The sequence below is a fragment of the Gavia stellata genome, chromosome 16 (assembly GCF_030936135.1).
Source record: "Gavia stellata isolate bGavSte3 chromosome 16, bGavSte3.hap2, whole genome shotgun sequence".
Classification (NCBI taxonomy): Eukaryota; Metazoa; Chordata; class Aves; order Gaviiformes; family Gaviidae; genus Gavia; species Gavia stellata.
Window position 1 is genome coordinate 6,474,646 of NC_082609.1, and position 117,178 is coordinate 6,591,823.

At 45.8% G+C, this 117,178-nt stretch overlaps 4 protein-coding genes across 7 annotated transcripts; 3 read left to right on the top strand and 1 right to left on the bottom strand.

Annotated features, from left to right (window-relative positions):
- The first annotated feature begins 1,546 nt into the window (after positions 1-1,546).
- Positions 1,547-20,480, top strand: CANX (calnexin). Of its 4 annotated transcripts, none has more exons than XM_059825167.1 (15): positions 1,547-1,570; positions 9,737-9,925; positions 10,390-10,463; positions 10,993-11,051; positions 11,399-11,540; positions 12,834-12,915; positions 14,367-14,559; positions 15,471-15,660; positions 16,412-16,525; positions 17,001-17,157; positions 17,483-17,698; positions 18,104-18,223; positions 18,329-18,464; positions 18,609-18,703; positions 19,316-20,480. In XM_059825167.1, exons 2-15 carry the CDS (start codon positions 9,740-9,742, stop codon positions 19,367-19,369), a joined length of 1,818 nt encoding a protein of 605 aa, XP_059681150.1. In that variant the 5' UTR covers positions 1,547-1,570; positions 9,737-9,739; the 3' UTR covers positions 19,370-20,480. The 4 variants fall into 4 exon arrangements, with proteins under 4 accessions (XP_059681150.1, XP_059681153.1, XP_059681151.1 ...); XM_059825170.1 differs by having other exon boundaries at positions 18,612-18,703; XM_059825168.1 differs by lacking the exon at positions 1,547-1,570 and adding an exon at positions 1,613-1,637.
- A 3,187-nt stretch (positions 20,481-23,667) lies between these two features.
- On the top strand, positions 23,668-44,781 carry MAML1 (mastermind like transcriptional coactivator 1). The gene is made up of 5 exons (XM_059825360.1): positions 23,668-24,036; positions 33,834-35,246; positions 37,599-37,868; positions 41,480-41,594; positions 43,790-44,781. The coding sequence occupies exons 1-5, from the start codon at positions 23,668-23,670 to the stop codon at positions 44,779-44,781; spliced, it is 3,159 nt and encodes a 1,052-aa protein (XP_059681343.1).
- Positions 44,782-51,324: 6,543 nt separating this feature from the next.
- Positions 51,325-59,328, top strand: LTC4S (leukotriene C4 synthase). The gene is made up of 5 exons (XM_059825162.1): positions 51,325-51,382; positions 55,873-55,972; positions 57,852-57,922; positions 58,820-58,901; positions 59,175-59,328. Exons 1-5 carry the CDS (start codon positions 51,325-51,327, stop codon positions 59,326-59,328), a joined length of 465 nt encoding a protein of 154 aa, XP_059681145.1.
- Positions 59,329-61,368: 2,040 nt separating this feature from the next.
- Positions 61,369-114,264, bottom strand: MGAT4B (alpha-1,3-mannosyl-glycoprotein 4-beta-N-acetylglucosaminyltransferase B). The gene is made up of 15 exons (XM_059825161.1): positions 114,168-114,264; positions 77,417-77,596; positions 76,588-76,728; positions 75,622-75,755; positions 72,973-73,019; positions 70,751-70,864; positions 70,433-70,508; positions 69,941-70,055; positions 69,059-69,189; positions 64,767-64,874; positions 63,620-63,813; positions 63,155-63,233; positions 62,604-62,691; positions 61,524-61,636; positions 61,369-61,427 (listed from the first exon to the last, which is right to left on the bottom strand). Exons 1-15 carry the CDS (start codon positions 114,262-114,264, stop codon positions 61,404-61,406), a joined length of 1,641 nt encoding a protein of 546 aa, XP_059681144.1. The 3' UTR covers positions 61,369-61,403.
- Positions 114,265-117,178: the final 2,914 nt, after the last annotated feature.

A 117,178-nucleotide genomic window follows, 5' to 3' on the forward strand; every position in this document is an offset into this window, starting at 1 on the left:
TGATTCCAAACTTCAGTGTAAACAGGGATTTGCTGACTTCATTTATGCTGAGCCTTATTTCTGAGCGCTGGGGCCCTGCTTGCATTGTCCTAACGCGGTGGAATTTTCTCTGTGGGGAGATTTATGTTGCTGACTCATTGCATCAACTCAAAACAGATTTATGTTCACACCCCCCCCCCCCTCCCTTCTTCCCACCCCTCCTAGCAATATTGAATTTGGTATTCCTACAGAATACCTCCTATCTGCTGGAACAGGCTGCAGCCCACAGACCACACAGGAGCTTGTTTTAAACTGGATAGTTCAGATGCAGCTTTCCCTTTAACTGTTCCCAGCTGGAGCAGCTCAGACACACATCTTAAGTGCTATTACTGATAGGGTAACAGGAGTCTGCTTTCCTCATCGAGGTGCCTTGTTCATTGCCATCCCACGCTGCTGTACGTACGCAGCAGGAGATGGGGGCTCCTGAAGTTGAATCTTGTTCTGACAGTTACTCGCGGGGTGCTACACGCACCAGTTACCCCCTTTGGCCTCTCCTTCCCAGTCAGTACAGCAGGGACAGTTATTTCTGTATTTCCCTGTGCTTCTGTACCTGTTTGAATGTGTAAATGTTGAGCATTTACACAGTAATTCATCTCTACAGAAATACATGATGTTAATTTTGGAAATACAGTGCGGCTTAAAGCTTCCAATATTAAACAAGGCCTTTTAACAAGAGGCTGCCTGAGCAGCGCTGCCACATTCTAAACACATGGGAGCATGCGTGTCACTTTTTACGGTTTTCTTAAACTCTCAGCTTGTAGTCGAGCAAAAAATACTAGTCCTACTGAATTTTCTGAATAGGCAGGAAAACTTAAAAGCCCTTTCCAAGGAGCTAAGGAATGAGAAGACAGACATAAAGGTGACCTTGCTGTTTAATATCGTGGTGCTCAGACACTGGGACAGGCAGTTGCCTCGCCGGAGACAAGGCCCGGGTAACCCCCCCACCTCCGGCTGCACCGGCAGACCCAGGGCTCCTCCGCTGCGCGGGGTGAAGCAGGCGGCCGCTGGGGTCTCGCTTCAGGGCCTGAGGCAGCAGCGGAGCGAGGGCCTCCCTCAGCCCTCCCCCGCGACCGGGCCGCTTGGGGCGCCACCGTCCCCGCGGCGGGAAGGCCGTGAGGCAGCAGGCGGCGACCGGGCGCGAGCGCTGCCTCAGCCCCCTCCCGCCGGGCGGCCCGGCGCCTCCATCGTCCTGTCAGCCACCGCAGCGCCCCTGCACGGGGATCCGTTGGGTCCCACCTTTCAACGGCCTCCTCTCAACCAGCCAATCACCCAACACTTCCTGTAAGTCCACCAACCAATAACAGCACTCCACGAAGGGCAGCGCCGTTGGGGCGTGTTCTGAGGCGGGCGGGCCGTTGAACGGCGGCGGGGTCAGCCAATCAAGATACTAGACTGGCGGCGGGGCGGGCGGGCGGGCGCTCTCTCCGCCAATGGGAGAGGCGGAGCGAGGTGGGCCGGGGGCGGGGCTGGCGCGCGGTAGATAGGCGGGCGGCGGCGGCGGCGGCGCTGGGCGCGCGGACACGTGACGGAGGTGAGGGCCGCGGAGGGGAGGGGAGGCCGGGGGCGGCGGCGGACGGGGGCGCGCGGGGCTGCGGCGGGTGAGTGCGCCCCTCCCTCCCCCCCAACCGCTACAGCCGGGGCAGCTCGGCGACCACTGGGGTGGGGGAGCGAGAAGGAGGCCCGCCCGCGGGGCATGCCGGGGGGTTGGCGGGGTGAGGCGGCAGGGCAGCCCGGTGAGCCCGGGGGAGCCGGGCCTGCCAGGGGGCGTGCGGCGGGCAGGGCCCGGCGGGGCGGCGGGATGCTGCTGGGCCTTGGGTGTGGTGGGCGGCGGGGAGCCGTGCGCGCGCCCTGGGGCGGGGAGGGCGGTGGATCCCCCGGGAGCCGGGGCGAGAGGGGTTGGCCGTGCCTGGGGAGGCCCTGCGGCTGGGGGCGGGCACGGGCTGCTGCAGCCGGCGCCCGCTCGGCCCCCCGTAGGCCTCTGAGAGGCCTGGCGGGGAGCGGCGGGTCTTCTGGTAAGTTCTGGGACCTCTGGGCTGGGGAGCGGCTTGTGGCAGGGCCGCGGCTGGAGCGGGGCCGATGGGGCGCTTGGTTGCCCCCCTCCCCTGCGACGGGGTGGGACGGGGAGCGGCTGCTGAGGGGGAGGGAGGCGGGGGTCGGAGGTGCATGTGGGTTGCCCGGGTTGGCGTGTGGTTTGGGTTTTATCTGGCTTCTTGTTCTAACGTCGGCCGCTAACGTGTGGAAGTAGTCTTGAGCTACCTAAAAACGCTCACCGCGAGTAGGAAGCCCCGCAGAGCTTGAAGGGGAGGTGGGTGCGGAGCGCAGCGTGTGTGGCCTGGTTCGGGCTGGGTGAGGGGAAGTAGAAGTCTCTGGAAGGGGGAGTTCAAGGCGCAGAACTGGAGGCCCAACAGGTGGGGAAGATGTGGTAATCGAACAGCGAGGGAGGCCAAAGGTGAAGTACAGAGGAGGACACTCTACAGCAGCAAGGTCTGAGAATTTTGGGGACTTGCAATGCAGGCTTTGATTTTTACTGTCCAAATATCATTTATGTTGGGTGTCTTTGAAACAATATATAAATGACATCTCAGGTCTTATTTTTGCCTGAGAATTTTATTGTGTGCTTTTAAAACAAAAAAGCCCCACACCTTTGAATTAAAGCATGCATAGCCTACTGCTTCCTTGTCCGTACTGATTCTAAAGAGTGAACTTTCACATGCAGTTTTGTGGTTAAGAACTTTCTAGGCCATAGAAAGAGAAATGCTGCAGGTGATTTGGTTGTGAAGGGAAGCAGACCTGTATTAGTAGTAGTAGTAATGGTAAAGATCCAGACTTTATTAGTGTTAATGTAATTAATGCTGCAGCATTTGTGCAGAGCATCATGGAAAACTCTTTCTGGAACTTATTTAGAGTATGTTAGATGTCTGAAAACTAGTTTCTAAGACCATAATGTATTTCTAAATGCAGTAAGTTTACTTAAGGTTGTCAAATAAGTATAGCTATCACACAGGTTTTACGGGACATTTTATCCACTGTGGTTTGGGTTGTTGCTAAAATACTGCTATAATAATGTATGAGATAATACAGATAAAGTACTGGTTAAATACATGTTGAAATAAGTTGCTGTAGGTTCACTCTGATGCACTTGAAATGACTTCAAAAACCTCCTTACTGTTGATTTGGTCATGTTATATGGGCTTATCCAAAACACTTAACAAAACTGGGAAAAGCTTTGAGTTCAACTTTGTTTTTATATTAAGTCTCAGTGTTTCTAGTTTAAAAAAAGTATTATGAAGGGAATACTTGTACAATTCACAGACAACATCACAAGCTGTGTATAAGATGTAAACTGCTTCCTGGTGTCAACTGCCCAGCTAGGAAGGGAAGCCTAATGCAAAACAGTAAGAAAGCTTGCAGCTTCCATTAGATTACCCTCTCATTTGATGTGCTGCAGCACTTCCCCCTAAGTAAATGAATAAATCCTTTACAGAGAAAACACTGTGACTTGTACTTAGCCCTGCCTTTTACTTCCTTTTCTGGCCTTTCATTTTTCTGCCTCTAGTAGTGATCGTGATGGCAGCCTGTTTTTGCTGGAATCAATTCTGTAGCAGGGCAAACGAATTGATTTCTAGGCATGATGGTCTGAAAGATCTTGGGGCACCTCCAGATCTCCCCCCACCTAATGTAATTTCCCTAGCAGCCCATCTGTTGTATGGTCAAAAAGCCTTACAGTTCTGTCTTTGCCCTCCAAGGACTTCCAGTTCTGTGGGAACGATCTCTTTGCTGACAAATGGTACATAGTGTTTTCTCCCTTACTGTATCTGCTGTGTTGTACATTATTTTTAGGAACTGGCGTATTTGAAATGCTTATTAAAACCAAGCTTTGTTGCTGTCACCTTTCACACCTCATCCCTTGCCTGGTTTGTGCTCCTTACAACCCAAACAGAAGGCAGCTTTTTCTGTGGGGCTGTCAAGCTCTCTGGGAGAGGTTTGGCTAATTCTTTCCAGGAGGCTTTTTCCTCAAACCTTATGTAGCAGTGTATCCTAGCCACCCCCTCCTTCCCTCGTTTTAAAAAAAGGGACACACACACACACACACACACACACACCACCCCCACAGAGCTCCTGCCTCTGGCCTGTTGTGACTAAGGCAGTTTTAGTTTAGCCTTGTCTGCTGCTCATTGAGTTATGATGTTAAAGGCAAAATCTTCACAGCATTGGAAGTTGCCTAGCTGCAAAACTAAGCATTTAAGGGGGAAAAATAGTGTTGGCTGCATCACACAAATTGCTGCATATATGAATATAATTTTATTATATCCCTCTCAAAGGGGTGGTCAGGTAATGTACTGGTTGCTGAAATGATAGTGTTTGGCCACACAGTTAGTTGTTCAGGTTTGCCATAGAGTGTAGATCTCCTGAATCTGCCTGAAGACAGGTCTGTCTTAGACAAGTGCGGATGACAGAACTGCACATGAAATTATGGCATTAAGCTGACTCTGCTGCCAACAGCTTAATTTCCTTTATCCTTGGCTGCTTACTTTATCTCGCAGTACTTTCACTTCTCCTGCTACAACTCTTTTTGCTTTTGCGTGCTGTATTGGACTGGGGTATTGATTCAGGGTTAGAATAACATGGCAGAAGGACTTAGAGCCATCTTAAAAACAGCTGCTAGTTCATCATGAGGCTGTGTAAACAGTTACCCTGGCACCACAGAGGAGCCAGGATGTGGAAGGTGGAGGGATTGTGAGATGTAGAAAAGGTTTCCTCTGCTATTCAGTAGTCCTGACTTTAAGAAACCAGTGGACTATGAAGTAGGATAGCCAAGCCTTTGCTCAGAAACCATAAAAATCTCATTTGAGAGAGAAAAATGGGTATCTGTATCTCAGTCTTTCTGTTCTTGTCTCCTTGCATTTTTTTTGTTGTGATGAATTTCTTTTCTTTTTTGCCATTAAATTTTTCTTCCATAATTCTTGCCTTGCATGAGGGTGTGTTGTGCTTGTTTTCACTGGTGTGCTTCCACTGTAAATACCATTCTGAAATCCAGTATTTGGAACACAGGACTTTGCTAGCAAATTTTGCTCTTCCTATATTTAAGTCATTCAGCTGTTGCTTCAGATGCTGCTGAAATAGAAACCACTGATGCTCTTCCAGTTAAATTGCTGAGGTGTAGTTCAGAGTAAGTGGCTAATTTTTAATAAGACCCATTTCATCTGACTGTTAATTCTTCTAAAAAAGTAAGTAGTAAACTAGATAGCCAGTGGCAATTCAAATGTACTTATAGATTCTGAAATATGCAGTGTTAAAAACTGGCTTGATGAACCACTCAAATAGATTAGTAACCAAGGAGATGATTAAACTGGTTTTGCAGGCTCTGTTTGACCTGACAGGGAAGTTACTTTCTAAATAGTATGTTCTGGAAGTATGATAGCAAAGGACTTAACCTTTGTGTGGGCCCTTTCACTGTCCATCCTTCCCCAGGACGTGGATGTTAGAATGATGACAACTGTCTGCTGCATGGGTCAAGTGTTTCCAGTATCATGCCAATATTTAAGAACTTTCCCCTTTATGCCCAGTGAAAGGGAAATTCTAAATAAAAATAAATCTCTGAAGCTGCATGACTTCTTGAAAGCCTTGAAATCCAGAGGTAGCAATCCCTTAGCCCTACATTTTAAAAGTGCCACTCTATGGCAAGAAGCTGATGCTGTCTCTGAATCTCACTCCAATTTGGTTTAGTTATTACTTTGTAAAACATAAAAGTCTTTGTAGTGTGACTGTTCCAGGTGTCTGTTTTCAGTGCTCTGCTATAGCTTCCATAAATTCCAGGGGAAAATGCTTTGGCCTTTTGACAGTCGGGAGTTGGTGAACAGTGCTTAAATGTCAGCTATATATTTTCTAGTGTAGAAGCTGGCTGTGGATGGACACACAGACAGAACAAGTGGTTTGTTAGCCCTGGCAGTCTCGATCTATCTTCCTAGTTAGTATTTTGGTATTATATTGCAGTAGCTTTCCCTCTGATCCAAGTGGTGTGCCAGTGTCTGTAAGTGTCTGAAGACCTTATTAAAAAAAGAAGTGGATGAAGTTTAAGTCATCTCTGACTTGCAGTAGTGTTATGGTGAAAATGAGGTGCACTGAAGTAGAATGGAGACGTCAGAAGCTGTCGCCTATTATGAAAGGGTTCCTTTGTTAAAGGCTTTCAGCAGTTGCATGATCAGAAATACACTAACCTTCAGAAATATTACACAGTTAAACCTAAAGACGGGAAGTGCAGGCAGTGTCAAAAATGTCTAATGATGATAATTGCTTGGAAATTGGATACTACTTCAAGGGAGAAATCTGATCATGATAGAGGAGGTGGCTGTGCATCTGAAGGTTAGACTACATTTTAGGTGACTGATTGAACACCTGTAGCTGTAGCAACTTAAAGCTCCACTGAAAATTAGTTTATGCCTGTTTGGTATAAAACCGGAGTTTCTTCTCTCTCCCCCTCCCCTCCTGTTCTATCTTCTCTTTAGGAATAACCTAATTTACTAGGGCATAATCATGTTTATGTTGTGTCCCTAAGGATTGTGTGAAGCGAAGCTGAAATTTTCTCCTGTAGCAGTAGATCCATTGTGGACAGAAGTAGCTCTTTAAATATCGAAAATGTGTGCTTAACTTAAATTGATCTTCTGAGACCATACTGTCTTTTATTTCTTCTAATTCAGTTAGTTTGTATATTGTTACAGATTAACAGAATAAGGAGCTTGGCATGACAACTGGCAGTTGCAGGAGATACTACCAGTCTGTACTCAAGGTATATGAATGGTAGCTTATGTTGAATTTGGGAATGATTGAATACATAGGAGGTGTCCTAAACAGCTTTCTATAGGGATAAAAACTTGTGAATACTGCTTGCCAGTGATTATAAAGAGGCAAGGACATGAAACTGGATTATCTTCTCTTCATACTTTTAGCATTCTTTTTTGGGGGAGAAAAGAAAAGCTGGCTTGGCAACTTGAACAGATAGTACTTCTAGGTTGAAATGAGGTTCCCCAGGCCTCAAATTCAGACAGAGTGTTAACTGATAAATGTAGACCTACAGGGTAGACACCTATGGCTGTATCAGGAGCACATATGTGCAGAGTGGCATAGCTTCTGCCCCTGCTGTATGGGTCACTGATAGAATTGTCTTATTTCACTAGGATGCTTTGACAGAAGAATTTCTGGAGCAACCTTGACTGCAACATGAGGCTATGTGGCCTTGCCACTTACATGCTAGCGTTTTCCGAAGTCCATTTGCTTCTGACAAATATTTCCAAAGGGTTGTAGCTGGGGTGTGATTGTGAAGTAGGTAATTATTATGTATGGAGTCGGTACTGGCACGAAAGTTGGGGGGATGATTACATTCTTTCATGAAAACTTTATTGCTGGTTGGCTAGTGGTGAGATTACTCAAGGGATTACTTGCATGCTAAATCATCAATGTCCTTTGCACAGGCTTGGGAGGAGGTATGCAGAAACTGCTTTCTCTTAGGAGAGGAGAGAATTGGCTTATCTTTAACCTTGTTATATTTTTAAGATTAATTTCTTCATATCACTTTCCAAATCATGAAGTGGTCGTTCTGTCTGCATAATAGAATTTGAAAGCAGTTATAAAACTTGGGGTAAAATCTCACTTAAATTTAGCGCTCTCAAGCATATTTGGTGAGGCCCTGTTGATAAGGTAAGACAAAATGCAACCCTCCCCTTGGAAAGATGAGATGCCATCTCATCTGTAGTTGCTTTGGTCACACAGGACACATCCAGAGCTCTAAACATCACTTTTTCAAATGAAGTTTCAGGCTCTTGTTTTCTGTACTGTTTTTATGCTGGTAGATGTGAGTTTATTCAGAGAACATGCTCTCAGTGCAAGAGGAGCTGGAACTTCCAAGGGTACCGATGTTTGCTTGACAGTTTACATTCCTTGGCTTTACTAATGTGGGAACCACAATACAATAAGAGCTATGATCTGCTATAAGGTCTAACTGTTTTCAATTTTGGCTGTACACTGTGTATTCAGCAAACAAGCTTTGCTCGCATGTAACAACAATTGAAAGTTTTTTGTCAGTTCATGCTGTGAATGGTGTCCTTTTGGCTCAGAGGTGTTTCAGTGCAGTTGCCTGAACTATGAGGGGGAGGGTTGTGAGCATGCATTTAGACCATAATCCTCAAGGCCATCGCTATTGTTAGAAAACTGGCTGCAATTGCATGTTGCTGTAGTGATAAACTGGACGTGACCTCAGCACAAGTCTTTAAAATACAATTTTGTTGTAGTTATAAAATGTCTCCTCTGCTGTTAGAAGTAAGTTAAAGAATAATCTAAGAGCAGTAGATCTGGTATGCAATATAGTTTTGGAGTATTGGATAGTGCTGAGAAGCCTTTAAGACTGTAGATTCTTTTAGTTGCCTAAACTTGCTTTGGAAAGTTGAAAGTTTGTTTTCTAGGTGATCATATGCCCCTACAGGCACTATTAACTCTGCTTGAGTTATGTTTGTAAGTCTACAGGGCTACATCCTGAGGCAGGAGTGTAAGGAAGGAGGGGATGTTTGATTTTAATACTTTTCTGAAAGCAAGTATAGTCTCAGTTACAACTCTGATTTTGGAAGAAAAATTCAACTCTGTTGAATGTGATTCAACAGAGAAAAGGCGAGCAAGGCACAGGTGGTTTTTGTGTGGGTTTTTTTGGAGATAAAACTACGAGCAGCATGCTAGGAGTGTTGCCTTCTGTATCAACCTAAAGGTGCAGTGATCTTGTAGTTCTTCTAGCAAGAAAGTGAAACTGAAACCCATTTTACTTATAAGCTCTTTTGAGCTGCAGCTTGCTAAGGTCTACCATATTTTAGGTGTGATGATGTGCTGGGCACCTTATAAATTAGTTGAAGTGCAATATTTTAATTCTGTAAAGCCTCTATTAACAGATATTCTTCTTCTTTGGTCATCCTGTTAAATTAGAGATCGAAAGAGAGGAATCAAATGAACTGTCTGTTAAATAGTAAGAAATTTTCTCCTGGGTCTGCCTCAGTAGCCTCAACTGCTTGTAGACATCTGCCAGTAGTATCAATGACTGTTGGCAGTAATTCTAGAATCAAACCTGGAGAAGGGGACTGATGAATGAAAATGCCAGTGTCCCACAGTTGAAAGGACAAAAAAAATATTGACCAGGAGATAGAGGATTGATTCCTCCATAGATTACTCTCTGCTTGAAAGACCTAGCTAATTGTATTTCAATTCCTGAACTGAATGGAAATTTCAGTTTCCGCATGATGCATTTAAAGTCCTTCATAAGCAAGAAATAGGTTTTCTGTTTAGATTTTTGCAGTTACATAGGTTGTGGTGTTGTGTACACGTGTCTGCTGTTCTGCTCATGAACTGTGGCAGTGTAAGAGCAAAATTATGACACTTCTGCGGCATAATCTGCAGGACTTGCACACATGGTCCTCCACTCAGTTAATGTCTGTTTCATATTAAATACTTCAGCTTTACGTTGTATTCCTCTACAGCTTTTAGAGCTGTCTCAGCCAGCCAAATGCAGTAAATAAGAGCTGAAAAGATAAGTTTGCACTTTTCTTTCAGTGGTATGACTAGGCACTTTACCTTTTGTCTTGGATGCTTGGTTTTGTACTGAGAAGCAATGCTTCACTCCACGTGCAGTGTTGGCTTGACCTCTTTGCCTTATCTTATTCAGATCATGGAGCTGAAATGGCTACTGTATGTGACCCTGCTAGCTCTTGGGACTCTTGCTGTCCAGGCACATGATATGGATGATGACAATGATGGTGATGATGTAGTTGATATCGAGGATGACTTGGACGATGGCATTGAGGAGGCAGAAGAGTCAAAGCCCGAAACGAGCACTCCTCCTCCAACTCCAAAGGTTTGGCATGGAACTTCTTTTAAAAATTGAATTACTGCTTGTGTTGTGGTTAATGTAAGTCTGATCAGAGTTGTCTTTACTTTGCTAACATTTAATATGTTGTGGTGTTATTAAAGATGTTATCTGGAAGTAGGGCTTGGATTTAAGCCTAGCTGCTTCATTCTTATTCTCATGTCCCCCACGTTCTTCCTGAAAACTTAAATCCACTCTTGAAATCTGTGATGTGATTATCAGGAGTTAACGCTAATGTTTCCAGCTAGAGATACACTTTAGTTTTAGTTGCAGACAAGCACAATGGCTTGGCACAAGTAGCAATATTTACGTAACTTCTGTATTGATGTTGCAAGGCTGTTCCAGGTAAGCTGTGCTTGAGTGTAGAGTGGAAATGTGAGCTGTGTATGTCTCTAATTCTTTAGTAGAGAATGTGCCTTGAAAGGTGCATAAACGCTTCTCTTCTCCAATAGGTTACGTACAGGCCCCCAGTCCCAACTGGCGAGGTGTATTTTGCGGAGTCCTTTGATAAAGGAACTCTGGATGGGTGAGTATGATCTGACAGATGATTCAGTATAGCAAATAATTAAAAAAAAAAAAAAAATTGGTGAAAGGCAATTAAACACTCTCTAGAGCCTGTGTTATTCAAAATTGAATCAAAAGGTTGGCAAGGATTACACCAGTGACTATATGAGGCTGGCTGTTAAAAGTGCTGAGATAAACTAGTATTTCCTTAAGTTCTAGTAACAAGGGGGAGGTGAGCCGTACATGTGTAGTGTTTTAATCCTCATCTGACTTTTTACTTCAAGTAATGTGACGATGGTGAGGTGGTACTATTTTTTTTTTTTTTTTTTTACAAGAACAAGGCACCGAGGCCGTGATCCTACTTTGCGGGTGGGGTGGGAAGTGGCAACTGCAGAAAACTTGGCAGGCTTGGGGGATAGAACTTCTCAGGGGATCAAGACACTGGGGTGTAGTCATAAGACAGCAAGGGCTGTCTTATCTTAAGGGCAGGATTTTGGGGGGGAGTAGGGGGAGGAGTATGGTTTTCTGACCATTGCATGTCTGTCTTCTAGATGGATCCTTTCCAGAGCCAAAAAAGATGATACGGATGATGAGATTGCCAAATATGATGGTGAGTCCAACCTGGGTTTTGGATGATAGATATTTCTGATGTCTTTTGTCATATCTGAAGAAGAGGTGCAAGCCTTCATTTTCTGTTTCCCAGTTAAAATTATATTCACTGGAGCAAGTGGAAGGAGCGTTTATATACCTGGCTAAGAATATAGAGTGCAGTTCTGATTTAGACAAAATATCCCCTTGGAGATTATTTTAAAATAATTTTTAGTAAAGATGTTACACTAATAACTTGATAAGGTACCCTATAGGGTGTTATTGCAGAATGCTGACTATCTTCAAAATCCAGCTAAACAAAGACTGTCTTGAACAAGTTTTGATAATGTTTGGTTAATTTCTTTCCAGGTAAATGGGAAGTCCAAGACATGAAGGACACTAAGCTTCCAGGAGACAAAGGGCTTGTATTGGTAACCCGAGCCAAGCATCATGCAATTTCATCCAAACTTTCAAAGCCTTTTGTATTTGATACCAAACCCCTTATTATACAGTAAGTAAAGGATAACTCAGTGTTCTGTTATTTCAAGGGTGACATGATAGCAGGCTGAGGTTAATTCCATAACTGAGCTTTTGTTGACTGGGGGTCTAGATGACACAAGGTCCTCTAACCTATTATTATGTTTAAGTAAGAGTAAAATAACAACACAGATTCCTAAAGTGGGAAGTTAGGAACAGCATAGGTCCCTCTGAAGCCTGAAGAGGAAAGAAGTCTGTGAAAACTAGACTTGGTAACCTGTCTTGGGACTTGAATTCACTTGATTTAATTGTAGTAACAAGGTCAGGCAACCAACTTTTGTACTGCTAATTGTGAAAGTACTTGTCCTTTTGGACAAAAGCTGGTCTGTATGTACGTCAGTGCACTTCCTTATGCAGTAAGCTGCCCCGTTTCTAAGGTGGAGTGGACAGAGTGGTAAAGATGCACTCGTTTCCTCCTTGCTTTGTCTTAGTTCATCTGTCATGGAAGATGAACAGCTTGCCTAGCTCTGTCCATGACCGATGTAGAAGAATCTACTTGCATGTATGTTAGACTAGCAAGAAGGGGGGGGTGGGGGGGGGATCATTCAGTGAGAACAGTTGAATTGTGGATTATTACCTACTTAATCAGTGTTAAACAAAGAGTAAGCTAGTTCATATTTGCACAAGATAATGAATTGGTCATTTTGCTTTGCATGACTGTTTAGTTTTGGCTCAAAATACAAGGCTAAAAATAAATCCCAGTGGTCATCCACTCCAGCTGCTGGCATTGAGAAAGGATCAAGCATACTTAGCCTATTCCTGACAGAGATGTTTTGCCTTTTTCAGACTCCTTGGCATCCCTAAATATACTGTTGTATGCTTATAACCCTAAAGGGGCATCTTCCAGGATCCAATTGTTGTTGCTTTGGTAGTCCTGTAAATTGAGTTGTCTGACTGCCATAGTAGTTGTGGGGAAAACAATTGGCTTGCCTTCATCTCTGTTGCAGTGTCTTACATATTGGAAAGCTTTTTCTTCCTTCTCTCTACTTCTAGTTCATAATCTTCTAGACCAGCACTCAATTCCTTTAATCTTTTCTGTCAGGTTAAGTCTTCTAAATCCTCAATTTTTCTTGTTTTTCAGGCCCTTATGGATATTTACTTAGTCCTTAGAGTGCAGCGTATATTTTTAATATTCACTGGGCATATGATTTAAAGCAAATGAGAACAAAACAGTCTTTTAATTTGTACTTGAAAATTGTAATTGTGTATTACAGAAGTATTTTTCCTCATGTATAACATGTTCTCCTCTGTTCAAAACTAAAATTAGATATGAAGTTAACTTCCAGAATGGAATAGAGTGTGGCGGGGCCTATGTGAAATTGCTTTCAAAAACCCCTGAATTGAACCTGGTGAGTAATGTTGCTACTATGAGTATTAGACATGAAAGAAATATTTTTCATTTTGTTTCTTCCTGACGAAACCTCTTCAGTAAAGGCGTATTTAGGGCCTGATCTCCAAAGTACTTTGCACTTGGCAGTTTCCCACTGTTTTCGGTTGGAAAGGATAAATACTGAAATCTTCTGGCCTCTTGAGTGAAAACTCTGGAGTTTCCTAGTAGCTGAGCAGTTCCAGACCTTTGCTGAAGTCTGCCGTACTTCAGATTTCCCTAGGTTCTGGGACGAAAGAGGAGGTATCTTACGAGAGTAGACAGTGTATGAACCTTCTCAGGAAGCTGTTGCCTAGAAGGAAGATTTTGTTTCATCTTCTAAAACAGACTAATGCAAATAACTAAAAATATACTTTGCATTTATTGCTTTGCCGTTGACATGTGAGCCCACTTGTGAGTAACTGGGTATATTTTAAAAAAAGTCTTGAGAGGTTGGACTGCATACAACCTTTATATGTTCAGCTGCACACGCTAGCTATATAGAACCATTTGCTTCATAAATGACCCTTGAATGCATTGCCTTAAAAGTGTGGTCAATGGAGAGACCATGCTACAACTCCAAAGGATTAAGAATCATTTTCTCTCCTTTCAATCATGTACTGACCTAAAGTGGTTTAGCCTTTTCAGACAAAGCTTAACTGCTGGGTCATCTTGCATAGGCTTATGTAGCCAATGGGTTTTCTTTAAGCCATCTTTCTAGGCTTCACAGGAAGTATCTTTTATGGCTTGTTACCCATCCTTCTCCTTTCCTTCTGCAGTCTCATTGCAGTTGTATTATTAATAGATATTCCAAATCATTAAAAAAAAGACACCCAAAAAAAACCTACTTGGCTGTCTAACCAGTTTCATGTATGCATTGAATTTTAAGATAACGTGAGCAAGAACAAATAGACTTGCTTGCAGTGTTCAAAGGTTGAGATTATTATATCCAGTTAGCTCTCAGATTGAGACAGTACACCACTTTATAAGTGTGTAAACTAAATACAACTTGGCCTCGCTTCTAATGCTGCTTATCACTTTGTGTGAAAGAAACTCACTGGACCAGCTAGTCATTCGTTATTACCAGTAACTGATACTTCTATATTGATAGCTTTCAAAATCCTTTATTATGATATAGAGATATACTTAAACATTTTGTGGTTGTCACTTGCACTTATTTTTTTGATAACATGCGACCAGCTGTTGTTTTCCATCTGGAAAGTAGACACCAAAGGTGTAAAATCAAGTAGCTGGGATAATTCTGCTGTTTTCTCTAGAGGCTTGTAGTCATGATGCAAGCTTTCGTGTGGGTACTTCGCTGGCTTGATATCCAAGTTGCAGAATAATTTCTAATGAATTGGGGGTTCTTACACCAGGCAGTGACTTAAGTTGTATTTCAAAATAATGGAATGAACTCTTGCACTGTATTTAAAGGATCAGTTCCATGACAAAACTCCATATACAATCATGTTTGGCCCTGACAAATGTGGAGAGGACTATAAACTGCACTTCATCTTCCGGCATAAAAACCCAAAGACTGGCAAATATGAGGAGAAGCATGCAAAGCGTCCAGATGCAGACCTGAAGACTTACTTTACTGATAAGAAGACCCATCTTTATACTCTGGGTACGGTGACTTGTTAACTATGCATGTTAATAACTACTACTATGTTTCCTGAATCAAAAACTCATAAAATGAGCCAGATGAACAACTGAATATTTGTGTCAACACACCATACAACTAAAAACCACTTGAAAGCTCTGAATGCAAAAACTGATCTTATTATACAAAGGCTTATTTTTCCTCGTAAGAAGTCTTGATTCATGTAAGAAAGATCATGAGACCTTGAACTTAATAGTTAAAGGAGAACTGAATTTCAGAGCAGTCGTGAGTCACTTGATATGCTAAGTATATCCAAAATAATTATCAACATGTATAAACTGCATGAATGCTGCCCCCTAGTAATTTGGGGTATACTAGGCTTTAGATTTAGAGGGATAATATTCTTTCTTGATGCTTTCATAGTACCAGACAAACTCAGTGGTTCTTGGAAGTACAGTGTCTGGTCTGGTGTATTAGCTGTGACCAAAATCTTTCAGGGAGTGCTCAGGAGGATCTCTCTAGTTTTTCCTACTACTGAGGCAGCAATGGATAAAGGAGTGAGATTGAACTCCTGTGAGCCAGTAGTAGGGAGTCTTATTCTTCAGTAGAATGTGAATATGTTCATTCTTACTACTAAAGCAGTACTTACTGTGCCAAAGTCAACTTGCTGTGGTCACTGGTAAATAAAGCTTTTAGCATATTAAAGTAGGACCCCTGCAATGAGTCTTCTTTCTCACAAGGTGAGATTTGGTACATTGTCACTAGTTATACTTTGGCATAAGGAGAAAGGTTCTTAACAATTCTTTAAAACAGATGCTTGATAGGTGGTAGCTTGGATTGCTGAAGTTTTAATTGTACAGTAGGGATGAGTGATGCTTTATGATGCATGCTTTGTATCATATATGTAATGGCTACATGAACTTTTTTCCTTACAGTCTTGAATCCTGATAATAGTTTTGAAATACTGGTTGATCAAACAGTTGTCAATAGTGGGAATTTGCTAAATGATATGTCTCCTCCTGTGAATCCACCCCGAGAGATTGAGGACCCGAATGACCAGAAGCCTGAGGACTGGGATGAAAGACCAAAAATCCCAGACCCAGATGCTGTTAAACCAGATGACTGGTAAGCTATTGGAGGGGTGGAATTGAGGGAGGCCTTAGCCTGCTAATTTGGTCCTGATCAAAAAGTCTTTCTTAGATGACTTATAGAAGGTTTTGAGTCTCACCCTTATAAGCAAAACACAGTCAGTTTACGCATCTGAGCAGCAGTTTGGTAGCAAAGGCAGACAGGATCCATGTCCTCTGGGAATTAACTGTTTGGTGCTCATGTTACTATGCTGGCCACAGATGAAGGTTTTACTGAAACAGCTATGCTAGCTGATGCTTTCATCCTTGATGGGATCAAAAGATGAGCTGCAGAACATATAACTGTAAGATGTTTGTAGCTGTTTGTGTAATGCATAGTTACAAGTGACTGTAACTTGTAAGTGAAATATCTGACATCCTAAATCAGAAACTGATACTGGGTTTCTGTCTCTGAACCTATGCTTTGTGAACCATAAACTCAATTTAAAGCTCAAATGTGTGTTTGCAGCGACCAGTAAGGTATGGGATTTGTTGTAGTATGCCCTTTCTAGGTTGGTTTTGAAAAATAAGTAGTATTACCTTACAGTTGGTGCCATGACTGTGCCATGAGGCATGTGTATAGGTAGCAGATTACAAGGCAATTCTGTTCTGAAATCACACTTACCCTATCAGAAGTGAAGCTGGCTGGTTGTCTGTATTAGTGGGCTTGTTCAAAGTCTATAGAATCATGCCTTGGGTTTAAGAACTTTTATGTGTTGTGTGTTAATACATAATATTCTGTTCTCAAGGGATGAGGATGCTCCTGCAAAGATCGCAGATGAAAATGCAGTGAAACCGGAGGGCTGGCTGGATGATGAGCCAGAATACGTCGCGGATCCTGACGCTGAGAAGCCTGAAGATTGGTATGTTTACTGCCTGTTGCAAAAGACAGTAAATACTTCATAGCTTTGGTACTGGCTTTTACAAGTGTTGCTTGCTAACTAAGTCTTCAATTCAGGCTGTCCTTCTTCAAAAGTAGAAGGTAGAGTTAGTCTGAGGAGTCTTGTGTTCCTGCGTTCACCTGCACACTTTTCAACTTCTCTGTAAGAGTAAGCTGAACAGGGCAGGGATGGTCATTTTGCAGTTGTACCATACTTGGAAGGTGTGGTGGGGCGCTGTGCTCAGGGACTGGGTTTTGTTGAGCTTCTGTGCTTCCAAGCTACTTCTTGAAATCCTCATTCCTCTGCAGTGTCTTTATCTGCACACCTATGCTATACAAAGTTTCAGTATCTCCATTTTATGGTAGGAATTTTAACTTTCCCAGAAATCAAACATTGGCTAAGTCTTATTCTGTATAAAGACAAGGGATGAACTTCAAAACTGAATTTCCCTTTTCAGGGATGAGGATATGGATGGTGAATGGGAGGCACCTCAGATTGCAAATCCTAAATGTGAGACAGCCCCTGGCTGTGGTACCTGGCAGCGACCAATGATCGACAATCCAAACTACAAGGGCAAATGGAAGCCTCCTATGATTGATAACGTGAACTATCAGGTTGGTGTTTTCATTGCTTAAACTGCTGGCCAATGCAGCATTTCTCTTACAAAAAGCAGAATGATTTAGATCCATCAGGTGTAATTAAGAATACAAATACTGTCATGGTTGTGCTGTGTTTCAAGTGGACAGATTCAAAGTGGTTTCTTACTTGGCTTCACTTCTTTGTAGCACAGATGAAAACTGATTCCCAAAACCTGATGAGCTGCACCCATAGATACTGTAATTAAGTGCAATGGATTGGTCTTTCTCTTCATTCAAAATGGGCTGAAAACTAAAAATTGTATTATAACAGGTGAGGCTGAATGTCTTTTGTCTTTCCTAGGGTATATGGAAACCCAGGAAGATCCCAAACCCAGATTTCTTTGAAGACTTGGAACCTTTCAAGATGACTCCCTTCAGTGCTGTGGGACTTGAGCTATGGTCAATGACTTCTGACATCTTTTTTGACAACTTTATCATCTGTACTGAAAGAGCAGTGGCTGATGATTGGGCCAGTGATGGATGGGGACTGAAAAAGGCAGCCGATGGTGCTGCAGAGGTGAGAAAGAAAGGTTTGTGTGCTTCTGATTACAACAGTAGGAGCATTGCTGCTGTTCTCTCCCACCGTCTTTATCAATATATGTACCAAGGCTAGGGGTTATGGTAAACCAGATTGGAACCTCAGTTACCAATTATAATATGGTAGTGGTTGCTCTAAGTAGCAATGAGTCCTCACTGTTCTTTTGTGACGTTTTTGCTCTGACAATTGGACTGTTAACTTCAGCCTAATTCTTAATTTGTAAACTATGGAAAAAGTACTTGTGCAGGTTAGCTTTAATTTTTTTGAGGTATGAAATACAATGTTCAAAGTTGCAAAAAGCCTATTTGAAAATTCTGTAGCTTAAACTTCACTGCTACAACTTGCTGTATGGGATGAAATTTGACAGTTCTTTTTATGTTATAGCCTGGTGTTGTGGGCCAGATGATGGCAGCTGCTGAAGAGCGTCCCTGGCTTTGGGTAGTCTACATCCTTACTGTGGCTTTGCCAGTGTTTCTTGTTGTCCTTTTCTGCTGTTCTGGGAAGGTATGCATTTTGTCCAATAGTAAGTAATATAATCTTTAAAAAGAGATTCCGCAAAATGTGCCTTAACGTCACAAATAATTGCCTGGTTTTGACAATTTTTTTTAGAAACAGCCAAGTGCTGCAGAATACAAAAAGACTGATGCTCCTCAGCCTGATGTGATGGATGAGGAGAAAGAGGAAGAAAAAGACAAAGGCGACAAGGAGGAGGAGGAAGAGGAGGAAGCAAATGAGGAAAAGCTAGGTTGGTAAACTAGATAATCTTGAAACAGTTTGAGTTTTCTCTCTGACAGAATAAAACAGCAGGATTGGCAGACATGGAGTAAAGCCAGTGATGAAGGTAAGTCAGAAATGAGAATGAGATTTTTTTTTTTTTAATTTCCCTTAGAAGAGAAGCAGAAAAGCGATGCTGATATAGGAAGTGCTAGTCAAGAGGAGGAGGAGGAAGAGGAGGAGGATGAGGACAGGAAACCTGCATCAGAGGTAAGAGTGCTTAATCTTTGAGGGAATTCTTGTGCATTTTTTTCCTTAAGTCATGCAGCACAAGCCTTAAAGTGTTAAAATGTAACCTGGCTCACCTGATACTCCCTTCCACTGTCAGAATTTCAGAAAACTTTTATCACCCTGCGGAATAGGAATTGCTGTGGCCAACTTCAGCAGAGCTGGGCACCTTGCTAAAGGCACTGCGGTAGACCCTGCATTGTGAGAGGAGTGGGATTGTGTGGAATGCATCTTCTTGAAGCAAAAGGCTTATTCAGTGTTGTATGCAGTCAGGATATGACCACTTGAAGTGCTCCACACGGACATAATGGCTGACTTTAAAATGGGTGGAGTCTTGCTTGAAGTTAAAGGGATTCTCACAGCAGCAGCTGTTGAGTACTCTCAGCAAATAGTGTACATCCACTGTGAAAACAAGAGGATTTCTGTTTGCTATGTGTCGAAAGGAAGGGTAGTAACAGCAGTAGGTCCTTTCAAAAATTAAATCCTAACATAGAACTGAAAGTAGATTATTCTTTGTAGGTTTGCTCAAAATGGTTTTTAAGGGTGTTCTTAGATTTTATTTCCTTGATGTTTACACAAATTACTTTCTTGCAGGAGGAGGAAACTGTGAATAGATCACCCAGAAACAGAAAGCCAAGGAAAGATTGAAAAAAAGTCATAAGAACTTGATCTGTGATTTTTTTTTTTTTTCAAATGTGGTTCTGGGAGAGGACCTTGGACACCTTACATTGAAACTTGGACAAACCTCAAGATTTCACTATCCACAGGTTCCAGTCACACTATCCAATGTAATGGAGTGTCTAGCAGTAAAATATTTGCAATCATCTGTTTTAAAGAACATCATTCCTGTAGAAAGAATGCATTTAATGTAATGGGCTGTGGATTTTGGAATGTAACATAACTAACCTTTTCACTTTCAGTTTTAAATATTCTTTTCTGTTTTTAAGTAGATTGGTAGAACTTTTCCGATCTCAAACCTTGGCTTAATTTAATATATTAATTAGTGAAAAATAACAATGAATCTTGAAAGTGCTAGGTGATAAAAAATGCAGTTTTATAACTAGTTTTTTTACAAATATGTAAATTCCTAAATGCATCAATGTCTTTATATCCCTTAAAATTTGATAATTGTTTAAAGTTGTCAATGTATTTGACAGCCCTTCTGCCATCAAAAGAAAAGAGAACTGGGGGGAGATGTATAGGGAAACTAATAGTGAAATTCTCTTAATCAATCAACTTCATTCTTTTGGGGGGACGGGAAAGAGGAAGAAGGGGTGGGGTGGAAGGAAGGGGTTAGTCTATAGAATATGCATACTGTGCATGGCTAAAGCCCTGTTAAGTGTTGACGAATAATCTAGGATTTGGAGTGGGTCTTCTTAATGTGGCATTTAATCCTGCGGACCTTGCAGATAAGGGATCTTCTTAGTTCTTGAACTCTTTGTAAAGCTAATGGGTGGGGGGCTGTTAGACTACTTCCCCCTTTCCCCTCTGTTCAGCCACTGATGCTTTCCTTTCTCTGTGACTATACAGCTTTTTCTGAGTGCAGCTTTGCCTCAGTTGCTGAAGTGCTTCATGTTCAGCTCATCATCAAACTCTATTTTTATAGCTAGGCCTACTCCTTTCCAGGGTCCAAACACTGGATAGGACAGTGTCCCATATCCTCTCACTGTTGTCACTGTATGTCTACTCCTGTAGAAATGGGGGAGGTAGTCAGGTAGACAAGTTGAACTGAGTATTTGTTAAGGAAAAAAAAAAACAACCAAGATGTCAGTATTGTAGGTGGGGAAGGAGCATGTGGAATATCTTAACTGGTATGTGAAACTGTTTAAGTCTTTTATCTGCTCTTCATGTAACAAATGCATCCTAAATTATATTGTGAATGTTAGGAGTTCCAATTCCAGCTGAATAAATTTTTTTTAAAGCGTTGAGTCTACCATATTATACTGTTTCAAACACTTTTTTTTGTGGAATGCAGGTGATCACTACAAGAGCATACCTCTGAGGGTGAAATCTATGTAACTTCATTACACTGTACCAAATATGTTGGCGTTTGGATGTCTATATAGATAAACTTTTGCCTTTGTTTAGAGTGAAATTAAATGTCCTGAAATTATTCTTCTTGCACTGAATTTAAACACTCCAGTGTTGTTTGATCATAGCATAGGTATAGTGTGGGGAATAACTCCCAGGGGTTGGGGAGGGAAGAGTGTTCCAATTACCTTGCAAACAATCTAACTAATTACCAAAAGACTCTTGTTTTTTGGGGTTTTTGTAAAACATCTTTTGCTGCCTGTCCTTATGTTGTATCCCTTGGTTGTTGTGTTTGAAATATTATTAGTGATCACAAATGCATAGCAGGATTTCTTGATCTTTCTGCAGTGTGCAAATAAACTATTGTGAGCAAGATACTGGAAGTAATTTCAGACTTCTGTTGGGAGCTATTGCATGTTTAGAATGCCTTTGCCTGTTGAACACCTGGTAAATACTGCTCCTTACTGCAAAAATAGCTTATACTCTGACATGGAAGATGTCATAGCTTAAGTATTGCTACTAGCTTGTTCTCAGGACTGTATTTTTATCAAGGAGCAGCTGCTATTTATGACTCTCAGTCCTTTGAGATGAAGTGTATGTAAATGGTTTCAATTCAGCTAACATTTTGAGCACAACATAATCAAATGTTTTTTATCTTAATATGCAAATTGCCTTAAATTCCCAAACAATTCATGTGCATACATGTTCTTTCAAAGCATCAAAAGTGAACTTAAGATCTGCTATCAGCTTTTAAATAGTACTATATTAAAGCTAATTGTAAATCTACATTTGCTTCTGCTAAATCTCCTGAAAAGGTCTCCTGTCTGCATGTTATGGCTTTTTTGATACCATAGTGTATGCTTCTTAAATAATCACTACAATAAATGAAGACTTTCCAAAATGGATAGACAACTCCAAAGTTACTTTTTATCCTGCTTTCTGACTTGGGTGGCTCAGTTTAACTTCAGAATCACTCTTAAAGCCTTGGAGGAAAAAATGAACTATCTGCTTATCCTGAGTAGCTGTGTTTTTGAAGTACTGAAGCTTTACCTGGTTGTAACCTGTGAACTAGGTTTGGAACTTCTGCCAATACGTGAAGGTGTATTTGGGCCTTTTGTGTCTGTGCACCCGAGAGTGGCAGCTTCTGGAAAGGGTGCTCTACTCAGCTGAACATGCTGTGTCTGAGGATGGGGAGGGGTGTTAGACTGAGATGGTAAATCAAAAAACCCTGGGGGAGTAGGTGCAGACAGGGTCTGAAACACAAGGCAGTAGAAATGCTGAAAATGGTTTTGGGTGTTTGGTTGCGTGTGTGTGTGGGTTTGGGGTGTTGGTGGTTTTTTTTTCTCCCCCCCTGGTGCTCAGTAAAGGGAGTTGGTAAGATGCAGCTAACCAACTAACCTGTGTGATCGGATGTGATCTAGCTTTGCTGGCTCTGGCTAATAGTGAATTATTGCAGCTTGAGGCTGTGACCTATGAAATGTGTTGCCAATGTCTGTTTTAAGATTGACTCCAGGGCCTGAGGATTGCTAATTGCTAGTAGACATACATCTCTGCGGTTGTCTCTTGCTGTCTGTACTTCTTCCTCAAAAGCAGCGCTCCACTTTGGCTGTGGTTGGGGGGGGGCTTGGGACCACTCTGCATCCCTGTGTGTTTCCCCCCTTAATACCACCATTGCCTCATGGTCTCAGAAGGGGTTTGGGGTTGTTTTTAGGTGGGTGTGTTTTTTTTAGTGTTGCTGAGCAAGGACTGTGCTTCCATTTCATAAAGGTACCTGTAGATTCAACTGGAAAAAATATGTAAAAACTGATCAATAAAGAAACTTAAATCTGTTTGGCTTTCTTTGTCTAATTAGCAAAACTGCCTCAGTCTTCATCACTTGTGCTTGACTCAAAAGTGGAAGGAGCAGGTCTGGACTAGGAGCCAGCTTCAGCAAGCGCTGAAGAAGAGGTGACGGTATCCTGTCCCGGTGAGGCGACCAGTACTTCTCTCTGCGGCGGGACTGCTTTTTCCCCCGGCTCCACAGCCAGCTGCTCGGTAAGCTCCCGCAGAAGGGGTTCCGTAGTGCAGAGCCCTGTTTGCTCTCGGCTGAGGGCCGAACCCACCCCGGGCGCTGGCGGGCCGGTCCCGCCGCCCCTTGCTGCCGGCCGGTGGGGCGGGCCGGGGCGGGCTCCGCTCCAGGGCCCTGGCTCCTGCGGGCGGGGCCGGGGGGCTCCCGCTGCCGCCGCTGCCCACCCCTCCCTGTCAATCACCTCTGGCTCCGCCTCCCGGCGCGCATGAATGGCTGCACCGCCCCCGCCCGGCCCCCTCTCCGCCCGTGCCTTTTAAATGCGCCGAAGGCCGCCTCCAGATAGCCGCCCTGCCCGCCCACGCCTCTGCTGCTTAATTCGCGCTTCCGCGCCTTCCTATTGGCTCGGAGGGATGTCCCTCAGGGCTCGTGACACGCTACGTGATGTGACGTAGCCCACCACCCAGGAAGCTCCGCCTATTTATTCTCAACTCGGCTCTTGAGGGGAAAAACAATTTCAAGATGGCGGCGGCGCGGATAACAATGGGGAGTCGAGGGTTCGGGCCGGCCCGTGCCTGAGAGCGCCGGCCGCTGGGCCGCGCCGCGCCGGGGGGGGAGCGGAGCGGGCTCCGGCTGGGTCCCGGGAGGGGTGGGCAGCGGCCGCCGGGCAGCGCTGAGAGAAAGGGGGGGAGCGAAGCGGCACCGGCCTTGGCGGAGAAGGAGGAAGTGGGGCGGGGGGAGCGGTAGCGGGCACCGGGCCGGGGCGGGAGCGAGCCCGGCGGGGAGCCCAGGTAAGGCCCGCGGGAGGGGGAGGAGCGGGGAAGGCCCGACGGGGGGAGCCCCCGCCATGGCGGGGGCCGGTGCGAGGAGCCGGTGAACGGCGGCGGCCGCCCCCCTCGCTCTCCGGTCCATGGTGCTGCCCCCCTGCCCCATGGCGGAGTTCGTGGTGCCGCGGCACAGCGCGGTGATGGAGCGGCTCCGCCGGCGCATCGAGCTCTGCCGGCGGCACCACAGCGCCTGCGAGTCCCGCTACCAGGCCGTGTCCCCGGAGCGCCTGGAGCTGGAGCGCCAGCAAACCTTCGCCCTGCACCAGCGCTGCCTGCAGGCCAAGGCCAAGCGGGCCGGCAAGCACCGGCAGCCGCCCCCGGCGCCGCCGCCGCCCGCGCCCCCTCCGCCGGCCGCCGCCGTCGCGGGAAGCGCCGACAGGACCGGAGCCAACGGCCTGGACGCCGAGGCGGCGAGCGGCGAGCAGCACGGCCGCAGCAGCACGTTGATCGCGGTAAGGGGCCGGTCGGGGCCCGGGGTGGTTGGGGCCGTGGAGGGAGCCGGAGGTCGGCGTGGCTGTGCCCGGCTGGCACCGTGACCTCTCTGGAGCTGGCACCGGACGGAGGAAGGAAAACCAGCTCTCAGGGTTGGTGTGATGGCTTGTGGTGGGAGGGCTGAGGTTGGTGTTGCTTTGTGGAGTACTCGCGTTTGTTGTGTTACAACTTTGCAGCTGATAAGGGCTGGTTTATTTTCTCTATTGTCACCTTTGCGTGCTGTAAGAGTACATAAAAACTGCTCCCTATTGAGGTGGGAATAGGGGGTGGCCTTCTGTGATGGGTTACAGTCACTCAGAGTAGTGTTCTGTGAATTATGTTTCTGCTTAATTCATCTAAAATGTCTCTGCAGAAACTGTCAGAGGAGAATTAATACTGCGGTGGCTTTGGATTTTTTGTTTGCTTCCTTATGTCTTTAATTAGGCTGTCAGGGTTTAGCGGAGTCGCTTGATAAGGATATGCTTATTACTGAGGGGGAATTTTTAAGACAAATAATATGTCTGTTAATTCTGGTATATATTGGAAAGAATTTCAGTGGAAAGGCAGCTGCTTATTTGTCACTCACTCTAGTGGGTGTGAACACTACGGGAATCCCACTCCACCCATTAAAAACTGGCTTAGCTCAAAATCTTAATGTTTCTCTGGCTTCTCTAGCATTTCTGGTTGTCAGGATATATTCATGCAGCCCTGTTTGTATATCAAGATAGCTATTGCTTAACTTATTCTGAGCCCTTTAAATATACTGCTGCATACTAACGTGTCAGTAATGTAGGTTAGTAGGATAACCTCTTAAAGGCTGCCTGTCTTAATACCTGTCTTTCTGAAAACCAGGTATTTCTAAATGGTGGCCTGCAGGAAAATGATAGAGTACTGTTCTGAGTGTTTTTAAAAGGGGATACTGGATTAACCTGAGACATTTCCAGGTTAACGTATTTTCAGCAGAAATCCAAAACATAGCCCCATACAAGCTACTGTGAAGAAAATTAACTCTATCCCAGCCAAAGCCAGCACATGTATGGATTAATCAGATTTTTAAGATGGTATGTGTGTTTGATCAGGTTAGAAGCGAAGGAGGATGTGATCCTCTGCTGTCTTGGACTTCATTTAGTTAATGTTTTTTAAAATGGAATCACTATAGAGCTTACTGTATACTTGGGTATGACTAGACATGATGTGAAATAGTGAAACACAGGGTACAGCTATGTTGTCTTTAATTTAACTAGTACTAGGCAGCATGTGTGCAGTTTGTAGTATTTACAGGATGAACTGAAAATGTTGTTCAGCTGAATCGTTTCTATTTTTGCTAATACACATATGAGAATCTAGGACATACTGACTTTTCTGAAGACTAAGATACTTGTGACACAGTTAGAGCACTTCAGATGGTTGTTAAAGAAGATTCTTTGAGGAAGAGAGGAAACCTTGTGCATTCCTAACAATGATTCTGTAAAACTTTCCGTGTAGCTGCTGTTTAGTGGAATGATCTTGAATGTAAACTTGTATCAGAACAAAAATTACTCTAACTCATATTTTGTTCTCTAAAGATTTGGTGGGATTTCTATTTATTTCCTGTCTGGGCTCTAAGGCTTTTTGACTATGGGGCTCTATCCATTAATAATGCGTATTTTTGTTACACACAGAGCTCTTTAGCATGTCAAATCCTGTTGCTTAAACTGCCACAACACGTCTTCATATTGATCTTCTAAAAGAAAGAGGTCTTTAATTCATTGGTGTTGTTTCTTTTAAATTGCTTTGGATGTGGATTTGATCTAATTAGCATCCATTATAATGAGGACTCTCAACAGCAGTGAGGTTCTGAAATGCACTGCACATCTGGGGAAGCCCTTCTTGTGCAGGAAGCTGCTGCCAGTGGCCAATTTACACAACAGAAGAGGGTTTTAGTGTATGAATGACTCTTCCTCGTGCTGGCCTGCTGTTTCCTTCCCAGGATACATGACTGTAAGCTTAATTGCAGCTGCTGATTCATCACCTCGTTACTAGGGTATAAAGTTGGTTTGCTTAGTAATTCAAGTTTTGAAAAAAAACAACAACAACAAAACTCTGCTGCTAATTTCATTCCTTTGGTGTAAAAGGTACCTCTCTAGGTTGGTATTTTACCTCTAGCCATTATGTAGCTGTTACCAAGACCAAGCATGTGCTCTGTATGGGAAGGACATGGGTTTGGTTTACAGTATTTCAATAAAGTTTGGATGAACACCAAAGTTATCTTGTTTTAAAATATCCTGGACACATTCCTTTCAAAAGAATGCTGCTAGATCAGCGAAACATGCATTATATCAGCTATCACTGCTGTTATGATCCAGAGTTCTCCATGAAGCTGCATATGAATCTTCCCTTAGAAACTGGTACTTAGTGTTGAAAGTTAATGAAGCATTTATTTTGATCCTTGAAAGAGAAAGCAACTCCTGTAAATGTAAAGGGTTTGTGATCCAGCATCGGAGGGCTTGTAGTAGAAGGATGTGAAGCTGCACTGCCACAAGTGTGGATAGTGTGTGCACTCCCAGATGCTGTACTTCAGAGCATCTTTTGCAAATTAAGAATAGTCATGGGGAACAGGATAACACCGCCACTTCCTTCTTCACGTCTTGTTTGATTTTTCATGTGGCCAAAATAAGATACTTTCTCTTCCATTAGTCTTTTTTCTGTTTTAGATCCTGAAGCTGCATGGATCTTGCTTAAAAGCAGAAGTAAGGGGCACATTCATCCTTTGTTTTCTTACTAAGCAGTTCTAGAATTTGAACTGCATAAACCAAGAGAATACAGTATTGATGCAGAAATACCTTGGATGATTTGTGCACCATGTAGGCCTCACCATTTGAGGAAAAAGATTAAAAACATACTAGCTCCCTATTCTTTTTAAATTTAGAAGCCATTATTTAATGGGAAATTCAAATATTGAAACTTACTTTATGTATCTGTTGTTTAAGATGACATTATTAAGACTATGTTCAAAGCAGAAGATGCTTAGTGTTTGGATAATGTCTTGTCCCTTGTGTTAATCTTACCTTTTTGAGAAACAGGGAAGTTGCGAAGAGAAAGGGCTTGTCCCCTCGCACAATTTTTCCTCTTTGCCAGGTTCTGATTTGAGTAAGCTGATTCTACTATGTTGTTTACATTCTCTGCAGTAGAAAGGTTGGCTTCCTTGTATTTCTCTGATAGACTATAACTTAATGTATTGCTGAGCTGAACAGAAAGTGTTTCCTTGACATGCGAATGAGGAGAGCTCTGGATTTTCATCTCCACTCCTTCTTTTATGATGTGGTCTCTTGGAAGGAGACCTGCTCCCTGTTTCTTACTGTGTTTTCCCACCTAAGAGCAGTTGTTGTGTAGATGGTTTGCTTTGTCTAGGACTGCTGCGAAACCACAAACAGTATTTCTGGAATGGGCAGAGAAGGTCTAGTCGGTGGCCTGTCTTGGGAATGCTTTGTGTTAAAGCTGAAGAGCAGATCAGCATTTATTTGGGAGTGATAGAAGTTTTTACATTAATAATAGGCAAGTGGTAATTTAAGCAAAGGCACCAAGTAAAAAATTTAAAAAGAAACTTAAGTATAAGGAGAGCAATGCAATGTTTCTTGGCTGAAAAGACCTAAAGTAATAAATTAAAGGGAATAGATTGCCTGGATTGTACTGACAAGCATTAACAGCATTCCACTAACGAAGTTCAGGCTGGTCCGCTAACAATTCAGAAGACCTTATTTTTGTGTAAGCTGTGGTGTAGGGGTGTGAAATTATGTTTTACCACAAAAATAGCAAATTATTTCCACATTATTTATACATAACTATAGTGCAGTGTAGTCTTGCCACCATTGTTTGTTTTTGCTGACAAGTCTGACAGTTTGTTGCCCAACAACTCAGACAGGTTTTTCTTTGTCTCCTTTTAATTCTGTGTGAGGTATTGTTGTATGTTTGAAACATTTCCCTTACTAGATTAGTTAGATATGCAGTGATGCTTCCTAAATTGTAAGGGTCTGGGAGTGACTGATCTGCTGCTGCTGTTTAAGTTCAAGTAAGGTGGAGGATCCGGCATTGCAGCTGAAGGCACAGCAGTTTTTTTGATTCAGCAGAACAATTCCTGTAGCAGAAGCTGCCCCTTGTGACTAATGCAGGCTTGGGATATTTATAGACGTGCATATCCACAGCCCTTCTTCACTCCAGCAGGCAGTCACCCAAATACAAAAGTCTTCTGGAATTAAAGTAAAAGTCAAAATCAAACTTAGTCCAGCAGTTTGGTTCTGACAACACAGTGGAATGCAGGAACACATTGGGTAATAAAATGCTTTCCTTGCCGGGGGGGTGCAACTTTGGAAGCTGTGGGTAGATGCACAGTAAATGGGGAGTTCTTATTATGTTGTGTAGTCAAAATGTTGTTTTTCTATCCAAAATTCATACACTACAATTTCTGATACTTGCATTGTTGTTCCAGCTTAAGAGGTGGTCATCTTTGTTGCTCTTGTCCTTGGCCAGGCAGGAGAGGAGAATCTGTGTCTATAGAGGACCTACTGTAAGCTCTGGTTCATGGGAGCTTATCTGTGCTGCAGTACTACCACTTCCATGGCAGAAAAACAGATATATTCTGTTTTGGTTTCCCCTTCTAGGTGAGAATGCTGGTATCTAGCTAGGAGGCATATTGGAACTAGATTTTTATTATGTTTCTAGAGTAATATAGTATTTCTTCTTTGAAAATGACCAGCATTATATTTCTCTTGCTGGTATTTCATGACAAATGCTTGTAGACATAATTTAATTCTGAGACTGAAATGGTAAACTTATTCCAAATAAAATACAAAAAATTAAAGCTCTGTTGAATTCTCTATGAATATTTTAATCTTTGTAACAGATGCTTTAAAAAAACTAAACAAGAACATTCTATGGAGCCTAAAAGGTGCAGTATAAGAACCAGATTTTTTTTAAAGTTTTGTTTCTGCCATGTTCACTAGGTATTTCTTCAGAAAAAATGAAACTTGCATTCAGTTTCTATTTTTTAAATATATATATATTTACTGTATTCTACTTTGAGTTACAGGACTCGAAGTATAACCAAATACTGGATTTTTATAAAAGTAGTTTAGCTGACTGTCCTTAGTTTAAAAATTCTGCATTATGAAAGATTTCTTGCTTTCAGGTGAACAATGTGAACTAAACTTTCATGCTTGTTAAGTTCTAATGCATTGAAATGTCATTGCTTTCAAACTATTATCTAAAACTAGGTTCAGGTATTGAGTGTTTCACACTGATGTTTTGATTCCTGGAATAATCTTTTGCTCTTTAAAAAAACAAACCAAACAACAAAAACAAAAAACCACTAACAAAACAGAACAACTTTGTGCTACTAAATCAGTGATTCATGCCCCTTTCCCACCAAGGCAGCGAGAGAGCGCTGCACTGGACTCTGAAGTTTTGAACCCTGCTAGTGCTAACAGAAAAGCTGGAGATTAAGTTTTAAAGCTTTTCCAGTTTCTTGTTGGACTTCTGTGGTAGTTTGTGGATAGCTTTTATGAAGCCTGCCAACTTGCCCTTGCAGTAAGACTGCGATATGGCTGAGCATCATTGTGGTAAAACTGGTGGGTTTAAGACAGAGATTGGATAGAACTTATCAAAATAATTTGTGTGCTGTCTGTTTTCTGATGGAAGCCTTGTCATTTGGCTGGGCATGCATCCATCTCTGGCATTGTGGTCCTGTGTCCCTAGTCAAGTATAGGGTGTATGGACTGTGAATTGTATGGTCAGAGGCTGCTTATGTTGGACACCCCTTTTGTTGTGATGTATGACACCTGGTTTTTATCAGATTGTGTTCCTCATGTGAGGAATCCACAGTTATGGCCTGACCTGCATGTGTGCTTCTGCCAAGTAAGTGTATTTATTACCATGTTGAGGACTGTCTATTTTGCTCATGTGAATAAAATGCAGCTCTGATGATGTGATGTGGAGGAGGTGCAGCCTACAGCCCTTCAGTGGCTCTTTGAGAAACTGCATGTCCTGTCTGGGGCCAAAGGACTGAGGCCTGCTACATCCCTTTCTTTGCACTGTTCCTATATTGGTTTAAATACTTTGGATAAACGCTTTTGGGGTAATGATTTTAGGCAAAGCTAAATAGCAGAGATCTTGGAGGTTCATCTTTTGTTGGGCAGTTGAGTAGACTGAGAAAATGGGAATACATTTCTGTATCCGATCTTGTGACGATGGAAAGGATTGGTTCATGTGTTATAAATAAAATTGATTGATTCTAAGGAAACCATGGACAGCATACCAGAGGGCCACTGAGCCTTACAGAATGGTAGTGGACAATAAAATTAAAGCTAAAGGAATTTTCTTAGTGAGTAGCAAGTATTTCTTTGGTTTTTTTTTTTTTTGAGTTTTGGCAGAAGAGAACAGGTTTTTCTTGCCTTGAGAACTCTGTTGGAGCAGCTTGATATGTAGATAGCTTGCAGTCTGACTTGTATCTCACATGCTCTTTGTTATTTTTTCCCCCAAAACCAGATTATTTGGATAGACATAGACAAATTGTGGGAGAACTGAATTTAATATTTCTTTTTCTGTTAGGAAATCAAGAGCTGAGAATAGTATGTAAGAAATGCATATAAGAAAGGAATTTCACAAGAGAAAGTTGCATTATTTGCAAAGTAGTTATATGAATGTATTTGGTGTGAGAATTTCAGTTTCTGTTACTCAAAATTAAACATGAGTAAGTAGAGGGTATCAGGATATATTTCTAGTGGCAGAGGAGAAGGAACCTGTAAATTTTGCCTCCCACAAATTTTTATAGTACTGTCTTTTCATGAGAGAGGACACGAGGTAGAAAATGGAGCACTGTTACTAGATTAGTTTTAAGCTGGTTAGCTGGCTGTATTGTAGATAGCTAACTACAATAGCATATATCTCAGTGTAGACTTACTGCCACAGTATCCAAGTACTCTTTTGACTCTCTTAAATGTGAAAAGTGAACTAGGATGCAAGTGCAGTTGGTGAATGGCTTCTAAAACTCAGAAGTTAAGTGTCCTGGTTACGAACTGGACTCAATCTTTTCTGATACGGATAGAAGATAAGCAGATTTTCTTCTTTCCTATGTGTCTATTGGCTGTTGTGTACAGGTAGGATATCTTTCAAATAATCTTAGATTTAGCTGAGGTGAAGCAAGGCTGGAAGCAGTCACCCCCAAATTTTACTTCATTAGTGAATTTATTAAAGTTATTTTTTCTTTAATCTCCTTTTTTGACCAAGGGATATAGTTTTAGGTGAAAGCATGACTTTGTTTAGAGCAACTGAAGTCAAGATGTCACCAAGAATCAGATATCTGAGCATTATAACTATTAAAACCCATTCAGATAGGAAAGCTCCTATGTGTTTTTATTGACGGAAAGAGCCTGTGATGGATATTAGGGTTCTGTATCTTTTTCTAGACTACAGTAAGTGTAGCTTATAAGCATGGATGATTTAATCTTAGACTAGTTAGTTGCATATATTGCAAATGGTGTAGTACAGTAGCAAAGACCTTAGGACAGATTAACTTCTGGAATATTTGTCCAGCAACCCAGGTGGGCTTTGCAGCCTTTGAAGAACTGTGTGCAATTATAGCTATAATGCTACTAAGATCCTAATTGCCTCGAGTTGTCTGTATGAATTATATTTACAGCAGTGACCCCAATGGGCATATATTCTGTTTTAATACAGAAACTTGCTTCAACTATGAGAAGAATATGTTCAGTGTACAAAACTAGCTTATTACTTGTATGTCAGTTTTCAGGGAGTGTGTTTTTCCCTAATGGTTTAGAATTAAGGAGGATCCATTCCCAAACTCTGAGCGATTGACTCATCATATGACCTTGGGCAAGTTACTCATCCACCTTGAGCTTCGGTTTTCCCAGTTGGAGTATTAAGTAAACAACGGGAAGCTTGCTGAAAGCCAAATGTTGCGACTGAGTTGAGGCTTCCTTGCTTTCTGTTGTTTTGCCTTTTTACAAAAAAGTAAATTTCCATTATTCTTTCAAGTTGGTATTTGCAAAATTCACTCTAGATCTGCTACTCCAAGCTGTAGACCTAGTGTTCAAATTACAAGAATTCATGTTCCAGCTTCCTCTTCAAACATACACCTCACCATCCTACTAGGTCTTCTGCTGATCCCACTACTCTGCTGCTATTTTCATGAACCATCTAGAAGACCGTAGTCTATCCCTCAGTTAAAAATAAGATTTTGCTGCTACCTATGCAAGCATTAAACAAATAGTGTTTTTTTCCAAAGATCAGCTTACTGTAGACTGTTCAAAAAAAATTACAACAGTTAACTGCGAACCAGTCCTTCCATCCTTAAATCAAAGAATGCTGTTGCCCAGGCAAGTGCTGTAAAATTCTTCTGATAATTTATGCTGGCTGTACATACAACCTCTTGCTTGAGTGCTGAGATCTTGAGGTTTTCCCTGTTTGTTCTTGGATGAGACACGTTTCCCCAAGGGTTACTGGACTGCATTGTGGAGACTGCAAGTAATACTAAAATAAGCATACTTGTCTTGAGGTTTGTTTAATGAGCTGCTTTTCTGCCATCTGAGAGAACTGTTGTTCAGTGAACCACGCTTCAGACGGGTGGTTTTTTGTGGGGATTCTCCTAGAGTGTCCTGCTGAGATGTACAAAGGCATCTTGTACAGGTTAGGGGAGCTGATGGGAGCTTTCCCTCTTAAGCACACTGGTCTGTTCGAGCAGTGTCTCTGCCCTACAGGTTTGTCTGTGTTGGTGTAGCGTTCCAGCACAAGCAAAGCACAACTGTTTTTACAGAATGCACCTGAGGGAAGGAAAAGTTTATAGTCATCTTTGATGTGTGCATGAGTTCTTTTTTCAGATGTTTTTGAGGTCACTGGTAAGAAGTTTGTATTTGAAAGAACGCTGCCAGGAAAGAGAAGTTGAACAAAGGCTCTCAAACTGCTTGTAAAACTGTTGCTGTACCCTCTAGTTGCTTCTAGGTGGCACTACAAGAAAAAGAATACATGCATTCACTAGCTATGAGAAGCCAACTGCTGAGTTGGTTGAGGCTCTAGTGGTCATAGTGCAGAGCGGAGCAGCTGGCAAATACTTCAGGAGAAAGGAGGAGAGAAATAACTCTGCTGTGATAGAACTGACTAAACGCTGAATTCCTTTTTACATAAGTGTGATACAGTGGTCGCTTAGTGACAAACTGGTTTTGCTGTAGTGCCAAAAATGTGGTTGTGTTCAAAATTTATACACATAGCTCTTCTCCAGAAATCATAATCACAAGATAAATGGTTTTCTTTTTCTCTAAATATTTAAATGTGAGACTGCTTTATAAAGCAGTCTTACAGAACAATTATACCACGTGTGCATAGCCCAAATAAGATACAGGCTTTTTTTTTCTCATCTAAACTGTAAATCTTAGTATTCTTCAATATTTTTTCATTTTGAATAGGAAAAATCGTAATATATTTGAGTTCACAGCCATTTCTCAACTTTTTGTTGTTGTCGAAGTATATGGCAGCTTTTGGTTTTGTTTGAAGGAGGGGGCGCTGTTTGATATAGTGCGTATTTTTGAAAGTTTACCCTAAGAGATTATAGTAAGGATGTCATCCCATGTGATGCCTTGTAAAACAAATGTTATCAAAGCAAAGAACTAACCTTTTTTAACCTCTTTTTCCTAAAATGTTTTATTCAGAGCTAGACGATGTTCTGTTAAGAAACAAAAATCCTAATCTATGAAACATAAAACTAAGTAACTAAAACCTTCCTTTTTTTCAGCAGCTTCATGAGACTGTGAAAAGAAAGCTCGATAGTGCTGCTTCCCCTCAGAATGGAGACCAGCAGAATGGCTATGGTGATGTATTTTCTGTGTCCAAGAAACTGCGTCGCGATGATGGTCTTGGTGGAGTGAGTGGATCTTCCAATGGAATGCCCCCTGTGTCTCCACTCCATCATCTTGACAAGAAATCTGGCAGTGGAGATACCTTACAGCTTAATGGAAAACATCCAATGGGGCTAGATGGCATCACCAAGAAGTGTCTTCCAGATTCCAGCCTGCAAATGAATGGAGGTCGTGATGCTGATGACTCATTTCCTCTGAGTTTGAACAAAGAGCTGAAGCAGGAGCCTGTAGATGATCTTCCGTGTATGATTGCTGGAGCAGGGGGTTCTATATCTCAGAATAACTTGATGCCTGATCTTAATCTTAATGAGCAGGAATGGAAGGAACTTATTGAGGAGCTTAATAGATCAGTGCCTGATGAAGACATGAAGGATCTCTTTAATGAAGACTTTGAAGAGAAAAAAGATGCAGATTCTTCAAATTCAGCTGCACAGACTCCATTGCCACAAGATATTAACATAAAGACTGAGTTTTCCCCAGCACCCTTTGAACAGGAACAGATGGGATCTCCTCAGGTTAGATCCACTTCATCAGGTCCAGCATTTATTGGTGCTGCTTCTGTACCTGTAAGTGCCGCTTCTCCAGCGGTTGGTAGTTCTCAGGCTATGTTTCAGCCTTCCAGTCAGTCAATGACTGAAAATCCTAATCAGCCCATGATGCAGGCATCAAACCACTCTCAGAACGTCCAGAGGCCTCTCCCTAATGTGTTGTTACCTGGGAAGGGCACAGGAAGTGCCAAAGAAATGTCTTCTGCTCATCAACTTCAGCAGATTGCTGCCAAGCAGAAGAGAGACCAGATGTTGCAGAACCAGCAACAAGCTTCACAAGTCCACCAAACGAATCAGATGTCTACATGGCAACAGTCTGGGCCTTCTCATAGTCCACTGGCTGTCCCATATACCATGGAAAATCCCACCAGCCCATCAGTTTATCAGCCAGACTTCAACAATCAGAAACTTATGATGCCTAATATGGGAAATAAAAGCTCACCGAGAGCTGGAGGCAATTACCATGTGAACATTTTGGGTCATCAGCAAAACAGCTTGAACCAGAACCCTGTGAATAGTCAAGGCTCTATGCTAGACTATGGGAACACCAAACCTCTTTCACATTACAAAGCAGAATGTGAACAGGGGGTTACGGTACCTGGGCAGAACAAGACTCCCATGTTGGCATACATACAGCAGCGCCAGCAGCCACCACTGTCTCATGTAAGCGATGACCAAAATGGGATGATCCTGTTGAAACCCAAGTCTGGAAACATTGCCTACCGACTACCGCACAGTCAGGTGAATGTTCTGGGTTTTGTTACCTTTGTTTAGTAGCATATTTAAGGTTTTGCAAGAGGGTGTTGCATAGGTAAGGCTACAGTACAAATTACTTGGTATTGTTTCAAAATAGTTGCCCCATGATTTTAAAGAAGAAAATGATAATGTGCAATAAGCTGAGACAAGAATCAAGAACTCTGTTTTCCACTGGGGACAGTTTTTAATACTTGGTTCTAGGTCATGTGGTAATGTGTGATTTCCAGCTTAATATACTTTGTGGGCAACAAATTATGTCACGCTTCATAGAGGCTTCTACTTACAAAGATAAATAGATGCTTTGTAAACTTTTGCCTAAAATAACTCACGTAAAACTGTAGGGTTAAACAGTGTTCTCAAAGAAGCTTTGATTTCTTTACCTTCTTTTTAGTCCCTACTTGGGTCAGAGTTGGCTTACTATAAAAAGACATGCCTTCAGTTGCTTCTTTTTTGAAGAGAGATGGAAGTGGGGGCTGCATTCCTGATTTCTTGGGTGTTCCTTGAGGCTTTTCAAATCTAAGAATTTTTTATTGGTTAAGTCTCTGGGGATTGGGGAAGCATGGGATAGGAGAGAGATACATCTTTGAGAATGAGTAATAGTAATATTTGTCTGCTTGAAGCAATATGCTTCAGGTTTTCCTGTAAAGGAAAATTCCAGATGGTGCTTCTTTGCCTTAGATATAACTGATACTACAGGTATGCTGCAGGTTAAAATTTATGTAGTGGATGGGAGGTATAGACGCGTTGATTCTGTAATGTGCGCCTGCAATGCACATACTAGAGGGCTTGTTGAGAAAAAAGGTCTTTGTTATAAGGATTACAGCTCCTCTAGCAAAAGCCGTTGGAGATCCAACTCTAGTAATATGTTCCCTCAAGAAAACTAAAAAACAGTGAAAAAGATCTGATTAGTCTGTGATAAAGACCACACTGATATACAAATAAAAATCTGAGATCAATGTGTGCTTCATAAGGCACAAAAAAAAAAATCTCTTTAAAAGCTATCAGAAGTAACAATCTTAACAATATTTTGATGGAAGAAGAAGGGTAGAGATGATTGTGTATGTCGCATCTCTCCCACACTGGAAAACATGAGGGTGACCTTGCATCTACACTGTCACGCTTGCACTGAATTAACAGAAATATTGATGAATGCTTCTGGAGAATTTCTCAAAAGCTTGCACATAGAACAACTTAGCACAGCATTATCTGTATTTGGCTCGTGATTTCTTATGAATCTGCAGAGAGTGAGAACCAACAGCCGAACCCATTAGCTGAATTCTAACCTTGAAAGTAGTATTTGTTTGCGTAATTAGAGATGAGGCTGAACTGTGCTTAAGAATGGTAAAAATTGTCCAATTTCAAATGGATTTGCCGCTACGAAGAGGACAGTATCAGATCTTGAAAGATAACCGTTCCATGTTATTTTTGCTTATCCCAAGTTCCAATCTCCAAAAAAAGCAGACTTAAGAAAAATTTGTAATAACAGGCTTATCTGTAGTAGTCTGTTTCTTTGTGGAATATGGTGATGGTTGGATTGCTGGGAAAATACATTAAGACTCATTTTGATCAGTGATAACCTTCCTCCCCTTCACCTGCAAATAGTAAATACTCTGATACTAAAAAAAGCAACTTCAGAAGGGGAGGCATAAACCCTTCCTGAATTAAATGTTGGCAGAAGAGGCAGGATTTAAATAAATGTTTTGTAAAATGAAAATTTAAAACATAGTGGCTGAAAAGCTGCTACCAAAGTTAACTGAAGCTGGTGTGTTTGAATTGCTGTTTGTAATTGGTAGCTGTTCCTCTGGCTGAGCAGAAGCACACAGGGCTGTAGTCACCTGTTTGAGCTGGGCTTTGGAAGTACTTTGAGACTGAAGCTAAAGCCTCTATTCCTGAATCTTGTGAAGCTTCTGACCTTACCTCCGAACTGTCACTTCTGTGTCTGGCACTTTACAAATGGGGTTTTGTCTGTCTTTAGTTAGCTGAACTGGAAACAGTATCACACTTCGCCTTTTCTGTTAGAAGGTTCACAAGTGAAGAAGCTCGTGCATAAAGATGGCAAAATACAAAGAACTGATCTAATTTTTATTAAATAGTGTAAATGTACAAATAAGCAATAATAGTCAGTTTCTGTTTTTCTGAGATGTGTTATGATTCCCCTCCCTGTGTAGACTTTGTTTATAAAATGTCCCTTCTTTATCCTGTAAAATGGTAAAAATAGTACAAATCACGGTCATCACCATGAAAGTGCCTTTCCTTATCTGTGTAACTACATACAGTTTGTAAATTCTGGAGGGCTAACCTCTTTCTGTAACTCATGCCACTTTCTGTGTTCTGCAGGATCAAAATCCTTCTCCTAATGTTACTCGCGTTCCCGTTTCTGTCCCGGGCCCTGGTGTGGGTGCCCAGGCTCCCAATGTCTCCATGGCAAGTAACCACAGCAACCCACCTTATCTCAGCAATCAGCAGCAAGCAGCAGTGATGAAGCAACACCAAATGCTGATGGACCAGCAGAAGCAGAGAGAGCAGCAACAAAAGCACTTGCTTATGGAGCAACAGAAGCAGCAATTCCTAATGGAGCAGAGACAGCAACATCTTCTGGCTGAGCAGGTGAGAGGGGCCAGCAGTCTTTTTTTCTTTGCGCTGATTTGCTTTGGTGGATGAAACAGCATTTGAGATTCTGTCAAACAGTTATCACATTACAAAATAGGGCATGTAGACTACAAGGCGCTTTGGTATCATAAGTCTAATTGCGGTTTTATAGTAACCCAAACACATAGCACTTGATTGCTGAGACTTACTTTTTTCTGTTGTTATAAGGCACTGTGGTGAATGAGAAGAATAAAATAGGTAGAATTGAGTAGTGTGAAAATGCAAGAGAATACCTACGTGGAGACCATGTATCATACCAGCGATGCTGTAATTCTTTGTGAAAGAAGAAAGGCAAATGGAATCAGAGCAAAAATGAAAGATAAGGTTGGGATACTGTTGATGTGTTCTGTAGAGCTTTAAAAATGGAAGCAATGGGCAAGGGACTCTGTAATCTCATTGTGCCTTCTGCCTTTCTTCCTTGTGAGATCCACAGCAGTTATGTCTCAATTTTTAAAACATTTTTCACTTGTTTATTTGGGGAAAATAGACATCTGCATCCAACTTGCATCTTACACTGCCAAAAGAATTTAACTCTGCTGTCCATCAGACTGCAGAAAGCTGCTTTAGCCTCTCTCAGGGAAATGTGCTCCTCCTGTGAACCTTTCTAAGCTTTAAACCTTTTGCAAGTCTTCCAGCCGGGAATCAGCCCAAAGGACCTTTTTCCTGTCGTCAGTGCTTTTCTGCATTTTTAGAAGTCTATGCAGGCATGTTCCAGGCACTGGTACTGTACATACAGAGATATTACCAATATCTGGTGTGGAGGAAGGGGAAGATGAATTTTCAAAGAAGGTTTGAGACCCAGGGAGAACCTGGTATTCAGAACTTCTGTAAAAAGTGTAATCTGTACTGCTGAAAAGTTCTGTCTTTGAAGATAACAGGGGGAGGGAAGAGCCATGGAAACTGTTGTCTTTTGGGATAATGGGGAAAAAAAAAAAAGAGCCAGTGGTTTAATGGAAAAAATGTGAACTGCATCTATCCCTGAGAATTAAAAAAATTAAAAAACTTCTATTGCAGCAACTGTCCATCAGAAGCTTTTTTTAAGAAAGAAGGAAATGATACAGTCTCCTCCGAACTGAAAATATGTGAAAGCCTATTCTAAGGGGAAGGGTGTAGTAGAATCTGCAGTACTGTGGAGCTGTGGCTGTGCCAAGTCCTAGCTAGCGGCTTTTTTGATCACCTGGAAACTTCCCTTAAAATTGAGGACTAGATTGAGGTGACGGAAAAGCCCCTTCAGTTCTTGACCCAGTGTAGATAAAACATAAGAATGTGGTTGGCAGTGTTTTAAAGAAAATTTTATGCATGTTCGTAAAGATACATTTTTGATATTTGGGTAAAAATACAATTTGGGCTAAGGGAATATCATGGTGGAAATACACTATCAAAAAATGAAGGACAAAGAATGCCCAAATCATCGATAAAATGATATTTTCTGTATGAGTTCTGTGATCTATAAACTTACATAAATAAATATAATACTTTCTAGTAAATAATTGTTTTTGATGACTTGTATGTTAATATCAAATGTCAAAAATTACTAATTATTAATCTCCCAAAATATTAGCAAACAGGTACTCTTTGAAAGGTGGGGAGAAAGGAAATATGGGGTGTTGGCATCCTGCTTGTACTTTTGCACCACTGTCTCCTTAGCGAAGTACTGGACCTCTCTGAGGTGTCAGACCTCACTGAACAGTGGGGTGGTATATTAACACAGTGATAAGTAGCATATCTCAAGCACAGTGTTGAAATACTGGGGTTTTTCCCTACCTATTTGCTTCTGCTTAGCCAGCACATGTTGCTGTAGTGAATGTCAGTGTTACGAAAGTATTTTATTCCTGTCCTAGTTATGGTAGCTACGACTAACTTCTACAGCTTGCATGTTTGTGTAGTGATACTGGGACTCTGATCCCAAATAAAGAGCAGCTTTGCTTTGGAGCTGAACAGACTTAGATACTGCATTTGCCACATTTCTTGGCCTTGTGCTGCCCAGTCAAGCTAGATCTTGTTGGCGTTCTAATTTGTTTTTTATTTCTTTGGATACACGTCATACTGGATGTAGTATTACAAAAATATTTCTGAATCATTTGATCTCTATTTTGCAGGAGAATTACAGTTTCAGGTAGCTTCAGTGCCATCCTGTGCCACTCTAAAGCTGTCTTTGCATTTGGTATTCTGCATCTTTTTTTTTTTTTTTTCCCTTGGATTTTTTTTTTTTTTCCTGAGTCAGGCTCTGCAGCTCTTGGTTTCTGTCAGAACTATGGCATCTCTTCTTGGCTTCTGTGGTCAGCCTCTTTCAGGTTTAACTGGTCCTGCAAGCAGCAGGTCCTTTCTGTCAAGCAGCCTGCCCTCTTCATTCCTCTGCATGTCTTAACAGCTTCTTATTGTAGACATTTTAAAAGGATGTTAGTAATGGGTATCTGCCTATTTGCTACATTGCACTAGTCTCTTCTTTAAAGGCTTATTGCTTGTGTCTTTACCCCAGTACTCTTGGAAGGGAATTTCTGCCCCCTTCTGTGCCCTGTGCAACTTCAGATAAGTAGGTAGTTGTGCATTGTGTCACTACTGAGTTATCTCAGAATTTCAGTCTGGTTGAAGATACCTGTGGAAGAAGAGCCAGAAATGCTATCCTGATATGTTTCATATTGTAAAAGCAGCCTGTTGGCTGTTTATATTGTCAGGATCTCTGTGTGTACTGTTACTGCATGTACATAAGCTCTCAACATTCCCCTCAGGGCTTTAAATTTCATTTTCCCCAAAAGTTTCCTAATAAAAAATTTGCTTGTTTTATTTTTCAGATGGTTTTATCTTAAAGTAGATATGGGTTTAATGTGCTTTTAAAGAGGCAAGGTTATTTTGAATCATTGGTAGGGTTTGTTTCAGTTGATTGGTGCATTGTTAAGAAAATGGTTTCGAACAATGAATACAAAACTTACAAAGCTTCTGTTATAAACTTAGTTCTGTAGTTTTCCATAATCTTCTAGGAAAACCTGTGGTATGTAAAAATTTGGGTTTGTGTCTATTTTTTTCATTTTTGAAAACAAGGGCTAGAAAATATTTACATGTTCAGTTTTTACTTTTCTGTGTAACATTGTTGATATTTATGACTTGTACTTTTATTTAATTTTTAAACAGAGGTCTAAAATAAATTGATCTGGGGATAAAGAGCAAAAAATATGTGTGAATTTTTTTAATACACACTCACTTTTGCTTTTTTGTACCTGTTAGTGTCTTTACAGTATTGCTAAAAATGCCTGTTGATTATGTTACTGATTAAAAGACTAACATCTCAGATTTTCAATGTTTTAAAGGCTTCAGGCATGCATTGCAGTAACTCCTGTAATGCATGCTGTTGTCCTGTTGTCTCCAAGTTTCTAGTCTTGTCATTCAACGGATTAATTTGACTGTGTTTGAACCTTGAGAACAAAGGTCTGAAGTGACCTTAAGGCTGCAGAAGCCCCTTTAATTACCAGCTCTGCATAAAAGTATGCAGATAGCTTGTTTTTATCCAAGATAGACACCTCTGGAAAAAGCTTGGCTTGTTTTCTAATTGTCTTGCATTGGACCTTTCCTAGGAGAAACAGCGGCAGCAGCAAGAGCAACAGCTGCAGCGGCATCTGACTCGACCACCTCCCCAATATCAGGATCAACCACAGAATCCATACCAGCAACAGGTTGGACAGTTCACAGGTAAGTAAACATGGCAATTGAAATAATGGCAGAAAAAAATACCAGGAGTAAAAAACAAGGTGTCTTCAAATTTCCTGGATTGGATAGCTTTTAATTAATTTATTACAACATCTTCCCACGTCACTGTGCCTTAAAACTTTTAGACCTATACTCTGATTCAGTTGCAAATTAACAGCTTCCCCTGTCCCAGATATCTGGGACAACTTAAGCTTCTGATTCGTAATATTGCTTTGGAAATGGGTAAAATTCTTAAGTATCTTCATTGTTCTAAAGGCCTTTTTATACTGCCATTTCCCTTTACAGGTTGTAAATTCTCCTTAACTTTCATATATTTGTGTGATATTAGCATTCAGGTTCTTTTCTGAAGCCTAACATCACTACTGCTTGTATCTATCACAGGCCCTCATTAAAGAAAAATAAGTGATGTATTATTTCTCTCATCTTCGAGGATGAGTTTAAAATTCTCTAATATTCTTATCCCTCTACCTTTAGAAGGGAATCCAATTTTAATTCTCTTCATTACATGTTAGTGTCCTACATGTTGTTTTTTGTAGGAGAAGCAGCTTGGTATGTCTTCAGTGTATTAATGCTGATAAATAAAAGATGTTGTTACCGTTAAGCTGGAATAGCTTAATGAATGTGGAAGAACTAGAGAACAGTAAAAACTCATCTCCTTACCTGAAAAATCCTTACTTAACAGGACATCAAGAATCCACTTGTCTTTTTTCATGAACCTAGAGTAAAAAAAAGTGCTTATTCCCTTCATTTTGTTTCCTTACTCTCTATGTTCCCACGGGAGTAAATACTGAAGGGAAAAGATGCAAATAGAAATGTGATACCCTCATTCTGACAGTGTTTGTGACTATGCGGTGTCTAGTAGAGCTGTGACTGGGTTTTGTTACTTAACTGGAAAAACTTGATACCAATACAAAAGGATTGTGTGTTAACACAGTGATCAGTAGCATCCTTCAAATATTGCACTGAAACATATTTTTTTCTTCTGCCACTTTTCTACAGAAATACTGTAGTACACCTGTTAGAAATAGAGTCTGTTTTGCTATAATGAGCAACAGTATTATTAAAACAATTTTTTCCTTGATATGATGATTGTAACTATTTTTTGCATCTTAATCCTGGTATGTGTACTACCTCTTCACTGTAGTGTTCCAGGAAGACTCTTCCCCCATGCATCCGTGCCCTCGTAACATTGGTGGTTTTATGGTGTGCTTTGTTGATAATTAATTCAGTATAATTTGAATTATATTTGAATGTATTTGCATATTAGAGTAAAAATTGAATTATTAATAATGGAGAGCCAATATTCCTCAGCTATCTTAAAATATGAAAAAGATCTGCAGCTTTCTTCTTGGTTTGGAAATAGAGAAAGTGGTAGTGTAGGTAGGTTTCCCTTGGCCAACCGTAAGAAGTCGGGGGGGATTATATGCATTACACTTCACAATGCTTTTCTTTTTTGTTGTTTTTTTCCTCAAAGTAGGGGGCTGTTTCTTCTACAGGAAGAAACTTTTTTTACTCAGAATTTACAAGAACCAAAGGACTTTTTTTAGTTTGCTGAGAAGACTTGTTTTTGCAAATCATCTTGCTTGGTTATCATTGCTTGTTAACATCGCTTGCCTGTTAACATAGCGAATATTTCATTGCGGAAATCCAAAAGATACTTGACCAAAAATGTCTGAAAGTTATATAAAATAGAAGAAATTTCTGAAATTGGGAAAATGCAGGACTGGAAGCCCTCCGGTTGTACAATAAGAGATACACAGTGTATGCACAGAATAACTGACAATGTTTGTGTGCAGGAAGTGGTATTTGTTAACAGCCTAGCAAATTGTGCATGCACTTCAAAGTATGTGTGTATACCTTTGTTCACAAAGAAGTATCGGACTCTTGCTTTTAAAGTCTAATTTTTTAAAAATTGATGATGCTGAACTCTTAGAAGTGGTATTCAGATTTCTTAGGACATTGGCATATCTGTGTTCGAGATCAAGGTGGAGGTGCTAACTGGAGCAACAATTGACACCCTTTAATTAAAGTACTGCTGTCTGCGTGTTGGTTGCATAGGTTGGTTTATACAAATGCAGCTGCACCTCTGCTCTGGATTATAGCGTCTACAAACCTAGCTTGGCTCTGGTTGAACCGAGGTAGGTATTTAATGCACAAAATATTTCTTTGTATTTCAGGGTCATCTTCAGCCATGCCTGGGGTCAGTAATTTAGGACAGTCCAGCTCCAGTAGTCCACGGATGTTTCCTCAGACCCAGAACATGATTCCGATGGGACCTGGACACAGTTCTGTTCCTCCACTCCAGTCGGGCTCCAGTCAGCAGGATCGGGGGGTGACTCAGTATACCAATATGCAAAACATTCAGCGAGGGGGATTATACAACTTGGCGTCTGGTATGACACAGATGGTTCCCCAGCACGCAACGCAAAGTGCCAATGGACAGCCACCGATGCAGAGACAAGGCAGCTTGGGCCAGGGTGCTGCTGTTCCTGCTGGGTATGGGCAGAATACCTTAGCAAACTCAAGTATTTCTCAGCAGCACAATAAAGGTGCACTGAATCCAACCTTATCTAAGCCACAGATGGCAAGAGTACCAGCTGCTATGGGGGCTCAAAATCCATCTTGGCAACACCAAGGTATCCCTAATATTAACAACCAGACACAAGCAAACAGTGGCTTAGGACCATTTACTGCCAGCTCCTCTTTCCACATGCAGCAAACTCATCTAAAGATGGCCAACCAACAGTTTGCCCAAGGAATGCCTCAGGTAAGCCTAAGCACCAGCAGACCGATGACCTCTATGAATGCTGCCGTCTCTGGGCAGATGTTGTCGTCATCTTTAGGTGCGCAGCAGCGGACAAACCCACCTACGCAACAGCAGGTACCCTCACAGCAAGTCTTGCCTGGCATGAACCAGACTGTTCCAGATCTGAATGCTTTCAACCAGAATCCAAATCAGCAAATGCCCAACAGAGGTAATCTGCACTGTAGTCAAGGGTACTCTGTGAGGACAACCAGTCAAGAGCTGCCTTTTGCCTACAGCGGCCAGTCGGGCAATAATGGACTTCAGAACTTAACTGGTGACACAGATCTGATAGACTCTTTGCTGAAAAACAGGACTTCAGAGGAGTGGATGAATGATTTGGATGAGTTGTTAGGAACTCATTAAAATGGGGCTGGGGGTGGGGGTTCTACTTTTTTAATTATTTCATGAAATACAAACAACACTTGGACCAAAAAACCTGTGGCATTGAGGAGACTTGCAGGCATTAGAGGTAAACGGTTGGGAAAGGGACTGGAGCTGCTTCTCAATGAGTGTTGATAGATGGTAATGGCGCACCAAGCAGGGCTGCAGGAACAGTGCGCTTTATCTTGGTGTCTCTAAGGAGTCACACACTTGAACAGGTCAAAAAAATTGTGCGCGTCCTAGCCAGCCTTTTGGAAATCTCACTTGCAGTGTTCTAAAATTAATTTTTTTAATTATTTAAAAATAAAACAAAATTCCACAGAAATAGTGCAGAAAGAAAGCAAATAGTTGCACAAATTGTGTTTAGGGCTTAGTCTCCTGCAGCTATTACTTGCAATCATTATTTGTTCATAGCTTGACACGCTATTATAGTACTGTCCATCAAACTTCTGACTTTTTATTTGAGAAGAGGCTGTATGCACCTGAGTATGCTTGCAAAATGTTTTGAATTGTTTCTTTTCCCCATTGCTGCAGCATGTGCCTGTACTCTCAATAAGCAAGTGATATTTCACAGTAAATATTTCTAGATGCTGGTGATAGATGAAAGAAAGTATTAAAACCTGGCCAGTTAGTCTAGGTAGTTGTCTTAATAGATTGTAGTCTTTTAAGCTGCAGTTTGCACTCTGTTGTAGAGAGGCACAGTTCTTGGCTTATACCTTGCTGTGTTTAAAGGGGGAATTTCTTACGGGAGAACTTTTAAACTATAGTAGGTTTAACGTGAATTGTAAAGCCATTTACTTTGCACCTGTTTCTTCATAACTTATTTCCAAAGGTAGTTGTATTTAAATGAAGGCTTTGCTTCATGACAGCTCATCTAGTTTTCTTTGTTGTAAAAAGTAAAACTAACTTTTGAGATCAGTTCATTCCCCAAAGTTAGCAATGACGCCATGAGCACAAGACTTTGTCACTTCAAGGTGAAGATGAGGAAAAAAGAATTTGGCTGAGAGGTGGAAAGTCCTTATCAGCAATAATAGCACAGGCAGCCTGGGAGAATACTTGTATCAGGGTTGCTCCAATATGGAAGTCTCCCCCTTTAAATACTTTTTTTTTTTAGTACTGGGTTATGAGTTTGATAATCTTTCTATAGACTGGTGGATTTACTTCTTTAATATACCTTGAAGCAGATGCTGGTTCTTCAGCTCAGCCCAAGGAGACCTCTTCTCCATATATTGGGGTCAGTCCCAGAAAGGACAAAAACCACAATGGGAACAGTCAGTGTTCCAAAGTCTTTCTACCAAAAAAATTCCCTATCCACCAACAAACCACCTTGCCTTAACCTTTATTTTAAAATGAAAATAAAGTTGAAAGCTTTTGTTTTAAATGCACAAATACCTCCTCCCTTTTAAATCCACTTTTTTGGAAAACTCCTTTAAACTTTCTAATCAAACCCAGCATTGTGATTTAAAAGCAATGTCCTTCAACACAGACTGGCTTCTTCAGGAGTTTTCTGCACCGCAGAGATGTGTGAGAGAGGGTTTTTTCCAGAGTGGGTGAAGGGAAGTGAAGGATAACATTGATTTCAAAGAAGGAAAGTATTTTACTGTATCTGCAGCTCCTTTATGAGACAATTTGCACTTTTAAAAACTGCTTTTTAACACTAATACTTTAACCCTTTCCAAATATGCATGGAACATGGTTTGTCCAGCACACTTACCTAGTGTGGATGAATTACGCTCTGTTGAACAGATTTGATAATGTATCATGTTGAACTGTTGGTGAAGGATGTGCATTGATCAGTGGATCCCACCGTTGAATAGTGGATAAAACTTCACTGAAGCAGACTTAATCCCTCGTAGAGCTTGTGAAAAGGTAACATAAAGATTGTCTTTGGATGGGAAGACGAAGGTGTTAGTGACTTTGGTTGTTGACACTTGTGTTATTTTCTAGAATAAGTAGTTGAGATGCAAATAACTGATGCTAACTTTTCTTACACTGGCAATCTAAGAAAAGAGCTGGTGAGTTTGGTTTACTATTAAGTTAAACCAAAACCTGGTCCAAGGTAAGTGTCATTAGAAGAGTATAGATATAAACTAGCAATGGCAGGGGAAGGAGTGTTTGCTGTATTTTTATTTTTAAGGGTTAACTTTGCACCAGTGTGCCTTCCCTTCCTGTTGGGGGTGCTTGGGACCTCATAATTTCAAGTGACATCCTTCAGTGTCACTAGTTTTTTCTCCCCCTTACAAACGCTTCAGAGAAATAACAGGGTAGTAGGATTTAGCTTTTCTTTCTTCCCTGTTTAAGTTGTGGTGAAATCTGCTATGTTTTCCAGTAGATTTTGCACACAGGCTTTGTTCTGAATAAGTCAAAATACAATCCATCCAGTTGTGATTTCTTAATTGGAGGAAAAGAACATCTGCTGTTTGCATTATTACTACCAAAAAGGCAATCCAGCTAAACATCCAGGAAAATGCAGATGTACTCTTTCCTCCACTGTTTCTGGAAGCTAAGGTGGATATTGCCCTGCTTGACCAGAGGGTTTGTTCAGGAAGGTATCTACATTTGATGACAGGGCCTTCTCTTGGTACTGTTGAAGCAAAATTAAGTGTGATTCTAGGCAGACTGGCTTATAATGCCCATTGGTTTTCATGTGTGAACAGGATCCAAACAGCGTTTAACCTGGTGGAAAAAAACAGCCCTTGCTTCTGGTTTTGGTCCCTGTCCACATAATGTGATCAGACTGTTGGAAATAAGGTGTCACTGTAACAAAGTTGAAACAGTTCAATGGAAATGAAAATATGGTTTAGATGTACATAGGTGCATGGGTAGGGCTGGGCTTTGCCTTGATGCCCTTTAACATGTAGCTGTCTATATATGCACTTGGGCTTTCCATTTGCTGCAGCTTCAGAGCAATAAAATGTATCTCCCCTGAACTGTACCTAGCCAGCCGCCCATGGCTTTATTTATAAACTGCGGTTTTGGTTAGGTAGGAAAGGTGAGAGTGTCACTGTGCAACATCCACTGCCTTCCAAAAACCACAATTCAATTGAAAAGGGTGCTCAAAATTTTGTTATACACATTTCCTTTGTGTAAATAAATGTTTACAATTTTATATTAAAGATTTGAATAAGAGTTAGATCTTCTGACTGTATATTTTTTACTTTTTATAGATTTTAAAACTATAATTCTTTATATATGTGTTTGGGGGGTATTATGGTAAGTTTTATGCTTGTAAATGGAGAACAGTTGAATTTGATGCTAACCTTTATGAATTTTTGTCATTGAAATGTATAAAGAGTCCATTAATCCCCTTATTCTTTTACTACAATTACTGGTGCACACCAAAAAGAAATCCTTCACTTCTGTTTTATCATTACAAAATAAATATTTTGCTAGTGTATTAAACATACATGGTGTGACTTTATACATTTGTGTGAGCTGAGCGGAGTTCAGCGTTGTTCCTAGTGAGATGGTTCCCTTCATCCCAACACACAGCTTTGGTCAGCCTGTTACTAAGGCTCAAATTCTTCTGCTGTGTCTTACCAATTCTTACGGTTTCAGAAAGTCCATTTAAACAGGCCAGAACTGCATAAAGAGACTTAGAAAACTTTACTTAGAAAACAAGGCTTTATGCTACATCCACTGCTTCTGGACTTTTTTTTAATGCAGTTTTAGGCCTTAAGCTGGGAAACATGACTGCAGAGGTTGTTGTTTCTAGTGAAAAAGATGTTAATAACTACTCACATGTGCAAAATTGTCGAGTTCCAAAAATATGCTCAGATTCCCTCAAAATAACAGGCCTTACAGAGGTTCAAACTGGTTTCCTTGAGACTTGTAAAAAGACAAAGATTATGTAGGCAGATGGCACACACAAAAAACCCAAACCCAAACTGAGAAATGAGGAATCCGTACTGCAGCATGAGTTAATGTTTCTGAACAAGAAACAAAGTGCTGGCAGCAAGGTGCGTGAAGATTTTAGCTTAAAGCTGGTACGGTCCCTAAGCCACTGGCAGGTTGAATGGGCTGTGGAAAATAATGGCAAAATAGGTCTTTCGGACCCTGCTTGATTGTTGAGCCTCTTGAGATGGACGCTTACATGTGCGTTGGTTAGAAGAGAAGTAAAGCAAGCGCCTGTGGCTCCGTCAGTGCTGAAAGGAGCCTAGCTTTAGTGGTGTGTGTTTGGATGTTAATATGTTCTTGTTAACAAGTTATTACTTGATGAATTACACTGAATTGAACATTTCAAAGCAGTTCTCTTGGTGAATCATACCACTTGTGGCAGATCCAATAATGCAGTTATTTATGTAGTATTTCCTGTTTGTCAAGTGCGCCTTTTAGCTGATGGTATCTAGTCTTAAGTTCTAAACTAACATCTCGAATCTCTCCAACCACAGATTTAGCAGTAGTGATAAAGAAGAATTTGCAAAGTGTGACACATGCGTTTCTTGCTAAGGCTGTATTCATTTTACATGTTACTGTAATTTCAAGCATCCCCCCATGTAATAAGAATTTTAGTCAGCTTGAAGCACTGAAGGATCATTCTCCAAGCATTGAAGTTGGTATCTTATTATATAGGTATTGCGTTTAAGGCCCCAGCTCACAGCCTTCAGATTTCCTCACAAAGTGCATCCTGACTTAATCTGAGTATATTTCGAGTATATTCCTACTCCACAAGTTTTGAGTTGTGTTTGGGGGGAGGAGGGGACCTGTAACTTTAGAAGCTTATAAAGAACCAAATGAAATAATAAGTAAGAGTATCAGGATGAGCTGCTTCTAGCCTGTGGGGAACTATGAAGTTACTACTTTATTAACTTTTGCTTTATTGTCCCTTTAAAAGTGCTGCATTGTGTTTAATGTTGATTAAAACAGAAGTTTCCCAAAGTGTCCCCCGTTGAAGTGATGTGCACATGCATGTTTTCTCAAAGATTTTAAGGAGTCAGTGGCAGCCAGTGACCAACCTCTGCTCAGAAACTGATTTTTTTTTTTCCACTTCATGTTCGTGTTTTTCCTGAGGCTAATGTAACTCTGAAATGGAAGTGTTTTCTAAAGCCTGAATTGTTTGTTGGAATGGTGTAAGCAGAAGGAGACTCCTGGTGACATTTCCCCTCTGACTTTTACATTAGACACCCCAGATGAAATCTTGGGTCACCAAGAGATTCTGTTAAGGTTAATTGTTTTATTTCTATTTGTCTGGGTCTGCTGGCAGCTTGGAGGGTCTAAAGTCACATCGTATGAGTGTTTTGCACAGAAAGGGAGCGGTTTTACTCTTTTACATGCATGTTTTTTAAAAGCAAGTGTACAATCATGTATTTGAATTAATTAAGTTTTCAACTTGGTAAGCTGTCAAATCGGGTTTTGAGGTGATGAAGATCCAAACCAGAAGAACGAACTTGCTGCGTCCCACTCAGGAGAAACTGTAGGTCTGGTCGTTTCTTGTTGGTATTGTGCACAAATTCTGTACTGAGGTTTTGTGTGTGACTGTACAGAGAGAAATGCAATAGCTCAACCATATCTTGTCCCCTCTTTTCATGAAAAGTAAGGGAAAACTTTAGTTGATAATGAATGATACCTCTTTTTTTTTCTCCTTTTTGGTTTTAAAATCCTTAAAGTCAGCGTAGTCTTTTATCCCTATAAAGTTGCTTCAAAATGCAGGATAACTTTTTTAACTGAGGCATATTTTGCTTTTGTGGAGTGGGGAGAAAAGTTATTTAGGGCTAAATACTGCTGGTTTTCAACCTTTACATTTCACAGATACAATTCTGATGTCAGTGTAACATTTCTGAGGGTCTGTGTGCTTCTACATCCTATGCTGCCATCCGTTCTGAACTGAGAACTTGGGGTTTGTATATTAGCCAGGAAAAGGTTTGTACTGCAGAATTTTAAAAACATCAGAAAACTACAAAAAGTGACCGAGCACTAGAAAAGAACCGTGGTCTTATTTGGTAAACTTACAGTATTAACTAATAGGACAACATATTTGAATGCTCTTTTAAAAATTCAGAATCCAGTAACAGAATTAAATTATTCCAGCTGAAGTCTAGAAAAATCTTTCACGTGGTCAACTCCACTACTTGGAATAAGAGCAGAAGGTCAAGGCATTAATTTGTAAATGCTTGTTAATAATATTTTACAACCTCACACATAATTTAGATGCTTTACTGCTAGTTTTAGTCAGCTCTAAAAGGGCTGGAAAAATTACCATCATCTTTCAGTTGCCGGCAATATATAATTCAATCACGGTACAAAAATCTGTAAATGTAATTGCAAGAGTTTCACAGTTTGCACATGCAAAACTTCTGCTGTTATATAGTTCAGCAAAAGGCACTTGTCTGGAATAGACATTTTCTGATGGCTGGCTGCTTTGCAAAATTGTGTGGCATGGGCAGAGTTAACGTGTGGTGGAGGAAATGTATGTTGCTGCAGAGCAGTAGGAAGGCTCTGCTGTAGAGCATGCAGTAGTGGGAGAGAGGGTTGGGGAGCAGCTGTACTCGCTGCCCCTGGCTAGGGTTTTGGTCCACAGTCAGCACCATGAGAAATCAGACAGACCTGCTGGCCACTGTCACAGTTTTGGGAGTCCTGGAGCAAGGTAAATGTCCTTTATATAATGCTAGGTAGTATTAAGCTAATTATATTAAACTTTGTGGAACTTGGTTCCTGTATTTTGCTTGGAGTCTCCATGGAATTGAAAGTTGCTGCTTTCCAACATGGTAAAATGATGTTTGGCTGTTCACAGTGGAAGTGTCATGCCTGAGGATGTCGATTATTTAATAGGGACTTAAAATGATTCGCAAACCTCAAAGCCAGCATCCTAGAAGGAAATGAAATTTAAGTTTTACTTTTAAACTTAAAACAATAGAACATTTTTAAAAATATTTTTCTGTGATTGAATTTTAGCAGGCAATTTGTAACTTAGAGTGGCTGGAGGTAGCCAAAATAAAGGCAGGTTAATAAATATGCTGATGAAGAGGTCAGTGTAGAAACATATATCATCTGTATATCGAAAAGAGCATGGTGAACACATGTATTTCTCCTGTGACAGGTATCTTTATATGTTCATATAGCCTGGCTGCACGGAGCAGATGACAAAATGAGTTGACAGCACACAGTGATTTGGAAACTAATGCAAGCCCTTCTGGTCAGAAATAGATGCAGACATCTTCCAAGAAACTCAGCAACTTCTCGTAATTTAAATAGATGCGTTTGGTTTAGACCATTTGGAAAGAAGCAGTAGTGTTGCCAAGCTCTGTCTACCTCTTGTGTTCAATTGTGGGTCCTTTGGGCAAAGGCCTCTCCCCTTTGGGCTTCGGGAGGGTCACAGAAGGGGACGCTGCCCCTGCCTGGGGTGGGGACAGAACCCCTGTTTTGTTAAAATCTTCACATTTCTATGAGAGAGGGTGGGGTTTTTTATGACTGAATTAATTCACCGTACAGCTCTCACACCTCTTGGTTTACAAACGGATGTGAATCTCTGAGCAGCCCTGATGTATTTTTAGCCATCAGATGATAAATCTCTTAATATACGCATTATTTAAAACACAAATATGCTACTTGAAGAATAAAGTTCAAGATTTCTGAATTATCAGCAATTTCCTCTCAAACAATTTACAGAGAAATATCAGCAACTACAAATGGAAGATACTTTTGTCTCAGGAATTTTTTTGTTATTAAACTAAGTGGGGATGGAGGGAGTGGTTAGTGCGCAAAGAGAAGACATGAAGAAAACTTGACATAGAGTTTCAGAACCATTGCTAAGCCCTTTCCACTTGGAAACCCTCAGTAGCAAATCCTTAGATAGCAGTTTTGTCTCGAATAGATTTGTTTTATGAGAACTTCAAGTATTTTTTTAAAGGTTGCAGCCTTAGGCATTTACTTTCATGCTGTGCAAACCCTCCATAGGTGTGAAGCCAGCAGATAAATAGCAAGCATTGGCACCCTCCTACCTATGTTAGATCGGACAAAGTAGCCTCGGTTTATGGTCTCTGTGTGGAAAGCCAAGGAGCAATTACAAAATACTACATGGTTTCCTTTTTTTCTACTAGTAAGAAATGTGTGCTAATGTCACCTTGATTCAGAGCTGTGCAGTAGCTTTTCTTGCTTATTTTGAAAGGACATTCTGTATGTGAGTTACAGATCTGAGATTCATTCCAAGAAGACACAGCACTGGAACACTGAGGTGCACTATACGTACAAATACTCTTCCGTCGCATCCTGATGTAGGAGATATAATTTAATGGCTGAGCTTAGTACAGGGTTGGTTGATTTTTATTTTTTCTCCTTAATTTTCTGGGAGCCCACAGTTTCCACATTCTTTCCAGTAACTTTCCCCTTTTTAATTTAGTTATGCTCAGTTTAGCAAAGCTCTGAGTTTAGTGCTCTGTAGATACGTGTCCCTGCCCTGTGTTGAATGCTGTACCAGAGAGCGGAACAATGCTACCACAGTTCCCCCCCCCCCCTTTTTTTTTTATGGCTTCAAAGGAAATAAAGCTTATGCAATGTCACTGTCTGTCAGTCCCCACAGAGCTTGTTCGCCAGGTTCACTCCAATGTGGCAGATATCAGCTATAATGTGGTTTGACAAGTTTGTGGACATAATCAAATAGAGAATGAAGGTCTGGCTGATGCTTCACTGAGGAGCAAAGTGCAGGGAGAGCTCAGCCCCTATGAGCCATGTGGGAATCCACACAGGAGTTTAATCTCGAGACCTGAATCACAAACAACTAGTTTGAAAGGTTCTGCAGAGCAGCTAGAACTCTTTTCCCTAAAAGTCCATGCTGAGGCGGCTTGTGCAGTGTGGTTTTTTTTCAACACTTCAGTCTGAGAAGTGCTTTTGGCGGGTGATTCTTCATCCTTAATGCTTTACCCATACACCACATAGCCCTCCTCCAAAAGGCTCTTGCTCATCTTAGGTGGTTGTTTTATGTGTTATCCATCCCTAAGCGTAAGGAGGCTGTTGCAAGACTTGTCCGAGTATTTGCCCCTCTATACAAGCAAGATGTTAAGCATAGAGTTGATGGAGAGGTTGGGTTTGAAATTACTCTTACCATGCTCATCAGTCACCAGAAAGCTGTGTCAGGAAGGGTGCAGATGGCACGAAGCAGGATGAAGGCCGTTGCCCAGCACAGTCAGGCTTATGCCACGAGTCAGAGCTGTGCACAATGCAGTAACTTTAGCTCCCTCCGTTTCCTGAGCGGTGGCTGGGGTGAGACCTCGAGAGCATTAAATAGTTGCGTAGGAAAGATGTGCTTCTCTGATGTGAAGAGGAGGTAACGGGATGGGTCACACTTTCATCAGCTTTCTCCCACAGCTCTGCCAGCTGCCGCTGAATTGCCAGTTGTGCGTTACTGCAGACGTAGCTGCCTGGTTTCACAGAGGGGATGCTGGGTTGCAAACTGCCGCGTCTCAGAGCCAGGACGATATCCTTGCCCTCGACCATAGTCAGCATGCTACACACAAATCGGGAGGGGGAAAGCAAACTTGTTCCTCACTGCCTTTCTTTCTCAGCACCTCTTGTTTAGAGCTGGGTCACTGCACGCAGTGTGGAAGACGCTAGAACATGCAGATGTTTTCTTAAAATGAATGTCTGTGTATTTAAATGGATAATACGTTGTGTAATAGACAGGTCACAGAGCATCAGATTATTTACATTTCTAATTCCCTTTTCTTCTAGATATGTTCTAATGCTTTTCTGCCAGCATGCATGGATCTGTCTTGTCTTTAATCTTGCAACATCTGTCCCTACTTTCCTTCTCTCTCCTGCTGTTCTGCTTTTGTCATCTTTGTTAGAATTGGGCAGTCCACAGGGCAGTCCTTGCAGCCTGACTCCTTGTCTCTCTGTTCGATGCTCTGGAAATGTTGCTATGTTAGGACCTTGCTAATCCAAGTGACTTGCTTAACAGCACGCTGCTGCAGCTACCAAAGTAATTGTTTTTATAATGTAGTTTTCTCTTATATGAAAATCCTCTTTTTCCATAAAGGCAACAATGTAGTAGTGCACTGAAAAGATAAATACTTGAAACATCTGCAGTCGCCTGTGGGAGTAAGAACTTTGATCAAATAGCGAAACAGTCCAAATCTTCATGTTTGCAAGTTTTCATCATTAAGAAGTGACTTTCCACATCCCTTACAAATCACAGAATCACTAAGGTTGGAAAAGACCTGTAAGATCATCAAGTCCAACCATCACCCCAACCCCACCATGCCCATTAAACCATGTCCCACAGTGCCACGTCCACACGTTCCTTGAACACCTCCAGGGATGGTGACTCCACCACCTCCCCGGGCAGCCTGTTCCAATGCTTCACCACTCTCTCCGTAAAGAAATTTTTCCTAATATCCAGCCTAAATGTTCAAAGGAGCGATGTAGCGGACACAGATTTAGTACCTTGGCCCAAACTTGGCACAAGCAGTCATTGGCAGCATGTCTGCTCCTTGAACTGCTCAAGCCTTGGGGCTGCCCTGCAGGAATGAAGTGGAAGAAATAATCACCCCCATCCCCATTTCCTTATATTGTCATGATTATGAGCATCTGTAATTGACTTAATGATATCCCAGTGCTTCAGAGTTTGGATGCTTCTCTGTGAGGTGCTGCTGTCCTTGTGCAAAAGCTTTGCGCCTGCTGGGTGTGGTGGGAGGTGTTATACGTTATTCCCATCTGACTGGCTGAGGGTGTACTAATACTCTGAATATGGAGTGCAAGGTTAAAAAAAGACTCGTAATTCTGTGATGGGATTAAAACCTCAGGTTTTTCATGTGTGTTTCTGGCCTTTCTGGGCGTGTTTGATCTGTCGGGGAGCAGCACCAAGGGCTCTGCTGCTGGGCCTGAGACTATGCAAAGCGGCAGCCAGCAGGTCGGCTCTGCGGTACGCGTGCTCTGCTAGGGTAACCAAATCTGAATTTAAAGTACGAGCCTGAAATAAATGGCACATTTATTCCAGGTTGTGTGTAGACAGCCTTGGACCACGAACCTAGACAGTATCAGTTCTTTTCCTCTAACGATATGCTTGATTCCAAGCTAGATAAAGCTTGGCTAGATAAACCGCTGCTGGACTATTACTGTTCCTGTGTTGTTCTTTTTTAGCCTACTTTGTGCTGCAGGTGATCTATGCCCGACGCAAGTACAAGATCTCCCCTCCCGAGACAACAGGTCACCCTGAATTTGAGCGGATCTTCAGAGCTCAGTAAGATTTTGACTTTGTTGTGGTGACTCCATCTAGATATGACTTCAGTCACATGTCACTACCAGGAAAGACTGAAGTCACCCTCAAGTCACCTTTTCACTTATTGCTGCTGATACTAGATTTTTATTTATTTATTTTTAATGCTTTGCATGCAGAGGTCTGAGTTTTGATTCGGAGCACTTTGCTCTGGCTGGAGTGTTTCTGTCCATCCACGATAATCCTCCTTCTGGCATCACGAGAGGCAGCCAAGTTACAAATTAGTGGCTGTATGGAAGAGGTGCTGAGCATTAATGTATTCTAATCATTAAGTTTAATATTAATGTTGGCTCCAAATTACGAGAGTAGCTGAAGCTATATTAATAACCTAATATTTGCGTGTAAGTTTTTGTTGTTGAATTGAAGCAAAGGGCCTTGCTACAGAACCAGCTACAAGGACTTTTTTATTTTTTTCTTTTTTTAAGCCATTGTGCTGTGAAAGTCGGCACTCACGGGCCCATGCCAAGGGCTGTTTCTTTTTGCTCTGTTCCTATGGAGAGAGCAATGCTGGAGCTAAACTGCAAACATTCACAGATCCCTTCGGCTTCCAGCAAGCACCAAATTCCATCTTTCATCTCAGTCGTGCTGTTTCGTAAGCGATTGAAAGGAATTGGCCGGAGCTGGTTTGAAGGGTAGTTTGAGTACGGCACTAAATCCTGAACAAAGCAGCTGCATTTCCTTGCCAGCGTGCAGGAAACATTTGTGGAGTGACAAAAACACCCGCTTCAGTCCTTTTGCGATGCAGTGAAGGGCCAGCCTGCATGGGAGGCATCCGCCTTTGCTAGCTGGGTAGATGTTGATGAGGCTTTTAATTAAATACTGGGATGTGCGTTAACCGAGTCGTGCTGTGGGCTGCGGCGTACCTGGAAGCCCTCTGCTATATTCTTCAGAGGAGGCAACCTCAGGGAACTTGAGTTTGAGAAGGTATTTCTTCATTGTGGGCTTTTTCCTCCCTTTATTCCTTTCCCTATAGAAAAGGATACAAATGGATAATTTGTTTTGATATATTAAAAAAAAAAAAAGAGGGGAAGAAAGGTATTGATTTATTACTCACTCGTGGAAACCTGGCAGCCTCCCCTTGCTGAGGCTCAAACTGCATTTGCAGCATAAGGTTCTTCAGACTTTTTCCAGCTCCCAGTCTGGCTCCATTCCCCGAGGCTTGGTAAATTTTTGGCCAAATTTATGATTAAATTGCCTAGGGAATGGTAAAATGTAGGAGAAATCGAGAAACAAAATCATTGCCTTTAGTAGCACAGCTCCCACTGTCCTTTCTTGCGGAAAATCTGTATTTTTGTCCCTAAAAGCAAAAGGACGGAAGAAAACGTGGTTGCAAATCTGATCACCTTCTGCTGAGCTAAAGCTGGGAGAAGGCTCCTTCTTGGAGCATGACTTGTGTGACACCCAAATTTGAGCTGTGCTCACCCAAGGGGAAGAGAAAGCTCTGTAGATAATGTCAAGGAACCTCCACCCTTGCAGCTTTTAAGCTGTAGCTGCACTGGATGTCTGTGAAGGTGCCGTGCGCGGGACCAAGGCTGGAGCCTGTCGAGGGTCCAGCAAAGACAAATCTCCATCTTGGCAATGGCTCGTCATTGCAGGGCCCCATGTAAATGTGGGTCGGGTGAATGCTGTGTGTTGTTTGGGTGCTTTTCTTCTCTAAAATACAGCTATTGGGTGTCCTTGGTCACAGAAAAGGTGCTTTTTCCCCAGCAGAGCACAGCGATGCCTCTTATCTGCCTTTTCACTTTGCTCTGATATGCATTTCCAGCTCACATCTCTGGTCTCAGTTAACCAGTCTCTGACGTACGAGGATGCGGTTTTAACACTCATCTCTGGTTCTTACCAGGGCAAATTGCTCAGAATACTTCCCGATCTTCATCTCGCTCCTCTGGGTTGCTGGAATCTTCTTCCATCAAGGTAAGGAGGGTGGGTGGGGAAACCCAACCCAAACCACATGCACCACATGGTCAGCCCTGAGTTGGTGAGGCAGTTGGACTACATGATCCTTGTAGGTCCCTTACAACTGACATATTTTATTCTATTCTATCCCATTCTATACCAACCCCCCCCCCAATTTAAATCCCATTGCAACTCAGGCACATCCTCTCTGTACCCATAAAGCTGTTACTTGGGGAAAGCAAAGCTCCTCTTTGGCTGGACAGACCGAGGAGCACCCCAACTCCAGCACGCATGAAGCTGCTGGTGGCAGCTGAGCCAGTCTCCTGCCCAGAGGAGAGGTTTGGTGGCATCAGCAGTCCATGCTCCTCCGCCGGCACCCAGCTGTCCCCGCACGCGTCTTCTCTTCGCCAAGGGCAGGCTGGTGTGTGGTGCCCGGGCGGCGGCAGGGCTGGGAGCAGTGCAGCTCTCTGCTTCGGAGGCTGCTGCGTCCCACTGTGCCAGAGAAGGTGCAAGCTGAAGGTGAGCTACAACACAATAGCCAAATCGCTACATCAGAATGAGAAACCATAACCCAAAGAGTCATCCACCACCCCTCCTGTACCAAGCAGGTTTAGGGGATTTGGCTGCCGCTGCAGGGAAGATGCAAGGAAGGACCACAACAGGGAGCGTTGCAAACCCAAGTCCCAGGGCAACTTCAGAGGGTAGAGAGGTCCATCCCTCACAAAAAGGGAAGGAAGAAAACCCATTTAAACTCCTGCGGCGTTTTAAAGCTGAGTCCCTCTGTGTTTGGTTCTCGTGGCTGTGCCCCCATCTGCAGGGGGAAGCGGGGACATGGGTGACTGAGCTGGGCTGCAGCTCCGGCAGCAGCCGCAGACCCCCGGCCCCGTCAGGACTTGGCTCCCCTCTCCCCCACAGGTGTGGCTGCAGGGTGTGGGCTGCTGTACCTCTACACCCGCTTCAAGTATTTCCAGGGATACGCCGTGGCTGCGCAGGGACGGTTAGTACCTGGCTGGGGCTGCGGGCACCCGAAACCAACCCTGGGGAGGCCGAGTGCAGGATGCGGCCCCTGGGGCAGGTTTCCTTCCTGCGGCTGGGGCTGAAGGCAGGTTTGCATCACCCCCTTCTCCTCCTCTCCTGCCCCCACACACCCGTGGCCCCACCAGCTCTTCCCCAGCACAGTCTTGGAGGAGGACGGGGGATGCCAAGCCATCAGCACGCTTTGTGCCCCAGCTTGGCGGGCGGTGTCTGAAGGTGTTTTCTCCCCACGCAGGTTGGGGCCGCTGTATGCCAGCGCCTGGCTGCTCTGGCTGCTGCTGGGGCTGGCGGTGGCCGGGCTCCTGGCACACTTCCTGCTGCCCCGCTCCTCGGCATGGCCATGGCCGGCAGTGCTGGCATGGCCCCTCCAGCTGCTCGGCGCCTGGTGAGCGCGGCCGTGCCGCAGGGGAGGGACTCACGTGGCATGGTCCGTGACTGAGTATCTCCCCAGCTCTGTGCTCACCTTTGAAGGGAGGTGGATGCTGGCACTCCTCTGCTTGCAAAGCTCCACTCTTCAGAGGTAATGTCCCTTCCAGAAAGCAAACGCTGCCCAGCCTCTGCCCCGGCCGATGGGCTTCACAGCCAGGTTTTGTAGCACTGTCTGCTCTAAAACCTTTAACGCCTTTGGCTCAGCCTCGCAGTCAACTCATACACTGTCATCACTCCTCCTTACTGCTGTAACAATCTATGTTGAAGGACCACCCCATGGCTATAAAAAAAATAAATTCCTTTTCTCAGTAGAAATCACCTGTGATTGTCAAAGGTGCTTGGGGACTGGGTGTGAGAACGTCCGAGGGTTAGGGGACTAGGTTGCATGGAAAAGGCTGCTGTGATTAAAACTAACTTGAAAGGATGAGTAAACTTGTCTAAAACCTTATCCAAATTTTGGGAAAAAAGCCTGGCTCTAGTCCAAATGTTATGTCCGTGTTTGGCACTGACTTGAATGATCTTGACTTGGCCCCGACTTTGCTTATCACTGACCCACCAGTAGGACTTTGCCCTCTCTCTGGGTTTCAACCTCTGCTGCAAACTTGGGGTTCGCAGGTAACTAGAGCAGGCAGCTCCTTGCTAAGCTGTATGTGGGTAAAAAAAAAAAAGCAACATATTTTGTAAGACAGACAAGTGTTCCACAATTGCACCCTTGGGCATATGGCTGCCCAAGCGCCTTCCTTGCTCCCTGATGAGCAAAGACCCAACCAAGCTTTCTGTTTTTAATAACTGGTGATGGTTCCTGTGGTGCTGGGGCAAAAAATACCCGGTCTCCCACTGGGCTGCTCGAAGTGATTTCCCCAGCATGAGCAATGCTTTCGGAGTATTGAGTACTGGTGAGTGCTGAGGAATGACTCCATTTCGGGTGTAGGGGCTACAGCTGCTCCCCGGCCCCCAGGGACGCCCACCCATCCTGGGGAAGGGAACAGGCAGGCAGAGCCGGAGCACGTGCCTCCCTGCCGCGAGTGACGCTCACCGCCACATCAAAGGTTTAAATTTAGCTTTTATTACAGTGCACGTTATTTTATATATTTATATATAGAGATGTACTTGAAAAATCAAATGTATCCAATAATAAAAAATACAGCACATTAAAGTAGTATAATGCATTCCAGTGTATAGCTGAAGAGACATTTGGGATTTACACTAATCCCTACTATTTTTGAACTGGGCTACTTCTGCTTTTTTTTTCCCCCCCAAAAAAATTCACACCAATCAATAACTGAAATAGTTATTTAAAAAGATGGTTTCTGCACTCCATCTCAAGGCATGAAGACACTGGAGACTTCACCGTGAGTTAAGGGGCTGTGTTCAATGCTGGCAGGCACAGTGTGGCATGTTTTATTTTTTTTTGTTTTCCCTGCCATACTCATAGCTCCAACCCCTTCGGATACATTCCTCCTCCGACAAAGGAAGGTCAGTCTTCACCCTCGCTTAATCCTCAGCTGTGGCCAGGACCATGGCCTGGGCGAAGGCAAGGCAGACCTCGGTCCCTGGCGGTCTCCATCCCGACACGCCTGCGGGGTCAGCCGGCGGGACTCAGCGTGACCAAGCCCCTGCTCTGTCCCCAAATACAGCCAGTGATTGCCCTGTCCTGGGCTGAAGGTGCTTTTAGTCCCCACGCTTGCTAAAGCTCACCCCGACCCCAAACCGTCCCGTGTCGGTGCGGCCATGCACCCACGAGGGGCCGAGGGAGCGCCCGGGCCGTGCGGAGGGGAGCGAAGCCAGCCCTCTGCGCGGGGCGCTGGCTTTTGCTTTTTGCTCTTCTTCCGCAGAAGACGATGTCCCGGCCCCGCAGCGCTGGCTGCGGTTTGCCGAGGCCTGTCGGCGAGTGCCGCCTCCCAGGAGCCGGGCCTGCGCCTCGGCGGCATGGCTGTCCTTGTGCCCGGGCGAGGCGCCGCGGGGAGGAGGGAGCGGGAGGGGAGGGAGCAGGACCGGGGAGTCACGCCTGTGTCCACCCTTCCGCACGCCCGCGTCACTCTGCTTTTTTGATAAAAATCTGAAAGGAGAGAGTGCCGGGATCAGAGAGAAGCCGAGGGGGGCACAGGGAGCCCCGGGCCGAGGGCTGTCCCTCTGCGGACAAAGCCCGGCTTACCTCGCTCAGGATGATCCACACCGGGGAGTCGGTCTGGATGGACAGCCTGATGGCCTCCAGCGGCCCAAAGGACGGGTCCACCTCGCCCTCCGCGACGCCCTTGGAGAAGGAGCCTGGCGGGGAGAGCGCATGGGTGACGCGGGGACGGTCCCCCGGCAGCCAGAACCACGAGCAGCCATGGCAGCCCCCCACCCGCAGCTCCCCGCCACGAGAGAGACGGGCTGAAAACCAGCGGCGTGGACGTCAATATAGTGCAAAATGCTACACTTAGGGGAACAAAAAATCGGCTAAAACCAAATGGGGAATATTTGGCTACACATCACTGCTGTGTGAAAGGGCGGCAGAGTGGCCTGACGGCAGCACTGTCCTCTAAGAGACAAATGCCGGCTCAGGATCCGCGCCGTGGAGGCAAGTCCTCCATCCATAGTGCTCGCAAGGTCTCAGCCTGTTGCTACGACCCATTTTTAGGTGTGATTTTCTTGGGAAAATGCAACTGGGAGAAACCAGACAGCATGCAGAGGAATGCTAAAATGGCAAAAAGCTCTGAGTGCCAGGGAATTTTTCTTTTATTTGTCTATTTTAAAAAAAAAGAAGTCTTAGCAGGGCTTTACCACGCACCAGCGGGTCCCCATAGGCTGCAAGCACTTCTTCTTGTCCAAGGGCAGGACAAGCACTAAAACAAGCTCAGGTGGCAAGAGACAAAGTCCAAGCTGCAAGTGGTGTGTGTACCAAGAAAGGCTGTGGAGGGAGAGTGCAAAATCGCCCACAGTGGAGGTTTTTAAGACCAGGTTAGGCAAATGGATAATCTGAATAATTTGGTCCCAGCTCTGACCAGAGGCAGGCAGAAAACGTAGAACTGAAAACTATCTGAAGAGGACACCTAATCTAAGAGGGAAGGGAGGGCAGTGGAGGAGAGGAGACAGCAACAATTAAATCCTGTTCCAGCCTGGCTCCTGGCAAGCAGAAATTACTCTTTACCAAGCAAACAGCACTCAGGGTCTCAATTCACTTGAAGGTGAGGATATGGGCCGTGTTATCAAACCCAGCGGGCAGTTCACCACCCCACACCCAGTGCTGTACCTATCTGGATGTAGCCATCCAGCGTCCTGCGGTATTTGACGGCTGCGCCTCTTCCCTCCTGCAAGGCTTCCTTATCTGACTGCAGGCTCTGCGGGAAGGAGAGGAGCTCTACACAAGGCCAGTGGCAAGAGCCACCCAAAAGCCCCACGCAACAGCAGCAACCCCGGAGCTGCCCACGCCAGCAGCCCTTGGCATCTCGTCCCCCCGCCTGGCACCCCAAGCCTCATGTCTCAAAACAAGAGGACATTGGCTGCCCTCATGCTGCTGCTTCCACGGCACCATCCTGGCTCCATCCCCTCCTCTGCAGCCATCCCATCCATCTGGGCATCCCCTCTGCAGGCACGGATGGCTCCCATAGCGACTGCTCAGCCCAGCATCCCCACTGCCGAGGCAGTACCACACCAGGCGTGATCCCCCGGCTCCCAGCCAGCACCTCTCCAAGGCACTTGAGCCTTGTAAAGATTTTCCTGATCTCTTTAAGCAGTTCCCTTCTCGCAAACCTCTTTTGCTTCCCACTCCACCCCCATCTCAATTCTCAATAAAACACTTACGTCAAACGGCAAAACCTCCACAGTCGTATTGAAGAGTTTGTCTTCTGGGTGCTCAATGTTCCCGCTGCGGAAGAAGAACCTGTGACAGAAACCAAAGCCATGGAAACCCACACTGAGCAAGGGGAGACATGATGGCTTTCACCTCAGCTGAACCATCAAACAGCTCAACCTAACAGGCACCTTCCCAAAAAGCCCATGGGCACATAGTTTGGAAGGAGACCAGCTGTGCCAGATTAGCAAATGGTAGATTGCTCACAGGTGCAGGAAAGCAAAGGGCTCTGGCAGAAGTGGCCCCACCAAAAAAAAGTCAAATTATCCTCCCCCTGGAAGAGCACCACTCCCTCCTCCTGGGAGCAGGAGGGGGGCAAAAAATTCAGCATGAGCCAGAAGAGCAAAAGGAAAGTGTCTCCGCACGCTCCAGGCTGTCCTTGCGTTCCCTGTCACCGACCCCCCCCAGGCACTGGCCTTTCAATGCGGAGCGGTTTGAAGAATCTGAATCTGATGAAGTCTCCAGCGGTGGGAGTGAAGGCCCAGAAGAAGTCCTCCCGCAGGTAAGCCTTCTCCAAGGTGAAGTGCTGGTAGGTTTTCAGGCTGGTGCTCACCTCCGCAGGAGGGTTGACATGCTCTTTCCTCAGGGCCTGCTTGCCGAAGTCCTTGTCCTTGGTGGGTGCAAAGCAAAAGGGCAGAAATGGGTCATGAGCTGCTCTCACCTGTGAGGAACAGGGGTCCCAGCAACAGGGCACTGCAAATTAAAAGCTCTTGATTTGCACAGCGCAGAAGGACGAGGGATGGAAGCGATCTGGGGAAGGCACCAGACAGGGAGGGCAATGCATGGCTGCATCCCAGGAGGACAAAACTTCAGGAGCGGCAGCACAGAGAAGCACCACTGCTCTGCACTCTGATCTGGCACCAAAGAGCTTTTCATTGTCCAAGCGTTCCTGAACGTGTGTCCCTGTCCCAGGGGCTCTGCAAACAGTCCCTACACCTGAGGAGAAGGTGGCTGGGAGGCTGACAATAGCATAAAATGACTGGATTACACGGCCTGACAGGCACTGCACTGCGACACAAACTGGAGTACACCACCCATTTACCTGGGGATTGGACAGACACAGGACTGAGCACAGCCCAGGGATGCATGTCTACGGGTCCTGCACAAAGAGCTGTGGGAAGCCTCATTTTGTCAATGTTTTAATACACACAAACAATTTAAGCTCTAGTTCGCCTACCAGCAAATCCCAGAAATAAGGAGGGTGGTGGGAAGGAAGTCAGACGAATTCAGGAGTCATGTCTCCAGGGTTTTTCAGTAGGTGCTTTGAAATCACTTGCCTGGATCATGGTTTGGCACTCAGGATGGGTGGCCAGGACCAGTACCAAGGTTTAAAAGCTCGCAGCGACTCTTGCTACATGTCACTGCCATTCTGAGAAGTAGGAGCTACATGAGCTCACTGTAATTCGGCATAAAACACAACCACTGCACAGAAATCCAGCTGCCGCCATCCCACCAGTTGCTGTCACCAATGTCCCTACCCCAAAAGCTGCCAGCTCCCGGGCACCTGCAGGCCAGGCCTGGCAGAAAGGCTGCCTGCAGCTTGGACAGGCAGCCGGTACCCACCTTCAGCTTCTGTATCTTCCCAGCCAAGGAGGAGTGGGTTCCCACGTGCTGGAAGAGCGAGGGCTTGAAGCGGATCCTCAGGTTTGCCTTCTGCCTGTCGCAGTGTTTCTGAAATGAGACAATCCCACAGTGCCCCATGCTTAAACCTTTGCGGTCAACTGTGCCCCACAAGAGGAACAGACAAGGGCACGAGGAGTGAAAAACATCCCTGTCTCTCCATCTCTATGCCTTTCTGTGTTACCTTGGCTTTAATTTGGCAAGAGGGCTTTTAACCGCTCTCTGGAGGAACCTGACCGTGACTTTCAGCCGGTCACCCACCAGGCTCTGCCGGGCAGCCGGAGTGCCCAGGTTTAAGTGCCAAATCCCTCCTTGCCAAGCATAGCCTGGCAAACGCTGAGCACATCTCCTCTGAGTGCTGTCACGTAGGGACAGCCAGGGAATTTTGTTTCTTTTTTCTTTGGCTTATGAGGGAAGCCTTTTTCCTACAACCCAGAGCTCGGGAGAGATGGTGTCTGAAGGTATGGAAAGTCCTGGGATGATTCAGAGCCTAAGTGAACAGGTAGCAAGTGCAGGCTCTTTTCAGACGGGCAGAGTTTTCAGTTTGTTGGCAGGTATTGTTAGGCAGATATACGGCACATGCCATTGTCTGAGCTGTTTGACCGTTTCACACCCATCCCACCATGTAAATAAACTTTGAGATGCAACTCCGATCCAGCCAGTGATTTTTCCCTGGGGTGGAGGGAGAGAGACAATGGAGAAGGAATAAAGAACAAAGGGGAAAAACACTAAGAGCATGGAAACAAGAACTCACATTTTAAAAATAGTTCATTTCTCTCAGTTTGGGGGCGCGGGACAAAAATCACAGAATCACAGAATCACTAAGGTTCGAAAAGACCTGTAAGATCATCAAGTCCAACCAACAACCAACAAACACCACCATGCCCACTAAAACATGTCCCGCAATGCCATGTCCACACATTCCTTGAACACCTCCAGGGATGGTGACTCCACCACCTCCCTGGGCAGTTTATTCCAGTGTCTCACCACTCTCTCAGTAAAGAAATGTTTCCTAATATCCAGCCTAAACCTCCCCTGGCGCAACTTGAGGCCATTTCCTCTTGTCCTGTCACTTGTCACTTGGGAGAAGAGACCAACACCCACCTCACCACAACCCCCTTTCAGGCAGTTGTAGAGAGCAATGAGGTCTCCCCTCACCTCCTCTTCTCCAGACTGAACAACCCCAGCTCCCTCAGCCGCTCCCCATCAGACTTGTGCTCCAGACCCCTCACCAGCTCCGTCGCCCTTCTCTGGACACGCTCCAGCACCTCAATGTCCTTCTTGTAGTGAGGGGCGTTAATACAGGGTTAAAAACTGGAGGGAGAGGGTATTTATTTTCTGACTTTCGCTTTTTCCAAGAAAAGAAATGCATGCGCACCCCTACCACCATCTGCTCTTGAGACCTCACACCCAGAGCAACCCCGGCAGAAATCCCGCTGCCGGGCGCTGTGTCACCGGCTGCTTGGCACCAGGCAGGGCGCAGCGGGGAAAGCCAGCCACACCGAGCCCCTCTGATGGGCTGCCCACACGGGCCACCGCCGCCACGCCGGGAGCTGGGAAATTCCAGGCATGACCCCTGTGAACTGTGGAGGAGCTAATCCCCTGATCCAGCTCACATTACATTAGAAAATTAAAACTAGCCATGCTAGTGGGAGACTTATTGCCAGCAACCCTGGACACAACCCCATTAGGTCTGATCTCACTCTGGATGAGGAGAAGAGGAGGAAGGGGAACAGAGGGAGCTACAGCATCTCCTGATTTCTCTTTCTCCCCTTTTCCTATCCTGCGAAAGAAGCATTTGCTGAAAGCAGGATTGTCTCAGTCGAGCCAGGAGGGGAAATGGCTCAGCTGGTGGTAAGAAGGTCATCCTTTCACACAGCTCTACCCCAGGTAAATCTAAAAGTAGCTAAAAAAGAAAGAGCAGAATATATCCAGAGCAGGCAAAGCACTTACCAAAAGCTCAGGTCAAGCAAACTTTCAATCAAAAAGACAAATCCTGCCTGCTACCAGTTTGATTCTGCACAGTGGGATTTACAAGGGAAAGTCATGTTTGAAAGGGCGTTGTGCAGAGTTAATCATGCAAACAGTGGGGGAAAGGAGACAGAAATCCACATGGAAAGTAGGTTAATTTTTAAAAAGGCAACACATTTAAGAGGTTTGCAGTTTCCCCTGGGAAAACCTTGGCTCCGCCAGGTAGGAGAAGACGAGCGAAGATGAGCTAAGGAGAAGATAATCCGCGCAGCAGGATCTGCATTTAATCAATGCTCAAGCTGTAGATTTTGAAGGGGGGACACAGACAGTGGCATCGTTCCCAGCTCCACCCCAGCATCCCGCCACCCCGGCTTCGCTCCTGGCTGTGAGGACCCTGGGGGCTGCCAGACAGGCCTGGGGACTGCTGTCACACCTGAGCGCATGGTCTGAACTGCCGGGAGGACATGATTGTAACAAACAGGACGTGTGGCTGTAACAAACAGGATGTGTGGCCTATTAGATATGCCTTAAACAAGCCGTTTTTGCAAGTCAGTGGGAAAAAGGGAAGCGGCGAGCTTTGCGGAGGCAGGGCGGTGTTGTCTCCTACCTTAACTCCCCCATTTTGACTTAAGACGCATGCGCAAGGAAAAGGTGACATCGCGGTCACAACCGGAGGAGGGGTATATCGACCACCAGGACCCCCCACACCCCCAGACTCATTTCAAGATCATTCCAAGTACTCCAAGTAAATAGTGCGCCCGCATGTCAAGACGCCACCTAAAGGGAGGGTCCCGGGAAGAAAGAGACTATGAAAGATGTCAGGACAGACTGGGCGACGGCACCCCACCATCCAGGAAACACGAACCAGACATTACGCAGGAGAAGACATCGCTGGAACCTAGGGTGGTGACATCTCTCTTTCTTTTCTATTTCTCGTTTTCTCTTGTCTATTCTTACTCTTCCTTCTTTTTCCTTTTACACCTTGTTTGAGAATTATATAACTATGCAAGTAGTTAGGGATATTTTATCACTTTTCTCTGCAACCAATAAAGGATTTCTATTGAATCTCCTGGTCGCTTGGTGTTAAATCTGGCCTTTACTCATCCACGGGGGATCACAAAACCTAATCGCAACTCGTCCTTTAACCCAGGGCTTTAGGACTCGGGTTGTGACAACGATGGACATCATCTGAGACTGGTCCTACCGCACATGGGGGACTGGAGCCAACGTCACGGCCTCTGCCAGGGATCAGGCCAAATTAAACCACATCCTTGCCCCAATTCTGCAGAGCCCTGAGGATGCCCTGTCCCCTCCCCCAACACATAAATACAGTATTTATCCCCAGAGTGACCACTTGCTCTGGCATTTGCCACCGTAAAGTAGTTGTGGCCATGAGGTCTGTCCCAAGCGACTGGCTTCAAGCTCTGCACAGGGACTCCGCTGTTCATTCTCCGCCGGGGGAGGAGGGCGAATGAGTGTATGAGTAAATACAGTATGTTCAGAGAGGAGACAGAAGAGTATCTGGTGGTGAGCTCATCTTACATTTGCTATCACACACACTCCTCCTCTGCCCTTCCCACTCGCTTTAGCCCCTTGCTGCTGCTGCCGATGGGAGTTCAAACACAACCTCTGCAGGGCACGGGGGCTTCTGTGCTGCTGTCTGCAAGGCTTCGTGCAGACATGGCTCCGCAAACGAGATGGCAGCATGAAAACAGAGCCCATTTCACCACTCTGCACCCTCCTAGATACCCCGACAAGAGCTTTGCGTGCTCTGGCTTCATTTTGGCACACTATGCATGGCAGGCTTGCTCTTGGGTCATCTGGGGTGAGCTCTCTGGCCAGCCTGCGTGTGTGCTCCAGGCGGGTACGGCACACGAGCCCAGAGCCAAAGGGTTATTCTGGGGTTATAGTCAGTGAGTGGGGAATGGCTTCAGGGAGAGAAGCACACCGGAATGAAAAACAACGCAGAAGAATGGGGAACAGCTACTCTCCTCGAGGACTGGAGGAGGAATACCCTGTTAGTGCTTAGATGCAGAAATAATGCCTTTTCTGGCAGCTGCAGACGACAAAAGCCTGAACTCCCAGGTCTTTGCTTACACAATCCACAACGACACCCCGCAGCACACTCCACAGGGACGGCACGGTTCGGTGCAAAGTCAGTTAGCACCAGAGCTCACAGAAAAGATCCTCTGGAGACACAGACCACGCATACATTTGCCCACACACAACAGAAGGTTTCCCTTCAACAGAGGTTGTTTACATACTGCATCTTTCTCAGGGTTGCAGACTTTCACCCAAAGGATGTGATCCAGCAGCCAGTCAATGGGTTTGTCCTTATAGAACATCAGGATGAACTCCACAATCAAGCTCAGATCCAGAGACTTGAACATTTTTCCTACAGCACAAAGAAAGAGAGAAGAGAGAGCAGCTATGGTATGAAATGGTCAAGAATCAGAGCTGGGAAGAAAAAACTTGGGAAACTGGGCTGTGGAGGTTGGATGTGTCCATCTCTCTACGTAAAGGAAATAGCATGCAGCTCTGTTTTATGTACCAGCATTGCTAATACAGTTCCGGATTCAATATTCATCGCAGAATTAGAAAGCATCAGTGCCTCACAGGTCACAACAGTATCAAAAGGTCTAAAACTCTTCCATTCAGTAGGGAGAAATAAGGATGAAAAACATTCAGCCAGCTGCAGGACAGACCATTTCCTGCTCTGAAAACTACAAGTTTTAAGCCAGTCAAACCAGTATCCAAAATAACAGATCAAGCTGCTACTGCAACCATGTACTGCCGTTCCCAAAATAGTTCTGTGCTGATGTAAACTTCCTTTTGCACACTCTTAGGCAACTCCAGATCCCATCCAGCCTAAAAGCTACTGGTCACGTCTAAGCTGTTCGGCTGTCAGCTGGGCCACTGACCAGATTTATTTTTATTAAAAGTGAGTATCAGCAGTACCAGCTGTGAGGATCTTTCTCCCCTGTGCAAACTCAAGCGTCAGTGCAAAAATAGGGAGGGATCAAGTCCAAGTATTTTACCATCTCGTGGGGACAACTCGTTGGACCAAGAGCATAAGTGCTTGCAAGAACCGTCAGGCACTTGTGCCCCTGCCTGATGGGACTGGGGTGAGTGGGGGAAGACGTTACCGATAAACCCCAGCTGAGAAAACTCCAGGATCATCCACTCCTCGGAGGGCTGCTGCAAGGCAAAGTTCTTCATTGTGCTGAGATAGTTTGGTTTGGCCACAATATCATCCTCCAGCTGCAAGAGGAAAGGACACTCAGTGCCAATGACCCATCCAGGTTCCAGTAAGAGCTTCTCTGTGCGGAGCAATCGCGCTGTAGACCGGGGGAAAGCTTTGGCACAGACCTAGTTTATTTTGGAAGATGTTTCAAGCAGATTTTTCTCACCCAATCTAACAGGTGAAAGAAACAGGGATTTCTGCCCTCCCTAGGCAGGAGGTCTCCAAGTCTAAAGCATCTTAGAAACCCAGCTTTTGAACCTATCCAGTTAAAACCCGCTCCCGCTCTCCTGCATCACACAACTGGACATGCTCTTTGCCCTCTCTCAGCTGGGTATGAGCCACAGTCAACTCACAGGTACACCCACCTCCCCTCCGTCCCCAGCACCAAACCCACCTGCACGTAATATATGCCTTTGGACTGGGCATACATCATTAAAAAGCAGTAGTCGAGGTTCTGCTTTGTCCTCCACCTGCAAGAGACAAACACAATGGGAGTGCCGATCTCTCCTGGGGTACCGGGCTGCCCGGGGGAGCCAGCCGAGGCTGGGTTTAAGCCAGGAAGGTGACACAGCTCTTGGAGGAGGGGATGGCATCCAGCCTCTCCCTTCTGTTCTCAAACTGGTCAGCTAAGAGTTACTGGAAAACTCAGCGGGGTAGATACTGCAGTTACTTAATTCAGGGATTGCTTGTTTTCAAGTTCATTGATTCTTACCTGACTCTTTCCTTGGGGTCCCCAAAGGATTCCCGCAGATGGGAGAAATCAGGATAGAAATGCGGAGATGGGGAAATTACCTCCAGGAGACCTGAGTGTATTTCCTTTGGGAATCTGAGGGAGAAAAGCAGCAGTAAACAAACACCTCCATGTCTGACACACCATTTCATAGGCCAAATCGCTGGGTAAACACTGAGCTGCAGAACCAAACAAAAAACACAGCCTCCAAGATAAAACTTCCCCAGCAGCTAGTGCGCTTCCAGGCCTCACCGAAGGACATCAGCACGGAGTTTTAAAGCTGTTCTCTCCCTCCCTCAGTCTCTAATAGCCCCATGTCTGCGTGCTCCCCCCCAAACATCCCTCCTCCCTCCCTCCCGCACACACGGGTGAGTTTTAAAGACCATCCGTGAGCACCGTGTACTCTCTACAGGATTAGATGGAAGTGCAGACCTGCGCACCAAAGAAAGGACTTGCTGGCATTACTGGCATTTAGAGATTTTCTAAATGCATCAGTAATTAAAAGCCATTTTGCAGAGTTTATGTTATGCATTTCTGATAAGTTACTTAAAACACTGCTGCGCTGTAGTTAGAACAGCCAGCAGGAATACTACCTAGTTCCCTTATGCTGATAAATCAGCGTCCCTTTTCCCTACAGTGCGGTTAAGAACCCTTTAAAGAGTCAAACTGAAACAGAAAAAAATGTCACCCATCTGAAAAATTGGTACGTACAACAGCCTTGCAAGCAATACCCAGAGAGATTACTGTAACTGTGAGAGATAAGCAGGAAAACCAGTTATTTTTATACTGCCTTTTTGAGAACATTTGGTGCAAGGCTGATTTCCTTTGTTTGTGCAGACTCTGGAGGACGGGAGATGGGGCAGAGGGAGACAAAGCAGCAAGATTGCCAAAAACTTCTCACTTATTTTTCCCTTCCTTGTTCCCTCCTTGGGACTGGCAAGATTTTCAGCTAACATTTTCAAATCTTCCCTTCCTCAGGCAGCAGTGAAACAGAAGCTTCTCATTGAGCTGACAAAACCTGTACCAAAGCAGCAACAGCTTTCTCCCTCCCGCGATATGAGCTCAGCCTGCCCTGGCCCCACACCACCTCAATTCAATTTGGAGGAAAAATAATTTCAGTGAATCAGGGAAGGGCAGGAGGCACTGGAGAGGGGGACAGCGAGAAATCAAATAATTAAGTCAATTAAAGTTTCAGGCCTTCTATGCAGAAGCACCCTCTGCAGCAGCGCCCAGTAATTTCATCAGGAGCCATCGGACAATCAGTCCATTATCCCCCGATAAGTGCGTCCTCCTGCCAGCAGGCAGAAGGAGGGGAGCTCTGCCAGCTCCTGCTCAGCAAGATGGAGGGCTCTGTTTCAGCTCTTCTGCAAGTGCCCGGGAACACAACCCTCCCCGCACACATCCCAGCCCCTCTCCCATCATTGGCTCGGGGACGCGGGGCGCCGGGAGGATGCGCTGCCCTTTTGCATCTCCTTCTTATGGTGACTGCGATCCTTTGGAAACATGCAATCGCAGGAGGTGGACGGGAGTCACAGCCTCTTCTCTCGCCACCTTTTTCTTTTGCCTCTGAGCTCTGATGCTGTTAACGCCTGGCCCGGCTCACGGTTAATAATCCGTCACCGGCTTCTGCCTAAACAGCCACAGACGAAGCTGCAAAAGCCACTAAAACTCCAGGACATAAATAGCAGTTAGCCTGCGAGACAAATGTAACTAGCGCCTAGAACAAGGGGAAAAACAAACAGGCTGGAGCGGGAAGAAAAATGGATCACGGATTTTAAAGCAAAATAAGGCAGGAGCATTTGGGTGTGCTTACCGCACTGCCCAGTTGCTCTGACTCCGCAGAGCAGGTAGAGGGCTGCACTAGACACAGAAACAATTGCCAGGATCACTGGAAATTTAAATAATCCCATTTTCTCACAACGCCACAGGACAGAAAGAGCAAAATGAAATGGCATGACCGCGTGTGTTAAATACTGCAAGCACAAAGCAGCCTAATGGAAGCTACATATGGGATGCATTTTAGAACGAGCAGAAAGTGGAAGCAGCAATAGCAAAGACAGCCCAGAGTTTAAGAACATTAAAAAAACCCAAACAACAAAAAGATACAAAAGGGAAGCAGAAAAGCGTGTTCTCCTTAATGAAGCCGTTCCCTGGCCTCGCTACAGGCACAGCCCGTACCGCTGTAGTCATTTGGAAGTGCTTACAAGTTTTTGATATTTTCTGCCACTCCGGCTGTGTACTGCGGATCCGTCTGAAAACAAAAGATAAGCAGTGTTAGATCCTCCAGCCTCAGCCTGGGCCCCCCATGGCTCAGAAATCACCTTCAACACACCCCGGGGGTACTGTCAGCACCTCCTTCATGTCTCCTTTCATCCAGTTTAACCGCTCTCCCTGTGCTGATGGTCTCCTAGGAGCCCTCCTTTCTGGCCAGTGTTACCCAAAGGCATCACGCACCAGAAACCACCCCAAAGGGCTGCACGTCTTCCCCACGTGCTCTCCTGCCACTTCGGCCCCTGCCAGCACCAAGCCTTTGCACAAAGTGAGCTATTTATTTTTTTTCTCTATGCACACTGCCTTTCATCCAAGCAAATACTCTTGGCAGAAAAGGATTTCCACCCCTTTTGTGAAAAAGAGAGGTTTATTTACAAGCATGCATTTTTCATTTCAGGTTCATTTTGAGGCTTTTCTTCTGAAAACAACAGTTTGTTCCTGCAATCAACCTGGCAACCTGTAACAGTTGGGAGGCAGAGGTCAGCATTGCCGCACGCCGCTATCTGCAGGCGAGATAAGTGCAAACATGGGGACAGGCACCGGACAGAAACCATCTGCACAGCCACTGGGAAAACAAAATCCAAGCACAAAGGGCAGGAGACCCAGGAGCAAAAACTGTGCCTGCTTCCTGGTGGTGGCATTGTTTTGGGAGGTTGTACGGACCACGGGACCACGTGTCCCGGGCAGATCTGCAGACACAGCCCTGCAGAAGCTGGGACTGGCTGCTGCTGTGCCCGGTGTTGGGCGGAGGCGAGAAGTGAGACGCCGGGGATGTGTGTCACAAGCTGAGGCCAGCGCTTCCACGCCGGACCGGTGATAAGGGAGTGTTTTCTTGAGAGGAAAAAGGTCCCTTTCCCAAACAGGGCTCAGGCTCCTGGTGCTGGACTGATTTCTTACCCCGTTGCTGCCAAGAAAACAGCAATGGGAAAAACAAAGGCAGGAAAGATGCTCCTGGCTTTGGAAGCAAACATGCAGCTCGGCTCCAAGTGGCCGGTCACCACCGAAACGGCAGGTTGGTGACAGCCGCACCAGCCAGCTCGCCCCGGGGCTCCCCTCCACCAGCCACGGAGCCCCCGGCTCTCCCAGGCAGTCCGGCCACCATGGATGACATCCGCAGTGGTTAGCGGTGGCACTCAGAAATGAGAAGTCTCCATCACAAAAAGGACATTCAGTTGCTCCACTTGTTGTCCTGAGTCTCCAAATTACCCAGCGTCCGCTCCAGGTTCATACCACCACTCCGCTATTTGCTCTTTATCCCGTGCCTGAAGAGTCCTAACAAGCAATGCCAAGTGCAGGCACACTGGGAAACACTTTGGGAAGAGGCAGAGCAGGCACAGTGGTGGGTGGTACTTGCACGGGAGGAGGACCCTGTGTAGCTACAAGAGCAAGCTTGGCAAGAGGTCAGTGATGGTAGTGGTGATCTGCAACAACTACCGTTGCTGTTACTGGGCTATGGCACGTGTGCGCCTGTACTTCACGGTATCGGAACTAATTTCTTTGTTGTTCACTTCCCTCGTCACAGGTACACATGGAAAGTCAGGTGCTGCCTTCACAGCGTGCACCCTATTTTCAAGTCAACTAAAAAAAATATATTGCTGCAGTCCTAAATAGAAGATGGTTTTGGTCAAGTTGCTTAAAACCTCTCATGCTTTAACTCACCCGCTGTGAAAACAGCCACCAAACCTGTCCTGGCTCAAAGGGAGAAGATGGCCAGGACCAAACCTTGTCCCAGGCACTTTGGGCTGCACCCATCTGTGCACACCTTCTCCTTGTACGAAACACCAGCCAGAGACCCAAAAGCCAAATGCTACTCAAAATGTCAGATTATGAGTAAACAGGCAGCAAACCAAGACATTTATCTTTGTTCCGCTCCCTGTAACATGCCACTGAGGTTTATCTTTCTCACCGGATTTCTGGAAATTAAGACAAATGCACTTCAAGCTCAAGAAAATAATCCTGAGGGGAAAGCCACGGAGAAAAATAACCATCTAAACCCATAGATAAAAGCAGCTCTTGCGGATTAATGTACCGAGGCTTTTTAGCCCCTGGATTCAGCAACTGACTCTGGGCTCCAGACACCATACAAAGAGGCATCATATTAGTCTCAGCCCCAAATCAGGGGGCTCTTGGGTTTGAAGAGGGGGTTAGTGCTGTCTTACAGGTATGCGGAGAAACGAAGCTGCTTCAGGAGCGGGTCTGAGAGCTTCCCCAGATGTGGCCACGGGGCTGCTCCAGCAGATTTTGGGAACAACCTCTCAGGCACCCTGCAGGAGCCATCACAATTTAGACCGGAAAGATAAATGCACGTGCTACGCTGGCAGCTGCTAATGTTTGCCTGCTCGCATCCTGACCCTCTCTGGCCTAATCGGTGTTTCGTTTTGGGCAGGGGGCACCTAACGGTCCTGGTCAGATGGCAGCCCAAGGCTGGGCTTATCTGCCCTGGCAAGCGGCAGAGCTGGCCTCCAGGTGGGCAGCCGTCCTGTTTGGCACCGGGTCTGGCAGACAGTGGGATGGGATGGGATGGGGGCCAGGGAAACAGAATAAACAGGGAAGCGAGATAAACAGACAAAGCTCTGTCTTACCTCGGCAATGAGGACGACGATGACGGAGTCCTCCTTCTCCTGCTGAGTGAGCTCTGAGATGAGGGAGTTGAGGGTGTCGGTAAGGTAGGAATGCACCTCCCGCTTCACGCTGGGGATTCCCATCACAACGGACACTGCCCAGGGCCAAGGAGAGATTTTAGAAGGGGGGGGGTGTGCTGGGACGAGACACTTTGCTCCGCTTCCATGACCGCCTCATGGTTCACCTGCTCGGTGCCACGCTCCGTCATTAAAAACCAGCAAGTTGGCAGGTTCCTGGGCTATGTAGGGTTCCCATACTCCTGTCCCCCAGCACAGAACCGACCAGCAGCACCCCGGTGCAGCAGGCTGGCAGGGCACCCATGGCAGTCAGAGAGACTCTTCCTTTTCTCCCCCAAAGACTGAAGGAAACACCTGAAAGCTCTCCCCCTCCTAAGGGCCTTTTCAGCCTCTGAATGGCAACTTCAAGACGACCCTTGTTCTCCAAATCCCTCCCATGGCCAGAAGCACCTCAGTTTAGGAGGGGTAAGTCGGGTCTTTGGCTTTGGGTTGGGATTTGGGAGCAGAGGGGAATCATCTAGTACCCTAAGTCCTACTCCAGATGGGATTTGTCTCCTAAGACTGGTTAGAGTCTCCATGGAGCACCCTGCAAACTATGCTTTCATCTGATCACCTTCCAGGCAAAGTCTAGAGCACTCTGGAGATGGAAAGCAGCAAAAAACATCTGGCAGAAGCATCGAGAACATTTTAGTCCCAGTCAAAGAGCAGAGACAGCACTCTCCCGTAGACTTGCAGATGTGACATGGCTTACCCACCCCATGTGCCACGATACCAAGGAAGCTTGCATGATGCATGCAGCCGTTCCTCCAGTCCCGCTCATCTCCATACCACAGCCAGGCCCGGAGGAAAGGGGAGGGACAGGCACTAAGGTGAGGAAGAGCACCAGAAGCAGCACTAATTCCTATTTACCTCCAGTGCGCCCCTGTCCCACATGCACGGCTGGCTGCAGACTGTTCTCCTTTGACAGCAAATGTGGCAAATGATGGAAGATGGTGGGAAGGTGCAGCACATTCTTGTTGGTGATATTCCACAGTTTTAACTTGGTTTCGTCTTAAAAAGGAAAAGGGAATCAATTGCAAGGAATGGTAGGTAGGAAGCGACTGCAAGGCTAACAGCCTTTTTAGAGCAGCCTGGCCACCCGAGACTACTGCTGGGTTATAAAGAATCAGGCCAACCTTTAACATGCTACCACAAACCCAATTAAAGTTCAGCAGGAGCCATGAGGGCCTTAAAGAAGTCCCAAAATATTTGGGAAGGAAGGGGAAGAATGAAGATAAAATGAAGGTCAAATCGGATCTTTCTGTAGAGATCCAATTTTCTTCAACTGAGCAACTTAAAAAATAAAAAGAACAAACAAATTGGCGAGGGGTGCTCAGCCAGCCTAAATCCTTCCTCCCCCCTCTCTTCGGATACCCATTTTCCATATGGATTCAATACAGTCATAGGAAACGGCATGTATGACTTGCAAGGAAAAAAAAAGCTTGTAAGCAAGCAAATTGGCAAACATCCTCAGCAGAGGCAAATCTCAGTGTTTAATGATGCATATGCACCTCTAATTAAAGAGGAGTTTAAGAGTTCCCAAGTCCCTCTGAACTCCACAATGTGCTCGCGCCGGGGGAGAGAAGAGCACGTCCTGCCTGCAGCCCTGCACACACGCACACGCACGCACACCTCTCTACCTCCTCATTAGCAACAGCTTCAAAACAGCCCAAGATCCTCAACTTCTCTGTTTATTCACCAGATAAGCTGCTCCAGGTCCGGTTTATATCCCGCAGGGCCTGCTTCTCCGAGATGGCTCTCTTGATCTCCTCCAGGACCAGGTTGAGCTCCTTCGAGCGCTTCAGGCTCTCCTGCTCAGCTGCGTGCAGTCGGTCCCGGAGGGCGAGAAACTCCCGCTGGTAGATGTCCACAACGTCACCTGCGGATGGAAAAGAGAGAGAAGCTTTCTCCTCCGTGCCCTGAAGGGTTTCAAGTCGCAAAAGCAATGCCCATCACTCACACCTCCCCTACCTTCACAATCCTTAAAACATGGATTTAGGGAGCTGTGGTCCAGCACGTGCCCATCGGTGAGAGGGTTGGAGAGAGGGCAGTTTAAGTTGCAGAACTACAATTAAAAAGCTACTCCTATTTTTCTCTTTAACTTGGGTTTCCGGATCATATAGAAATATGACGTGGTTCTCTGTGACCAAGGCACGCAGCAAAAAATAAGTTGCATGGTAGTTCTTCTTCACTATATACTCGGAAAAGGGAAGTCAGCTGCTGGCATTAATTTTACGAGCAATATTCTGCACCTCTCTGTAGCTCCAGAGGTTTAGGTGCGTGAGACGGCGACCGCTGGAGTGAGCAATAGAGAACTGGAGTCAAGTGTAAAAGAACTGGAAGCACTGGTGGTGGTGTCCTGTTAAAGCCATGACAAAGCCAAGGAATATCAATATTTTCAATTGCTTGCTCCTTGCTTTGGTTTCCTTATGGCACACAAAGGAAAGAGTTTTAAGAGCACACGTCAAAGTGTGTTCAAGGGGGTAATTCGGGAGACCCCCCAGGCAGCATCTCGAAGCCCTTCTCCAGATGGCACGGGGCATCTCCCAGATGACCCCGAGTGATGGCAAGCGAGATCCTGGCAAGGGGGATGCTGCTCTGCAATGAGATGAGGGCAGGGACAGCACCTCCTCCAGCTTCAGAAGAGAGACCCAAATTCGCATGGCCAGTAGGCATTTTGGGAATCTAACCTCTTCAAAACATGGCAGGATAAAGAATATCACATGGCAATAGCTGCTTGGACGCTTATATAAATCCAAGTGTTTGGATACGCACCTTAAGGATGTATCATAAATGTAACATATAAAAAAGAAACTTTTGATAGGGTAATAAAGCATTTTATTTTGAAACAACACCTTATCACCATGTCCTTGTTAAGCCATAAAACTATCAAGAGCCTTCAGCCGGAACTAACTATACTATAGCTGGGAGTGGAATCGGTTAGCCATTAATGAACCTTCCTGGGCCGTTTTTTACCCCATTATTAACGAAACTACTCATTAAAAATGCACTTTTATCTGTGGTCACTCATGTGTTTTCAGTAAGGCTATAACTCACAGGACTACACCCAAAACAAATTTATCCACTGAATAGTAGACCCTTAGCCCAAACACGACCAGGAGAGCTAATGACCAAAAATACTGCACTGGAACTTCCCAACACGGGGCTAAATATAAAGATACACTGACTGCATCGACAACTTCTATTTTGGGATCCATAAAGAAATAGGAATTCTGAAGATCAGACATACCCAGCTCCAAAGCAGAGAGTTTCCAAGACAACAGTGCTTCCCAGTCCAGCTCCAGGTAATGCTTTTGCCTAGGAAAAGTCTCCCCCATGGGGTCTCTTCCCCCACCCCAAAACCTTCTTAAAGACTCACTGCTTCAACACAAGGGACACCCCCCCCCCCCAGGCAGTCTGGCTCCTATTAACCTTTCAGCATTATTTTCAAAGCCACTGGCACACGGGGAGGGAGCAGAGGAAGTTACGCCCATTTGATTACTCCGTCCATCTGACAACACTTTATTCAGAGAAAGTCGAGGGACAGACATAAACAAGACCAGTCCTTCCTTTTTCCTGTGCAGTGCCGCTCGCTTTCCTCTCCCATCAAGAAAACATTTAAAAATTAGCAGAAACACAGGTTAACACCCAGCTTCGGGAGCTGCCAGGGGAATTCACAGGAGGATGTCAGGCTTTAAACTGACTCCACACGATGAGCTAGACCTTTATCTCCTGGTACCTTCTCAGACATAAGAATATACCTTTTGGCTTCCCAGTGCTCTGGATTATACAGTTTCCTACTTGTATCTTTTACCGGTGGCATCTGTGAACGCCAGCAAGGAGCAAGTCTCGCTCCCCATTTTTGCACAAAACGATGGCAGGAACCATGCTTGTGCAAGGCTGGAAGCATTTGGCTCTCGGCATACCGGGAGGTTACTATCCCGCGGATGCTATCAAAGCCAAATCACAGCTAAAGGCTGCCATTAGATCTTGTTCTGCAATACCTGGAGCAGAGTAAAGGCAAGGCTTTGCACTTAATGGCTTTTTCCAGAGCACTGCACTTTGTGTCAGATTTAGAAGGGAAATGTCACTGATTATTCTGTCACTAATGACCTGCCCACCGAAGCCAAGAGCTGTACTTTCCATTACACTGCAATGGTGATGTGCAGTCAACCATTTGCTGCTTTTCTGGCTAATGGTTGGAAGTGAAATTGTATTTGTTTCCAGTGCTCTTGTCCTATGATGTCTTTGTAGGCTTTCCATTCTTTAATTAAAATTTCATGAAATTTAAAAGCTGATCGATCGTGACCGGTTCCGGTGACAGCTTGAACAGTCCGAGACAAAGCCCAAGACAGGCGTAGTTTCCCATGAATTTCCAGTAATGCCATTTTGCACTCGTCGGTCTGCAGTGACACATGGATGCAGATCTGCCACCTCGCAAAACCCCTCAGCCGCTCAGCCAGGGAGGACTCTGAAAAGCCACGAAAGGCAGCAGAGGATGGGGGGGAATTGGCTAATTGGCTCCCATCTCTACAAGCAAGGTTGGACATAGAAGTGATTTGCTGGTAATGAGGCTGAACAAATTTTTCAGCTAGTGTCAGTTCAGCACAGACCCTTTACTTACCTTTCAAAGCAGCAGCACTCCCTATCTACATATTTATTGTATTCCCTCCCAGCACAAGATAGCAGAGCTCTTAAAATGTCTCCAGACTCAAGCACTGCAGGACAAAAACTCCTAGCTAAAACTGTATTTAAAAAAAGACTCAGCTTACTTTTTCTTGAGAGATAACACATTGCTTCGGGCTTAAAATACACTGGTTTAATAAAGAAAGAAATTCGGCGTTAGGTGACGGTCCGCAGAACAGACCTGGGAGACCAAAACCCTCTCAAACTTGCAGTACTTGCAGCACAGGTTGTGCATGCCCAGTGCCCTGCAAATAACCCATTTCCCACCTTGCCATGCCTAATATTTGCACTCAACGCTCTGTCGCAAGCTGTCTTCAGAAGTTGGCTGGCTGTAAGGCTCCAAGCGTGCATCGAGCAGCTTCATACAAGCCGGCTCTCCGCAGGCCAGAGAAGGCAGCGCTGGGCACAGCTGAGCGCCGGCCGCCATCTGCCCATCCCGGCGCTCCCTGGAGCAGATCTGGGGGTCCTGTATCCCTGGAGCGGGGAGCAGCCTGCGGCGGAGGGACAGCGGCCGTAGTAAGCGTCCGGCTGAGCATCGCTCGCCGACCAACAGCTCCCTCCCGGCTCCCTTCTCTCGCCCCGGCTGCGCCCGGCCGCAGCTGCCAGGCTTCATTTTTTTAGCTGGGGGCCTCCAGCTGAGATCCCTGCGCTGGGTTTGCTGAGCACCATCGGGAACCGCTGGTGAAGCAGCCGGCAGGGATGGCTTGAAGGGGCTCCCCTCCCGGCAGCCGGGATGCGGTGCTGCACAGCGGATGGGCACACGCTGGTGGGGCTCACGGGCTGACCCCAAGCGCCTTAGGTGGGCTCTGCAGAGCTGATCTCTGCAGCCTTCCCAAAGGTTTTCATCCATCCAAGACAGCATCCGTTTAATAAAGAGTATTTCTCTGCGATGGAGAATTCTGTGGCTTCATTCTTATTTAAGTGCCTATTAAGTGCAAACCATGTTTGCTAGCAGAGCTGAGGGCTGGGAGATCTGTATCCACTCTGCTTATCCATTTTCACTTTTTGAGTGAAAGCAAAATACCTAATCTGATCCTAAACCAGCAGACGGGCACAAAATCAGACCAGTGCCAATAAAACCCCCACCTTGAAATCTCACATGGTCATCCATATATATGTGTGTGTGTACATATATACATACACAGTCAGGAATGTTATAATTCTGTATTCTGCATTAGTCTCTCCAATCGCACTCCAACCTCCCAGGGAACCTGTGGTGCATTTTAAACATGTCCGTATTTCAGGACCAATTACTTTTGGTTTTGTTCGCCGCAGATAACCTCTCCCAGCAGAGTGGACCCATGGCCAAAGCCAGACATTTCCCTCCAATTCAATCTTTTCAAAAGCAAATGAAAAGTCTTTGCTAGCTGGATTTGCTTCTCATTAGGAAGACTTTCAAGAGACTTTGTTTAAAAACTAAAAACAACCCCCAAACCTCTAAACCATTTATCTTTACAAAATCTTGGCTTCAAGAGCACAACTGCACCTTTTGACCCATCTGCTGCAAGAGTTCCCAGGGCCAAAACAGTCGAAATAAAGTGTAGTCCCCAGTTCACAACGCAAATGGAGTTGGAGCAGAAAACTAAACTGCCTACAGAAAACTCTGCAATGACTATGCTCCTTCGTTTTATCTAAAGCACCCCTTTAATTAATAACCGTTCCCCCTCTAGGACTTGCAAGGGCCTGGGGGGACTCCAGAGCACACAAACAACCCCCTCCCCGTGCTACAGCATCTATGTTATCCAAAAATGCAACTGGGGAAGCACGGGGAGCCAAGCCAGCGAGCCATCGCACCCCAGCTCGCCACCGTCCCCGTCCCAGCCAGGCACCGGCGCTGCCCATGCCTACCTTCATCCCCAGCCATTTACAGGAGTTCTTGGAGTTAGATTATGATTTTTTAGGGTTTTTTTTTTTTAATGTTTTGATGTTTAATGATTTATATAATGCTGGCACCGCTCCACACATTACACTCTAGATTGCCCTGATTGAATCACAACATTCATTAGGTATTTTGCTAACAGAATTTCACTGCACCATTAAAACAGATATAAGGAGTTACCATGCTGTATCAGTGAATTAAATTCAGCTCCTGAGATGCAAAAAAGGATCATCCTGCTTTACACGGAAATCTGATGGCTTGTGTAGCACACAGGTATCAGGCGCTTCGCACACAGGTACACAGGGATCGGCAGTAACTCCACAATAAACATTTTATACCATTAAAAGCAAAATGTTGCCTTTTGCTTATTTGGCTGTAGAAGGAAGACACCAGCTTTAGAGACTCACCATAAACAAAACCCCGAAGCATCCCCCAAAAAGCCACTGGGAAGCGACTCTGCTGGGGCACGTGGAGCTACAGGTAAGTCGTGACACTAAAAATATTCTCTTCAGTAGCAGAAAGAAAAAGAGAGGACAGTTCAGCATCCAAAATACCCCCCCCAAAGTCACTGCCCTTGCCAGGCAAGATGAAGATTGAGCAGGTCTTGTCTTTCAAATCTAAAGCAACACTAACTGTGCTCCTGTAAGATGAGCAAGATGAGAGATACATCGTCTCCCTTTCCATGAGCCAGTGGACCACTGCTCCCAGCCTTAGACTCGTCTTTTAAAATCATAAATATTTTGGCAGCGTAGGACATATGCAGCCACAGAGAACTCGGGTTGCATTAAGGAATTGAGCACCGAGACATGCCAAGCAACAAATCAAACACCGTCACGGCCAGATTTCAGGGAGGGACAGTATCTGGCAGGGTTGACCTCCCAGAAGGCTCCAACGGTTGCAACTACCTCGCTGGGGGTTGATTCATCCCCATGGAAAGAAAGAGCATTTCAGCAGTGCCATCACCACACAGCAAACATGGATGCTTTATTCAGTAAACATGATGTGACATTTACATCTCCACTGTGTCCCAAACCACCTGGATACTGAGTCAAAACAGATATTTTCTACCTGCTGCTTATAAAAATACACCCCAAGTTTCTTTTTTATAAGTTTCTTCAAACTTTTTTTTTAAGAAAAAAGGTTTTTAAAGCAAAAAAGTTTTTAAAGAGACTTTTTCAAGTTTGTTTATTATATTATGTTATAATTTGTGGTTACCATCAAGACAGAAAGTAACATGGAAAGTAGAGTCTTTAGTACCACTAGAAAGCTCATTATTATTGAGAAAATAGCTCTAGGCGGGGAGAGCAGCAGGCAGGGCAGGGACCAGGGAAGGAAAGAGGCGGCACGTGGGTTTCCCAGCTCAAAGCAATCGAAATGGGTGGCACTGGCACTGACGGGGCAAGCCCCAGAGTCATCATAATCATAGAATGGTTTGGGTTGGAAGGGACCTTAAAGATCATCTAGTTCCACCCCCCCTGCCATGGGCAGGGATACTTCCCACTAGACCAGGTTGCTCAAAGCCTCATCCGACCTGGCCTTGAACACTTCCAGGGAGGGGGCATAATGGGCACGGGCGGTCAAAGCAGCCAGCAAAAATAGCAGCTATGGTTTAGTTCCTTATGTTCATCCTCTGCCCTTTATTTACACTTTGTTTCAGTTCAGTCACTACCTACGGTGTGTGCTATCCTGAATCGGGGCCAAAAAATGTATTTCGATGCCACCACCACTCCAGCACACACCTCAGTGCCATCACTACGCTCCAACTTAGAGCCTGTGCTCAAGCGCCGTCCCAAGCAGACGCAGTGCCGTTCTGCAGCATCAGGGTCCACGGCATGTTACAAAAACTGGTACCCAACCTCCATACCCAGTAAAAGGCGCTGGCTGCCCGGGTGGGCAATGGCAGCAGGAGCGATCCTTCGCAGCCAGCGCCCACCCAGCCGCTCAACCCGGTGCCGCAGAGGCTCTTGTGCTGCCCCCGGGTCAGCTGCTGGGTCTGAGCATCCCACCGCACCACCGTCACGCTGAGCTAACACATCAGCCGGCGCAAGAGGCTTAGGAAAAGTCAGCCTGTCTGAAAAAATGATCCTCAAATAAAGAAAGTGCTTCCACCGGCTGCAATCTGGTGTGTGTGTGTGTGTTTTAATATAGACATTTAATAAGAGCCTGTGGTATATTTAACAGCATTTCAACCTTCAACAGCTCCACGTAATGAGACAGAAATGCATCCCTCCACCGACGGTCGCTACCCAGGGAACACGGGCACCCTTAAGTCACCATTTCTTCTTTCTGCAGCAGTAGGTTTTGATCGTATTCCTGTTGCACGTCTCCTCGCCGGAGTTTAATGTTGTCTCAGCACATACATCCTCAGAAGGAGAGAGGAAAATACATATCCCCTGTGCCTTATTATTCCGAAGTAGCAGCAACTGTTTGCATTTGAGATCCAGTTCAGACAACATTCACACAGATCCTTCCAAAAATAAGCTTTTTTTTTTTTGCTTTTAAAGTCCCACGTAGTAAGTTTTCAGGGATGGGGATGAGTAGATTTCCCATTACGGGGATGGTGAACCACAACGCAATGATGAATGTTCTAACATCTCCTTCCAAGGAGGAGAGCAAGACGCAGGGGTGCCTGCACCCAGACCCAAAAAGCTCCCCAGGGAGCTGCAGGAGGGATGCAGGCTCCGAAGCAAGGATGTAGAAACTCAGAAATTAGGAAAGCGAACAGTGATGCCCACCACCTGTGCCTAAAAGGTCTCGGATCAGGGCAGAGGAGGGAGCAGAAGGCGTCAGACGGCTCTCGGGTACCTGCAGAGCAGGTTTGGGATCTCTTTCTGCAGCCCGGCTCCATGGGTGAATCACACTGAATGATACAAAGAGCTCCGACATCAGGGCGAATCCCCTGGGTTTTACCGTGCCACAAACAAAAACATTGGCAGGCGAGGAAATCCCCGGCAGGTATAAACCACCGCCGGCTTCTGCAAAAGGAACTACTCCTTCTGATTTTTCCTGGGGTTTTATCAACCCATTCAAGGGATTTAACGAGACGGAGAAATCAGATGGCAATTCATTTTGCTGCAAAACACCTAAGGAGGAGAAGGGAAGAGGGCAAATACTGCCATTGCTCTAAAGAGAAAGAAGACAGAATTCAATAGTGAATTTTCACCATAGCAAAAGGTTAACTATCAAGAGGAAGCCGTATGGATTGGCATTAAACCCACCGTCTAATAGATTTAGTGAGGATCTGGAAGAGATGAATTTGTGAAGTAGCCAAATACGGAGCTGACACGGAGATAAATTCGTCAAAGCCAGAAAAGAAGCAAATGACCAGGAGAAAAGGCAACAAAATGGCAAATTAACGCCAAAGCCGATAGATGCAAATTAATCGGGGGGAATCAAGGTGTTTTTCACATGGTTCTTAATTAACAATATTAACTAGGAAGGAGACCAGAGCATCCGTGTCTTGATGCTGCTCTGCAGGCAGGAGCAATCCAGGGAAAAAAAGGGGGCTGGAGAGGGAGGCAAACAAGATGTTAGTCTGCTTAGTGAACGGGATGGGGAATAATAGTATGAAGATTATAACATTATTAAAATGATGCTGCCTAATCCCAGAATAGTTTTCACCTCTTCTGAAAAAGAGTATTATTACAGACTTAAAAGGGGCTTTAGAAGAAGGTAATGAGAATGATCAAAGGCCTGAAAAAAAAGCCCTGCTCTGTGAGGAAAGAAAAAAATAGGGCATAATAATAGGGCTCATGATGAAAAGCATATAAAATAGAGTGATATAATGAAAATATATCACAGACTTCCATTCTCCTTGCCTCAAAATATAGGAGTAAGTAACCATTCAATTCAAGTATTAATTTGAAACTGATAAAAGCAAATGTGTTGCACAGAGAAAGTATATTATTTCTCTGAATTCACTGACATGGAAGAACACTGAAATGAGGAATTTAAACAACGCTGAAGAGCTGGAAGGTGCTGCAAGCACAGAGGCACCATGAGATGGGACTGAGACCAAGGTGGGATAAATCACTGCTCCCCCGATGGTCCCCAGCCTTGTCCGGGTTGGCAGTCCCCTTTTTCCCCATTTCTTGGGAGAAAGATCCCAAATTTCTATGTCTCTCCTCACAACTTAATTAGGAACACTGCAGCTCTCGTCTTCAAAGCACAGCTAATTCATTAGCAATCTAATTATTTACCTGTGTAGCACGAATGCAGCTTTCGAAGCGTTTTTCTCTCAAATGGAAAGTGAAGGCTTTGTGGGTTTTTTAATACTCTTTATTTGATTGGGGAATAAAAACATGCTGAAAGTGAACAAAATAAAGCATTACAGAAGTCATGGGTCATTAAACCTTGAAATAATTGCAGCTCTACAGGATTTTTAAGTGAGGACATCACACAGGCAAACCTGGGTGAGGGGTGGAAAGAAAGGGGGAAAAAAGGGGAATGGGAAAGGCTGGGAGTTTGCACGCGTGGTCAGTCCTGACCGAGCAAACCTGTGCATGATTTAAAAGAAGATGCATTTGCCTAATGCACTGTCCTTCCCTGGCACGGGCAGGGAAAATGCTCTCGGACGCACCTAAAGACAGCGGGAACAGACTCACAGCGGAAAGCGAGTTGCTCTCCTGTATTGAAAATGCACTTGCAGGAACCTGCAGCAGCCTCGTCCGCGTATCGTCGAGGTGCAGGCACGTCGGTCTCGGCGCTGGCCGTGCCATGGGTTTTTTTACCTGGTACTTGTGGCCGTCAGCTTCACGCTGGATTGCAAACCATTGCACGCAGTAAAAACCCAAATCAGATTTGCTTGGCTCTCACCACTTGCGAACCTCGAGACTGGATTTCTTTCCCTTTTGCCTTGTTCTCACGACGAGTACCAAAGCTAGTGAGTAAAACCTCGTGAACCCAAACGACCCCGAAGAAACAGCTGATGTCTGGAGCGCACAGGATCGCGCTCCCGTGGGTGCTGGCAGGGCCCAGCTCTGGAGCTTTAAAGAAGCAGAAAATCCTGAAGCAGAGCAAATGCCTCACAGTCTAAAAGGAACCCCCTTTTTATTACAACCTAATTGTGTTAATAGTGAAACAGAGACCTTCTTCACCAAACCCCAAAGCACCCACGCATCCCGCTCTGTGCCCAGTGCTAACGGCTCGCAAGTCCATCTGAAAGGAATCCCTCCAAGAAGGGAAGCCGATCTTTGCAAAGGTCACTGTGTTAATCATCATGCCCTTTCGCTAGCGGCAGCTGTCGCTAATTGCCTGTGAAGGACTCAAAATGAAATTCCTGTTAATCCTCCTCCCAATATTACTAAAACCCAATATCATCATCCCTCTCCACAAATGACCACGAGCCACCGGCGCTTCGCAGCTGATGGACGAGCTCAGCCCGTCTCGGGAGAGATGCGGCAGTGGCGAGTGGAAAGAGCAGTTCCACTTTGCAAATTGAAGGATAGCTTATTGATTAGCAGCAATAAGTGCCGGGATGTTGTACTTCCCCACCTCCTTGTACAACCGACCATCGCACTCGTCGTTCCACTAAAGTTACCACCAGACTCAGAACAGCCAAAATCCTGGAACAGGAGGAATTTGTTTAATCAATAACATATGAAGCTTTTGGCATGGCTGAGCGTATGAAATAATTTTACAACAGCAAAATAAAGCAATGCTGTCTTATAAATCAAAGAACACATATGGAAAAGTTAAGTGATGTCCTAAGTTGCAGGGATATCAAGGAAATCACAGAAGTTCTGGCTGGAGTCCCTGGCTCCGCTGATGTTAATAGCTGAGAACTTCAATGCAAGTCAGGTTTGACTTCTTTTTCCGAAAGAGTAACTCATTTGCAATGCATGCAACTCTATTAGAGTGGAAGGATATTCAGAGCGTTCCCTTCGCTCCACTGTCTATGTAAATTGTACGTCTTGTCTATCTACAGATCCACAGCAGCAAACAGATTACAATTTCCCTATTGTACCAATGCCCAACCCAACGCACAACTGTGCTGGTCAGTAGAAGCAGATCTTTAAATCACCACATACTGATCACGGGATGAGCTGATCTGAATTGCATTTTGTTTTAGTAGTCTTAAATAATTTGCAGAATGCTTAAAATAAAATGCATACAGAACCCTTTTAAAAATTACTCAGCATTAATATTTGAAATATTTATCCCCCAGGGTGCAGGCTTGTAACGTGAGCACTTAATGGGGTACATTTTCTTCTCTCCAGAGAAAAAACAAGACATTGCCATTAAATAGCACACTTAGACCAACTATAAGTGTTGATGCTATCTGAGGGCTCTTGTTTCATTTTATATGCTAGGATAATTCCTAGGAAGAAAAACATACCACTAAAAGAGTAGGAAGACCCTCTTCTCCCTTTTCTTATTCAGCAGCCAAGAAAATGTGAGAAAGGGTTATCAAATAATGCTGACAGCCCCTCCCACAAAACCACACTAGCTTTCTAGTGCAAAAAAGCCCTTTATCTCTTCCCCTTGCAGAAAACACATCTCTGACATACAAAAAGATGCATTTCCCGACTTGCCAGCAACAGCAACCTGCGGTAATTTAACTTTTCCCTACTTGAAAACCCGAAGCCAGGAGGCCCTGGTTCCACGTCCGACACCCGTTCAGCCGCGGAGCTGCCTGCCCGCCCCGTGCCCGCCGCAGCAGCAGCGTTATTCCAGCAGGTCGGCTCTGCTGGGAGGCACCAGACGCTGGCGATGGCACGGCACACGATGGGGGTTTGCAGGACATTTCAAGGGTAGAAAATAAACAGCTGGGGGAGGAGGAGGAGGGTGCTGACTACACGGGTGTCCTACTGCTAAGACCTTTGGTTGCTTATTTAAACGATGCCTGAAAGCTTCTCAACAAGCCGCTCTGAAATGTTACTGGCATCTCCCACTCCCCCGTGCCGAGCTCCAGGCAGGGAGCGATCTCAAGCCAGGCAGGCTCAGTGGTCAGCCAGAGCATCCTGCTGACCGAGGAGGCACAGGGGAACTGGGATGCCCTTTTGGACAGCAGCCCAAATGGCGAGCAGTTTACATGCCTTATGGAACCACATCCTTAGGGGTTTTACTTCCTTGCAGCGTCAGGTTTACCTAATGGCTTAAAGACAATGCACCGAGCCTTACAGTATGCTGCTTACCACCTCCAAAAATACGTATGCTTCCCGGGACCGCAAGACCATGGTATTTATGCTGAATTTCAGAACTATTCCTAAAGTGCTGTTTAGTTCTGGCAGAGGACACTTCTCGCTCCCTGTGAGCGGATGTGCCGTTCACACCTCTCATTTCCTTCGAACACGTCTATTTAAATGCATTTGGGTTTTCAGTATTTCACACACTGTTACCTTTACTGGTGGCGTATATAAGGTAACGCTAATTGCTATGTGGGCTGCTGTGGCTCAGCTTTCCAGGCTTTCCACCCAGAGGGAAGCTATATTACAGAAAGATTCGATGTGGCATGTGAGGTGCTGCAAGAACGCAAGATGGGCGGGCTGCCTGCTTGCAAGGAGAAGAGCCCCTCTCTCCTCGCAGGAACCCACGACCTGCGCCCAGCGGTGTCAGAGCCCACAGAGAGAGTCTTCCATGACAAAACAGTCGCATCTTACGCAGCCCAGAAAGCACCAGCGCAGCCGTACGACGTCAGGGGAGCACGCGCAGGACGACGGTGAATGGGGCTGTCTGGAGAGCAAAGCGCCGCAGCACCCCGCCGTCCCCAGCTGCTCCTCCGGATGAAATCAATGGATCAGTGGGTTTTATACCAGGACAGGAGGATTTGCTGAGATGCTCAAACCAAGAGCCCAGACATTTTTAAACTCAGCGAGGTGTGAGGGGAAGACAAGAGAGCCGAGAGCTCCGGAGGGGCCGTGGCTGCTCAGCAAAGGGGCAGGAGGGAGAGGGGCTTTGCACAGATGAACCCAGAGCACAGCCGAGCAAAGCCACAGCTCAGACTGAGGGAGTTAAACCGCACAAAATCACAGCAAACTACACCAGTGGGAGTGACGGAACGCAGGGCCTGACCCCACTCGCTGCAGTCCGGCTTCCCAGGGGTGCCAGGAGGTCAAAACCCAGGGAGAATCCCGCCGTGGGGAGCAAGGCTCAGCACGGCACGGGGAAAACAAGCAGCGTGACTCACCCCAATGGAAACTGCCCTTAAAACTTGCAGCATGAGTATTTAGAGCTCAATTCGAGCCCCCGTTCCCTCTGTACAAAGAGGTTTGCTGTTGGACTGCAGTGCCCGGGGAGGCTGTTTCTGTACTCAGGTGCTTTTTTAGGTCCCCCCGATGCATCCAAACACTGCTTTGGAAATGGTCTCTCACCGGCTACCTGGGCTGCTCAGCACCTCTTCTAGTACTAAAACTTGTCATCTGAGCACATGAAGAAACGTTGAGCAATCAGTTCACCCTTTGGAGTGCCTTTATGAGACGTCCATAAAGCAAATCACCCTGGGTGAGTGCCCTGTTAATAGCTTACACCCTCGTACCCCGCTTCCCAAAGCTTCCCGTGCATAGATCAGCTTTGTTACCCAGGATCACCGCCATGCGTTGCTGCAAAAAAACGAATCCGATTTTCTCCTTCTTTACAGATAAAACAACAAGAGAGAGCAGCCAGTCTGTCAAATGCAGCAGCAATGTAGAAGAAGTGGAGGCAGAGCTGTCTCACCATCTTCAGCAAACCCACGTCCGAACAGGAGCAACGCAGACAGGTGAGTGCAAACGCTGTCACAGGCTGGGACAGGTTGTTCAAGATACATGTCCTGTTTTGGGGAACTCGTTATTTAGTTTTATGACCATGGAAAAAACCAAAATGTATAAACTATAAGATCATGACTTTGTATGTAGGTATTTATGACTACAATACCCCCAGAAGACTCCCACAGCCATGTCCAAAGCCTGGCGAGAGCAGGGGCACTCTGACAGCCTTAAAATCAGTACGCTGGAAGAAATATCTTGTGTTTTCCATAAGAAACCAGAGTAAGCCCTGCCAGTGCAAAGATACTGAAGGGAGCATGGACGCTGTCAGTGTGGGTCGAGTGTTTGTTAGCCCTACGTTGGTGTGGGCCGGGGGAGCCCCAAGCAGAGCCAAGCTCTGCACCACCTCCCCAGTGCTGTGGGGTTTGCCCGGGTGCATGTCCCTGGGCATCGCCCAGAAGTGGCCAAACCACTTCAAAAGCCAAACCGGCGTCACAGAATCACAGAATCATTAAGGTTGGAAAAGACCTGTAAGGTCATCAAGTCCAACCATCACCCCAACCCCACCATGCCCACTAAACCATGTCCCACAGTGCCACGTCCACATGTTCCTTGAACCCCTCCAGGGATGGTGACTCCACCACCTCCCTGGGCAGCCTCTGCCAGTGCTTCACCACTCCCTCCGTAAAGACATTTTTCCTAATATCCAGCCTAAACCTCCCGTGGTGCAACTTGAGGCCATTTCCTCTTGTCCTGTCACTTGTCACTTGGGAGAAGAGACCAACACCCACCTCTCTGCAACCCCCTCTCAGGCAGTTGTAGAGAGCGATGAGGTCTCCCCTCAGCCTCCTCTTCTCCAGACGGAACAACCCCAGCTCCCTCAGCCGCTCCTCATCAGACTTGTGCTCCAGACCCCTCACCAGCTCCGTCGCCCTTCTCTCCCTGTATGTGTTTTCCTGAGGACAAGCACGGCAGGTGTCTGTGTGTGAGTGTGATATCAGATTTTGGGGGGGTGGCGTTTCTACACCCCTTCCCCAGCACAGATTTGGAAGGTGTCGGGCAGGCAGCCATGGAACAGGCAGGACGTGACTGCTAAACCAGCCTTGCACACCTGCAAAGACAAATAAATTCTTTACTTTAACGTCAGACAGTAGACTATAAAATGAAGCTATAAGAGCGTATCACTGCACATGAAGGGAAATTCATTCTGCTGCTAATGCCCATAACTTCCCTACTGAGAGTAATGGATATCAACAGGAGAACAGACATCTGAGCGTGCTGAAACGTGCGCTGTTTTTTTCTGAGCTTGTGCTGGGCACGCTACTTGAAATACAGAATCGCTGAGTTCTTCTTTCTCCCCAATCCTCAAGCTGACGTAAAATGCCCATGTTTTAATAGTAAGTGTGATTAACCATTAGCATAAATTACCAGGGTTGTAATGAATTTTCAGAAGAAAAACTTGATTGTTTCTTCGGAGCTATGTTCCAGTTACACATCAAGTAACATTTCAGTTTCAATAAAAAGCAACTCCTGTGATGGGTATCAGATAAGGAGTCAGACTAAATGATGCTGGAGGTCCTTTCCACCTTCGAAATACATAAACACACGTGTTGTTTATGATCAGCGTACTATGGGGACTGGCTGATCCTCCGGAGCTGGAGGAAGAGCCAGATGACGAGAGGAGAAAAGCCAGTTAAGTCTCCCAGCCAGGGCAACGATCTGCGGATAGGAGCATTTTCTAACTTTGCCTTCTTCAGCAAGGAGACCGTACACACACATCTTGCTGTTCAAAGGACATCTTGTGCGTATGAGCAAATTTGTCCAAATTGTTTTGGCTCCGGCCACGGTAGTATGTTTAGTACACTATTTCCAGATGTGTTTTGTATCCCCGTCAGTCCGGCTGCTGCCTCAAGCCAAGACAGTTATATAAGCTGCAAAGCTTAATTGGATTATTTAGCCCAAATCGTTGGCCGAGAGGCAGCGGGGCCGGGGAACCGGCCGGGCAGCCTGGAGAGGACCTGCACCGCCACCGGCTTGGGGGGAAAGGGAGGGAGCGTGAGCCAGCAAATAAATGAGAGTTCATAAAGCAAGACTGGCCTCCCCATCTCCCTCGAATGTTTTCTCACGCCTCCCGTCCATTTTACAGAGCGTCTATTAGCTGGTATTTTATTAGAGGTATGTTTTCTCTACGCAACAAGCATTTAGAAGACATGAGCATTTCCTCTCTGCACTAACAAACATTTCCTGACTGTGCAGCTCCACAACATGGAATAATACAACCAGCAACTTAGTTTTCCCACAATAATATTTTTTCCCAAACTTTGGCTGTTGCGGCGGCTTATTTTCCATTTAAGGGCATAATCCTGCTTGTGGGATAACCCATCCCAGAGGATCTTCACAGATGTAATTATTAGGGCAAAGTCCTAAAACAGAAAAGTGTTGCAACTATTCTTGGGAAGAAATCAGGAAAGAAAAGAGAGAGAAGCTGAAGAGATTCCAAATGCTGTAGCTATCAAAGTGTGCCAGAATAATTTCGTTCCTTTTATTTTTCATACAACTGGATAGTTAAGTCAGAAGTTAACACAAGTATATAAACTCACACTAAACTTTGAGCAGGTCGCCTACTCCATTGCTTAAATAAAGGGTACGTGCGTGCTTGAGAGCTACTTAAATCCTTGCCATGAGGCCCTGGATGGACTTTGTATGGCTTCACTAGACAGAATAAAAAAACCGCAGCCTGGCACCCTTCTCTGCCACCGCTGACAGCATTCCCACCGCTCTCCGCCAGGCAAAGTGCCATGGATAAATTCAACAGATTAAAACAACCAGAACAGTACAACAGGCAGGGATGTGCCCAGTTCTGCTGGAAACAGCTACACAAACACTGCAAATCACACGCAGCGCTCGGAGAGGAGATGCCTCTCACCCGCCCCAGCTCTGGTCCCCGAAGCCTCATGCACACAACGACGCCCCGAAATCCAGGGCTGCGAAGCTCCACCACCTGCATCCGTGCTGCAACTCATTCTGAGTATTCCCGTGAATGAGGACCTTCGATTACCACGCTGTACAGAGTAATAGTAAACAGCGGTGGTGACCAAAAAGCTATTTACAGAAGGGCTCTCTGCTACGATCCCATGCTTACTAGTTATGGAAATTTTTCAAAAAAGGAGTACAAAGAGAAATTTCCACAGGGCACAGCGATCCGTACAGTTTGTGCTGTGCTTGGACTTCGTAAATCAAAAGCCAAGTGATGTTTACAGCACTCTAGTTGCTCCTTAAACTTTATTTTTCTTTACTGCCTGCATTTTATGCCCTCGGTGAGCTGCGGCGTAAAGCTCTCTGTGTGACTGATGGCAAGCAGAAAGTCGGCACAGCCTGACTGGGCAACCCAGCCTCACCCCCCCGTTAGCTGCATTAAGAGCTTCAACAAATTTGTGTAATACCCAGCATTATAGAAATGGATTTCCAAGCAGAAGAGCAGTTGGCAGGATTAAACAAGTAGAAAAGCACATGCACGTAAAAAATGGGGAGGTCTGCACACGAGCTAATGGAGCAAGCAGAAAATAACTGGGCATGCTCCCTGGGCTCAGGGACCGCTTCCTTTACGACAGACAGTAATGTCTCATTACGGGAGAAACAAACACAATAAAGATGAATATTCCATCTTCCCATGGCTACATTTTAAGTGTTAAGCCAATACAAATTCTCAGGTTATATTTCACAAAAATAGCTACTCAAAAAAAAAAAACCTGCTGGCAGCGCAGCAAAGCAAATTTCATTTGGAAGATAAATCCTATATTCTTCATAGGCAGATGTGAAAATATATCAGGCTTTATCATAACAGCCCCTCCCCGGAGCAAAAGAAGCCACAGAGTAAATTTACAACAAAAAAGTTGTTTCTTTTGCCCTTCTTCCCCTATATTGCTCAACTTAATACAGACAAAATTACTAGCAAACCAGCAGTTACTGCATCTTATAAATAGATGCTACACACCTTACCAGCGCCGCAGCGCTCTGCAAAGTCAATATGGAATCAACCCAGCTCTTGGGATCATGAGTAAAACACTTGGATGGTGAAACTACACGGATGCTGCAATTACTGTCATCACAAAATGACCATTCAGTTCCACTTCTCCACCGAGGCAAGACCGTACCAACCTTCTGCTAACAAACACCGCCTTGTCGGGGTGTCTGGGCACGAAGGCGCCTGACACCAGCCAGCGGCTGCCAGGAGAAGATTGCTGGCAATTTAAGGACATGTTTAATGCTGAGCTGGACCAGGACACTGTAGCATCACTGTTTCTAGCTGATAAAAGGGCAAGCTCAATTTAGCTCCACAGTTTCGTGAAAAGTCCTACAAGCTGACACGTGAAATGGTCTTAACGCTGCCCTTCGGTGCAGGATTATAAATCTAGATCAGCATCGTCTTCCTCCCCACAGGAAGAACATTGCACTGAAGGATGATCATCCATCTCTTACCAGGATGGGGTAGGGAGCAAAGGAAGAAGCATCTTTAATCTGTTACACAGAATCACTGAGGTTGGAAAGGACCTGTAAGATGAAGTCCAACCACCACCCCAACGCCACCATGCCCATTAAATCATGTCCCGCAGTGCCTCGTCCACACGTTCCTTGAACACCTCCAGGGATGGTGACTCCACCACCTCCCTGGGCAGCCTCTTCCAATGCTTCACCACTCTCTCAGTAAAGAAATTTTTCCTAATATCCAGCCTAAACCTCCCCTTGGCCTAAGCTAGCTGATCCTTGCAAACAACATCCCTTGGTCGCTCCCCCAAACAGAATGAAACTCCCCACACGTGCAGAAGGTCTTGGACGTGGAGTGCGGAGAGACATGCACCGTACCCAGGAGTGTGCTGGATGCTTAAACATTAAAACCTGGGGCTCTACTCAGTTCTGCACCTGCAATTCTCACCTACCCCCATGGCTCGGAAGGGGATGGATTCGGGGATGAGACCCTGGTGACAGGAGCTGGAATTGTCCCAGGCAGCAGCGGCACCAGGGGACTGAGGGTGACTTCCAGTTTTGTGCCTCTTGCAATCTCAAGAAGACCTTTCTGGATTTTTAATTAGGACTAAATCATTAATTATGATTAGTAACTTTAGCTTTAAAAAAAGACTTGTGGACTGCTCAGACTGACCCCAGGGACCCCTGTGGACTTGGGGACCCCCAGACTGACCCCAGGGACCCCTCTAGAGCCCAGGAACCCCCGACTGACCACTGGGACCCCTATAGAGCCAGCCAGTATGAAGCAGCCAATCACTTTTACCCCACTAACTAGGAAAAAAAATAAAAAATATATATATAGCTCCTGAGATTTGTAGCTCTGGACAAACACTGACGGCAAACTCTAGAAATCCTGCGGGCCCACAGACCCTTGGATTCAAGCACTGGAGGCAAACCTGCACCAAGAACCAGCTGTTTCTATGGATAGTAGCTTGGAAGAAGAGCTTAGGCTTTTGGGATCGCTTATTTTTTGAAAAGTTGGTTTACCTATTTCTCTATAATCTCCCCTTGCCTTGCATCTCCATTTTGAATTATTTATCATCAGGTATCACATTCATTTGCATACTTTATGAGGTGCAAAAGAAATGATTAGTCATTGCCTATTAGTCTCTCCCAAACCATCTGTGCTAGGCTCTGCAGCAGTTTTGTTTTGGTTTTTTCTCTAATACTTGGGGGGAAAAAAATCCAAGGGGAGAATTGGATTTGCTGGAAACAGAGTAAAATAGTCTGCATACTTGCTGATAGCAAAGGCTTATTACTCTGTTATAGCCTTGCTCGGCAAGGAATGTGCAGATGATCATCTTCGGTGTAATTTAACCGGTGATACAAATTGCAAGCAGTATTATTTCAAAGACGTTTATTTATTGATTAGAAACAAAGTCCTTATCCTCTTCCTGCTCCCTCCTTGAGTCGTGCTGATTGCACACAATAGAGAGCTATCACTTAAAGAGCCAATTAAGTCAACTTCTGAAAGGTAATTGAATAGCTGAAATTCTTAGTGCAATATTGTACTGCATTATCTTGATTGCAACGAATAAAAAACAAAGCAGTCGGAGCAACGGAAATTAGAGAGTGAGGCATTGGCCCTAGATAGGAATACCGAAATGGATGGAGCCATTACCAAAAAAAAATTTAAAACATTATTATTTTCTTTCTGTGGTTACTTCTAATCCTTGCTAGAGGTGTGGAAAGGAAAAAACAGCCTTGGTCTTACTTATTCTCTGCACTTGGCAGGACTTTATGAGGGATTGGCTGAGCTGCTGACCGGGCGCAGAGAACGGTTTTGGCCACAGCCGCCCCACCGCACCCCTCCCCGGGGAGGAACCCAACATCTGGGCGTCCCGTACTCAACCACAAGCTTTGATTAAAGCATTTCTCGGGCTTTATCAAGGCTTTATCAAGACAATGCCTACTGTACAGATTCACCCACGCCTGAGGGAGGAGTTCATACTATCCTCTGGCAGAGCCACCAACAGACCTTCTCTCTTCTGCCCTTCTGGCTACCTTCAAAAGTACCTGGAGGATTTTAGATCACCTCTGGGATTTCCATGCCATGGCCCAATTGGGCTAAAGCGAGACTAGGAGTTGGAAACCTATTGGGAAGAAGGACATAGCATCAGTCCCTCAGAAAAACCAAGCTTAAACAAAAAAAGAAGGGGGGGGGAGAAAGTGGTTGTAAGCCTGCCAATACTCAGAAGTTATATAAAATCACTCATTTAAATGCAGTAAAAAACCACATCACAAACTGAGAGCAGAGTCCTCAGGAACTTGAAGACACTGGCTGTACGTGGTCAAAATTCATCATCAATTTCCGAGGAACTACTCAAAGTCACAGCACTCGGGCTATAAAGCATTTACACAGGCACATAAAAAGGGAGCTTTTCCCAAAGTAGGAAAAGAGGCGCCACAAAACATAAAAATCTCTCTTTCTTCTGCGCTGACAGCAGACTCTGGTGTGACCTACCACCCCTGTCCTCCTGCCCCTTCATCCGCTTGGGTTTCCACAGCAGCGGAATGAATCCACCCAACCTTAGAGCAAATTAATGGCCAACTGCTGCTTTCTCGGAGCTGCTTTGGCACCGCCCGCCTCCCTGCACATGTATTTTGGCTAGCACCGGAGTCTTGCTGAAGAACATACAGCCGAGCAGGGCGAGATGCTGCAGCAGCTCAGCCCCAGGTACGTGGATGCGTCCTCCGGCTGTCCTCCCGGCAGCTACAGCAGCACTCGAGGTCCCTGCCCCGAACCCCGCAGACTTTCCATCCCAGTGCAAGCATAGACCTCCCGGAGCAATCCAAGAAAAGTCACTTCTCTGCCAGCAAATGTGCCAGCAGAGAAATGCAAACCCATCCTTCTGTAGACACGGCTTCTGTGTTTGAGGGGCTGCAGGAGGGACGGTCAGAGGGAGGTTTCAAAGGGATTTATACACCTTGCAGGCTGGGAACCCCTCCTGTGCCTTGACTTCTCACCTGTGAAATGGGCTGAATGATACCCAGCCAACTTTGTAGAAGGCTTTGCTTTTAATCAATCCACCTCCACATCTAGGACTGCGGTGCCACCACCCTCACCGTGCTGCTCTGGGGCCTCGGGAGCTGCCAGTCTGAACCAACACATCCATTAACCCACCAGGAATTTGGCAGTACCACGTAACTAACCCCTGAAATACACGTGGCACCAACATTTGCCACTGCACACCAGAAATACAGCATTAGCATATATCACTGTCCTGCCTAAACTTCTGCCTTACTCATTTTTGTCAGTCACTCCTCGATTTAGTTTGCAATTATCTCTGCAATTCCCGCTGAAAGACGGGACATAAAGAACTTGAACAATTTTTTCAAATTTGGAATGGTCTTCACCCAAAAGAAGCCAGAAGGAAGCCTACGCACTCAAACACACCCCAAGAGTCCTGGTCCTCAGACAACAGTCCCTAAAATGGGAACTGTAGTTTTTCTTAATTCAGCAGACTGAAAGCTCATCAAATACAGCAAAGCACCAGCCTCTCCCTGGTCAGTCTATACTTGAGACTTGTTCTGTCTTTTCAAAAGCTCTTTTCAGTTACACAATCAAAGAATCTGTAAGGACTATATCTAGAACAGCTCTAAAAATTGTTCATGCTTTCTCTGAGAGCTTACGTCAACTCATTGGACGGAGGAGCCAAGAGAACAAATAGTTTACGGGGCAGCCGTTGCACATAAATATTGCCCCTGACACAGATGCACCGTGAATACAATTACATCCTCACATCAATTACTAGTACACTCCAGAAACATTGTTTGTAGAAGACAAATAAATAAACAAACGTAAGCTTGAAATAAGGAACTATTTGACATTCTAGCAAGCCGCTTCACCTTATAATCATTATTTCCTGAGAGAGACACGTTGTGCTGGTTCGTATTCCAATAACACATCCGTGTAACCGCACAGGTACAAGGGAAGCGTACAAATCATGTCTCGCAAAACAACTGTTGGCGAAGAGCAGGATTTGTGTATTCATTGCTCACCGCTGAACAGTTACATACATTTTAATTCCGACCTCAAACACAATTTGGACTACGGCAGATGTTTCCTATAGCGCAGGCTTCCTTCGGATGAGAGTTAAATCAGTTTGAACATGGCAGCAATGAAGAAAGGGATTTAAACAACTATTTTCTGCTTCCTCTCTAAGCTTAATACTGCAGAGGTAAAAATGAGGGAGTCCTAAATAGAACAGCTAAACCTTCCTGCTCCTGCCCTCGGCTTGGAATTCCGACCAGCCCGGTAAGCTGCCACCAAGGACTCCCCTCTCTGTGACACCAGCCTGTGTCGAAAAGAAATTAAATTATTTTAACGAGGTTCTTCCAGACGCACGCTGATGTAACCAAGAGGAGAATATGCCTCTTGTTTTAGGCTGCTTACGTTTCACCAAAAAAAGGGGGCATGCTCCTCTGCAAAACTCTTCTTCCTCTCCCCTCGTTATCCTCGGCAGCTTCCTCCTGTTACTCTGCATTAACAAGCGGATCGTTATTTCACCAGCCGCAATCAAAACCTTCCATAACATAAGATCCAACCGCAATTTTACATTCACATAGTTGCCCACACTGAAGAGCCCTGAAATGCTCTTAACGAGTTGTATGCGCAGGGATCGTATCTTCACCTATCAGCGGAATGGGCTTGGGAAGCGACAGCTGCTTAAATAGCGCACACGCAGCGGAGTAGATTAAGGGGAAAAGAAATACTATAAATAATTGAAATCACAGCAAGAAATGTAGGCAGAGCAGAGGAAAAGAGGGCAACTCGGAGGAAGCTGGCAGCAGCAGAAGAGATAAGGACTTCTCCTGGGAGCCAAACCAAACAAGAGTATACGTACAAATAAATCCACACTTTCTCACCTATGCGCTATGCCACGCATAAGAAGTTCTTGACCTTTTCTGCACTGCTTGGCTATCCAAATTTTACCCACCCATGAGCCCTCTCTTGCCAACATCTTCCCCTTTCCTTCTCTCTGCTGAATCTGTAAGTCTGATGCAGACGACCCCCACGCTCGTCCCCAGTGCTGCAGCAGCCCTTGGTCACCAAATGATGCTGATGAGTAGATGTGGATCTGAAATGGCCAATTCTGCCATTGATGACTGCCTCACCTACAGGGACCCAATTCTCCTAGCCCAGCCTTTCATGGCGAAGCTATGTGGAAGGCTTCCCCTTGCACCCAGCACATTCAGGGCACACCAGAGAGGATCCTGCTCTCAGATGGGGCTTCTGAGCACCATGGGGTCACCGTCAGGGGTAGCTGCAGAAATGACCACCTTTGGTTTGAAGGCTTTGAGAATAATTAACCAGTGCTCTGGAACAACTGATGAGTGCTTGAAGTTTCAATCCCAGCAGTAAAACACCTCCGTTGATGACCACAGCTGCTATGAACGGCTAAAGGTCGGCATTTTGCCTGACCTTTAACTATTAGAGCAATACTTCTTGACCTGCATTTTAGAAGTTATGAACCACAGCCCAGACAACAGCACTCAGGGTAAGTGATCTGCCACCGTCTTGGCAGATTTCCAAAGAGATATGAAATATCTGCCTTTCTCAAGGGACTTGAACGATGCACGCGCAGAGAGCTCTGCAGACACCCAGAAAAACACACTGTTTCTCTCTGGGTACAACTCACCCAAGCGGGAGATGGCAGGAGACAGTTTATTATGCTCTATGGAGGTAACGCTTGGCACGACAGCTCCAGGTACCACTTCATCACAGCACAGCGTTGAGGAAAGGAGACTTCAACTAGCAACTCAGCTAACCAGACACCTTTAACAAGGAGCAAGTAATGAGATTTCTTAGCAAGTGGTTCATTCAAAGGGCATGCAGTGATATCAAGAACCAGGTAAAAATCCCCATTAAGATCTCTGCAGAAGTCAAGAGCACGTAGGAGGGCTGGCGTTCTCAGAGATAAGAAGGTTATCTTGCCTTACACAGCAATCAGTCGACTTTTAGGGGTCAACTGCCAGACCTCACCAGACTCCTCTTGCAGAATGTCGGCAGTTTTAAGGCAAAAGCCTGCGCCAGGCACCACTGTTAATGTTCAGCCCTGCTCCTAGAGCCACAGGGCTAGTAACTGTGACCAGGAGGTGAAGAAACCTTGATACTGACTCTTCTGTGTGAGCAATTCAGTTTAAGAGCTGCTGTTCAAGAAGCATGTCACCAAGATGAAAGGTGACCACGTTTCTTAAATGTAATTCGTTTCTTAAAGAGCCTTCCAGAGGCAGCAAGGATCCCACGTGCCCTCTTCTCCACACACAGCCCTACTAGGCAAGTGCCTTATCAAGGTGTGCCTAATTGCATATCAGACCCTCTTGCAGCCCACCATGCCTGGTTTGGCAGGGCTGAGCTTCATGTGCCTCTACGGACATCCTCCAGTTGGGACAGGCAAGTCACAGCTCACGGTTGTGTGAACAGCAAATCTGGTGTCAAGAGCAACTTCCAGCCCACAGCAAAAATAGACATACCAACTCCTTGGATTTCAGTGCAAGATTGGCTCTTGAATCTCTCTGTGCCACATGAAGAAGATTGGAAACCCAAGTCCACCTTGGACAGGACAGCATTTCTTGTTTGTCTTCTCATTAAAAGCAAGAAAGCCCTTCTGTACTTCCAGAAGACACCTGAACCTTAACTGTACTGCCATGTCAGCAAGAAAAGATGGGAACCTTGTGATTCCAGAGGGTCTACCGCTGAGGAACTACATTTGGGCACTCTCCACGTGGTGAATGACGGAGTCCTCCCACGACAAGAGAGCCATGCACAGCATCTGTCCTCCAGCGTGCAAAGGGATGATGCTGACTGCCCATCCTCCTCTTCCAGCTGGAGGACAGCTCGTGGGCAGTCATCTCAGCTCAAGTCCCCAGACCTGGCTCCCGTTGTCGGATGCACAGCCTGGCTCACCGAGGGATGCTGCAGCTGCTTCAGGCATGCCTCAGTTCTCTTAGTGTGAGGCTGGAGAGGAACGGCTCTCCGACAGCTGGCAAATGCAGCTGCCTGCAGCTGATGGGGGAGAACGAAGAACCAGCCGCTTCTTAGAAGTGCTTTTCTGTCGCCCATACATCCGAACAGCAGATTTCCTCTGACCACGGGGTCGTAGAGAACAGAGATCCCGTAACACAGATCTTTCAGCGCTGTTAACTGATCCGACCCCATCCAAATGTCACGGTTGCTGTCAATACAAAACTGTTCCATTCTCTTCCTGCCATCCTCCACTTCATCCATGGGGCACCCACTAGGTTCAAACACAAAGGCAGCAAAGAGCCTACAACAAGAGCCTCATTAACTGACTGTACAACTGGGTTTGTTTTGGAGTACAGTGCCATCCCCCGCACTGCAAGGCAGAGCTCTTGCTGGGGGAAAAAATGGAGCAAATTAAAAAATATCTTGCATACCTTAATACTGCAAGCAGATCTTCTGTCAGACTTAAAACAGCAGCATTACCAGCTGTAGAAGGGAAAAAAACCCCAGGAAGTCTCCCAAAACAGTGGACCAAATGAAAAAAGAAAAGGATGAAGGAGGTTTCAAATCCGCCCTGGAGAGAATGTGTGTCGCAGCTTTAACCTGCTGCAGGGAGGGGGAAAAAAGCAAACAGGATAGCAGAGACCAGAAACCGGATTTATCAGGACCAACCAGGTAGATAAAAAACAGACGATCACCAAGCAATGATGGCTATTTTGGAATCGGCTAACTTCCGAAAATGTCTAGTCAGCTTTAGCATTTCATACACATGAAATTAGTGTCCACGCAAGAGTACTCTCCTGAAAGGACAGGATTTAATGCAGCCGAGATAATTATCTAGATCCTTCTTTATCCCATTAGTGGTTTTCATTCGCATCCTGGAACACCATAAGCAGATTGTTCAAGAATTATTTGCCATCCGCTGTTTCAATCCCGATTGGAATTATCTTTATACCTCGGTACGAAGAAAAGAGATTACATCCCTGCCAGGGCTTGCTGCAATGCCCTCTTTTCTGAGGCTCCTTTTATCATATTCGTTCTATAAGGTGATGAAAAGAATCAGAAAACAATTGTCATGGATATGATTTTGCCCCCTCCTCCTCTTCCTTCCCCACGCGTGCGTTTGGGAGGAGGACGAGACGCGCTTCCCACCGCATCCCCTGCAGGAGATGCACCACTGCACCTGCACAGCAACGAAGCTTAATGAGCCTTAGTCACCAAATTACCCAGGGCAGGATCCAAAACCACTCCCAGCTTCCGTTTGCACCACGATCCACTAACAGAAGAACAAGGATGAAGCTGTTAAAACCAACGAAACAAATCACTTGACGCAAGAGACAGAAGTGGGATTCACTGCACTAGAGATCCCAGGGGCGTACGCTAAACGTCGCGTTGCGTGCCCTCTAGTAATATACGTCACTACGCAAGCTCCGACGGAGATAAAGCCAACATCATTCAAACAGCCAACGCCAATCCCTTGCTTCAAGGCCTAAAACAACACGAAGACAGAACTCCCCTCCCAGCCACTCTAACGACCTGCCAGGTTTTGTATTAATGGAAGAATTACATCTCCTTCCAGGTGTGGCGAGGACACAGCTCGTCTCCCCATGGGCAGGTCTGCCCAGCAGTGAGGAAAGACGCCTGGACGACACAAAAACTATCCCTCCTCCTTATAGAAACATAAGGAGGTAGGTATTCAGACCTGACATGAATAGGAACGCATGTATTTTTTAAAAAAAGCATGCTTTACGGCTGTGTAATGAGATCTGTAGGAGAGTTATCCTTATAAACAAGTTATTAAAAGGGGGAGGAGGGACACGATAATAGCAGGCGCCAATTACTCAGCTCCCAGCAGAGACTTTCCAATTTCTCACCTTCCCCCAAAGCAAGATGTGCCGCTGTACGGCAGCACATGTACTTGCGAGCGTAACACCCTTTCGGAGTATTGCTTCTCTCCCCCAAAGCAAAGCTGCATCGCTGCCCTGCCGCCGCTGGAGAGGGGCAGCCCATTTCCCCACCAGCCCTGCACCAGGGTTGAGACCGATACGGCATGAAATTAATTTGGAAGGAGTGAAAGTGCAGAAAGTAAATAAAATTCTCTTTTTGTTTGACTCCGGAATCTGGCCACTCCTCCCGCCAAGAGGAACAGCAAATTTGCGAGCTAATTGTGACTGCCAGGTTTGCGTCTCTGCAAATATCTGCTGAGTTTCAGGAACGAAACCTCAGTAACGATTTTGTTATTTTCAGACAGCGGCACAGTTTCAGACAGTAAATGTCCACATTGCAACTGGAGCCGTCAGAGAGATCCCATCCTTTGAGGCAAGCACACTAAGGTAATGATTAATATTACAAAAGTAATCCGAGCCTTTAAAATAATTCTTTCCAAAATCAGCAAATAATTACCAAGGCCTTCAGCAATCAATACCCAAGATAAATAGACAATTAAATTGCAAAAGAAACAGAAGAAAGTAGTTAATATTTGCCAAACACAAGCCAAATACACTTTTTCATGGTAACCAAATACTTCCAGTAAATAGATATTTTAGCTCACTGGAGAGGCACTTTCAGAAAGTAATAAATTAATCTAATAAAACAGACAGACAGGGTGGAACCAGACACTAACGAAACAAAAACTGATCTATACGGAGCCAACCCACAATCCATGTCCTAATTACACTCATCCACCATTCCGGGTACTTACCTCCCCCACCCAGGTCTGCTCTTTAGCTCCGGGAAAATACATGTTTCATGCAGATTCATTGGCACGACAAAGCCGAGGAGAATTTCAGCCATCAAATGATGAAGTTTGTGCTCAGCTAGAATTTGCATTTCCCATTTTTTTTCCAAATACCTCTCGCTCCCCAAAGTCAGCAAACGAATCTGCTTTTAAACACGATTCTTGCTTTGCCTTCAATTTACTTTAAACTCTGTCGGCGAGGTGCGGGACGGACTCTTGCCGGCCGGCAGCGCCAGCCCCCCACGTGCGATGCCCGTAGGAGCATCCCCACGGCACGTCCCCACTCTGCAACCGGGAGGGTTTGTCCGGGGGGGCTGCGTCCTGCCTCCCCATCACTCCTGGGACCCGGAGGGACTCGGAGCAACCCCGGACACCCGGTGCAAGGACCAGCACCACCTCCTCCCCGGGCAGCCCAACCTTTACCAGCTTCTACCCAAAACAGTTGCTTGGAGTTAACAAAGCCACACTATTAGGTGGGCACCTGGTAAAGTTCCTCAAATGGTGGATAACTTGAATTGGACAAGATTAAGAGAGGGAGAGACATGTGGGAAGACGTCCATCCCGGTCATTTTCCGCAACATCAAAGGAAGAAGGAAGGAAGGAAACCGAGGGAAATGGAAGACAAAGAGAAGAGATATCAAAGCCAGCTCCGGAGAGGGCGCAATGAGAAATGGCACGAAAAAGGAATAGTTAAAACATGAAAGGCAAGATCAAATAAAAGCAAAAGATCACAGGCTGGGCGCAGAGAGGAGGGAGAGGAGACCACCACACCGCTTTCGCCAGCATTAACTGAATAATTCATTTGACAGGTGCTTGTCTGTGGCAGTGGTTGGGTCTGAGAGAGTCCAACACTGTCCAGGTCCATCCATCAACAAGACAATCCATACGGTCAAATATTGTTCTTCCTCTTCACATCCAGCATGGGGACACGCCACGGGGACACTGCACAGCAGCTCTGCTCCCCTGAGCACCCGCCTTTTGGGAAAGAATGCACCAATTTAGTCCTCACTCAGAAAACTTCTCCAGCTCCTTCTGTATGAAGTTCTTGGTACTGGCAGGGTTAGTCTTGCTACTATGCTTTCAGTAGAACAGGCTGTACAAACATGTAGTGCTATGACACGTCTTAAGTAGCTCGTATCTCAGAATTGCAAGTGTTTCTTCGATTATTTACAAGGGCTTCTGAAGGCTACGCAACTCTTTTGGTACCACAGGCCTCCTACCTAAGCCACGTGACAAGACATAGAGGATTTATTGCAGCATACAAGTAGTGAGCGACAAAAAAGGGTCTCCAGGTTGAACCTTATTTCCAGAAAGCTCTCGCCATCACGGGGAGAGAAGAAAAACCAATGTGCTCTAAGACAGTCTTGCAAATGTGATCAGGATGGTCTAAAAACTCATTGAGGAATAGGTGTGGAGCAGGCAGCAGCACTGACACGCCAACGCCGTGCTCTTCCCCCAGTGCAGCATCTATCCCACTACCAACAAGTCCTAAACCACCAGTGCGACCATTATAGTTACAAGTAAACGGACACTGCAAGGCAACAAAACTCATAATGAAACTAAAAGACAGGAGAGGATTAATTTTTGCACAGAAGCTTCTTTAAAGCCTAACAATTTATGTTTTAATGCTACTGCTGCCCACTTTAACATAAGCAGAAATGAAAACATCTTGCACAAACGTGTCTAGTCACTTCAAAATACAGATTAACCTCTAGGTAAGTATTTATCCTGTACATAGCGCAAGAGGGAAGGAATATTTAAATATTAAGGGAGTCACTCCAAGGCAGGGGCAGGCAGGAGGGAAGATGGAGTTACGGAGCCGTCTCTGTGCATCAGAGATGCGTCCACGCTAATGCACAAATCCCGGAGACTCGAGTGTGACTTGACACCGGGACAAAAACAGAAGGAGAAGCGGCCAGTGCCACAATTAATGCAGAAGGAGATGATTTAAAACAGAAATCTGCCCCTCCCAGATTGTCTTGCTTTGCAAGAGAAGCCTGACGTGAGCTCAAAAACAAACCCAAGAAGGACGTTGATGAATAAAAAGCCCCCTACACTTCAATTCAAATAAAAAAGGCAGAAAAAATGCATTTCCCTCCATCAGAGACAACAGTCCTCTCCCCGAATCAGGAAGCTGTTAAGCAGACGCTTGATCAGCGCTCCCCGAAAAGCCTCTCCTAACAGCGCTAACCTGCCAGCCCCCGCTAAAGCCCTTCATTTATTTTAGTAGTTTCCCCAATCCTTTAATTTGACCAGTGACTTCTGCTGCCGCAGCAGCCCTCTTCACCCACCAAGCCCTGCTGATCTCCTGGGCTTTGTCTCGTGAAAAACAAAATGTCAACATTAGAATTGGCACAATAACGATATGGAAAATCTTCACGTGAAACATAAAGCTTCGTCTCCAAATACTATTAGGCAGGTGGCTTGGTCCCACCTCTGCAAAGGGTTCTGCAAAGCGCCGGGTGGCTGTGGATGCCCGTGCCGAGCCAGGCGCCCCAGAACGTGCTTCTTTACACCATGAACTGGGAAATTGGTACTTTGGTGACTGGTTTGGGTTTTGTGAGCAGGGAGAACCGCGGATAACCCAAGCCTAGCTGCAGTAGCCTGCTAGCAGCCTTGCCCAATCTATCGCTAAAGCAATTTCTCCATCCCTTAGCAGCCTTCAAAGCTTTCTAGAGATGACTGGCAGCTTCACTTAAACTAGACAGCTATAGATGTGTTTTACATTAAACGCTAAGTGAATAATCAATGAACTTTCAGGATATAAGCACAAATCAATGATTTGTTTTAGATGAATCAAAGGGAATCACAAATGAGAAAGGGTTTTTTTCTGTAACAGAAGTAAACTGAGAGAAGCACTCGATGTAATCGGGTGTGTGCGTGTTAACCTCCTCTGCCTGCTCCTCTCCTACGCACTGACACAGACTCCGCTGTCACAGAAGCGCGGCTGTGTCCTCCAAACCCCTGTGACAAGAGATGTCACAGTCCCCAGAGAGCAGATGGGAACTGATACATGAAACCAGCCAAATGACTTTCCCAAGACTGGGATGGATACGGCATCGCAAGGACCCAAATCCAAGTCTTCTATGCTGGGGAACACTGTCCTGGTTAGGAGAAAGCCCTCTTCCACTTCCAATAACTTCAACTCCATCACGCAACCGCAGCTCTTATCGTTGGAGCAGCAATGGGACACAGACAAGTGCATGTGCAGTACGGGTCAAGAGCCCAGTGTAAAGACCTAATAAAAAATGCAAAAAAATAAAACCAGAAATACAGGTGACTCCAGACAATGAAATATTTATTTTGATAAATGCATATCAACAGATTGCATGGTGTCCCTTGCTCTTGGCATGAATTTGGTCAAAACATACGCGGGATAATTTTGCAAGCGCTGCTGCATTCCAGCCACCAGTTCCAAACAACGTCTGCGAAGCACCACACAGGCCAAGTAAAGGCTCTCAGAAATGCTCCTGCACATCTTTTTATTCCCCATGCATTTTAATGACAGAATTCTAAACTCTGCGGTTCCTCAACCGCAGGTCCCTGCCTGCACCTCCGCAGCTATCAGAAGCACACGCTGGGTCTGCTGCCGGCATCTCTCCTCCTGGTAAATGCTTCCAAGGGTTGCAGTGAAAGGAGCCCAGCGCAGACCAGGGCTTTCACTCGCACCCGTCTGGCTGCAGCCTGTGCCCAAGACCTCAAAGAAACTACAAAAACCTGAAGTCAAGCCAGGGTAGGTAACAGAAATGAAAAAGCAGCGGGAACCCCTGCATGCCGCAAGATACGGCTCGTATTTAGCAGTATCACAAGCTTTGACTCTGCTGCTTCTAGAGCGGATTAGCGTTCACGGCTTTTATGCATTATATAAGAAGACTTTGTAAACACGTCCCTCCGGGACAAAGTCTGCTTCCCACAAAGGACACCCCGAGCGAGCGGAGCATCCCGCTGTCTGCGGCACCGAACAAGCAATATTTCTTTACGGAGATGCTGCCTGAGCCTGCCCCGCTGCAACGGGCACCGGAGCAACGTCCACGCTGCAGCCGGTGCCCCGCGGTCACCACCACCCCAGCACCCCGCTCCCCACCACGTTCGCAAGTCAAGGGAGAGACCTCACGCTCAGACCTGCACCGAGATACCCACCCGGGACGCGAGTGGCGAGTCCTTCAAGGAGCTGTGCACATCTATTCTGAAGCGCTTTCCCAACGCCCGCGGGAAGAACAGTTCCCTCGGGATGAGCATCCAAAGTACCACACAATCAAAACTGATCTTTGGGGTGTGAAGCCACTATACCAAGAGCAACCCCACTTCGCAGGCAAATCTACAGGTACGGAGATGCCTGCAGTTGTGGTTTTGCAATGGGAACTTGGAGCTGGCTGGTACCGGCTAACTATAAATCATTACAATTTGAGGGGGAAAAAACCTGCGGGGGAAGCCTTCACAGGCAGCATGGGCACAGAGCCCACCCTGAGCTACGCAGCCAAACCCTGGAGGTACAATCCCAACCTCAAAATGCAGCATTTCCAAGGGGCAGCATGTTGGGAGTCTCCTAAAAGGTTCATACACGGTTTAGAATTTCCTATTCAATAAAAACCCCCAAAACCAAACACTTAAAACCCAAATATCCTGCAGCATTTATGGCTCTGGGGTAGGCTGCAAGGGGCAAAGAGAAGAGCTGGAAAGATGGTACATGGCTGGTTGGTCAGTCAAGATGAGAACAAACATTATGGATGAGCATTGAACAGTTTTCATCACTGGAAAGAAAAAAACCACAACAATTTAATTGCAGGTAGGTTAAATTGTTTGCCTTCGTCCCATCTGCACTTGTGACTTATCTGAAGTCATGAAAGCTTCTCGGTTTTACCGAGCCCTCAGTAAACAGCCCCTGTAATCCCCACGTCGAGCACACTAATGCCCAAGCCTGCCCATGCTTTCCTGAAGGCTTGATCCTCAACTGTGCGGTCACCCTCCACAGTTCAACCCTACAGGTCCACCTCGTGACGGCGGGTTATAGAAGAGCTTCTTCCAAGGCAGCTATTGGTTTTTGAAAGTTAAACCATAGTTAAACCTAAAATCAGCGGAGAGAGAATATTAAACTTTGGCCAAGACACCCACCACCATGATGCACAGCACGTGGTCCACCTCCGAGCCACCCCGTGATGCTGGACATCGGCCGCCTGGGTGGCTGGCTGTGCTATTTGAGGCTGCCCTTCTCTTCCTACTCCAGCAGACTATTTCAAACCCCGTTTATAATTGGAAAGAAGCAGCATCTGTTTTTGCAGACCACGAGGTCAAAACTTTACTAATAACCACAGCACTGCAAAATACCATTAGCGGGTAAACAAACCCTGCATCGGTCACAGAAAAGCAGCTCTAGAGCTGGCTTGACCTGGTATATTTTCTTTTGACTAATTGTTTTGTCCTCCCCACACAGAGCAGGAAGACAAGCAGGCTCTGCGATGCCTTACATGTGTTTTAATATCATTTTATCCCCCATCAGAGACAACGCGGACACCTTGCCAGCCTTCCCCAGAACACAACGACATGAGCAGCTCACAATCACTGGGAATTGACTCCAGCCACTCACGAGGATGGCTGATGTTACAGAGGACTGGCAAACACGAAGCCTGGCTTTGAAAAATAAGGGGATGGGGATAAGGAGGATGCAGGAAATCATAGAATAATCAGCTTAACTTCAGTTGAAGCGCTTAGAAGACGAGGAGAACTTGAGCAAGAGCTAACCTCTGTTTATCAAGAACAAATCACATCAAATCTATCATATTTCTTTCTGCGACAGGGTGCCAGGACTTGCAGGAAGGGGAGAAGAAACAAAGATTTCAGAGAGACCTCTGACAGTGTCTCACGGACATCCCCGTAACACAGCTAGGGATGAAGGGGCTGGACCGAGCCACCTGAAGGTGGGTGCACCATTGCTGGGAAGACCACCGGTGACCCGGTCGGTGCTCTTTGAGCACAGACTGGGAGGACCTTACTGAAGCGGGTTCCAGGAGAACCCATCCCAGATCCGATACGGTTTGGTGTTTTCATCCGCGACTCGGCCGATGGCAGAGAAAACATGCTGATTGCCTTTGAAGGCTACACCGAGCTGAGAGGGACTGCAAGCACGCAGGAGGACAAGATCAGAATTCAAAACAATCCTGACACTTTAGAAGAAGCAGTCTGAAAAAAAAAGGACGCCGTTCAACAAGGACAAGCGTGAGGTAATGCGATTTGGTAAGAATAATTAACCAGGCAAATGCAAGATGAGGAATGAAAAGCAGGAAAAGTTCTGGAGACGAATGGCTGAAGGGTCAATGGGATAAAAAAAATTAAATACAAGTCATCTGTGGCAAAAGTAAAAAGCAAACACACTAGGATGTATAAACAGGATCATTGTATGTAAAAGACCTGAAGTATCCACTTATTCTTTTGAGAAAAAATAAGGCAGTGACTTCAGTCGTGTATCGCAGGTTAAGCATCACTCTTCACGAAGGGTGATGGTCCAGGAGAGAGTAACAAGAACAACTGCAGACCAAGAATACGTGACCTAAAAAGAATGATCAAAGGAAGCAGCGTGGTTTAATCTATATTACCAGGGACTAAGGGGAGACATGGTAGCAAGTTCCAAATATCTAACAGGCTCCTGCAAAGAAGGAAGGAAGGAACTTTTCTGCCTGTGCCCAATAAATGGAAAAAGAAGAGCAATCATGAAACCAAACTGAAGGAAAAGACATTTCTGTTCAGACCGTAAGAAAAATCTAATGGCAGGGCTGCTAAATGTCAAACAGATTGTCCGGGGAGCTTAGGCATCTCTTGTCATCGGAGGTTTTTAAAAAAGAATACGATAAACATCTGTCAGGAAGGGGTTGGTTATCACCGATCCTGCGCAGGGACAGGAGATGGACTGAATGACCTCTCAAGGTCTTCTCCAGCTCTGTATTGAATTAACGGCCTAATACATAAATGACCATAATAGCCGGAAACCTGCTGTGCTGACACAGCCTGACCCGCGTTATTTGTGACCTCTTGTAGCGATCGCTGCTTGCAAGTGACAATCTGTTGCTGTCAGAGGAAAACCTGTATCCCAGGGAGGGTCCTACCAAGAAGGACAGGGACAGTGGTACCCAAGGTTATTATTTTGGCACTTGAATGAGCAATGGGGAAAAGCTACTTGTTAAAAAATAAAAGTGAGTCAACGGACAGCACAGACTACCCAGCGGGCTTGGCCAGCCTGCCTCAGAAAGCAGGAGTGACTGCTCGGAGCCCGTGCAGCACCGCACGCTGGTTTCACTTCGTTCATGGGAGCGAGCTACGAGCAAAGCAACTGCTCAGCAGTAACCACAAGAAGGCAGCTCTCGGAGCGCTCCTCTGCCCCTGCACAACTTACCACGGTCTAGCATTTCTGGCTGAGAGCGCATACCACACCACCTGGTTGTGCAAACATTTTGTCCTGTTAAAAATCTCACCAGCAGAAGCTAACCGATCCGCTGCCAGTACCCTGCGTTACAAACGCCCGTCACCCAAACCTCTGCGGGGAGGCAGCGCCGGTGGGATTTAAACCACATTAGCAGCACAACAGGAGAGCCCTTCAGCTGATGAACGAGGCAGCGGAGCCCAAGCAGCCACCCATCAGGCACCCACAGCTGCCCGGAGAAGATGGCACATCCCAGGTGCTCCTGCCCTGCTGCCCGGGAAGGGGCTGGGCTGGACGGGCACCTAGACGGGCTTGTGTCATCCCGCCCATCGGAGCCAAAATAACCTCCCCTGTCCCCAGAGGCCCCAGCCCCGATGCCGGCCTTGCATCACGCGTGAGCTGCACCTTGTGATTGTGCATAGTGCGCCGTGGGATTGCAAAGGCATCAAATCACATCTCACGCTCAGCAAAAGCTGCTTCTCACCTGTAGCGGAGAGAGATGCTTATACGGCGAGTGGGAAGAGAGGGTCAAGGGCTGGATGGCCGGACCGCCTGGCTTTAACGACCTCTAAAATTGCAGGAACTGGAAGAGGTGAGTGACTAGCATGGGCGTGAGAGGTTGCGCACCCATGCACGAGACAGATGCACAATTCAGAAGCAACTACCAGAATTGTCCTCCAGGCCAGGATAAATCCGGTGCACTGCTCTAGTGAGTGACAGGATGGGGAATGGCAACTATTTTGTTGTCAAGAAAAACCAGGAGCGAGCATCTCTGCGATACCTCTGCGGGATTCCCCTGCAGCCTCGCCGGGACGGGGCCCTGCACCCCTGCTTTGCAGCCACCTACTCGGTGCAAAGCCCGCACCGATATTTAAGCGCTGAAGCCGGCAGCCCTCGCACCCGTCCCACACGCACCTACGTTACCGGACTCAGCATCGAGCTGCAAGAGCCGTGTGTGGCGCGGGGAGGGCAGAGCTGCTCAGATCTCCCCTCGCCTCCAGCTTGCCCTGAGACCCCCCAGCTCAGGGGTTCCCCCGACTGCTGGCATCACCACCTCCCCACCAGGATTTAATCTGCGTGCTTCCCATCGCCCACGAAGGTTTTCCCCATAAACGTGGGGGTGCAAAGAAGTGCATCACCGAAGCCAAGCCCAACGCACCCCAACCCGGAGGACACCCACCCATCACCCCGCAGCCCCCCGATCCTCCGCGGGTGCCCCAGGCCGCAGCGCGCCCCGGGGACGAGCGGGGACCCCCGGCCCGGCACCTCCCGCCCTGCTGGGCACGGGCACGCCCGCAGCGGGGGTCCCACGGGCCACGGTCCCGCGGGGGCTGGGGGTATACCGCGGGGCCAGGGCGCACAGGATCCCGCCGGGCCCGGATCCCAGGGGCTCCAGCAGCATCCTGCCGGTCAGGATCCCCGGGTCCCGCAGGATCCCCCCGGCTCCCCATCCCAGCGGACCCCCGGGGTGCAGCCGGGCCCAGCCCCCGGAGCCGCCCCTGCCTCAAGCCCCGGCAGCCGGGCCCCAGGGTCCCCCGGCGGAGGCGGCCGAGCCCCCTTACCTTTGTGCCCGCCGAAGGCGCCGTACCAGGAGAGCGAGAGCAGGGCGCACAGGCAGCCGAGCAGCAGCGTGAGCGCCGTGCCGCTGCGGAGCCTCATCGCCTCCTCGCCGGCGGGGGCGGCCGCATGTCCCGGGCGCGGCGCGGCCTCGGCGGCCCCGGGGGCCCCGGCGAGCGCGGAGCGGAGCGGAGCGGGGCGCGCAGCCCGCCCGCCCGCATGCAGAGCCCGCGCCGGGCCGCGCCGCGCCGGGCCGGGCCGGGCGGGCGGGGCGGGGCGGGGCCAAGGGGCGTTGCTAAGGGGGCGGGGCCAAGGGGCGGGGCGGCAGCGGGCGGAGGGCGCCCCCGTGCGGGGACTGCGGGGCCGCTGCGGGCGGCGGGGGGGGCGGTGCGTGTGTGTGTAGGATGGGCGCTCATCGGTTACATATATAAAGGTACGTACCTATATACCTGGCCTATTCAAACAGACGTATACGTGCACACTTGTGCACACGCGTATGTCCATACAAAGATACACAGGTATCCGTGGGTGCCTGCACGGCTCTATGCACACGTGTGTGCGTGTGCGTGCGCACGCCTGGGTCCATATGTCTGTGTGGGCATGGGCGCGTGCACCTGTATATATGCAGGGGGGAGCATGCATCTCTGAGCACGGGGGTGTGCGCACGGAGCATCCCACGGGGCGTGTGCGTGGACCCAACGTTGGCATCTCCGCGCCACGGGCTGCGTGGAAACGACTCTCTACACCCGGCGTGTGCGCGGGTGCCTACGGACAGAGGTGTGTGCTCAGCCCCTATGCACAGGGGTGTCCCTATGGCCCTACGTACAGGGGGTGTGCACACCTTGGGGGGGGGTGTGTGCAGGACGAGGTCGGGGGGCAGCAGCCCCCGTAGCTGTGCAGTGCATATTCGCTGCCATTTCCGCAGAAGCATTTTGTCTTGGTTAAGGAAACAGCATCTAATGTTTATTGAGGGAAAATCGATGCCAGATGAATATCGCAAATGGAGGCTGCCGCCTGGAAGGCCATAATCGCTCTTCCAAAGGACCTGGCATTCAGGGGTCACAGCCTCAAGCTGCTTGCCCAGATGAAGGACAGAAGAAATCAGATTTAAAAATTATTTTGCTTGTGTTTTCTTCTGTTAATGGGTCCAGCTTTATTTCATTATAGATCAGGAGGAGCTGCACAGCAAGGTCAGGTTTGAAATGCTGAGTTTTCATGCCTCCATCGCCTGAACTTGCTTCTGCGGTTGTCCGTGAGGTCAAACAGGAGGCGGCAGCTCATGTGCCCCGTACACAGGTACGTAATTCCTCTGGCTAAAGTTGTCATCTTCCATTCCCCGGACCTCTTTTAGTAAGTAAATATTTCTCAGACGTGTAAATGTTTCTCAGACGTGTAAATATTGTGGGACTGGCTTCCAGCGATCAAAGTCTGTTGTTTGAAATGTTTGGATCAATTAGAGAGTAATGTAAAGCAAAGCACGAGCCAGTGCCAGAGGCAGGAGTGGCGACGCAGGCGCTCGGCGATGCTCAGCCGCAGCCTCGGAGCCGGCCCAGGCGGCAGGCAGGGATGCGCTGGAAGCCAGCCGGGCTCTGTAGGCACATCTCCTCCGGGCAGCACTCCAGCCGACGTGGGAATCCTTCTGAAACGGGGAAATCCGGCAAATGGGTCCTCAGGCCTCTGTTCTCTTTCCTTCTGGAAGGGCGAGGGGTGAAGGGAGCTCAGCACCCGGGAGGGGTGGGTGCAGGGGCTGCCTCGCGGTGCTCCGGGCAATGCACGTGCCTCGTGGAAAGCCATACACGTGCATGAGGAAAAGCACAGATCGTCCATTTCTGCAGGAGATGGTCTTGTCCCTACCTGTGTCCTTAGGCTCTTCTCTAGTTCATAAAATAAACCACATTTTTCAAATCTCCAAATGGCCTCTCCTGGGAATGAGAAAATCCGGGAAGGGAATCGGCAGAGGGAATCCTTTGGATGGCACCAAAAGTTTTTGCCTCTGGTGCCAGAAGCCAGCAAGGAGCTGCGGGGCCCCAGCACAGACTGTTGCTCACACCCGGCACATCCCTGAGTAGGGAAATGCACTGAACATCACTCTCAGGAATATTGAAAAAACCCGAGAAAGGCTGGATCTGTGCTTCCTCCCCTGGATTTTGCAAGGCATTGCCCGAGCGACCGTCACCTGCAGAACGTGGACCAGCAGCACGTCCCGTGCCTCAGAGCAATCCAGCCCTTGATCGGCTCCACGGCGAGCAGCCACGTCCCCAGGCTCAGACCCCCAACCCAGCACACCCACCCATAACTCACTCCTTGGCTGCAGGTAAAGCCTCGACCACAGCAGAAATAGCATTTCCACCATTAGAGCAAAGAAAACAAGACCCAGAAGCTCCGTCCCACCCAGCCTGCTTGCTTTCTCGCCTTAAACCTACGTATTAAACCCAGGAGCCAACAGAGAGTTCACAGGAATTAATGGCAAAAACCCTGCAGAGGTGGCAGACAAGGAAGAGCTGCTCGTGGGAAAGGCGTGTGAAACCCTACTGCCGTTAAAGAGTTTAAAGAAATAACATGACACATTTTAGTGCGTCAGATGCAGGGTGTTTATTTTCAGATGTGCAAAACGCTCCTACCACTCGGGATATGTGGTGTCTCTGCAGCGGAAGAGAACAGAATAACATTAATAATTTCTCCACGACAATTAATTAGACTCTTTCCCAAGAATAAAGCCTAATCTAATTTCTGCTGTTATACTTTGTCTTCATAAAAGCCTGAAGACATGAATGAGCTTTATAGCACCCTCACATGACAAAAACCTTGGGGTCTCTTGGAAAAAATGAGGGATGACGCAAAATTGTCAGCACTTGTGATTTTTATATCAGACCGGCAAAGTTCACTTTTATTCTTGAAGTCCCTCCCTCTTACCCAGTACTGTCTTTTATTCTGTTTTTAACAAGCACGTTTTGAGCCTTGGTCCTTTCGCAGAGCAAAGTTTAAAATAGGAACTGGAGAGACTGAAAACCCCAAC

Bases quoted from the DNA above. Each gene is read 5' to 3' on its own strand.
- MGAT4B (XM_059825161.1), bottom strand. From the start codon at position 114,264: ATGAGGCTCCGCAGCGGCACGGCGCTCACGCTGCTGCTCGGCTGCCTG. The intron at 70,509-70,750 runs GTAAGAATCAAT...TGTCTCTTGCAG, and splicing joins GACCCCAAGGAAAGAGTCAG to GTGGAGGACAAAGCAGAACC. The intron at 61,637-62,603 runs GTACAGCACTGG...TCTCCCCGCCAG, and splicing joins GGATGGCTACATCCAGATAG to GCTCCTTCTCCAAGGGCGTC.
- LTC4S (XM_059825162.1), top strand. From the start codon at position 51,325: ATGAGAAATCAGACAGACCTGCTGGCCACTGTCACAGTTTTGGGAGTC. The intron at 55,973-57,851 runs GTAAGATTTTGA...GGTTCTTACCAG, and splicing joins GAGCGGATCTTCAGAGCTCA to GGCAAATTGCTCAGAATACT. The intron at 58,902-59,174 runs GTTAGTACCTGG...CTCCCCACGCAG, and splicing joins GCCGTGGCTGCGCAGGGACG to GTTGGGGCCGCTGTATGCCA.
- MAML1 (XM_059825360.1), top strand. From the start codon at position 23,668: ATGGTGCTGCCCCCCTGCCCCATGGCGGAGTTCGTGGTGCCGCGGCAC. The intron at 35,247-37,598 runs GTGAATGTTCTG...TGTGTTCTGCAG, and splicing joins ACCGACTACCGCACAGTCAG to GATCAAAATCCTTCTCCTAA. The intron at 41,595-43,789 runs GTAAGTAAACAT...TTTGTATTTCAG, and splicing joins ACAGGTTGGACAGTTCACAG to GGTCATCTTCAGCCATGCCT.
- CANX (XM_059825167.1), top strand. From the start codon at position 9,740: ATGGAGCTGAAATGGCTACTGTATGTGACCCTGCTAGCTCTTGGGACT. The intron at 10,464-10,992 runs GTGAGTATGATC...TCTGTCTTCTAG, and splicing joins GATAAAGGAACTCTGGATGG to ATGGATCCTTTCCAGAGCCA. The intron at 12,916-14,366 runs GTGAGTAATGTT...CTGTATTTAAAG, and splicing joins AAACCCCTGAATTGAACCTG to GATCAGTTCCATGACAAAAC.